The sequence below is a fragment of the Micropterus dolomieu genome, linkage group LG03, assembly GCF_021292245.1.
Source record: "Micropterus dolomieu isolate WLL.071019.BEF.003 ecotype Adirondacks linkage group LG03, ASM2129224v1, whole genome shotgun sequence".
Taxonomy (NCBI): Eukaryota; Metazoa; Chordata; class Actinopteri; order Centrarchiformes; family Centrarchidae; genus Micropterus; species Micropterus dolomieu.
In genome coordinates this window covers 25,419,501-25,541,202 of record NC_060152.1, presented here as the reverse complement: position 1 = coordinate 25,541,202, position 121,702 = coordinate 25,419,501, and the positions used below count along the sequence as shown (strand labels likewise).

Sequence of the window (121,702 nt, the reverse complement as noted above, 5' to 3'; positions counted from 1 at the left end):
GCAGACAGGCTTCACTTTTCCAGCTGGTGGGAAACAGACAGACTTTTCTTAGTGTTGAGATGCTGACACGCTGTAACTGACACAGCATATTTACAGACAGAATATTTTCCTCTGCTCGCGTTCACCGTCACTTTCCACCGCTCGGACAATCAAACACCTCCTGATTCAGAGTTACGCTGCTCTTATAACAGCACACGTCACGTAGATGTACTTTGAAGATCGAGGAGAGGAAAGGAGCCAAGCGTTGAGTGTTGCCGTGCTCACAGTGTGCGAGTGAAAACATTTGTAGCGTACCGCTCCTGAATGCAAATGGGGGAAACACTGCTTGAGCATTTTATAGTCTGTCTAACATATGAAATTCAGTGACTTATTTTTCAAACAGAGAAGTTGTCGAAATGGTCCACTCTGTCCAGACCTCAGCGGAGTCTCTTTTCTGGGTCCCAAACCGTTATTTTCACTCGTGATGAGTCTTGTTCTCTATTCATAAAGAATAATTGACTTAAGTCATCTGAGATAACGTTAGCTAAAATTGAGATAACGTTATGTCTCTTACTAGGTAACGTTAGTATGCGGCATAACACCGGTAACGTAACGTTAACAGTTACGTTAAGTAACGTTTGGAGCAGTGGAGCGTTTCACGTTTCTTTAATTAATATTAGTATCAAGCTATCTGGCTAAACGTGCTACAGCTAACGTTAGCATTCTTAACAGTCACATAACTAACTTAGCTGTCACTTAAATATGTCTTTGTCACTGCAGGTCACAATCTGCCACAGCCTTACGTTAGCTAACGTTAATGCCAGACGGAGTCTGATCAATTAAAAAGGACAAATAAAACGTAACGTTTTCCAAGCTGCCGCCCTTAAGTGTTAGCTTAACTTATGAGAACTTGATATATCTTGGGAGGAAACTTCATATGAAGAAAAACAAAATCATTACTTTACCTTCAGTGAACACTGAATGTCAATATCCTGCGGGACGTTACCCGGACTGTTTGCTTCCAAACGAGCTTGACGTTATGACGTATCTTCTCCAACGAAGTAAAACATTGTCAATGGTCGAAGTCGCCTCTACGCAGTATCAATCATCCAATGAGTGTACAGCATTCAAATATTTGAATATTCGCGCACTTTCCTGATTTCTGAAGCACAGAGACTAAAGAGACTATTTTTAATTTCTGTATTTTCAATCATTTTAAAGTTTTACATCCCTTCACCCCCTGATTATCAAAGATGTAGTTGATGCTACAGAAACATTTGTTGAACTGTTCAGTCCTAACATCACTTCACAATCTTTCATACATTGCTCAATTATTGCAAAATTGTAAAAATATAACACCATTGGAAAGCTTTATTCAACTTGTGGTTCCCCTTCTGTTTAGTCCCCTTATATTACCTCAGCCTATGAAAAGCTCCCCATAAAGCTATTGTGTTTTTTACAGCCTTTATGAAATCCCATATATTTTCTCAAATAAGCATTCGGTATGTGTTGTACAATTATGTCATTATAATAAAAGAAGTAGCACACACAATTGGGAAACGCAGGAGACATGATGAAGAAGGGACATCACAGTAGACATGACCTAAAGGAGGGGACACACGGGCAGCAGCCATAAACTGTATATGAAAAGGCAGCAGCACACAATTCAAGATTTATTATTATATCCCAATACAGGATATTATCAAGCAACATCTGACACTACACATAACATTGTGGGACAGGCAGCCATTTAAATGCATTAATGTAACACCTTAATGAAACATACTTTGCCTGGGTCATATGTGCATAAAGCCTGTACAGCCATTGTCTTTGTAAATTGCAGTGTAATTTCAGATGTTGATCAGATCACAGAGGTTTTGTCAGGCCCAAGTAAGGCGTTTGAGGTACTGATGTGCATGAATATTCACATGTTCCATACCCCATAGGAGGAAAATTCATATCTACTGATGGTTTGAGCTGTGGACACAGTATGATTTGTAGTCCAACATCTGAAATACGCTGTAGACTTGGCAAGAAAGTGGAATGAGGCAGATAGATCCTCCCTAATGACTGTGAACCCAAATATGGTGACTGCTAACATGTTAGGATAGTAGTGATGCAAGAGGTTTATTCATTACTCTATTACAATCTCTTCAAATTATAACATTGATTAATCCAAAGAGCACTTGCTGGTGGGTTGTCTAGTTGAGCTGTGGAGTGGCTGAGGCGATGCAGTGATGGTGTTCAGGCTAGTTGTAGGGTCATACAGTGCTTTAAGATGTATGGCTGGTCCTACCTTTCACAGTGCCTCTGTTAACCCTTCTTCACATAATTTTTAAATTAAATACAAGTCTAACGCCTTATATGTGGTGCTTTCAGAGGTAAAACACTAACACACACATATTTACACACAGTAGGCCTACATATGAGAGCACCGTGCTGAAGTGTATGGTGGGAGAAGGGGGTGGGGGGGGCAGTATACATAATTCTCAAATACTTGAAGTCTATCTAATCACACTATCTGTGCAAAATATTAAAGTGTTGTTTAATCACAACAGTGAATTAGGGTTGGCATTGAAGCATATGGCCGAACCACCCCGATACTGTGTTCTGCTTGAGGTATCTACCTGTTAAAGGGAGTGGTGGGAATTGTTGGGTTTCTGGTAATAATATTCTAGACCTGCTCTATATGAAAAGTGCAATGAGATTACCTTTGTTATGAATTGAGGCTAAATAAAATTGATTAGATTGAATACTTGTTACATCCAGAAGGTGGCAGTGGTGCAGCGCCAGCTGGCGTTAAAATGAAAGAAGGAGAAGAAGAAGATTTCAGGCAGAGAAATGGTAGAAGCTCCCATGTGTTTTTTTGGCGGAGAGTTTGAGGCAGCGGGATACCGAAGTCGGCGTAAGAGACGAGTCACGTTTGAGGGAAATTCAAATTGAGAGAAGGTTTCTAAATTTGTGTGATTAACCGTGATTTTGGATTGGTAAGTGTGAGTATTGTGAGTATTTGTTTCAAGGTGTATTGCCCGACGGCCTGTATAGTACTGGATACTGTATACTCCAGAACAGGTCTTTGCAAAACTCAGCTGATAGATCCAGAGTGTAAGGAAGGCGAGTGGTGAGTCTCCTGTAAAGGAAAAGGTTTTACTGTTCCTGGTTAAAACACCAATAGTTCACACAGTCTGGGATTACCTAAAATCAGAGTCAGCCCATGCCCAAGGGAGCGGATTGGGACGGGGGTGGGGAAAACTGGAACACAGTGAGTAAGAAAAAGCACAAAAGAGAGCGGGGGTACAACTCTCAGGAAAGTGATATGGAAAACCAGCAGACTAAAGCAATGAGGCCAAATCCAAGCAGTGATGAAGGATTCAAAGTTCTAATCAATGTTAAAGGAGGGATTGGATTTTCTGCTGTCAATCCACTTAAATTGACAAACTAACTTAAAAAAGAGCTGGGTGATATAATGCATGCGGCTACTTTGCAGAATGGAATGATATCTATTATATGCAAGTCGGAAATGCAACAAGCTAAAGCTCTAAAGACTAAAAATGTGCTTGGTAAGGGAGTGGAAGTGTGTAAGCCAAGAGCAAACGCAGAGGTAAAAGGGGTGATATACAATGTGTCATTGGACATCTCAGAACAAGAGATATTAACTAGTCTAAAAGGAGGTAATGTCATAGCAGTAAAGCGCATGGGAAAGAATGAAAATGGTAGAGGATCCTCTCCTATCCTTCTCACCTTTAAAGATGGTGTGCTACCAAAGAGGGTCATGCTGGGATTCATGAGCTACCCAGTAAAAGAGTATGAAAGACCACCTTTGAGATGCTTCAAGTGCCAGAGATATGGGCACGTAGCAGCTTTGTGCAGTGGAAGGAGGCGATGTAGACGATGTAGCAAGGAACATGACGGGAAAGAGTGTAATGAGCCTATGAAATGTTGTAATTGTGGCGAGGAACATCCAGCTTCCTTGTCAAAGCTACATCAAAGCAGGAAATGTGGAGAGAATAAAAAAGGAAAGGAAAATATCTTATGCATAGGCAGTAAAAAGAGTGGACTATAGTGGGGTCAGCCAAGGACACAACGAGGGCATTGCAAGGGATCTGGTGAAGAGACATACTTTGAATGACGACTCAGTAGTGATTAGCAAGAAAGGACTTCTGGCATTCATGGTTGAAGCAATGTGGAGAGTAAAATTGGTGGCAAACAAAAAATCAGATGTGGCACGAGAAATTGCCTCTGCTGCAGAAAAGCTTCTAGGCTTCAAGGGAATTAGCCCAAAAGAAATATGGGAATTTACTTACACTCAGGACAGTGCAGATCAAAGATCAAATGAGAATTTACAGTTAGAGATTGATGATAATGAAGAAGAAGAAGAAATGGGCAGTAGTTACGGGGACTATGATGGTGATTAGTGTCCTTTGTATTATGTTTTACATAATGTAATGTAATGGTAGGAGCCTTATTGCGAATGGGCAAGAATTTAAACATTTGATAGGCGATCTTATAGAAAAACCAGAAATTATTTGCATTGAGGAAACTTGGTTAAACCCAAGACTAGATTTTGTAATACCTGGGTACAAATGTGAAGATAGAGAGAATACATCAGGAGGGGGATGTGCAAGCGATTTGGGTTGGGGATTTTAATGCTCATAATGAACTGTGGGGATGTAAGAAGAGGGACAGAAATGGTCAAATTATAGAAGACTTTATGGACAAGAATGAACTAGTTGTGTTAAATGATGGTCATCCCACTTGGTTTAGTACAAGTCGATCAACGTCATCTGCCATAGATATAACAATTGTATCAGCAGAGTTAGCATCAATCAGTAGGTGGGAGACAATGGCTCTTTATACAGTGGGAAGTGACCATGTGCCAATAATTTGTACATTTGGTAGGTGTCTAATTGAGGAGCCAGTTAAATGTCCCCTGAGGCTTAATTATAAAAGAGCTAATTGGATAAAGTTTGAGGATCAAGTAAACATGGGATTATCAAGAATAGATAGTGAAAGAGGAGTAGATGAGTGGAATAGTACTATAAGCAAAGTAATGTGGTCAGTAGCAGTTAAGAATATACCAAAGAAAAAATTACCAGTAAGAGGAACAATGGTACCATGGTGGAATCAAGAATGTAATTCAGCAGTCCGAGATAGGAACAGGGCTTACAAAAATTTAAGGAAACATCTATTAGAGAATTATGCTATTGAATATAAGAGGCTTAGAGCTAAGGCTAGACGAGTAATGAAGGAAGCAAAGAAACAAAGTTGGAGAAATTTTTGTAGCAAATTAGGACCAGATACGTCTTTAAAAACGATTTGGGATCTAATACATAGAATGACAGGAGTCCTCAGGCAGACAGCAATCCCAGTCCTTCACTGTGATGGAGCTGAAGCTGTAAACAATAAAGAAAAAGCTAATTTGTTGGTCAAGCAATTTCAAAAAGTTCATAGTTCCAACAATGTAGGTGAAGAAAACAGTAGGAGGAGATGTCAAATAACAAGAAATAATATGACTAAATTACAAATCAACTGTGAAAATTCTGATAGTATTAATGTGTTCTTCTCAATGGTAGAATTAAAAAAAGCTATAAATCAGGGGAAAGATACCTCACCAGGTAGGGATGGACTGTGATACCAATTATTTAAGAATTGTGGAGAAATGACAGAAGAAGAAGCTCTTGCCCTAATTAATAATATATGGGAGAGTGGATGTCTTCCTAAAGAGTGGAAACATGCAGTAATCATTCCAATTGTGAAACCTGGAAAACCACCAGATAACCCTGGTTCTTTCAGACCGATTGCATTAACCTCTGTTTTATGCAAAATAATGGAGCACATGATAACAGACAGACTAGTGGACAAACTGGAGAAAATCGGGTTTTTTGTGGAATATCAGAGTGGATTCAGACAAGGACGATCAACAATGGATGTTGTATTAGATTTAGATAATGACGTTAAAAAAGCCATTGCAAATAAAGAAGCAGTTGTAGCAGTGTTTCTGGACATTGAAAAAGCCTATGATATGCTTTGGAAGGAAGGGTTGTTAATTGCACTTCATGACACTAGAATCAGAGGAAGAATGTTTAACTGGATTAAGAACTTCTTATGTGACAGGACAATTCAGGTGAGGGTGGGAAGCGAATTATCAGATGAGCTTGAGATAGAGAATGGAACCCCTCAAGGTAGTGTAATAAGTCCAGTGCTCTTTAATATACTAGTCAATGGTATGTTTAGTAGAGTGAGGAAAGACTTCAAGTTCTCATTGTTTGCGGATGATGGGGCCATCTGGAAGCGAGGGAGGAACATCTCCTATATTTATGGTCAAACGCAAACTGCATTGGACAAAGTAACTGAATGGGCTAATGAATGGGGCTTTAAGATATCTACAGAAAAAATGAAATGCATGATATTTGGACATAAGAAGAAAATGCCTACACAGATGTTACAGATTTATAATAGGACTATTGAAAGAGTGAAACATTTTAAATTTTTAGGAATGTGGTTAGATGAAAGGATGACATGGAAGAAGCATATTGAGATGGTTTCCTTTAAATATGGGAAAATAATTAATGTCCTAAGGTGTGTGGCTGGGGCCGACTGGGGAGCTGACAGTGAATCTATGATGATAATATACAGAGCAATGGTAAGATCGACTATGGATTATGGCTGTGTGGTGTATGGGTCAGCAGCCCCTTCAGTGATTAGCCAACTTGACAGAGTCCAAGCAAAAGCCCTTAGAGTGTGCAGTGGGGCATTTCGCACAACCCCAATTCCGGCACTATTAATAGAAACTGGGGAGATGCCATTAGAAATAAGAAGACGTAAAATCGGTTTTAAGTATATAATGAAACTAAAAGGACATGATGGAAATCTACCAACAAAAACCCTGTTGAGTCAACATTGGGAGTTCATGGGAACAGCAAGAAGGATCAAAACAAACTTTACAGAAAAACTCAAATCTATGGCAGAGGAAATTGGTATTATGAATTTGAATGTATGTCAACCAATATGTCGTCCAGATATACCTTCTTGGTTGATTCCTGATCCCAATGTTGACTCATATTTTATGGAAACAAGCAAAAGAAATATGTCAGAGGCTGTAGTGAAGGAGATAAAAGCCTGGATGTGTCAAATATGGGGAGGCCACCTACAAATCTATACTGATGGGTCAAAGGATCCTGAGAGCAGTAAAGTGGCTTTTGGTGTAAGCATTCCAGAAATAGGTTATAAAAAAGGATGTAGAATTCAAGATCATATGTCAGTCTTCACAGCAGAGCTGGTGGCAGTCCTATGGGCATTAAAGTGGGTCGAAGATAATAAACAGGAATATTCAGTTATATGTAGCAACTCAGCAGCAACTCTGATTACAATTAAAGATACGAAAATGAAATCTAGACCCGATTTTTTGGTGGCAATTATGCAGGTGTTGTATAGAATTCACATATGAGGTGGTATGAGGTGGGGTTTGTGTGGGTACCGGCGCACATGGGTGTGGAGGGTAATGAGGAAGCAGATGTGGTGGCAAAGAAGGCGGTGCTGGAGGAAAGAGTTCAAATTAATTTACAATATGGGTTACCAGATTACACAGAAATAATAAATAGGTCAGTGAAAGAAATGTGGCAAAAATCATGGGAAAAGGAAAGAAAGGGGAGAACTACTACTACTATTATTCAGTACAAAGAACTGTAGCGTAAGGAAAATGTGCTTTTAGAGGTCAGAGAAGAGATGCAGTAGTTTTATCTAGACTCAGATTTGGGCACTGTGGATTGAGGAGTGGACTGGGTCTGATTGATAAACACCCCGATGGAAAATGTGAATGTGGAGACAAGGAAACACTGAAGCATGTATTAGTTCTTTGTAGAAAATACTCTCCCCAAAGGAGGAAATTGTTTAGAGACCTGGGAGCAACTGGAGAAACTATATTTAGCATACGCACCCTAGTTAACTTAGATAGTTGGAACAAAATGAAGAAACTGATCGAATACCTACATAAAACTGGTTTATACAAAAGGATATAGGCAATTAGCGTTAAGGTGTGAATAGCGAACAGAGGAGGGCAGCAATACGCCACAGATGTGTCTAGTCTGCCGGAAACAAGAAGAAGAAGAAGAAGATTTCAGCCAGCAGCACATATGCAACTTGACTGCTTCTTCTGAGTTAATTTTGGCGGACAAGTTGCTCGTGGTCTTCGTTTTTGGAAGTTGTAAGAGGTAAGGACCTGTTCTTTTTACCCGTACCTGTTTTTTGTAGAATTTTCATATTGAGCATGATTGTATTTTGTGTTTGTGATAGAAGACGTCCTGTATTTTTCGGGTGTATAAGCAGTTAGGTTAACTAGCCCAAGGAGGTGGTTCTTGGACATGTGTTAGCTAGCTAACATTGCTGCATGACCCAGGTTGATCGGTTTTTATCCCGCCGTGCCTGCCAATCCGTGAACTCTTGAACGTTACCCTCTGCTGTCGATAGCAACACTGTTTACAGGCGCTTCAACACCTCAGCCTGTGCTGGTGGTGTGCATAGAGAAGGCTCTGTTTTTACATGTCTGTGTTTAAGCTCTTAAGCTTAGCTCTTGATGGGCTGCTTTTGTAACACAGTTTCTTTGGTTTGGCGAGATTAGTTTTACTCTTGTGTTCCTGTCTATACTTTCAGATATCAAGCTTATTATACTGGTCATAATAAATGCAAAAGTTACGTTTTTGCATGAGTAAAAAAAGGTAAGGTTAATGTTCATTTTTAACAAACAGATATTTTGGACTTGTAACGTTATTTGTCTTGTATTCAGCCAATGGTTTGAAGTGTTTATGAACTTCAGTGAGTCACTATTAGCCTAAAGCTGTGCAAGCTATCTGTTATTATAAATGGGGGAAAAAAGGGCATCACCGAGTAGACATGGCTTTCAGGTCAGTGTAATGCTACAAATTACGAAAGTGTGCCTCTTTTTCTCTCTGAATTTCCAGAACACATAAGGCTGCTCTTCAACTACCAATAATATGTTGTGCTTATGGAATATGTTTCTAGGTGTAATTTCTGAGGATTAACTTACTACTGCTCTCCTGTCTCAAAAATCTCCTCAGTGTGTTGAAGAAGAAAGGAGGCTCTGCAGGAAGGGAACTTCGCATACTTTTGGCCCACAGGTATGTTTTACAATTGGTAGAAAACATTATAGAATAATAAGTTGATGTTGACTCGTCTGTTCTGACATGTATAGAGAGTAGTAAACAGTCAGAAACCCAAAACATCTGTGTATGCACCCTAATGAGTATACAAGTGGGATTTGATTGTTGCTCACAAAGCCTAAACAGCAACACTTGTGCCACTTTCAAGCAAATATCTTTTATTGTTTGCAGTTACCTCACTATTTAAACACACATCAGTGACCAGAGCTATGTTTAGGGATCAGATATATTGACATTTGGAATGAGCAACAGAAAGTTTGCTTCTCAACATACTAAGGCTGAAACGATTCATCGATAAAATCGATTCATAAAATACTTCGACACAAATTCTTTGCATTGATGCTTCGTTTAATCCATGCAACTATACAGCACAGTGTTTCACAGGGACATTTATTACTGTTGCACATCGTGCTTACGCCCAAGCAAAAGTACTTCCTAAACGACACATCGATAATCTATAGAAGCTTCGAATACTAAAATCATCGTTAGCTGCAGCCCTACGTATTGGCTTTTTACTCACTAAGGTTTTTACCTGCGGCCTCTCTGCTGGCCATTAAGTTGGCTCTGTGTTTGCGTCTATGTGGAGACGCTCATCCCTGACACAGAGAGCAGGGCAGAGGCTTCACCGTGATATGAAAGATGTAGGACACATACCATTAACATCACTGGACATGTGAGAATGTGTAGTATGTGTGTATGTGCAGTTCTTAAGTATTTCTGTATTGTTTTTGTCTCTCTAGCAACTGTTGAAAAGAGGAGGGAGATCATCCTCAGGGCAATTGGTTTCTACCTGATGAAGTCCCAAACATCCTCTTCAAAGAAAACCCGGTTGGTAATTTCAGTAGTTACTACCTGCATTAAACCAAATAACTACAATTGTGGTCAAAAGTTTATATACACTGTAATGAACTGAATTGTGATTTTGCCAGAAATAAAGAAACAAAAAACAGACAGCTTGTTACGTCCCCATTTTGTCTAGGGGTGGGGACTAACAAAAACAAAAGGATGACCCAAAACTCATGTCAAGTTAACGTATTTATTCCAAGTTAGTAACAAAAAAGGTGAAGGCGATCTCTGCTCACATTAGAGACGATATGGGGTTTGTTATGTAAAGTAAATTAATGAAGATATTCAGCGGAAAATTTGCAACACAATACAGAGTCTCTACGGCTCCCACCGCACTGGTGAGGCACACGTGGAGATCGGCGCTCCTCACCACACTGGCTTCTAGCTGGTCATGAACACCGGGCCGACGGCTGCCTCCGCAGAGTCACCAGACGCACGGCGCGAGTAGTTAAGATCGGCACCCAACAGATCACAATAAACCACACAGTAAGCCACACAGTCTAACGTGAACAACTAAGGAAGAGTGAGCCTGAGAGCACTTCACTGGCTCAGCTTATGTGCAACCACTGATTGCTGCTGATCAGCTCCAGCTGCGGGATTTACGCAGCGCCAGGCTCAGGGCCCAGGTACACACCTGCAGAAAGAACTAACGTTAATGATTTTCGCCCGCACACTGTGCAGCACGGTGGCACATAGCTAGCGTCCTCTCCTCCTTCACAGGACAGCTACGTGACAGGAAGTAGGTGACGGTGAAAATGAGCGGAGCAGAGGAAAATATGTGCTACATTTCAGTCTGGCTGTAAATGTACAGTGTAGGTTACAGTTTGTCCATTAATTAAAGTCTGTCTGTTCTCCAACTGCTGGAAAAGTGAAGGCAGTTAGTGATAGGTAACGTTTCCTCTTCAGACTGCGGTCTGGAAGCTGAGCAGGACGTTTTTTGGCCGTAAGTTCAAATTTGTTTGTTGTCATTCATCCACATATCGAGTACACAATGAACCCAATGCTGTTTCTCAAGGCCCATGGTGCTCAATACAAGAGTACCATAATCAACTTACAAGACAAGAAACAAACATGTAACTACACTAGTTGAGACATTTACATTTATTCATTTAGCTGACGCTTTTATCCAAAGCGACTTACAATTGCTATTTAGATCAGAGGTCGCACGCCTCTGGAGCAACGAGGGATTAAGTGTGTTGCTCAGGGACACGTTGGTGTCACAGATGGGACTTGAACCCGGGTCTCCTGTGCGTCATACCATACGTTCCATCACCACCCCAAAAAAAGGATCAGATATATGAAGGCGGAGTAAACATGATTTGGCTGGAGCATTCTAAAGTGCGTAGTTCAACCAAATCTGACTCTATACTAATAACAGCAGCATCAAGAGGTCAGTAATAACGCTGTAATAATGCAATGCAATGTGAGCTGCATTTATATGAAGTAACATTAAATATCTGCATTTTCAATACTACCTACTTGTTTGAATTGTTACAAATACTGTCGTAAGAAGTTTTTTTGGTACTGGTATCGTAAAATTTTAAACAGTACCCCCACCTTACCTGACTTAAACCCAATCGAGAACATGTGAACTATTTTGAAGAAACAAGTCTGTTTGTCAAATTTAGCTCAACTGCTCCAAATCTATCAAGAGGAGCGGTCAATGATTCAACCAGAAGCTTGTGGGTGGCTACCAAAAGTGTCTAATTGAGGTAAAAATGACAATGGGACTTTTAAACAAATATTAACATTGCTGTATGTATATTTTTAACCCAGTAGATTTGGTCACATTTTCATTATATAGAAAAGTTTTCATAATATTGTCTACCCCATTGACACACATGAGGGGGGCAGAATAATAGAAACACTTTTTCAATATCTAAGCTTAGTAAAAGTAAAGATTTATGGCAGAGCTGTTGGATTGCAGTAGACTGCACGCCCTCCAAATAAAGTGATTGGTGAGGTATATTAAATAATACACAATTGTATCTAATATTTAATTACCCAGCACTACTTCATCTTGTAATTTTTAAACACATAGCACTGTATCATGCTATTTTTATTAAATCATTACATAAAGGACACCTGAAATACAAACATTACTTTTTAGAATTCTGCAAAATCTGTTTGTGATTTCATAACTTGTTTTTCTACTTTCTTTCTGTCCTATGTAAAGGATCTGATGCTACAGCTGTTCCGAGGGAGCTTGGACAAGTTATCTTTACAGCATCCGTGTTGAGGGAGGTGATGCCACCACTCCTCCAGCTGATGTTGGGATAGTCACCGAGGGTGCTGAAGTTCTGCATGACTTGGGAGACATCGCCCCTACACGTGCACTCTTAATAGGTGTAATTATGCACTGAACCTCAGTTATCCTCAGAACCTTAAAGCCTTCTTTGAGGTACTTCACAAGTGATTCTTTTGCAAACCTTTCTACACTTTGTGTACTGTATTATTTTTTTCACCAATTGCACCAAAATGATAAAGTCCATAAAAAAATTAAGTTGAAATTGATTTGTGTGGGACCAGTTGACAAACATTTGAATTATGTCAATCTAATTTGGAATATATTATATTATAAAAATATTGAATGAAAACCTAATGTTTTAATTAATTGAACATAAATGTATATTTTACTACTCCAAATAAAATATTGAAAGGTAAGCGTAAATATATTGGTGATCAGAAGTTTTTTATTTTTAGTTGGATCAATTGACATTCATTGTGTTACTCTTATACAAGTTCATTAAATTTTTTTGCTTTTAACTAACCTAAAACAATTTTGTGGAATCTGTTGAAAAAATAAATATAATTAAAATCAAAGCTTCAGTTTTTTGAGTGAACCAAGATGGGACAACAAATACACCTTTTATGACCATTTGATTTTGATATATAGCCCAAACACCAGTAAGCTGTGCATCAAGAGAATAGGTCTTTTTAGGTTCCTTTTAGGTATCCTCAAATGGCCTATGAATGTCTATAAAGTAAACTCCATACATTAATGGGAAAAGTTCGTAGATATATTGGATAGTTGCTTGTAATTACTGTCAAATATTGTTTATATAAAGTAATCTCTATAAAAATATGGTTTTGCAAGCTATTATCAAGTGATCTTATTTATTCTACAGTTTAAAAACTAAATTTAACAGGAATTTACTATTAATAGATTGGATAATCCCATAAAATAAAAACCTAAAGCTTTCAAGATACTGTTAATGAGTTTTAATATTATTATTTTAAATAATTTTATGTAATATTTTTGTGTTTTAAATCTAAAAATCTGTACTTTGACAAGGAGTTCTTGTGGATGGAATAGATAATCTTATGAATTTACTAAAGAATACTGTGTAAAAACAGCAGACACTTTTTAATTGTGTAATTTTAATGTATTTCTGCAATATTATTCAGTTTATATGCAGATTTATACATTTGTTTAACATTTTACATTTTAGTTTTTTAAATGAGATTTTCTTTTCATTTTACAGCAGTTGGACTGTAAAAATACAATGTTTACAGTAAATATCTGTATTTAAAAACAGAATTATTCCGTAGAATAATTTAAGGTTCTTTACTGTAATTTTACGGTAAGTGTTTGGCAACTTTTGCTGCCAGACTTTTTACCATTATTTTACGATTGTTTTTTTACATTTATTTACCTTAAATTTAAAGTTTCACAGAAAGTTGTTTTAATTTTAAATATGTGAATTTCTTTGTCTTTTTACATAGAATTCAATGTAATTTTACATTTAGGGCAATTAAGCAAAGGAATAATCCTGTAAAAAAACTGTAATTTCTCATTATATGAATTTAGAGATTATAACTTTTATTTTATGGTTAATGTTTTTAATAAAAGTATTTTTCTGTATTTGCATGGTATTTACATGTAATGTTGATAAAACAGAAAAAATCTGTAAAATAGTACAGTTTATTTCTGTGAAAAACTTTTTTTTTTACAGTGTAGTTTTATATCTGATTTGATCAAAGGAGAAGGACTAGAGATGGAAATAATAGCAATAAAGTGGATTTTAAACAAAACAATATTTTTAAAAAATGACCTGCTGAGCAACCACATGTCCATACTGTTCTGTAGCTCCATATGTTACACTGCTGTGGAGAGGAAAGCAACTGCCCAAAGCAATTTGTTTAACTTATGCACATTAAAAATACGTAACCACTCTATGTCTTTCATTTATTGTCTATTGAATCTCTCCAGCCTCACAGAGGAATTCTTCATGAAATAACTATGTTTCAACTGGAAACACATTAGAGTCATGAGCAGCAGGCTGCAGAGGTCTCTGCATCACTGATGGAGGCTGGAAAACTTCCACCATGCTGCCAGCGTGGAACTGAAGCATTACTGTGAGCAGCTCTGATGCACAAGAGTGATAGTGCTGCAGTCCACTCAATGACACAGACTGAGAACGAAGGGAGAAAAGGGGCTTTCCATTGCCCTAGTTTCCATAACCCAGTGTGTGTGTGTGTGTGTGTCTGTGTGATGGAGAGTAGGATTAGCCCTTTGATGAGGACTAAAAAGTGAGAGAGAAAATGTGAGAAACAGGAACAGCACTTCAGTTGCAGTAAAAATCAAGCATCAAAAGTCATTCCCTTAACTAATGCAGTGACAGTGACTGATAGTGGTGAGGAAGACCCACTGCTGGAGACAAAAGAGTCAGGGCTGAATATTTGAGATGAATATTAAAGGAGCATTATGTAGTTTTCAGCGGCCACTAGCGGTGCAGTTCTAGATTGCAACCAAGTGTGTGCTCGTACACGTGAACTCTTGAGCGAGCATAATCCGAAACACAACCGCTTTCATACAGAAATCCCTCAATAAACGCAGAAACACCAGCATGCAGGCTGTGGCTTTTCTCCAGACATGTTCAGGCTTTGTTACTTTAACATTCCCGGCTCAGAATCAGATCTGTACCTTTCATTCAGCCCAGTGAGCCGCATATCGGCATAATACTCCCGAAGAAAGGCAGAGCGACAGCTTCACACATGCTGGAAACTCAGGTAAACTCCCACTGCAACATTACAGTAATATTTTTATCAGCTTTAGGTTGAACTAATCCGTGCTTCTTACATGATAATGTTACAGTGACTGCATTTAGCCGACCTGCTACAGCGTTAGCTCGCCTGCTGCAATGTCAACACAGCTACATGTATTGGATGATAATGAAACAGTTGTTGAGTTGGACTGAATATTATAATGAGATTGTGTCACACTTTATAACCGCAGTAAGTAACTTTACTGTAAGTTGGTAAATGGCTGTCTGCCTCTTCCCTGTATCACTATAAGTTAGGCTAGTAAACAAATCGCTCCACATTTGCTTTGTATAGTTACATCCATTCTTGCAAGCAAAAATCAACACTTATACCGGTGGTACATAAGACAGTAATAAGGGTCAGGTTAGTTGGTGAAGTAATGTGGAAAGCGATACAACTTTGCATCGGATAACGTTAGCAACAGCTCGGCGTTAGCTGGCGAGCTAACATGACTCTCTCTTTCTGATGTGACTGTTTTTACCCGACATCATCTTAATCACAGTTGGTCTGACAGGCTTCATCACATAAACCTTTATTGTTGTTTTTATCCTTACAGAGTTTATGTTTGTGTTAGTGGACTGCATTTCGGCAGCTGCGGTGTTGTCGCTGTAGTCAGAGAGAGGCTCAGGAGCGCGCACAGAGCTGAATCCGACCTGGTGTCCTCACATTAAAAGCAGAATAGTGGCTGATGCAAGCAACAGAGAAAACAGGTGTGTGCTTCATTTCTAAGTGGGTTTTGAGCATATTGTTAATAAGACAATGAAAATTTAATTGATTAATTAGTAATTTCATTGAAGAACTTAAATATAGCCCCTTTAAGGGTATTAAATTTCAAGGCGTCCACTAAGAACCTAGTCCTCAATTATCAAATCCAAATGATTGTGAATCACCAGTTATGTTCCACACAGTACTGTATACTGTATAGGGCCCTATGAAATCATTTTTTCCAAATTACATTTACCTTTTTACCAAATTCCACATTTCCATTTAAATGTTTCCAAATTCTGTGTTTTATGATTTAAGCACATTTTGTCATCAGAAAGAGTGTTTAATCATGTGGTGGAAAATATCTTTATATTTTCATGTAGAAATATAGAAATAGTCAGATGTATGTGGAATTATTTATAGTGGCAAATCACAATAAAAGTATTGGATTGCATTTAATAAATAGGTTATTACTTGACTACTGACAAGGTCTTCCACAGATCTTCTGCAGGACAGCCTCCATCCAGAAAAAAATTATTTCAGCACTTAATTACAGCATTCAAACAAAATGACCCAAGAGGAAATTACTGTGCAGCTCATGAGGTTACATATTAGTGGCCCAGATGGAGACTTTATTATTGAATGAGACAACACAGATTTCTTTAAACACACATGCACAAATATTAGTATTGCAAAATTCATCCTTCTTATTTAATCTCAGCAAATGAGGTGGTTGTGCTCTTGTGTGACATTTTAGAGAAACGCCAACTTTCTCTTTCTTTGTTTATCAAGCAACCATCTCCATAGTGATAAAGGGAAAATTGTCCAATTGCCGAGGTTATGTTGCAACATTTAATCCTCTGATTGAATTACCAGGGAGGAGTGGAGAGCGACTGGGAGAGAGAAGGAGTAAAGTTACTCTACTTTTATAAACATTTACTCTGCTGAGGTTGTATCTAACAGTGTGGAGGATCCAGTTTTCACTAAGGAGGGTGTGCCATCTTCAGAACTGCTGACAAGTTGAACTTTAACGTTAATAGAGGCTTTTTATTGCTATACCGGCCCTACTTTGTCTCATCCAAACTGAAAACTCCCCATGAGAGTTTTTCTCAGAACACTCACAAATGAGAGGAAATTGTATACAGTAAAAGAACCTCCAGCATATTATGTAAAATCCCTTATTTGTATCGATGGAATAAAGGACTATGTGTAATGTGAAAAGTTTCTCTTGTAGTGAGAAACCTACAAATAATTATTACCTGACTCTGCAGTTTCTCTCAGCTCTATGGAGAGTTTTAAATTTAAATTAAAATTACAGACATTATGCTCCTTTCCAGCTCTATGTTTTTATTCTGGGATTCCACTAGAGTAGCTTTACATGATTCACAGTTCAAATAAATAATTTTTTATCTTATACTGGCCCTTTATGCAGCCCCCTTCCTAACCGACTTTCTTCTGATTTGCCAAATTCCACTATGGATGTATAATAAGACCTCGAGAGTGTGTCGCTGCTCAGCCTTGCAGTTAGCCTTGTGGCCACTCACGGTATTGCAGCATATTGCAGTCCAAAAAGCTTTTTCCCGAAGCTAGAAACTTGAATAGGCACCATCTTTGGGTCCCACATCCAGTTCTAAATATGCATCCATGCAGCCAAATTACATGTTGGCAGGAAATAGGTTACATGTTGATAATAGTGGCAAAGCACCTTCGCATTATTTGGCTGAGTGACAGGGTAATGTGTCCTTTAATTCCATTATTCGCCTTTAAAGACATTCTTTCATACACACATATTTTTCCCATCCACTCATTACCCCCTAGTCACTCTCTCTCTCATTTACCTCACACTCATCCACTCCTCCCCTCTCTCTGAGTGGGTTGTATACACAGTGTGGTTACAGTCTCCTCAGCCCATTAAACTGTATGGAACCAGTGTGAGTCCTTGTATTGTTGAAGGCCAGTCCTCTAAGGGCCTTGTTGTGTGTTATTGCACAAATTCATCACCATTAAGCAATCATGGCAGATCACTCCAGAAAGTGAAAGTGATATTTAACGGTTGTATGTAAATGTAACACTTACATTGAAATGGGTAAGTTAAAGTTATAACTAATAATTCATACAAGTAATGGAACATCGTCACAAAGACATTACAAAAGACAAAAAAAAGGACAAGCTGTGTATGTTGAATGCATATACTACACACAGTCTACCATTTTGTGCATAACACACAAAAGGAAGACTGCTTGAACAAACACTGACCAAAAGCAGAACCTCCAGAACTGAACAAAACAACCAATTAGCAGATTGTGGCTGCAATAAAATGACACTTTTTGTCTTGATTTCTTGTGGTGAGGAAATGCTTGGCTGATGGAAATTGTAAGAGTCATCCATAGCAGAGTGCCAGTGGCTTTTCAATATAGCTCATACAAATGTGTGAACATGGATTAGATGACATAAAAATCAATTAGACATTTGAATAAAACAACCTAACAGGGAGACAGAAATGACTAATGAAAGAGGGAATAGGCTACTTCTGCTGCACAGAAATAGTTTAATAATTTGCGAGCACTATATAAATACAGCCATTTACCATGTGCTCTTTAGCTTTCTTGCCTAGAGTTAGATGAGAAAATCAATACCAACTCTCATTTATGTATGTTAAAGCTTAGCTTAGCTTTGCTTAAAAACAGGGGGCAAAAGCAGAGGGGAATCACGGAACTAGCTCACATACAACAACATATGACGTGTTACTTAATGTTAGTAGGTAGGTAGTATATAGGCTTTACATTTAGACAGAGCCAGGCTACCTGTTTGCCCCTGCTTCCAATCTTTATGCTAAGCTAAGTTAATGGCTTCAGACTCTAGATTCATATTTAGTAGTGGTATTGATCTTCTCACTGAACTTTCAGCAAGAAAGCACTGAGGCATATTTTCCTGAAATGTTGAATCATTTGTTTAATTGCATAGGGACAGTAAACTGAATTTGCCCTTTCAATGTAGGTTTATACATGACTTCTGCAATACTTTGCATCAGAGTCACCTTTGGATGTGAACTCAGTTTGTGCAATCATGAGTCAACTGTAAAGAAAAACAGCAGTCCTTTTACATGACAACTCTCTCTGATTGCAGTGCAGTTAGGCAGTAGCGAAGTGTGACATACAGTAAATTATGAGTTGTAAATCAAAAGCTTGGAATGCAGAGACAGAGTGAGATTAAAAGGTTTTACATCAGTTTGCATAGAAACATGGTAAAAGTGTCCCCTATCCAAAAAGCTAACCTGTGAATAAATAAGGCTTATAATGAATAAGAAGAAGTGTAGCACCAGCCTGGTCACATTTTGCTACTCCATAACAATACAGTGATTACAGAGCTGGAACCTAAAATGTTGCCAAGAAGCCAAATGTTACCACGCTGTCCCAAGACTTTGTCTATAATCGCTCACATTACCCCTCCCATCATCTCTGCCCTGGCATTTTCTCTCTCTCTCATGGCTGCATACAGTGGACTAGGCTTCCATCCAGATCTATTTAACTGTCCACAATGCTGCACCACAGACACACATACATAAACATGGAGAGAAAGGTTGTTTATGTGTCGCAAATGCACCCATTTACCTCTGTATTAAAATCATTCCCACTGACATTATCTCTGTTGTTTGTCTTTGCAACTAGTTCATAGAATCACAGTTGTGTGTAAATGTTGTTATAATGCTTTTATTGCCATCATATGAAAATAATGTCAGGTTAACACAATGGCATATTTGTTTATTTCTCTCTGGTGCAAAGGAATTTAAGATGGCAGAAGCTTTTAAGGAGGCTCATATCAATATACTAGGCTGTTATTTACATACATACACGCATCATTACTGCTACTTAACCGCCTCTGCTTGTCCAGGATATTACACGAAATGTTTTTATTCAAGCCCCTTTAATTCTGTTGTTATAATGTTAATTTTTAAATAGTAAATCACATGATGACATGTTGGTCTTCTAGATTAGGCACATAATCAACTGATTTACTAATTCATTTTTGTTTTAATTCTTTTAACAATAAATAGATATTTTAAAACAAGTAATCAATGGCTGATTGTCTATTGTCTGGCTGCTGCTGACCTCTGTAACCTTGAAGTATTGCTTTAGGAATAAGAGAGCGGACCACACACACATGCACAAATAAACACAAACAGGGAAAACCCTAAGATTCCCCTAATGGGAAAACAAGAAAACCAAATGGTAGAGATTAGCACAGAGCTTTGTTTAGCACAATCTAGGGCTCTACGGAATAGTTCGAAACTTCAGTAGGCACACCTTTTCTTGTAGATGCTAAAATGTAACATAACCAAACAGGTTATGTTAGAACAAAAAAAACTGTGGGATCTTACATTTTTCCTAGACTAACTAGCTCTACACTGCACTTCACAATTAATTGATTTGTTTGTCTTCTGTAGCTATAGATCATCAAGCTGTGAATGCTGACTTTTTCAGCAGTAAAAATGTAAAAGTCAGTTATTTTTACAGGGATTTTCAATGTTGCGGCGTGCGTTTTTATATTAGTGGCATTATTGTGCACATGACGTGACCTTTCTAACAAAAGTAAATAACAAAATATGTTGAAAAGACAGTTACAGGAATTTCAGTGTTTAGAAAATCATAAATTAATCTCTTAATAAAAAGATTTTGTCAACAACATAGACATCATATTTGGGGTGATGTTTATTTGGGGTATTATTGTGTTGTGGGACTTAATACACAATTATCTTTTTCCACATCTAATATACAGCAAACTCTCTCCTCCTGGGATATTTAAAAGGTCAGTCTTCAAAATTACTACCAAAGATAATAACTTCGATAACCTGTCATGGTAACTCTTCATCCAGATACTTTGGGGTTTCTTGTACAGGTATTGTAGATTTGTAGATTAATGGATTTTTTTTTTGTAATGCTCACAGCATTTTAAAATATTCCAAATCAAATCAATAATTTTATACAACCCTGTGTTGTAAAATGATTAATAAAAATAAATCTACTTCGCACCTTTTACAATGGAACTGAATAGATAATCCACAGAAATGTAAATTTTCATGAGAATATTTACTACTGATGAAACAGTTTGTACGAAACTGTCCACAGTTGCATCATCATTGCACTGGGAGAAATGTCTGACCACCAAAAGTAAGTATCATAAGAACTGCAAATAGGATGGGGATGAAATCCAGGTGATAACAGGAAGAACCCAGACCCTGATTCTCTCTCTCTAAACCACTCAGAAACACAGATGGACACACACACACTCTGACACACAGTCCTCTCTGTCTCTGTCTGTGACCACCCACCCACTTCCCCAGTCTCTGCAGGAAGTTACTAATCCGTCGGTCAGGCTTGATCATGATGTAAACACAGGCAGTGTACCCCCGCTTCCGAAACCTCACGCTCCTGTTTCTGCCTTTTAACAATTCCTTTGCCTGTCCAACTACTTGGCAGCAAATTGCTGGCTTTCAGAAATTATCTGACCCCCCAGCACCAGCCGCATCATTAACTTGTATCATTAGTGGCTTATCCACAGCAGGGCTTAGTGAGACTATAACCAAGACTAGTTTTAAAAATTAGAACATAGAACAAATGCATTATTTGTTAAGTCCATCAAAACCATGTGGAAATGGATTGAATTTTAAATGTGACTAAAGTGGTCTTTCATACAGCATCATTTTGCATGAAATCTTAAAAGTAAATTTTAAGGCGTGCCAAAAGGGCATTTTTTGCTCAAATACATTGCATTTCTCATTCCTTAGAAATTCTTCTACATGTGCTGATGGTGTGAAGTAAGTGGCACCAATAGAAAGCCTTCAGAAAGCCTCACACACAATGGCATCTGTCTTAAATTGTGAATCACTGTCTCACCACTAGACTGCTTTTGGTGCCTGTGCTCATTAACATATTCCCACAGCATCTCTCATCACCCATCATGGGAAAATGTTAGATGCAGAGGACATCAATTAAAGTCAGCACATGTAAGGACTTTTTTCACCCACCATGTACCCTGATACATGGTAGTAAAAATTAGTGTTGTAGTCAAGACCGACCAAACCGAGACCAAGTCAAGACCAAGACCAGAGTTTATCGAGACCGAGAGAAGACCAAGACTTTTAGGGGCTGAGACCAAGTTGAGACTAAGACCAAGGGAGGGTGAGACCAAGTTAACAATAAAATGTGGACTTCTCAAACACGCCTTTTCCATGCTTACCATCGCGGGTAGGGGTGACAGTCGTTAACGAGAACCACATATTTTTAATTAGGGTTATTGGTTGCATTTGAAGCAATAGGTTTTACATACAGTCAAAGTTAGGATGTTAACAAATAAATCAGACAATGCAAAAGAAATTTGTTGATATTCCTAAAGTTATGGTCTTGACTGGTCTTGAAATAAAATCCCAAATCCTCAATGCCCAAGACCGAGACAAGACCGAGCACAAATGCGGTCGAGTCCGAGACGAGACCAAGACCACCAAAAAGTGGTCTTAAGACCGGTCTCCAGTATTACAACACAAGTAAAAATACAACAGTAACCCTTATATGCCCCAGTGTTTTTCATTCATATACAGTATCTCGGGTCTAGCAACCTGCCACTTATATTATAACGTACATTAAGCAATATGTTTGAATGACACTGCTTTTAAAATGTATTCAAAAAATGTATTAAAAATAAACACAAAAGTATATTTTTCGCCAATTGATATATGTTTGTACTTTACTATCTTACATCAGCACAGTAATCACAAATCACAGTCACTTGTGGGCACTGCAACATTGTTTTGTGCACCACTCCAAATGTTTTGCGGTTGAGTGTGGATGGGCGGTTGTGGCATCTCCAGCATTTTTGTTGGAATCCATCGGCTTTTACAGTTTTTTCTGATGGCTTAAGCACATTTTTTGTAACTATTGGCTATTTTTTGCAAAACTCTACACACAAATAAGAAAACCCTTCACCAAATCAGCAAAACATTGTAATTATCTTGCAAAAGCTAATAAACCTTGCTTAACTCTTCAAACCTTTGTAAAAATGGTATTTTTTATCAAACAGTTAACACAAGCCATCACATTAATAAGCACACAATGCGCCAACTACACACTGATGGTATGAATAAAAAACACATCTGGTTTTTGCTTTCTCTGTGCACAAGGTAGGCTATGTCAGTTTGAGGTCATACTTTTGTCATAGTTCTGTAAACATACAGGGATCCAAACTTCAAGTACTGGTGTTTATTTACACACATCAAAACAAACAAATGTTTTTTTTCCAAGTCAAAACACAAAATAGTAATTTCACTGAAAAAAAAGCAAAAAAAATCAGTCTACATCGTCTCTCTGGGTCTGGCCACAAAATATCGTCTACATCACATGCAATGTCCTCTAGTCTAAGGCACCGGGGAAAATATCTTCTGGAATGCCGTATCCAGGCCTGACATGATGCCTGGTCAATATCCCCACATGCCTCCTCCATTGCCTGTAAAAGGGCTATGCATTGATGGGGATGACAGTCATAGACCTTCCAGCGCCAGGCAGAGAAGAACTCTTCAATTGGATTCAAGAATGGAGAGTATGGGGGGAGGTTGAGTACAGTGAAGAGCGGGTGATCTGTAAACCAGTTGCGGACCAAAGCAGCCCTATGGAAACTAACATTGTCCCATATGAGGACATATCAGGTCTGCTCTGGTCTCTGAACATTAGTGAGCATGTCATGTAAGGTGTCCAGGAATGTAATAATTTGTGCAGTGTTATATGGGCCTAGGGTTGCATGATGGCCAACACATAGCTATGTTACCACCACGTTGTCCTGGGACATTGATTATGGCACGGTGTCCAATAATGTTCCTGCCACGTCTCCTTGTTTTAGTGAGGTTAAAACCTGCCTCATCCACAAAAAGCTGCTCATGACCCATGGCATCTGCCTCTAGCTCTATCACTCTCTGGACAAGACAAAACAAATGCAGCACATCAGGCCCATGCACAGCACTATGCACTTCCAGATTCAGTACCAATGATACTATAGCTTACCTGCACATAGTCATATCGCAGTTGTTTTACATGTTCACTGTTTCTTTCAAAAGGGACTCTGTAGATTTGTTTAATTCGGATTCTGTTGCGGGCAAGTACACGACATAATACAGAAATGCTCACATTGTGTATGTTTTGGAAGGTGGTGTCATCCTCAATTATGCACTGCTGTATTTCTTGTAGCCTTATGGAATTATTTGCAATCACCATATTGACTATATGGGTCTCTTGTTCTGCAGTGAACATTCTTCCTCTGCCCCCAGAATATGGACGTCTAGCAATTCTGTAAAGTAGATTCATAGTAGTTCATTAGAGTATGGCAGTGCTACAAAACTTAGTGCAAAGTGACTGTACTAACCGATTCTCATTTCGAAATGTCCTTATGATGCTTGCTACAGTGTAGCGGCTCAAGTTAGGCTGAACCCGTTGGCCAGCTTCCCTCAGGGTCAGTTGATTACATGGTCCACTATTATTACTATAATTCTATTTCTTACTCTTCTTACCCTTCCTCTTCCCCCTCCTCGTCCTCCTCTTGCACCTCCTTGTCCTCTTCCTCTAACTTCACCTCCTTGTCCTTAAATGCCAAGGTTTTCCAGGAGCATGCGTCGCTTGTGAGATCTTCTGGCTGTCCAAGTTGGAAATTTGATTTTTATACGTTTATAGCAGCAGGGTCGAGGCAGTTGAGATAACAATACAAGGTTCCCTCATCAGTCCTAATTTCTCTTGGGGCCGCTACTTGGAAGGTGTCTTGGCCGGTGTCACATTCAGAGCTCATATACTCTGCGCTAGCATTGTGATTCTCGTGCCCCAGTTCTGCTTTTACAGGATCAGATTCATAAATGGCACTAAAAGAAATTCCTCACGTAGATCTTGATTTCCAGAGTTGCTGTCATCAATACCCTGTGATACCAAAGAAAATTTTCTGCACTAAACCTGACACCCAGATGCTGCACCATCATGTTAGTGTGACAGTAATCTAAACAAACTTTTTCATCTTGTCTGTATTTATTTGTAGTAACAGTGAAACAACCGCACCATCATGAGGCCATAACATAACCCACTATCACTTTAATCAACATAAAGTGAATAAAAATATTTTACTCTTACAAACTTGGAGTTGGTAGCAATATAATAAAACTTTTAGAGAAAAACATTAGAAAAACAATGCTTGAATGAATGAAATAATTAATTTGATCCAGGTGTAATATAGTCCCTTGTTGGTAAAGACCAGAGGTATGGATTTAAGGGTTAACTAAATTGAGTTCAAACTAAAGACTTTTTTAGAAGACAATTGGAAATTGCAGCAGTAGAGCTACACTGAGTTGAACACTTGAATAAGATTAGGGTTAGAGATGGAAACTGGTAGGAAGTTTTGCTCTGTGGTGTTTCTTCTCTCAAACTAATCCTGATGAAAAGCTGATGGATGGTCAGTCTTAAAACTATGAGGAGGGCGCATGCTGGTTCTATGACAGTGGGTGATGGATATTCATATTACTGCTAATGTATTATGTCACTGCAATTCACTTGTCTTTTCAATCAAAGTATTTAATGGCCAAAATTTTGAATATTTAACTTCCTCAATGGGCTGCATCTCTGTTTCAGGGAGCATGTGTCCCTGAAACAGTGTCCTGGATTCTTTCTTATAGACACAGGGGAGGAAAGCCAGTCATGCATCCTTACACATCAAATGACACAATGAAAAAGAGAAAGAGGAGACAGGAAGAGAAGCCAATGGCATCACCGTCATCGTAACCTATATTATATTTTAAGTGATAAAATGTCTTGGTGGTGTCCAGCCATAATTGATATTGCGTGTGAAGCTTAGGGCTGATAACACAAACAAAGACAGCTGTGGGATTTACTCACCAAAACATAATTGTGCGCAGTCATGGTTTAACTCAACTCAAATGACTTTATAGAAGTGTTGGTGAATAGACGGTGACAGGGTTGTGGTGAAAATACTGAACTTGTATCCAAAACAATTCAGAGAATTTAGAGTTAGGATTGTTTTGTTTTTTTGCTGCTTCTGTTGCAGAGGGATTTCATTATTGTTACAGCCAGTGCTGTGCATTTTTAACCACTGAAAACCAGTGCCATCTGCGAACAGCTGAACTAATGTGATATATTTTGTTTCATAAAATGCTCAAAGTGAATATCTTTTAAAGGACTTGCACCATCACTAATGATCTCCCTGTAGAGGCAATGTGGCCTCAGTGAACTCAGAGGGAAGTTTTAGTCAAGTACAGTGTAAAGTGTTATACAGCTCTTAAAGGGTCAGTTCTCTTAGATCTCTCGATGATCCAGAGTACCTGGGACATTGTTTCTGAAAAGACGCAACGCAGACAAAATTCCACTGGTCTCAATTGTATTAAGATACCACTAGAGGTACGTGAGGAAATGTAGGGTTTTAAAGGGATCCTTTAAATTAAACAGAACTTCCTTCAGAGTACCACAGCATTTAATAACAACATAGGGGTCTGACTGCTTCCACCTGCCTGGTGAGAAGTGGGAAGTGTGAGGTCAGAGCTAATGTTGAGGACTCAACCAGCAGTGTCAGAGCTGCTAAATATTACCAGATAACAGCCATATGTGCTGCACAAATTTGTGCAGCTTTTCTATGTGCTGCACAAATTTCTGCACAAATTTGTGCAGCACACATGGCTGTTATCTAAATCATGGATAACAGCCATGGCTGTTATCTAAATCCAGCGTGGGGCATTTATGCAGTGACATATGCCCCACGCTGGATTTCCTTGCAGGAAAAAATGCCTTGGCCAATCTCCGTGGTTGGCATTGGATTGTTGGTACAATGTGTAAGATATTCAAAAAACTAACTAACACTATACATTTACATTACATTTACTCATTTATCCAAAGCGACTTACATTTGAGGAACAACATGCAAGCATCAATAAAGTAAGAGATCTACAAATGACAATATATACCAGAGGTCACTAATAGGCGGACCGCGGTCCAGATCCGGACCCAGCCGCTGTCCTCTCCGGACCGCCAACCTACAGCCGATTTATTATTGAGACTTACTACCTCATGACGGAGCGTTTCTATTTTAACCCACGCAGCTTTTCTAGCATTTACTGTTATGGTTTAGCGGCCCAGGAAACTCACAGACCAATCGCATTGCTCAAATCATCTCATGTGACGCTGCTCAGCCAATCAAATCTGTACAGTCGAGTCAAGTCGAGTCGACGTCCGCAAGTGAGATACACCGGAGACGTTTTGGAAATGCACACGGAGAGGGGAGGCGAAAGAGAAAATATATTTCACATGGCTTTTAATCAAAAGTGTACAGATTACCACGGGCAGTTTAAAAACAGAATATCTCATAGATCTCCAATCCTAGCTGTCAGGACAAGCTAGAGCTCATGTTTCTGACTGAACAAGAGAAAGTAGGGAAGTGGTAGCTCTGTAGAAGGGAATGAAAGAGAGAAGGAAGCATTACAGCTGTTCATTTGCTAAGATGTGTTTATTATAAAATTGGTTAAGACTGCGCTTCATCACTTCAAGCTACACTTTTTATAAGATTTTTTCAAAAAATTAGGCACTTTACATAGTTTAGAATTTATTATTAGAGTAGTTCGTATTTATTATCCCTCCAGTTTGATGTGAAAACTGAATATTGTTGAAATATTGTCAGTTGTTGACTAAAAACATATAAGTTGATACAACTATATGCTATGGCCCTGAATGATAACGCAAGTTAGTCGTTTTGATGTTCCGGACCTTTACTTGAGGAAATTTTCTCTAACTGGACCTCTTTGAATTCTAAATGAATACCCCTGATATTTATTATTATCAATATAATGTAAGAAGTAATGGTTCTTATGTTATGTCAAAGACGTCTGTGTATTGAGTTGCAGAGATATCTACTGAAGTTAGCATGCTAACCAGTTAGCCCCAGCCTGTATAGTCTCGTAATACCACTTTGTACATCAAGAGGCGGTAGTCCAACAGTATAGCTCAGGTTTCCCCCCTGTGGTTTCAGCTGGGAGATGTGTGCCAGCAGTGAGTTCACTGTAATACACAAGCTCACGTTGCTGTTTTAGCCTAATAAATTAACAAAATAAACTCACAAAATGTGAAGAAAGTACACTAATTGCCTTGTTATCTTATTGTAAAACACACTTCATTCCAACTCGACCGAGACAAAATACAACACACCAAAACCGTTATGGTCAGTCTTTCCACTGTTCCAAGAATCAGATTAATAAATTACGCAAAAGTAAATTCCTCCAATTTCCAGAGCTGCTGTCATCAAAACTGATACTAAACTGCACTAAACCTGACACCCAGGTTACTGTGCTAATCTAAATACATTTTTAATGTGTCTCTATTTATCCATAGTAACACTGAGACAACAGCGCCATCATGAGGCCAAACAGGAAACCACATTACCCACGATCACTTTCATCAAAATACCTTGAAAAAAACATTACTCTTACAAACCTCAGGACTGTAGCGACCAAGCAGGAAGCTTTGATAAGTGAAGCCAATGCGGAAGTGCCTTAAGCCTGCATTCAACGGCCAGCAGTGGGCAACTCAACTGGTTACAAAAAGAAGTCTGATTGCATTAGACGTAATGGCAAAATTGGAGTACTTCTCACTTGATTTATTACCTCAGTAAACACTTTCCTAATGAATTTAAAGGTTCAGTCACTAGTTTCAAGTCTTCTTCAATACAGCATGATGTTCAGTTAGTATATTATGGTCCTATTTAGAGGAAAATACACAATAAACAGGATATCCTTTAGGGCCTGCTCACCTTGTGACTGGCAAGTCACTATCATGGCGACAGAAAAGCTTATTAGGAATCAGCTGTTCATTTTTCCAGTGAGTACATTTTGTTGTTGCTAATATCACAGTTAACATGAGTTATGGATGCACCTTGCTAAGCTAGCTAGCCGGCCTTCTCATTCAAATGTGGTCACGTCCGATGTCTGGTTCCAAAAAAAAAAGACCAATGGGTGACGTGATGGCGAGTACGTTCCAGATTTATGGTAGCAACCTTTTGGAGAGAAAAAGAATGGAAAAACAATGCTTTTTAACATTTTTTCTTTTATAGGAATCCATCCCATATGTTGAAATTTAATCAAACTATTGGAGTGCTGAGCCTAGCCTTCAGACAATGATTAGGTATTTATGTTAGAGTTAGATCTGACAAGGGAGTTCAATAAAACCTTACTTTTACCAGGAACCCCAGTATCAGTTCCTTTATAGTATACTACATACTACATATACTATACTACTGCCCTACAAAAGCAAAAAGCACTATCTATTTAGTCAAAATGGAGTTAAAAATATTGTGCCATAGAAATGTGAAAATAGAATTGAATTTGCAGCAACTACAAAACCGAGCTTAAAATCAAACAAAACTGAAGTAATTGTTTTCTGGCTGTGTAATCTGTAGACTCTGGAAAAATTCAGTCGCACTTACTGCATTCTATGCTACAGAGAGGCAACTAGACATCTAACGCAAGATATCAAGCTAAAGCTATACTTTCAGATTGTTTTTCCTAGCTGTTATCTGTAAATGAAAAATGATTTTAATTAATGACTTCTGCTTCAGTTTGTTAATTCATATAACTAAATGAGGCAGTAACTAAAACCATCAAAATTTACACTAAAATGCTGGGAGTGACTACCTTTGCATATCTAGTAAAATGTATGTGATTTAGCTTCCTTTATATCACATAGTAGAAAAAGTTGCTTGAAATATGACTGTAACTTGATAAAAGAACTGAATTACGACTATCTGCTTTCACATACATACAAGGCCAGCTTCTTTTATAAAATTTTGACATTTTTCATTTAGTCACAGTGGGGTATTTTGTATAGATGTTCTGTTTGATTTGGTGGCTGCACTCCACTGTTCACCTTGATCATCAAATCAAGCATTAATAGGTGGATTATGCGTGCTTCCCAGAAGTCACACAGTTTTCACCTGCTGAGAGCTCACGCTTCCAGTGTGTCTGTGTCTGTGCAAGAGGAAGTGTCTGTTATTTGACTGTGTGTGTGTGTGTGTGTGTGTGTGTGTTTGTGCGTGTGTGTGCGTGTGTGTGTGTGTGTGTATTATGGCCTGTTCTTCCTCATCACACCGAGCCTGCCTACAACCTAGTGGGCTAATTAGTATTTGGCCTTTATCTAACGACCCCATGGCGTTCTGTGTCCTGATTGGCTCTGACACTGCAGGCCAGCAGCTAATTGGATCAACACAATTACTTGCATTCTTTTTTCTTCATGTGTTGAATTTCATTAGAAACCCATGAAAACACACAAACACAGACATGCAGTCAAACACACACAGAAATGCTTTCGTAATATCTGACCCAAATCTTATTCTCATAGTATTGGTCATACATTTGGTTGATGTTAAAGTACTCTATGTTTTTATAAAGTTGTACTTTTTATATTGAGTACTAAACATTTAAGAGGAGTTAAGATAAAGAGTCAGATAAGTGCTTTGCTGACAGCTGGAGCTTTTAGGAAATCCTGTTTCTACTGCAGTTTCATAACTGGGAAACCAACATGTCAAAAATTTCACCACCTCTCTGATTTGACAGATTTGACATTTTCATGTTTTTGTTTTTCGCTGTATTTGAAAATATATGTGGCAATATAGCATAAAAAGTGACTTTGAACTTACTACTTTAATTCATCCAGAGCAAAACTCCAAAAAACTCAACAATGCTAATGGAGCTACATGTCTGTTTGCTAACAGATTCTTCATAACAAATGTATAAGGTGATAATATGACAATGTTAAAAAATCAATGTTATGTGTGTGTTTAGTTGAATTAAAGTGAGCACAGTTTGAAGTCCTTAATGTTGTGTTACAAATGTCAGTATATCACATGTGGGGAGAAAAGAGAGGAAATAAGAGGAATTGTAGATTTAAAGCACCACTGGATGTGAATATATCAGAAAAGACAGACAGAGAAGGAGCAATGAAGAAACAGTGTGTGAGAGAGAGTGAGTGTCCAGGCTACATAGCAAATCACTTCAGTTCATCTGCTGCCCATTTGGCTTCAATTAGCATGCAGCTCCCTCTAGCTCCAGCTCTCTTTCCCTCCCTCCCTCCTTCCCTGCCTCCTCTGTTCTCTCTTTGCAAGCCCCCTCAACCCCCACATTTGCTTTGCTTCCTCACCATACCTCTATGACACAATACCTCCAGTAGCCTTTCTGATCAGGCTGCCTGTGTGTAGGAGAAAAAAGCGACTACGTGTATGGCTGCACATGTGTATCTGTGTCCGTTTTGAGGTTCATTTCTGTGTGATTGTGTGTGTGTGTACCTAGCCTCCCGCTGCCTTTTCCATAACAGGCCACCACCAAGGCAGACCCCCCCCCCCCCCCCCCCCCCCCCCCCGCCTGTTTTAAGACATAAGCACACACACTCACAGACTGAACAAAGCCCCCACAGTTAGTCAGTCGGCCCACAGAGCTGCACAGGGGATGGGGTTTGTAAATGGTTACATATTCCTTTAGCTGCATGTGCATAATGAGCACTTATGGGGCTTTCAGCATGTTAGATCAAAAGATAGTTCTGTGATAATCCATTTTGGCATGAAAGACACAGCACCATACTTTGTCTTGTTGTTCAATTGTAGAATCTTACATTTAACAGGGAATATCTTAAACACAAATGTGTGTAAATGGCACTTACTTTCCTTAATTTGACACCAATATAGTGTTGTGCAAGTCAATGCTGAAACGTTTGCAGGTTCATTAATATAATGTCACATGTTTATGCACGTGGTCAATCGACATGTCATCATAAAATATCAAATACCTTTCCCGATGTGAGTGTATAGGAGTGTGTTTGTGTTACAGGACATGACTGTAAGTGACACAGTAATTGGTTGTTTTAACTGCTGTGAACTTTCATATCAAGATGACATCACCCTGCACACACACACACACACACATACACACACATCCATGGTCAAGTTAGTAATTCAGGTACTCTCTTGGTTGCTTGTGTCTGCACTTACTCAGCTTGACCTGGGGACCCCTCATGATGAGTCATTTGAAATCCTTATACTGTCAGACCACCCAATGATGAATGCTGCACATGACCGCTTACTCCTGCTGCACATCCCGCCCTTTCTCTCTCTTGTATCTCTTCCCTAATCAATTTAATATTAACTGAAAATGGCATGAAAAACAGTCTTAGCTTGAAAGATGAATCTAAGGGATGTGGTTGCTAAATCTGCTCACTATATTTGTTAAGGTGAAGGGATCTTGCTTTATAGAACCTCTGTTAACAAGAGTCAGCCATGCTAGCAGCTTTGTGAGGATGTATTTAGGCACAGTGGTAAATGACAGTGTAGTACAACCTCTGGGGACCGTTATATTGGTGCCGTGACCCAGATGGGTAGTGAGGTTTAGGGGGGTGAGTGTAACAGAAGCCAGCGTGGCTATGCAGCAAATAAAACCTCACTCCCCGACACCTTAACCCTAGTTCACACTATACAATTTTTAGCCGAATTTGCTGCTCTGCAAGCTCGGCGACCATCAGCCTGTGATCGGGAGTAAATCAGCGGTTAATCTGCGGTCACCAGTAGTTATGTGTGCAAAACTGCTCCCCGACACATTTCTGATACATCGCCGACGTCTGCCAGATATCTAGCATGCCAAATATCTGGAAGAGTCGGCTGACTCGACATCCACATCCAGCCAATGAGAGCAGGTAGAGCAGGCAGCTACTTTTCACCGCAAAACACTTTTTACTCATTTCCAGCTCTCTCTGTAGCTCAGACAATCCCTGTGTGTGCACAGGTATCTTCCTGTGAGTGATGACCACAGCATGCTGCCTCGTCTTTTGTGTGCTTTTGGCCATAAAAGAAAAGACACAAATAGTTGTTACTAGTTAAGTGCAGTAAAGTTAACTTTAAAATGACTCCACTACCATGCATAAAACGTGGTTTAATAGAATAATCAAATTTAACAAAAGCATACATTTACTTATGGACGGAGACAGCCAGCCCGTCCAGCAAGCAGTCTGTCAATCCCTCTAATCAGTAAATACGACTTGTGATTGGACTGTACTTCAGCAGAAAGCCAAGCATTGGCCAAGAGCAGACTTTCAGATTTTCAGTGCAGCGCTGCATGACAACGCTGCCACAAACCATGTGAGTCGCAAGCTTGCAATTGTGTGGGTGTATCTCCGCAAAGTGGGTGTTTAAAACTCAGCTCTGAAAACACTGTCTGCAATACGAGAGCAAATGTAATGTAATGTAATAAAGTTTCACCCTTTTGAACCTCATTTTTCAGCGTTTTAAAACTTTTTTTCACACATTTGCACACCAGTTTTCAGATCACCATTTACAAGGTTTCAAACCTGGAAAACAACTATATAATACACTTGGAGAACACAGACAAATTTTAAACTTTGAAAAATTGAAAAATTGTTTGCGCAACATTGTAAAAATAAATGTTACTGTTCTGAAGAAGGAAAACTCAAAAACAACATAATTTTTGCAGAGATTTTTTTCTTTTACATTTTGCAAGCCTGCAAATTTCACTTTTCGATCTTGCAAAACTTTGTTTGGTAAGATTTTGAGTTTTCAAATACTTAGTTTCAACCTTTCAGAACTTTATTTTCAGTTTTGATACATGGCAGGATATTCATTCCATATTTGTGTGGCATGTTTGGTTCGGGGATTTGTGTCTAATGATTTCCTTACTTATCTGTTTTCTGTTTGGGACTGAACAGCTGTGGACTGAAGTTATGCAGCTCAGCAGTATCAAACAACAATATCAACAGTCTCTAAACAAAACCAAGATTCAGTTGGTCTGACACAGGTGGGACTTGTAGTCACACAAGGTTTTAGGGAGTCATATGAAGCATTTATATGTCAGGAGAGGCAAGCCTCTTTGCTGCATTGTTGAGTAGTTCACACAAAATGATAATACCGACTGGCTGGCGCCGACAGGCTTAAAATCATGTAGTGTGAACTAGGCTGAAGATAACAGTGAGTTAACCAGTCTGATACTTTGTTCAGTACTGGAGTGAGTTTAGAAGCAAGTTGTTCCCCTTCGAGGGAACTCAAACTGCGTCGGTGACGACACTATGGGAACGCCTCTGGGCGTGGCAGGGCTGAACTATGAATGAAACTACTCCAATCCTATTGGTGTTACTAGAACGGTAGTGTGTGACGGCGTAACCGGAGGGGGTATATAAGCACGCCGGCACATAGGACACATTAGCGCCATCTGTGGCTCAACCTCTCGGGCATCCAGGGGAAGGAGAGGGCTTTTCTCCTGGATGCGCCCCTGTCGCCTACTGGCCTGTTTGGCGAAGCAGTGGATGCTGTCGTCAACAGGTTCCAGCACGCCAAAACTCAGGGAGAGGCGTTTGAGCGATATGTCCCTCGCCGGTCAGACTCCAGGACTGCGACGGCCCAGGGGAAGAGGTCCTGAGACTTCGAGTAGGGGGACCCACCACCACCCCCCTGCCTCTTTTCCCCTGAGAGAGGCCAATAGAGGTCCCCTCTCTCATGGTGGCTCCAGCAACAGGCGTTGTTTCTCCCTCCGCTACAGCGCCCGGGACGCGCTAGCCACCGGCAGGCCCTCACCGGTCTGTCCGGTCTGTCATCGGTCACATCCAATCCGAGGATTGGTTTGTCACAATAGATCTGCAAGACGCTTATTTCCACATCTCTATCCATCCCTCTCACAGGAAGTTCCTGAGGTTTGCCTTCGGGGGCACGGCTTACCAGTATCATGTTCTTCCGTTAGGCCTAGCACTATCTCCCCGCACGTTCACCAAATGCATGGATGCAGCTCTGGCTCCGTTGAGGCTCCAGGGCATCCGCATACTGAACTACATCGACAAACTACATCGCCCACCTTCAGCGTTTGGGGCTGTGGCTCAACGCGAAGAAGAGCGTGCTGACACCCGCCCAATGGACTACATTCCTAGGGGTGGTGTGGGACTCCCACACGCATCGAGTCCATTTTGTCCACAGTGACCGGAGTGCAGTTAGGCCGCGCCATCACTGTAAAACACTTTCAGAGGGTGTTGGGTCTCCTGGCAGCAGCGTCCAGTATAATACCTTCTGGGCTACTGCACATGAGAGCCCTGCAGTGGTGGCTAAAATCCAAGGGATTCTACCCGAGGGGAAATCCGCTCCGTCTGATACGGGTTACGAGCGGGTGCCTTCGTTCCCTGTCTGTATGGAGGAAATATTGGTTCCTGTCCCAAGGTCCCGTGTTGGGAGCGATCTGTCGCCGAACAATTATTTCGACAGACGCCTCACTCATGGGATGGGGCGCGGTCATGGACGGCCGCTTCGCGAGAGGCTCCTGGAAGGAGCATCATTTCTCTTGGCACATAAATTGCCTGGAAATGTTGGCGGTTTTCAGCGCTCTGAGGAGTTTTCTGCCCGCCCTCCGCGGTCACCACATTCGTGTCAGAACCGACAATACGGCAGTGGTGGCCTATTTGAATCACCAGGGGGGTCTGTGCTTGCGCCCATTATGCAAACTGGCACATCAGATCCTCCTGTGGTCCCAGCAGAAATTGCTGTCCCTCAGAGCGATGTACATCCCTGGGACCCAGAATCAAGGAGCAGACCTGCTGTCGAGACAGGGGCTGAGGCCCGGGGAATGGACACTCCACCCCGAGGTGGTGGAGTTATTATGCGAAGAGTTCGTCCCCATAGACGTGGACATGTTTGCATCCCGAGAGACGGCGTACTGTCCCCTGTGGTTCTCCCTTTTCCCCGATGCCTGGAGTTTGCCCCGGGGAGGGTCAGGGCCATCCTGCACCCTTGTCCAGGTTATGTCCCTAAGGTTCTGACCAGATTGGCAGGGTCCACGGTGCTGCAGGCGTTTCATCCCCCACCTCATGTGACGGCGGAGGACGGGAGACTTCATCTGCTCGGCCCTGTCAGAGCACTGAGTATTTACACTCTGAGGTCTTCCCGGTGGAGCAGACCAGCAGACCAGTTGCTGGTGTGTTTCGAGTCCCCCAAGGCTGGGCTCCCCGCTTCTAAACACACCATCAGCAACTGGATTGTTCAGACTATTTCCCTGGCCTATCACCTATGCCTTCACCTATGGCCGTAAGGGCGCACTCTACTCACATTTGTGTGACGCGGCTGGCTGGGTCACCCCTCACACTTTTATCCGGTTTTACAGTCTGGACCTTCCTTCTGCACCAGGCACCCGTGCGCTCTCCTCCTAGTCGTGCCGTCAGGTTCTGCACGCTGGGGGCAGGCAGGGTTTCGGCGCGGCCTAAGTGGGTATCTCGTTCCCATAGTGTCGTCACTACACCTCACCCCGCCTGGAGTGCCTTGCTTCATAGAAAGGGTTAATGTGTCCTATGTGCCGGCGTGCTTATATACCCCCTCCGGTTACGCCATCACACACTACCGTTCTAGTAACACCAATAGGATTGGAGTAGTTTCATTCATAGTTCAGCCTTGCTACGCCCAGAGGCGTTCCCATAGTGTCATCACCAACGCAGTGTCTTGTTCCCCTTCTCGGGGAACAAGGGTTACATACGTAACCCGAGACGTTCTCTTGTTTTAGCATGAGCATAAATAACTGTATCATCTGCATACATCTAGATGTGGACCTTTAGGCAATTCAGGGTAGATCCTTAACATTTAAGCTAAATAGAATTTATCCAAGCATCAATCCTTGTAGAACTCCAATCAGTCAGAAAAAGATGAGCATGTGTCATTAATTTGTGTGCACTGTTTTCTTTTTAGGTATGACTCCATTCATGTTAATGGATTAGAAATAGTCTGTTTGGATAAAAGAACATTATGACTAATATGTTACTCCCGGCATAGGGGAAACCTGAGCGCAACATGATGTCTCCTCTCTTTTCTCCACACTCAAAGTGCCACGGAATATTCTGTCTGATAATAACATGGATTTATTTACAGCTGGTATAGAAAACAATGTCATCAGGGAGAGCTAGGCCAAAATAACAAACAAAACCACATTTTCCCCATCCCAACTAACTAACCATAACAACAATGGAAATACGAAAAGAAAAACAACAGATACTTAACCTGACTCCCTGGCCAGAAAACAGGAGAAAACAATATTCAAAATAAATGGCTCTTCCCTACTGTTCTCCAAAGTTTCAGTTTTATCTCCCAGCACATTGGTAAAAACTACAACAGAGGGTACACCATGCCATGAGGTTCCCAGGAACCCCTGTCTGGCTGGGGAGGTAGGGGAAAGGGAGGAGAGGGCGCACGGCCTCCACGCAGGTCCCTTTATACGGCAAATTCTCCAGCCTAATCTGCTGTCCACCACCTGTAACATAGTCAAACACAGAGCAACTCCTGCCTAAGGCAAGGAGGGTAACAGCAAGCAGAAATACATTTAACTGAAACTCACACCCAAACCTATATGACTCCAGATCACAACACTTCCTCACTTAAGATCAAACATTTCTTCCCCCTAAAGAATTGTTCGATCTTACGTGAGGAGGTAGTATGACCTGAAAAAGAGAGGAGACATCTTGTTGCACTCAGGTTTCCCCTAGGCCAGGCGTAATAATTTGGGGGATCGAAACCCATTTGATAAGGTTAAACCTAGCCTACTGTGGCATATTAATTGTTGATTAGTATGTTGGTGACCAATTTGGTTTGTGACTCTAATGCTAAATTGAGTTTAGGTACTTTTAAGCAGTGTAGATGAAGTGCCTTTAGTATTTAGCATTGTAGATAAGATTTTGGGGAGTATCACGCAAGGTTTTTTGTGCAGTTGTTCAGACTAGTTAATTTGTGGTTAGTTTGTTTTTGGTGGATGGTGAAGGGAGCTGCATTTGTCCCCAATGTGTGTAGTTGCAAACCTGTTTTAAGATGTAACATGCTGGGAGTGCTAGGGTGAGTTTTGGAGGTGCAGCGTTTTTTTCGGCAGAGACGCTTCGGTTGCTATAATACATAATATCCGTGGAGGTGATGTGCTGCAAGTAGGCTATTACTGCTGATTTTGAGGCATTACACACATACTGAGGATTCTTGTGTACTTCTTTACAAATGCAGGATCACAGTCAAAAACATATTTGGCCTTGGAGCTTTTAAACTGGCTCATGGTTGTTGTTATATATAATTTGGTGGTATAATGACCTTACTTCTTAAGCCAAAATGTTGTGCCAGATCTTGAACTGAATCTATAAAACAGAGGAAATCTGATCTTTTCCCTCGAGTTAAAATTCCATGAACTTGGAATTCAATAGTGAAATTGACTCCCATACCAAGGGAATCCCCCAGGATATGTCACCCTCTATTGTCCAGTCAGGTGTAGGAAGAGTTCATGGTGATGTCTGAGTGAAGGAGAAAACAATGCATGTCCCAGACCACAGACCAGAGTTACTGCTACTACATGAAACTAATAATGCATGTACAATACATGCAGTGAGCTCTTTGTGACATCATTTGGTTTTGACCAGAAAGAAGTCTGACGTACATGTGTTTGGTAATGAGTACAATGCGTAAAAGACATCCAGAGGCTGACCATTAAGGTTTTTTCCTTCCCAAATGCAGATGTGAATCACTCTTCATTGTAGTGCTCAGTCTCTGTTTCAACATTCAGAAACTGCAGAATCGCCTGTGGACAAGGTTAACTCAATGATGAGGAGCACTTTGGATCAAAGAAACCACCAAATAGCATAAAATGCTCCCAGCAGATGGTGAAGGCAAAGCAGTGTTGTTCACCTTCTCAAAGCTGGCACAGATGTCCAGTGGGGTTTTTTACTTTGGGTTAGAGTGGGGACAGAGGCTAACCAACTGACAGTTAACAAATGGTCTCCCAGCTTTTATAAAGCTGGGGAAAGGAAACCAGAATGCCACTCAGCTTCCTCTAGCCACCACACACATACGCACACACACACACATACACACACACAGTGGCTCACATATAGGCCACTAAAAAGTGATGTGTAAAGGACTGTGGTCATTTACAAGAAGACTCTACTGAACAGCAGCCTACAGTTTCAGTTTCCCAGGCAGATTTATGAGGGATTATATTTCAGTTTTAGGTTAGTAAAATATCCCACTAAGCACACATACTCTGATCATATCAGCTTCTGACAGAATTGAAATGGTATTATCTAAGGAAATATAAATGAAAAAGGAGCAGCATGTCACAGTAATTTGTTTTTGAGAGGGGTGCTGTTCGCGGGGGCCTTCAATGATACAAGGTGTATAGTGTAAGTATGCCGGTGTATAGAACTCTCTCTCCCACAGCCCACCTCCCTCTATCACTCCTGTGCATGGAAACTAACGCCACCTGTTGCTGACTGGCTGGAACATTGTTGTTAGGCAAGGTCTACACCACTTTCTTTGTTTTCTATTTACAGAGCCAAGACTGTGTAGGAAAGCCAGATTTTTTTTTTTTCAGAGCACACACAAAACATAGAGCTAGCAAACCATGAGGAAATACTGCCTGAATTTAACAAGTAGTGTATTGGATTCCAAACACTGCCTATCCCTTTAATCATGACTGCTCTAACTGGATCAAACAACAACAAGATTTAAAATCACCATCATGCTCAACAACTGGCAGTGGTTAAACTACAGATATACTTGTCACATTCAGGGAGTGTAGGCTACACCTTTAACCCCACTTAAAACTCCAGTAAAATAGAGGTACAGTACAGAGTATCCATCCTCTAAGCTTTGTGGCCACCTCCTAAATGACCAGCCAAAACTGAACTTGTTACAAAACCCCAAGAGGAAACAGCATGAATCAGGTAGCACTCCAGATCCCATACTGGACATCAAACAATGTTCTCAGAGTTCAAACACTTTTCCCCTTCAGCAACCATATATCCATTCACTCCTGTTCCCATCCATTACTCAAGGAAGCTGTTTAACCCGTGTCCATGACCATGGGTCAGTCATTCAATTAAACCAGTAAATCTGAGTGAATCAAGCTGGAATAAATCCTGCTTCCCAGGTGAGTCCAATTCAAGTTGACCAGCTCAGGCTGTGGTCACAGCAGTGCCCCCATTCACTCGTTTGCTTGGTTTGGTTCACTTGGCTGTAAACGGACACCATTAGCTGGTGGGGTTGTTAAGCCACTTCAGGCCAATTAACTTTCCTTTACACGCAACACACCCAGCTGGAAGTCGCATGTTTGCGTTTTTGCAAAGAGAACGAGAAAAGGAGAGGAAGACAGAGAGGCAAACAAGATGGGGAAGTATTTTTTACATTTACATCCTTTGATCTTGCATTTAGCACAAAGTTTATTATTGTTTGGTATTGGTGTTCTAATTAAAGACTGACATGACTGTCTCTTGGTGCAGAGGTTACCACAGTTAGTGCTATGGTGTAGATGAGAAAGACATAAGAAGCAAAAGGAAGGATAGGGAAATGAGAAGGAACAGAGAAGAAGAAAGGTCAGTTGAGGAGAGAATGAAAAAGTTAAAGCATGTTAGGGAGGAGTAGGAAAGGAAGAGGAGAGGAAGTGAGGCGGTGAAACAGAACTTCATTCTGTATCCCACTGTAATTTGCAATACTTTCAGTCTTACTGGAGTATTGCTCAGCATCTTGACATGCCTAAATTGACTCACCGGTATTGTTAATTTAATATCTACGAGACATAAGGGGAAAATTAAAATGAAACAGATTGAGAAATAAGAGGAGACAGAGGTGATTTAGATGGTATTTACTGCAATAGGATGTGAAAGTTGAAACTGTAAAATAGAGTTGAGATCTGTGATCAGGGACTGAAATTATAACACAGACAAACAGATAAAGGACTAAAACAGATGTGGCTTCCAAATAACAGGAAAGAGGAAGACAGAGAGGGTGAAAGGGGGAAAATTTTAACGACTCTCTAAGAAATATATACAAGAACAGGCAGAAACAGCAAGACAGAGAAGATTGGAGAAATGCTGTGAAGATGTAGTGTTTTTAGGAGATTATAGCCTTGCTCCCTAGCCTTGCAATAAAAACTTAATCTAAACTATTTACTGCATCCACCACACTGTTTACAGCCCCTTCGTCCTGGATGCATGTTAAGTTCCAGACGAGCAAGAGGAGGATCTCTGAAACACTGTATACGCAGAAATGAAAGGGGAAACATTTACCCATAATAGTCAGCATATTGCTACAGATTACATGATGTTGGTCTTGTATACTTTGATTACAGACCAAAAGCCAGAGTGCATCATGCATATGTAAACCTGGCAAATACACACTGAAATCAAGGGAAAGGTAGCATCTATGCACGTACAAATGTCATGACTGGGGGCAGGAAACAAAGTATCAGTGGCTAAGTGGATACTTGCACAACAGAATAATACACCCGTTTTGATTTGCTCTAACACAGTGCTTTTAAACAATAACTTTTTTCATGCATGTGCATACTGCTGCACTGAATAAGCCACAAAGAGAGCATTGTTACTGTGTGCATGTTGTTTTCCTCCTGTACTTGGAACCATACTGAGGTGAACTTAAAGCCTCTTTTGGCTTTATCCTGTTTTTAAGTTGAATGGTGTAAATTGTATACGTATAAAATAACTGAGGTCTTAAAGAGGCATTTAAATAATATACTGTACATATATTTTAAAATCAAATTGTACTATAGGTAACTTTATATATTGTCAAGAAATATTACTGTTCTTTCCTGTGTTCCTTATTATCACATTCTTTCTCCTTTTTTTCATCCGATTCTTTGCTGTGGCTTTCTAATCCTGGACAAGCTTTCATTCATCTATTTTCCACTGCTTATCTGAGTCTGGTTCATAGTAGTCAGGGTCTGAAATTAACTTTTTTCCCTGCCTGCCACTGTGGCAGAAGGGAAGTGCGAAGTGAAGTGAAGTTTTTTTTTTTGTCTGCCGCTCGGTAATCATATCTACCACTTTTGAAATGTATGTACTAAATGGAATAAAAACATTCAGCTTATTTAGGCATCTTAATGTAAATAATGTTATCATTCAATGTCCAATATATTCACACAAAGACATTACATGCATGTTTGCATGCACAAAGAACCCATGTCTTTCAGTACATGACAAGTGACATCACTCCACCTCAATCAGTACTCAACAACCAGGTATTTCAAAGGTACCACAGATAAGAGACACAAGAACAAGTTCACAAGCTCACCACAGTGTATTACACAGTCAGTGCTCAATACAAAACCCACAGTTCAACCACCAATGAATGAGTCCTTATCTCAGTTCAAATCTCCACAAGAGTCTATATCCCAATAAAAACCTCCTCTTCTGAAACCCAGCAAGCAAAGTAAAAAATACTCCTTTCAAATTTTAAGATAAAAGTTGGCCAGTGAAAATAAAACCAAGTGACGCCTCATTAGACAAGCTTAGTGATACGCCAACAACACCATAATCCAGGCAGTGCTGCTGGCAAGCTAAATGGCTGTCACTCAGGTCGGACTGTGCCTCTTCTACTGGTTAGTTTGGTTTGAAATGGCGCCATAGATATTCCCTGAGCTGACTGGTGGGTGTGTGAGTATTGTGTGTAACACAGGGGTGTGCACCAATCACCACAATATGCTAACCTTACTACATGTGTTTTTCCCTGTCCACAAAAGTGGAGGATGGACGACGATGAATTTACCCGCCACTGCCAGCTATTTACCCGCATTTGGGGGATGGCGGGTGCAAATTTCACACCCTGGTGGTAGCAGCAGGATACACTATGTTCTTCTCCCTAGCCATGTCTTACAGTTCTTCCTGCGGGATTCTGAGATGTTCCCAGGCCAGATATATGTAATACTTCCAGCTCTCCTCCCAGTAGGACGTGTCTGGAATACCTCCACAGGCAAGCGTCCAGGAGGCATCCTAATCAGAAGCCCAGATCACCTCAACTGGCTCCTTTCAACACAAATGAACAGTGGTTCTACATCAAGCTCCCTTCGACTATCTAATCTTCTTCTCTTTATTTATTTATTAACATTCAACAACTTTTCGGATGTACAAACTAAAGAACTGGTTGATGATTGCCTTCCAGAAAGACTGACCGTAGTGTGCACCTTTTTGAATGATTATTGTGTCTCGCCTCTCTGTGTGAACCCAGGCTTCTCCTACCAACTTTGAGTGTGGCTGTTCTGAATAGCTATAAACACTTCCGACATGGTGAGATGACATGTAAAACTAATTAGTTTGTTTTGAGCATACTCCCGACCCGCCTTAAGGGTGAGCCCAGCAACACTGTGACAAAAACTCATTTTGGCTGTTTTAATCCGCAATCTCAATCTTTTGGTCATTACAAAAATCTCAGGACCTTAGGTTAGGGTTGGAAAAAAGATCGAACATTGCAGCAAGAGCTTCATCTTGAGGCTCAGCTGGTCCTATTTTCTCTCCAACAATCCCATCCTTCTTATTTTATTCTTCTTATTTTTGTTTGCTTCTTGTCCACCCCCTGCCTATTTCACTCCACTCCAATGTCTTCATCTCTACCCTTTCATTTGTCTCTCTTTTCCCTTTCTCTCTTCTCCTCTTCACCTCGCTTTACTTACCTCTCTCTCTAACTTCACCCTGTTTGTTTTGCCTCTGCTATCTCTCTCTCTCCACTTTTCCTTTTTCTCTCTCCTTCTGTTACTGGAAGCCATGTGGTCGAATTGTAACCATGTGTGTGTTTGATCATTATAGTCGGGGCTCTGTCAGACTCTGAGAAACTAGAGGTGCCACAGACAGACACACACATGTTCACATGCACTTGCACCATGCCAGAAGGAGGAAGCAATTTAAAAGAATCTCCTCCCAGTTCATGTCATTGTGGTAAATATTTTCACAATTGTTTTGTGAAGTGACAATACCCTAAACCACAAGGATAAGTGTTTCACAGAAATGGAAATGGGGTGATGAATCGTCTTCTAAATGGACCTCTTCCTCTTTTCGTGTGCCTTGGGACTTAAGAGTGCCAAGCTTTGTGCATTGTGCTGTTGCCTTGCTCAGTTAGAAATAATGATGTTTTTGTCTTGCAAAACAAAAGAATTACGTAGATTTGAAATCAAAGAAAGAGTCAATGAGGAAAGAGAGGTAGGAGCAGAAGGAGTCTGGGAAGAGGAAGAACAGTGATCTGGTTTCCTCCTTGTAAAGACTTAAGATTTTCAGGCTCAATATCAAATTTTTGCCATCAAGTTAATGGACGTAGATGGGATACTCCAAAAACACAATGTAATAATGTATTTGTATATTCTCATATGAAATCAGTTTGCAATCATCTGAGAACCGTTGCTCTTTTGAACAGTGCACAGCAGAGAGATGAGCCAAAGAGGTTTAGAGTTGGATTCAAGCTCCTCACCTGAGCCAACAGGATAATTTTCAGTGTTGTTTAAAGAGCAGGACTCCACTGTAAAATAGCTTAATCCAACACAAGACTGGGTCCTTTTCTGTAAAACTAGCCTTCAGTGATTCTGTGTATTTACTAAATCTACCAGCAAAGTGAACTCAATTAACCTCCAGAATTCATGGACTCAATTAAGTGTTCCTCTCCTGTGACTGAGAAAGAATTTGTGCTGCAGTCTTTTCCAAAAATGTAGGTTGCTGTACTAAATGTTTTGTACTGTTCACTTGCATGTCGCTGCTCTATGGTATTTTCAGACCTGGCTGTAGCTTGGTTCATTTGGTCCAAAACGATGGATGACATGACAGCTTTCCAAAAGTGATACCAAAACATCTTGATCGACCTGGTGGCTGGCTGCTGTATAGGTCATAAATCCCGCCCCCTCCATGTTAACGGATAGGACATGTGCCAAACACGTCAAATATATTTTTATATTTAAGTAATTTTAGGTAGTTCTTATGACACTGATGTTTGTTCAAGCGTTTATTTGAAGCATCGACCCATCACCCAGTGACGTCACCAGTGCAAGATTGCACCGTCCGTATCTGTGATATTTTGGCTTAATTTTTGTACAGTGAGTGGAAGTGGAGATCCATCGTCAATCTTTAAATACAGACTATGGTGAAAACCAGGAATCTTGTACAATAATGATTCAGGGCTTATTACTGTGAGATCGCTGTCACAAACATTTTAATAGACTTACAGTACAAGCACAGCAGCTTTAACAGCTTTTGACCTGTTGATGAGGAAAAATACCTGCACTGATATGCATGCGTGTTGTCATGGTTACCAAATGATTTGCATAAATATGTACATGGCTTATACAAATCATTTATATGATCACTTCCTGAACATATTTCACGATCAGCAGATTTATAAGTAGTTTAGCTAAAATAACGCTAAAATTGTGTCTGCTATCATAAAATCCTTTTGGTTTGTTTGTCTTCACACCACAAAGGAACGGAAGTGTTTGCTTGACAGCACCTTTTCAGGTGGTCTTGATTCAGATGTTTGGTCTGCACAAGAGTTTGATTAACAGCTTTTACACCAGCCCAAATGAACTGTACTAACCGGACAATCCCAAGTTTGTTTTAACCACACCAAACAGGTTAGGAGTGAAAGCACCCTTAGACAGGTACTTTGCCAGGACACATTGTGGCTGGATGGTCTCTTTAGCCACTGGGTCATTGCTTCCTTCTCCTTGTGCTCTCCTGATACGTAAGTATGTAAATAGAAAAGTCGCAACCATTTATATCAGGGTCCTTAATGCTAATCCTCTCTTTTGTCATTGCTTTTCCTGTGTTTCTCTCTTCTGTGTTGCTCTTCTTCCCTCCCTACAGTTTCCCCACTTTCTCCTCCCCTTCATATGCTGTATCATGGTTGTATCAACAGCTATATCATGGTTGAACCTGATCGTGGGAAGGGAAGTCGATTTGAGGTTGCAGCAGTGATAACAGGATTTATAAACCCCCAGTTGATGCTAACTTTGCACCATCTAACGATGCAAAACCATAGACTGAATATAAAAACAGACTGAGGCTAAAGCTAACAGATCACAGGCAAAATCAACAAATCAACAAATGAACAGATGGAAAGCAGTGAACTGATCTCATCCTGGGGACAAATAAATGGAGAGAGAAAGGAGAGGAGAGGTTGTCCAAGTCTGGTATTCCCTGTAGGTTCACTTGCACGTCATCCACAATGGGCCAAGCCAACTTCCTGCGGACCACATACTGACTCTTTTAACTCTACCTTGACAAAGTCTTTTCTAATTTAATCTACCTTCTTTATTTGTACCTTCCTCTCTCTCTCTCTCTCTCTCTTTCTCTTTCTGTCTCTCTGTCTTCTTAAGTTAAGGTTAAGGACTGTTGTAAAGATTTAATGGAAATGATTTGAATTACCCTCAGTGACAGCGAGTCTGTCCCAACACGGTATAAATCTAAACAAGTTATTAGATGCACTGAAAACTGGTAGCACTTCCACCATATATGCACTTCAAATAACAAGCATACAGCCAGTTCAGTTCAGTCCCATAGCAGCTTTAGGAGGTCTACACAGGAGTGAATATACAGCCAGTTGGCACCATCTAGTGACCTTTTATTTGAATCACATTTATCCTCAGAAAAGGTCTTGCTCTTTAGAAATTGATAAAGAATTCACTGTCTGTGTGATATTCATTGGTGGGGAAAAAGTTTGTTTATATGCAGAATACTCTGTTTATATTGATTTAAACTGTTTCATTATTCTGCAGCAAGCCTTTGGTTTCACAGTAATCAGTCATCTATATTTTACCATATATCAAATATAATAATATATATGAACACTGATTCCCACCCTATTAGAGCTATCTGTGAGCCTCAACATAGTGACAATGGGTCTGCTGGATTATGTCATGGTATATAAGCATATGTTATGGTCATCAACTGTAATTTTTTCTACTTTCTGCCAGTTCGCTATTGATAGCTCTTAACATTACAATATACATGAGCCACCATTGCTATGAAGAAGAAGCAAGTCAGTGGGGTGAATCAGAACAAAACAATGTGCCATTGTCATCCAATTGACCCAGAGAACAAATTGATTTATGCTCTTGAATATATTCTGGGGTCTCTACAAAACGTAAAGTTAAGCTTTAGCTCGCTGTTGGCAGAGTACACAACAAAATTGTAATGGTGATGTTTCACACCACAGTGCACCTCAGGAGTCATAGCTAATTACTCTAGCAAATAGGCTTGTATCTTTGACTTTTTATCAGAGAACCAGATATTTTCTAACACAGTTGTTCATCTTTTGTACTGATGATTTAACCTGGACAGTTTCATGCCCATCCAAGCCTCAGAATTGGCCCAAATGCCTTCAGCTAACAATGTCCATGTAGAAAACCAGAGACACTTTTATGTTTCCAAAACAAATCTCCACATTATGCAGTGTAACTTCAGTCATTATGTGTACTGGCACATCTTGTCCTTGTGGTTTTGTTTTTTTAAATGTTTTTTTTTCTAACTTTATAAAGTAGAAACACTGATAAAAAATGTTTATTGGAGATAAGGTATCAAGACTCAATTGAATTGACTCAATTGATTAAGGACGTCCAACTTTAAGAGATAAACGGATCATTCAAATAGCTCATGAAGGAAAGGATCAGAGCAGATAGGTGGACAACTTCATCAAAGTCTTTTTTCTATTATTTTTTGTCACCAAAAAAGAGACCTTAATATTAATAATTCTCAACTTTGATAGGAGGTTTCAACCTGGGGACAAAGGCGACGTGAAACGTTGAATCAACAACATAGTAATACATTCTGGAGGTAAAATAGTCCTTCAGAGGAAGGTTGGTCTTGATCTTAACTATGTTCTGATGTTTCAGCCATTCCCCTTCATAATATTGTTGGAGAGATGCAATTTATCAGTCCTTTTTATATTTGTTTTCATCTAAACAGGGGAATTTGTCTTGATGTTCTGGTCTGAGAGCAAGTAGCATTAAAAATACTCATGCAGAATATCAACAACATACTCAGTTTGGCTTATGATATCAGGGACAGCTACACTACATTTACTCATCACAAACTGAACAAGCAGTATTAGATAAATAAAGGCTAAAAATCTGCTATTACTACACAAAGAGCATTTTCTCTGATGCTCAGTATTGAGATGGGCAGCTGATATTCCCAATGCTGGAACCATTCTTCATGTTAAAAATTATTTTAGGTCAAAAAGGTGCAGTATTTTAAATGAATCCAAACCTCACAGCAGCCGGAGATGGATAACTAAGCTAATAATAATTAAATAAGAGAGACATTGCAGGGGAGATGACTGTGCACTTTGTTAAATTCAGGTTTCTGCAATGGATCGACACCAGTTCTCTGGGGTAGGAGTATTCTTAAAATACCTTATGCAGGTCTTGTGGCGTTAGCTGAAACCGGTGCGTCCAGAGGAAACAAATATTGGGAAAATGTATAAACTTGACACAAAAGGCATGCTTTAAAGGCCCACATACAGATACAGCAGAATGTATAATTCACAGATCCATCTGAACTTAAATGGGCACTCCCCAAGTTTTCACATCAAGGTCACTTTAACCCACATGACGCCATCGGGGTTATTGATGTTTTTAACTGAGGCAAGGCGTTTACCAGACAGGGAGGGTCTAACAAAAGATGTGCATCATGGGAATTGTAGGATCCAGTGTTTTTGTAGGGACTAAAAAGTCAGCATATGAGCCTCTGCAGCACTGATCTAAGCCATACATTTTTATGATCTCAATTGTCTTTCACAAGTTCACCAACTTAATGGAAGTGACACACTAAGATATCTCTAAGATAAAACATCCACACTCAAATGTCTAGAAAAAATGCACTGTCTCAGAAACTGAGGGAAATCAGCTGATTTGTTTTGTTTTTTTACTGACCTGCCTATATATGCAAAGCAATAATGGTGCTTGAGCTCCCCTAAGAGCTAGAAAGAAAGACGGTGTCAACCAGAGATTGCAGCCAAAATTCAGGCCACATGTCAAAAACCTCCACCCTGAGCAAAATAATAAAAATCTTCCAAGTCCAAGGTCACCGCGCTGTAAATGAGCCTGCATGCTGGCCTCCCTGTGCAGAAGGGCAGGTGAAAACAGACATCCCACTTCATTAAAATAACACTCTCTGTGGTCTGATAATATTTTGAATTCATGAATGTCACATGGGTTTTGTGAATACCAGAAGGCCTCATCACTGCACTACACACCTATGCACGTTTCACAGATGTGAAACGTGCATAGGTCAAGGTCAGAATCACTTCTTAAGTGGATCCAGTGGAGGTCACTGTTGTGTGGGAGCTCACCAAACTGTCTGTGTTACTTCAGGGCAATGTCTCTCACCAATATAACCCGAGTATCAGTTGACCTCAGACTAACCTTTGTGGATCCAGATGTGTTTTGTGTGTGTGATGAAAGGCCGGGGGTGTGCAGTTTCCCGCAGCTGCCAGTTGAGAAAGCACTGCAGCAACTGCACACCTCACCTCAAATGCACATGCATACAGGGGGATGGAGGAGAGAGAAAGAGGGGTGGGCGGGGTGACAAGCGAGTGGGTGGGACTTTTGGGGCAACAAACGCCCCCACTGCTACTTTAATATTCAATTAGCTCCAAGCCAAGAGGCAGGCAGGCATCAGCACAGGGACAAGTTGACGGAAACAAGACGCAGTTCATTCATTTTTACATCAGCAGACACGCTTCGTGGGGCCACCAGAACTCCTCCTGACCCCTGGACAGAGAGTTGTTTCACTTTCCTCAGCCTGTTTCTGAACTTTTCACGGCCATAACACTATGGACCCGCTATGGACGGACACCGGCGCTCCGGTACGGCATGCAAATACGTACTCTGACGTCGGCGATCATGTGGCTTTTGGCGTAGATCCTCCTTGTGATCGTCAATTTTTTCTTTCCTGTCGCCTGTTGTCTGCTCGGTTATTGGACCGCCGCGAGTGGGTTTAAAAAGCATTTGGCGTTATTTCTTCGTCTAGCAGTCGCTTTGGGATTGTACCGCACTACCTGAGCATCGCGCCAAAACGGTGGGCAGGTAAGAAATGGCTCAACTCTTGCTCTGCTTTTCAAACGGCTCGCCCCTCAAAAAGTGCCCCCAAGTTAAAACTGCATGTAGTTGTTATTTTGTGCCTCTCCCGTGGCTTGACCTGCCTTCGCGTGGTTCCCTATCACACACACGCCTGTGTATAAATATTTTAACTTGTCTAGCCGCATGAACTTTGTCTGCCCCTGCCATTTACACCTGCGTGCTGAGCCTATGTGTCCGCCAAGTTGTTAATTGGACGTTTTTCCCCCCACTGTTTAAGTTTCACTTTGATACGTCGTGGCCGTGGTGGGTGAAGGCAGAGAGGAGAAACATCGTGTCTACTTTTCCTCCTCCCCGTGTCGACATAACCAGCAAAACATGGCCGTCCTTTGCCGACATGTTGTTACGTCGATGGCGAGAGGGGGAACATTTTGGGGCTGAGTGTTTCTCCGCGCCCCCCCTGTCACATCTCGGGTTGGCCGGTGGAAACGGCTGTTAAACTCCGCACCGCCGCCGGTGTACCCGCTCACGTTCAGCGGTGCGTAGGTTTGAGTGCAACTTTTGGAGTCCGACGTTGTTTATAGACTTTGATTGTGCGACGCCGTGATGTAGGCGTAACGTTACCCCTGGTGATGACTCCTCCTCCCCCCGAGACCAGCAGACCACGGCTCTGCGTGCAGGGGAGACGCGCATATACAGCGCTGTAGCATAGGACCTGACCTGTATCCTGTCGCTGCAGCAGGCCTGTAACTGCTGTAAAAAGTCAGGCGTGGTTCTTTTTATTCAGGATATCAACTTGAGCCCCGGACTGTAAACAGCCACACTCCTCAGGAGTCAACACATTGTGCTTTAATTGGGGGGTGGATCCTTGATATCGTCCTGCCCTGCATTAGGTACCTTTTAGTGAAGTCACTGAGAAGATATACCTAAACAGGAAGAGGATCAAACATAGCACATACAGTGAAATACTCCAGTGACATAGTTCAAACAGGGGAATGCTCTTTAAAATGTAGGGCAATGTAGATCATCTCCTTAGTTTTATAGTTTCTTCTGTTATTGTGTCAAATAACAGAACATCTCATATACAGTAATATGTCATATAGGCCTAGGTTTAATATTGGGAGACCATGCTGTGAATTTTCTTCAAAGTCACTGCAAAGTCACTAACTTTCCTATAAGCTGATCAGACCTGAATGCAAACCCTTCATAATTTCTGTCTTGTTGCTTTTTGCAGATTTGGGCAGCACATATCCACAGTAGTACACAGTAGACACAGTAGACAATTGTGTTCATGCTGACCTTATTAAGCATGTTTGGGATTGGCCATGACTTGACCAATCAGCATTACATTACAGATCTACAGAATCCACATCACCGTTTATTTGCCAATGTTGTTTATACGATACAATATTTCTACTATTAGTTACATTCAGATAAACAGTCCCTGACGCAGATTTGCTAAGCTGTAATTCAATGCACCTGTTCACCAGTGTACAGTCTCAGTCCTCTGACAGGTCTACACACTCACTCCCCACAGGTGGGCCCATTAATTGAAAAGCTTAGTGTTAGGTTTACTGCTTTACTAAGTAAAGCTGTCACCCAGTCTTACTGTGTGTGTGTGTGCGCGCTGAAATATCTTGTTCATTAGACGACATTTCCTTCCCTTCATACTGGGATGACCTATTATGTCTAAATGTTCCTTGATCAACTGTGGAGCCCCCAATCCGTAAAAGATGTAAGAGATTTTGATCAGAGTGCAGTTAACCCCCCCCCCCGTCATACCCGTTACCAGCTATTCCTCTGGGTATAAACTTGGCTTCGCTCGCAAAGCCACGCACTCTTGCTCTTTCCATGTGAATAAAAATGAGGCTCATGTTTGTTCTTCACATGGTTTCCACTTGTGATCTGCCAAATCACAGATAATGTTATATAATTTGGAATGACAACCGGCTCATTTTTATTGGTGGCTGAACCATCAAAGTGTTGTGTGATAAAAGTAAACTGTCACATTTCAAATCACACACACAGACGGTTGGGTAGTGTATTGTGCGTGGGGAATACAGCCAAAAATAGGTGTTATTAATGTATAAGAAATTAATATATGCAATTAACCCACCTACATAAAATGAAACATTTTAACATGGATTAGATACATTTCTTTGCTTGCTCAGACAAATAGACTGTTACCGTCAGTGCAACAAAAGGAAGTAGTGAATATAAAGGATGCCTATTTAAAATCCCTGAGATATACCAAATGCCTACAGAGAGTAAGGCAGGTCCTGAAAAGTCAGCTAAGAAGAACAAGATCCAAGCCATCGACACACATGCGCTGCCAGTCATCAGATACCCTGCTGGTATAATAAACTGGCCAAAGGACATTAAGACAATAAAGCTCCTCACAATGCATGGAGGTTTTCACCCCAAATCCAGCACGCTGAGAGTGTACACCAAGCGTAGCAAGGGAGGCCGAGGGCTAGTGAGTGTCAAGACTACTGTCCAGGATGAAACAACAAAGATCCAAGAGTACATCAGGAAGATGGCCCCCAAAGATGAACTGCTTAGTGAATACCTCAGCCAGCAGAAACCCGAGGGTGAGGACAAGGAAGAACCTTCATGGAGAGACAAGCCGCTGCACGGCATGTACAACAGACAAAAAGAAGAAGTGGCTAATATCAAGAAATCCTACCAATGGCTGGGAAAAGGCTGGACTAAAGAACAGCACAGAAGCACTAATCATGGCGGCACAGGAACAGGCACTCAGTACAAGATCAATAGAGGCTGAGGTCTATCACACCAGGCAGGACCCCAGGTGCAGACTGTGCAAGGATGCCCCTGAGACAGTACAGCACATAACAGCAGGGTGTAAGATGCAGGCAGGAAGTGTGTAAGTGTGTAACCAGGTAGCTGGCGTAGTATAGTGTAAAACATCAGAGGTCTCTGTACAGAAGAGTGCAGTCCTAGGAACAGCTAAGATACTGTGCAGAACCCTCAAACTCCCAGGGTGATTTTTTTTATTTATATATATATATATATATATCTCAACATTACTGAATTGTTTTTACAGTTTGACAGTTGGAAGATTAAACCTGTGTTTAAATATTTTTGGGGAAATTGTTATTCTCAGTATTGCACAAGGGATTACAGAAATGCACAGATGTCACCATAACTTCAGTGATTGTTCAGTCATCACTACACTGTGACGGCAGTAGGGAGAGAGAGCATTTTAGTAAAGGGAGCTTTTATGAGAGAGAGATTTAATTTGGGTTGTTTACAGTGAGGAGTTTGGCAGCTATTATTTTTTGACGAGGTGGCATAAAAAATAAATCTACCCTCATTGAATCACCTATTTTTCCAGTCTTGCCCAACCATGCTGTGTTTTTCAATGTACTGTGAACTCTTTGAATGTCGCAGCCGAAACATCCAGCTGTGAGGTGATTTGCTCTGTTTGTTCCTAGAGACGTCTATTCATTTACTGTAGTCAAATGGAAGCGAACAAGACTCAGTCTGTCAAATTCATTTAAAAAGAAACCATTTGGTAAGGTCTTACAGCGAAAACAGAACAATACATTTAAATATCATTTGGATAAATGACAGGTGAGAAGTGATTGTTGACAGTCATCATGCCGCCAGATGTTGCATGTGTCAATCACGCTAGCAATGGAAGCTAATGGAATTGTCTGACACAGTTTCTGACTGCTTGCTGGAATTAACCTGGAGCAGAAGATTGACAGCAAAACACTGAGAAATGATGTTTGTTTCAATAAATTAAAGCGGGCAGTGGCAGGTAGTCCTGTTGTTATGCAGTGGGAGAAAATATTTGTGGTGTGTAAGTGTTTGTGGCTAACGATAAAGGTGTCCAGCATTTGAGCCAGGATTGCCTGAGGGGGCGTCAAACAGCCCAATGAGTCCTTTTGTTACAATAAACAATACTGTGAAAGCTATACACCTAGTTAGTATTACAAATAGAAAAATAATAGATATTATAACGCTATTAGACCTATAATAATGTATAACTAATCAAGTTTTTAATTAGGCTACATGTGGATGAAAAATAAGTTATCCTCCTTTCATCTGTGCTTGACCGCCACTGACAGATACCGATCAGTATTTTACTTAATTGTTTATGACCCAACAGACTTGTCATTCTGTTGTTTGTGAACAGCAGAAACGAGTACAGGGTTGCGATGCGGGTTTAAATACCATTAACAGCCACCTGTTCATTTTGTAGTTTGGGTAACTCACAAAATAATTGTTCACACTGCCTATGAAATCTAAAAGATCTTAAGCATGCTAACCTAGATTATTTTGTTAGGGTTTTTTTTTTTTAATAGACACAGTTGGGCACACAGAGGTCGTCACAATGGCACACATTAGCGCAATCCCTAGCTGTTCATAATAATAATAATAATAATAATAATGGGGTTGTTGTTGATTTTATAGGAGTATATCACAGTGAACCATAAGCCCATGTTCCTTCTTTACTTTGACTACTTGTTTAGTATCAGTTTATTGGCCCTATATTTTTGTGCGTTTGTCTTGTGCTCACATCTATTTATTCCATGAGAGATATATGGCTGTTCTTTCTAGAGTCGTGCCACCTGACCTTTTGGAAGTTTTTGTTTTTCAGTAACATGTTATTCATATAGTACAAATCATAACAGAAGCTATCTCAGGGCACGGTCTAGGCTGTACTCTTTATAATATTCTTTACAGAGACGCAACAATTTCAATCATCAGGAACGTCCAGCCTATCCTGACTGCACATAACACCTCCACATCCAACCCCGAGCTATATAATGACTGTCCATTCTCTCGGGTGAAACACTGGAATGAGTCATCGTGGGTTGGAGGATGAAGGTTGTTGTCATCACGGCCTGTCGTGCACAGCCCGGCTCTGCGATGACATCACCAACATCTACGCGGTGCTTTGTTCCAGTGTTTTGTTGTTGTTGTGGTGTTTTTTTGTTCCGGTCCTCTCTCAGACGTGGTGTTGAGTGACTAAGGCAACCACAGAGATGAGCTCATCACCTGTAGGCGGGGCTGAGAGGGAGATCGTGATGGAGGGAAGGAGGCAATTAGAGAGCTGAAGAGTTACATAGGGACAGATGCCGAGGGAGCATGAAATCAACACTGTATGAGAGAGTATGTGTGATGTCTGAGAGAGACGAGTGATAAAGAGGAAGAGACAATTGAATGACGCTGCATGAGCGAGAGGAAGACAGAAGTGAGATGCCGATCAGACTTAAGCCCCACGTGCACCCTAACACGATTTGATAGCTCAGAACTTGGGGTTGGTTCGACCACAGCCCTAGCGGAAACCACAAGCAGCAACATTTCCAGGTAAAGCGCACAAAAGGTCACGACGCTCTTACATATGATGGTTTTGTGTGTCCACAAAGGCAAGCCGCCCCCCTTTGCTGATCCATTGGAGACGGTGTCACAAGTTTGTGCCCTTGAAATTCTGAACTGAAAATTGCAGTAGAATATCAAGAATTATAAGGTACTTAAACCTATCTGAAATCCAACCAATCTGGAGGCGTCGCAAAGAAAAGCAAAGATGCTAAAAGAGAGCCAGAGCGTGACAAAAGGAAAGAAAGGAGACACAAGTGACTGAATGTCTTAGCATTGTGAATGAGATACAAGAGACGGCCTAGGATCGACAGACTGCGAGATAACTGTGTGTGGGAGAGAGAGCGGGTGCACCGTTCATAAGCTGTGTATTTTATTAAAGACTTGACTGTTTCATTGCTGCATTGATTATTATTTAAGTCCATGGGTGCACAGCAGTTTGTACAGCGGTGTGCTTCTGCGTGTGTAAGCATGTATTAAACTACCCCGTGTGCTTCCTCCACCAGTCGGAGGACTCATTTCTTGTTGCCACTGCAGTCTTTCAGAACTTCTGCGGCTGACAAATTAAATGCTCTGTTGAAACTCTGAGCAACCACGACACGCAACTGTCAAAAAAGTTAGTTTGATACCCTTGCATGCAATCTGTGTCTGTGTAGGTCATTCGTGTGTGTGTGTGTGTGTGTGTGTGTGTATGGAGAGTACCTCCCCTTTTCCCATCCCACTGTGTCCTCCCCAAATTTCAAGTTTGGGAAAAAAACTAAAAGGGGGGGGGGGGGGGGGAGCTTACTAAAAAGTATGCACTGCACCACGTCAGCCGCTGGCAGAGCACAGACACGCCCCTCCTGCCAGCGAGACACCAATGAGGAGAGGCTGAAGACTATTCACAAGCCACACCCACTGCAGGGAAGCCAGAGATTGACAGGTTGGAAATCTGGCCACGCTGGAGCACTAAATGCTCACTGAGACGCTAACAAACACAAAGTCTCCAGGCTTTCTCATTTGCACAAAGACTGTACCATACATACTGTAGTACACAACAATATAAATATTTACCCAAAACATTACATCACATTGTGTTATAATGCAGCATCGTTTGCAGTGTTTACAATGTAGTAACCATTGGACTGAAGTTTAGCAGAACCCCTCCTCTGACCCTTGTCATTGTTGACCTAATTTACAGGCTGCTGGCTGGGTGCAAGATGACACTTGCCCTACTCCACTTGTGTTCCACAGTGCATTTACTGTAACTAAAAACTCAGTTTCCCTGCCCAAACAAAAACCGAGCATTTTTAGCTGTGGTACAAGGTGTTTCTGTGGGACAGTAAAGCTCTGTTATCAGTGTGGATGTGCACAAGGCCGTTAGGAAGAGCGAAAGAGAGGAGCAGTTTATTGCTGAACTATAGCAGTGATTTGGAAATACATTCAGAAGAGGAGGTAGTCCCTAGGCTCTCTGGCTTACACAAGTCACTTTGAGTATTTATACTAACACGCTAATGATGTAAAAGATTTGTTAATGTGCGCAGGGCTAATTATATGAAGAAAAATTCTCATCATGCTGAAAGGGACGGATTTTAAAACATCTCTGCTGTCGTGACACTGATTGACCTCTGGTGGGTTTCTGCTTCTGGATCCAAGCACACACTCACACACGCTGTCTGTTGGTTACAATGTTACCATAGTAACACAGCCATCAGCCGCAGAGTGGGTGACACTTGGATATTTTTATAGCTTGCCCTGTGTGTGTGTGTGTGTGTGTGTGTGTGTGTGTTTGTTTTCAATGTTACATGGACCAGAATAAACAGAAGACTGGATTCTTGATCGGATGCAGTTAAGCCTGCTTAACAGTATTTCCATCATACTGTATATAGGCCACTGTGTCTGTTATAATGTTCGTAGATCGAATAAGGTCATAGCAGTGATGACCGATCTGTAACTTCTGTGTGAAAGTTTGGCAGCTCGTCACAAAAGCTGATGGGTGTGTGATATTGCAAAACCAGTTCCTGCGACTGTAGTAGACTGAATACTGTAGAGCAGTGGTTCTTAACCTGGGGGGTCACGAGAATGTCACTATAGACACCAAAATAGAGAAAAATTATTTAAAAATAACTAGGCGGACAATAGTTGTGAATGGAATCACTTTGGGTGGACACGATAAATATTTTGCTCTGTTTAATCCAGTAGGTGGCGGTAATGCCAACTGCTATAAGACGTCAAAGAACAATAACAATTTAAAAAAGGCAATGTGAAGATAACTAGCTAACATTGATCCCATTAAGTGAGTAGAATGGAGAGGGGGCGTATGGGGGGGTCGCCAAGTATTTTCAACCTCAAAAAGGGGTCGGACTGCCAGACTGGCTAAGAACCCCTGCTGCAGATAAGTGAAAATGTGCTGATGTGACCAAATCTTGTTAAAATTGAGAGCATGTAGAGAGATCTGCTTTGTCACTATAAGACATAGATATATCAGCAAGTAAGTGCAGAACAAATGCAGAAGTTAGCCGCCAGAAAGACCTGATAAGATTATTTCTGAACCGTAAGAAAGTCCAACTCGTTATATATCTTGGTCACAATTCCTCAATAACTCAGATTTTTAAAGGAGTCTTTGACATTTGGGAAATTTGTGTATTTGCCTCAGCAGAGAGTTTGAAGAGAAGATTGATACCTCTCACTGTTCCCACCGTCTTAATGCTAAGCTAAGCTAACCAGCTGCTGGCTACAGCTGTGTAATTACCATACAGGCATGAGAGCGGTATAAACCTATCCAACTCTCAACAAGAGAGCGAATAAGTTTATTCCCCAAAAGTTCTAACAGTTCCAGGAATTCTTTTTTTCTGCAAGTGAATCTCATTTTTGGCGGCCTAAACATGCTCAAAAACTTACAAAACTTTGCACACACGTCAGGTGGGGCGGAAAATTACATATTTTATGGCTCTCACACATGGGCATGGCAAAATGCCTTACTAGCGCCCCCCCTACAGAGAAGCCCCCGCAACAAGTTTCATTTTAAATGTTTTGTTTATGTGAAAAAAAGGAAATAAAACAGTCCAATATATTGTTGCCATTTTTTGTACTCCATGTCAATCAGTGATGACTTCAGTAGTCCAGTATAGGATGGGCTCTATTGACCTAGTAAAAAACATTTTCATCCTTTTCCCAGCCCAGCAAAAGTAGCGCTGCTCTGTTGCTATGCAGAACATACCAAGCTCTCAAACAGTGCAGCACTGCTTTGCTCTAGAGGAGCGGCATGATGAGATTTAAATCAATTCTGCGACGGTCCGAAATTCTGCATCTCCCACCCCTGCCGGGACACGTTTTAATGGTGGCAGAGCTTCTCCTCACCCACACAGTTGAGAGAGAGGCACACACATTGTCCTCCCCTCTGCAGTAGCTGACTTGTGGAACAAGCAGTCAGGAGGGAAACCCACTCACGGACAGAGAGAGAGAAACACACCCCACACAGCAATGCCAATGAAGCAGTGTGTGTGCACTGAAATATGTTTTTGTCAGTCATGATATAAAGTGTGCGACGGCGCTTCAAAGTTTTAATGTTAGTGTAAAGTCATGTCACTGTTAGTGTTTCTGCAGCTTGTAGCTTCAGTGCTGCTTTCTTGTCCTGTGCTAGCTATTTCAGAGCTCTAGTGGAACTAGCTGGTTTGTACTTCACGCATGGCTTCCAAGTGCAGGAGCCGCAGAGGTTGCCATTCATATGCCTTTTGTGTTTAGTGACGAAGGCACGCCTGGAAAAACTCTGGCACTCGGTTGGCTGTGTCTCCACATTCATTTCTCTTCATTATAAAGCAACAACAGTGAACCCCACCAGAATCTGCCAGTTGTTCGGCTGGATCTTTGATCAGGCTGCAGGAGGAGGCAGGAGAGAGCTGTGCCACAAGACACATTGTTTCACATTACAGGCAGTGCATGGCCTTGCAAGATACTCGAGTGCACCTCAGTCTGGCTGCATTAAGTCATTTTATAGATACTGTATATCATATCAGCATTGTGTGCGCTTGTTGCCTTGCATGAAGCACGGGCAAGCCTTTAACCTCACATGCTTTTGTATGCCTATTGTCTCAGTGAAAACAGCACTGCAACCTCTTACCTTAACATCTGAGCCGCACGTACTGCAGGTTACCATGGTGATCCATATGAACATTTTGGATGAGTGATTTGGTTCAGATCGATGGTTTTTAACAGAGGATATCAGCACAAGTCCATAATGCTTTTCTGAAACTCCAGGTTGTGAGAGCAGTCTGAGTCACATTTTCCCCCTGCTACACTTTGAGATTACATTAGTGGTACACAGAAATGGGAGCTGAGTGGAGCACACTGCTGTGACTCATCTGTTCAGTCTCATTCTGTTCTCGCTGCTGCTTGGATAGATGTCGTTCCTATAGCGCTACTATATTTCTGCTGTTTTAGATCATCTCTCTGTCTTCATATGTTAGACAGACTCTGTGGTACAGAGTATTTGTATTGATTTCCAGTGTTCTCTCTAGTATGTATGCCAGTGCGTAGCCTAAACTGATTACTGCCCGGGCTGATAAATGTATTTGCTGCCTGGCAGCATTAAAGGTAACTGCTGCGGAAAGATTGCTCCACTAATATAATGCACCAATCAGACAGACAGCCAGACAACAGGCGAACAGACAGACGGGCAGGCAAGGGGCTGCCAGGCTGAGCATTCATACAAGTTTAATGAGCATCCAGACAGTAGGGAGTTTGTGGCTCCGGCACAGAGCTCACTCTGCACACAGAAGCTAACTGGCTGGCTAGGTTAGACACTAACGAAAAGGTGAGAGACTGTTTGCCGAAAGCAGCCAAGCTAGAGAGCAAAGCGCACAATTAGTTGATTTAGTTTTTGTACTGGAAAGAAAGTGAAAATAATTATGTGAAAAGGCTCAGATGGCTGACTAACAATATGAAACAATAGTTTCTTTCAGCTCCACAGCTGAGATGTTTACAGCCCAACAACTCCATAATAAAATTCTTCTCTCAAGGACACCAAATGATTATTTTCTATCTGAGTCCGGATCCTATTAGAATTGTGATTATAAACTTATTATACAAGTTATTTTGATAAAGGCTACCCCAGCGACCCTTTAAATGGAGTTCTACATTGCCATTGTTGTTAATGTACCAATTATCTTTTCCATGATGGCATTCAGTGCTCCCAAGCAGCCAGTCAAGGCAGCGGGAGAGAGCGGCCCCTCCCTCCTCCACTGGAAATGATGGGAATAGAGTGAGCATGAGGATTTTGGTGCCAGTGTGTCCTCAGTGCTCAGAACTCTTTGCACAGGCTTTTCTCTTTGTTTGAGATAGTCAGCGCACACGAGTTTAACTCAAATGCGACATCTTTGACGGTAGAGCTGTTTGTGTTTTTATATTGTGTAAGATGATGTTGTTGAGTCAGCTTCTGCTCAAAAAACCTGTCATGTTGTGAACACTTTCTCTATAAATGACTCAACAGACACTCATTCAACATACAGACCAGCGTCTGATGTCATCCAGTGACTTGTAGAAAATGTAGCACTTTCAGCTTTTATGAGCAACGAGTTGACAACACTGACATTGGTGAGCCATATCAGTTGTGTTTACAGCTTACTAATATAGATGCTGCATAAATGGAACTGCTCATCCTCTCCCCCTCTGCTTGTGTAGGTTCAACACACCAGTAGGAGGTAACACAGTCCAGCTACAGCTCGTTGCTTTCTCTCCGTTTTGGTTCACAGACAGATCCTCCTCCAGCCACTGTCGCCCATCGGCACATCCAGAAAGTGTTCAGGCCGTGTCGGCAGTCATGCTGCAGGGGTTCGGCAGGTCGTGTATAGTGGCACTTCAGGCGCAGCTGACAGATGCTTCTTCAGCTCCTTCTTACCAGATGTCGGCTATGTTGTTGGTTTTGAGGCAGCCTTGTGTGATAGTGAGTGCATAGTGAGTTAGTACACTGCACTGCAGTTCACACCACGTCTGCTCTCAGAAGGTCTTAAAACCTAAAATATCTTCTATGTGCAGTTCATGACTAGCTATAGTTTTCTCCTTCCCCATCGGCACTGATGAAACCACACAAATGCACCACACACCACTCTGCATCCTGCATGAATCGGATTCTCCAGGCTTTCCAGGCACGTGGCCTGTCAGTTATTTCTGCAAGACCTTTGGTTTTCCAGAGCTTTTCTATTTTTTTTTCCCCCCTCTCTAAAAACCCCAAACACAGTCCCACATGCAGCCGGGTCGTCCCTGTGTATATACAGCCGCTGTCTCGGATGTAGCAGCTACTTGGCTACAGCTCTATGGTCCATGGTTTCCATAGCGACACCATGGTAATGAGTCTGCATCCTAATGACGCCTCAGTGGGTTGTTCGAGGAGTTGAGATGTGTCGGGACAATGCGTCGACTAGCGAATGACAGCCTTCGAGCCTGGGAGGGTGGAGTGCCATTTGATTAATGCGTAGCTGTTGGAGAGGCCCACATTAAGTATGTGACACTTTGGTGTGAATAGAAAGTACAGTCCTAATCTGCTGTGCTGACAGAAGAGACTTACTTCTCACATATTTACTGCTGCCCTACCCCTTTTCCCCCTTTGTTTCTCTTCTGTCAATATTTACTCATAAGCATCACACATTCGAGGAGTGTTGTGTACAGGAGATTTTAATTTGGAAGAAGCTTTTGGTTTAGACTTTCCCCTCGTCCTCTGTGCTACTTCATTATATCCTGATAGAAGAGCACCGCTGCTGCATCGACTCATTGGATTTTTACTCATGTGAATATCAGTATGAAGCTTCAGCGTGAGGCCTCCAGAATATCAATAGACTTTTTTCAGGCAGATAAGCGTCTCTCTCCTGTCTCATTAGAGTATCACCCTATGAAAGTTTCTTCTGCTCGCTGTCCCTCAGCTTTTCATTGCTGCTTTTTCTTGATGGAGGTGTCACTTCACAGAACCCAAATAAAGCTGCTCTTGGCTTTTTAAGATATGTATCTGAAGCTGCTTTGTCTGTTTGTTTTTTTCCTGCTGTATTCACACCCCGGCAGCACGATCTGATTTATGATTAGTCAATATTTCTCAGGACAACTTGTCGTACTGACAGCCGCAGACCTGTCAGCTGCATATATTTGCATAGCATCTATGTTATCAATGTCACCAAACTATGATGGCGAAAGTTTTCACTGCATAAATAGACACTAGAAGAGTCCTTCTGTAAAACTTGTCTAACAGAAAATGGTCCATGAAGCTAAGTTGTTTTTATTACCAGTGAAGGTGCAGCTGCAACATATATCAACAATGAAAGTAATCGTTAGTCGCAGCCCTAATCAGGTGGAAGTGGGCAAAATTCATATGGCTAAAGATTGTTTCCCTAAACATGCAACTGCTTGGGGTTGCAGCTAATGATTGATCTGATTATTTTGACCATAAATGTTTAGTCTGCAAAATGTCAGAAAGTAGTGCGAGCCCAAATTATTATATTCATATTGCTTGTTTTCTCTGACCAACAGTCCAAAACCCAAAGATCCTCATTTTACTTTCGTAAAACACTAAAGCATGCATATTCACAATCAGCCTTTTTGTGCAACTTATACAGTAGCTCGTCTATTGTCTCTTCTTCATCACATCTGCCTCCTCCATTGAGGTTTTTTTCATTCATTTGAAGTTGTGTCCTGTACACTGAGATAAACAACACTAAGGATCATTGATAATATTGCCGTATATCCTTTTTTGCTTCAAGATTTGTGTACGGTTTTAGAAACATTCTACAGGTTTGCTGGTCCAGTCAAGGGGTGCATGTACTCTGGTTGTCTCTACACACTGTTTCTCGCCTCCATCAGCATGGGACATTAAATACTGATGAATGCCTTTTCAGACCTCCAGTGTAAAGTGATTTAGCTTCTTATACTTCCTAGCTCTTCTTAGGGGTGTTGGATAGGAAACATTTTCTTTCCAGCAGCAGCACTGTTTGTTTGTCAGCTTCCTTTTGATTATTTTTCATTTTTTTGCTCTCCCCGGCTGACTGTTTGACTCTGCTTCTTTTGGGTGGCGAGTCTGCAGATCCACTCAGGACACTGCTGAGCTTAGATAACCTAGCATGTTGACGCCCTCAAACCAGCCTGTTTGGTACCCTTGAAATGGTTTTCTATGGTTTTTCCTTACCCATGTTTGTTCGTTCTCCTTTGCGTATCTCTTGTCTCAAACATTTAAATTTCTATACATTTTTTCCCAAATAAATATTAAGGATCAAAGCTTTAAATTGATTTTTGTACAGTCATTGCATACATCATACAAACTTTTTGCTCCATCTTCATTTCCGTCACTTGTGTTACTAACCATATCAATCCAGATGAGATCTGTGACCCTTCACTGGTTTTACTTAAATGCACTTATGTCATAAATAGCAGAAGAGGAATTTAAGGACAAGGTTAAAATAAAGGGGTTTGAATATAAGTAGACCAAATAAATGTTTACAATAATCATTTTTTTTTCTAATCTTTGTCTAATTCTTGTCGTCTTTTTACCATCCAGGTTGCATCCTGTCATGCAGTTCCAGGAGGTCGGCCAGCGTTGGAGCTGACACTGTCAGCAAGCCCAGCCTGCACTGCACCAAAACAGTCCCATCCCTACCAGACCTTCACCTTCCACCGCCCTCTTCTCTCCAGGCACTAACCTTACCCCAGGGGAAGACCGTTCTTCAGACGCCTTGGCTGCTCACTCCCGTCCCAGAAACTGTCCTGTGCTGGCTGCCTCTTTTAACATAAAAGCGATCCCGGGCCTGTATCTGGCTCCTACTACAAGCCAGTCCTCCTGGCTGTTCTTCAGTACCTTATACTGTCTGTCCATCCGCCACTCTGTGACAGTAGTCTTACACCCTGGGCACCTCAGCCTCCTTTATATCATCACTGGCCAACCACAGGCACCAAGTGAGGACAGCAGTCCACCCAGACAAACCCAGCATCTTCCGTCATCATGTCCAGTCGACGGAAGGCCTCCACCCCCTGTATGATCCGACCGGAGCAGACCATGGTGGAGCTGGATGACGAGGCAGAGGAATCAAACGACATGGAGGTACTTTCAGTATGTCTAGCAAGAGCACTCGGTTGAACAATATAAATACATAATTCATACTTTCGAATTTGAAGGATTTGAACTACTCTATATTTTTATATTTTGTAAAATAGTTTTTATAGTTACAAATATACTCCCACGTTATGTCTATGATTGAACTAAAACCCTTTAATATCAAATTATAATTTAATGTTTGAACAATTTCTTGTTCTTTGTAACTTTAAAATGGATTTGTGTATTATACTGCATTTTAATTTGTCATTTTAATTGATCCAAATTCTTCTTGGATACATTACTTGTTTCTGTATATTTCAGTGAATGACTGATTTCAGAAGGATTAATTTCATGAATATGATGCAAACGCAATTAATATATTTGTGTGTTTGGTGTGTACAGGGTTAAAAATACCATTTATAGTTGTGTCCTTTTCATCTGAAAACCGACTTCTTTCTCTATCAGACAACAACAGAGAACCAGACGGAGGAGGGGCTTATGGAAACAGATCTCTCAACAGAGGCAGAGCCTTCTGTGGAATTAGACCTGATGGGCAAGGCCTCGGACCCTCCGTCAGCTCCAGACAAACCAGCAGCCGAGCCCCCAGACCTTTCCAAGCCACAGCGGAGGCAGCAGGGGGGCTATGAGTGTAAATACTGCCCCTTCTCCACACAGAACCTCAACACTTTCAAAGAACATGTCGACGCCAACCACCCTAACGTCATCCTCAACCCCCTGTACCTGTGTGCTGTCTGTAACTTCAACACAAAGAAGTTCGACACCCTGACGGAACACAACGAACGGTGTCACCCAGGGGAGAGCAACTTTAAATTCAAACGCATCAAAATGAACAATCAGACAATCTTGGAACAGACAATAGAGGGCTGCAGTAACAATGCAGTCATTTACAACACTTCCAGTGCCATTTCTGGCAAAGGGGATGAGCTAGGCACTATGCCACTCAGCAAACCCGCCACAGTCAAGATCGGTAAACCAAAAATAATGTCATCGGATAATAAACGGACAGAGTCCCAGATGTGTAAACTGACATCCGATCTGGCCAAGAAACCAATCACAGCGGTCAACGTGAACGGGACGGTCATCATCCCCGAGGCGACTCTACTCAAAGCAGACGGCCTTTCTCACATCATGCCTTCCCTACAGCGGCCTCTAAACTATACCCAGGTAGGACACAGTGGAGGGAGGATATGATTATCTTTTATGTAATATGCCTGTACGCTTTTTTCAGTGTGTAATATTTAGGAGGATCTATTGACAGAAATGCAATATAATATCCAAAACTATGTTTTCAGTGGTGTATAAAGACCTTATGTAAACAACCATTTTGTTTTTATTACCTTAGAATGTGCCATTTGTATTTCTACATACACCGCGGGTCTCCTCACATGGACATCAGCATGTTACGCCGTCATGTAGCTAAAAACGGTCAAACTGTTCTACAGAGCGTGTTTCATGACTACGTTGAATACCTACGAAAAACAAGCAGAAGTAGTAGTCGTAGTAGTCCTCTGGTTTATTAGAAGTAAGAAGAGAAGTGTGCGCTTACATGGGGAGTGGTGAGCGGTGACTGATGGTGACTTCTTGAGGTATTGGAATAATCAGATTCCCCCCCCCTTTGCTTGTCAGCTAAACATGCAAAAATAAGGAACTTGTCTCCAAGGCAAGCATACAATAATACATGAATCATTCATTCATATTTACTTGGGTTCAAATTTAGCTTCTTATTTTTTTTTTCAAGGAAATGATAATTTTCCTTAAATGTTACCTAATTTCATAGTTCTGTTCAGGATCTTCCTAGGACATTGTAAGGAAATTACAGACTCATAAATGTTACCATTTCTGTTTATTAATATCCACCATGCTAAATTTGATGCTTTTGTTATTTTTGGGAACAGAATAGTCATTCAGTCACCATGGCTGTATCATTTCAGGTGCCGAAGATCGCAGTGCCCCTCAACACAACCAAATACAATCCTTCGCTGGATGACAATCTGACACTCATCTCCTCCTTCAACAAATTCCCATACCCAACGCAGGCTGAGCTCTCCTGGCTCACCGCAGCCTCAAAACATCCAGAGGAGCAAATCAAAGTCTGGTTCACCACACAGAGGCTCAAACAGGGCATTAGCTGGTCTCCTGAGGAGGTAGGAATTATAGTAATAATAACATTTCAGGCACTCTTTCAATTCTCTTACCTCAAGTGTGGTTTAGTGCATTTTATCAGGTCTTTTTTTCAAAATCCATAAGCTCAAATAATGCATTGGCTGCTTTCCCAGGCACTAAAAATAATAGTGATAGAAACTGCATTTTATTTGTTTGAAATGTCTTAATTAACGTGCATTAATATTCAAAATACTGAGATATTAAACTGCATATTAAGTTGGCTATGCATTGTCTCATGTTATATCCCTCAAAAGCAAATTATAGTTCAAAGCACAAGTAAGCTAATTGTCTATTGTAAGAACCACTGATCAGGTTGTGGGCTTTTGCTTGATTACTGATCCTTGTTGTTAAATTATACATAATTTTTACTTTTTATTACATCAACAAACAACCAAATAGCAATCTTAAAGACCTGCAAAGTCAATATTAAATTATGGTGAAATTAGTTGTCAGTAGTTGTTGTTGTTGTTTTTGTAAATAAACAATTACTGCAGATAATAACTCTAATTGTTAAATAGTTATAATTTTTGTTATAATTGTATCCAAAATTGCAGCTTGGCAGTCATACCTACAGATACGAGACATAAAGGTGATGTCTTACTTATTACCATAAGTCGTATTTTCTTTCTACGACAGGTGGAAGAAGCGAGGAAGAAAATGTTCAACGGCACAATCTCCTCCGTGCCTCAGACCTTCACCGTGGTAGCACCTCAGCTCAACTCCCAGTCGTCCACCCACCCGTCTACCCCCAATACAGCCTCCAAACACATGCAGACGGCAGCTTCTGTCCTGCAGTCCCTCCCCTGTCAGCTCCTGGGACAGACCAGCCTGGTGCTCACTCCTGTAGCTAACGGCTCCACTGTCACGTGCGCACCGCTGGCACTCACCGTGGCTAACCAGGTATAAAACATGGGGCAGAAATGAAACAAGTTAAAGAAGTATTTATCCAACTGTGGGTCACAGCATTGGCAAGGGCAGAGAGTTGGCAAGAAGGTGGCTAGTTTGAATCTCAGTCCCATCTAGTGTAATATTAACGGGTAGAGTCTGAACAAATCTCACCTCTCCTGATGTGAATTTTGATGTAGAATGGTGAACAGTTTGCTAGTGAAGTATGGCAGACGAATTACACAAATTCAATAAATTGTGAGAAAACATCAATTCATGAAAAAATGTTCATGCGACATGCTTGATTTCTCTTGATTATCTGATGTAAGGTAGTCAAACTTTCCACCATGTTCATCACAGGTGGCACAGTCGCTCAAACGACCCCTGGCCTCTCCTGTGGTCGCTGCGGAGAGTAAGCGACCCTCCATCATTCAAACCATCTCCGCGCCCATGGTCACATCCAAACTGGTTTCACCCAAGATGCTGAGTTTCACCGTTGACCCCAATAAAACAGCTGAGCAGCTATCAGTACTGAGGTCCAGCTACACACAGTGTCCTTTTCCTGAGGAAGATGAGGTAAGAATAAGTGAGTGAAATGACATTTTTTTTGTGCCATGCCTTATTAGGTCAAAATTAATTTTAGGGATTTTTGGCATTGACATTTTTGTAGCAGCTTTTACTATCTAATTTAGTCATTTTCTATTTAATCATATTAAATTTTTTATCTTAAACACACTACTGTCACAGATAAAAATAAATCTTTTCATTTCATGTTGATAGATCTACAGGCTGATAGAGACCACTGGGCTCTCCAGAGGAGAGATAAAGAAGTGGTTCAGTGAACAGAGGCTCCTTAATCTCAAAGGTATGTGGTGTGATCAGTGCCACACATCTAAAATGATAAAACACCCCGACTGTGATTAATCATAAGTCTCTTTGTAGGGTTTAAAGCTTATTTTGGTTCTCAGAGGTGGGTTTTAATTGCTAAAAACAGAGCATAGTTAGAAAGCAAGTCGGTAATCAATAATGATTTGTAAGCACTGTTTGTGCTGTGTAAAGTCTCTTCTCTCTGTGTATGTCTCTCTTGAAGGCGTGCCTCCACCTCCAGTGCTGGTGAAAGCAGAGGTGTCACCAGCACCCAGAGATGGTCCTGTAAAGAAAGCAGTCCCCAGCCAGTTTCCCCTGCTGGAGAGGGTGAAGGGGAAATCATCAGAGCAGCTGAAGGCGCTGGAGGAGAGCTTCCAGAGAAGCAGCTCTCCAACAGAAGCAGATCTAGGTACAGCCTTCTTACAAGCAGATCTACTTTTTCGCAAAACTCTGGTCACAGTTTGGTGTTTGCCTCCTTCGTATTTTGGTTCGTAGGATATAACACGTAAGAGAGGTGGAAGAGGGGGGCAAGCATTAAAGTCTCCCTTGATTCTGGGTTTTCCAATGAGGTAGAAGGAGTAGATGTAATTTTAGAAATCTTTGAAGAGTAATTTGTGTCTGATATGGTTTTTCCACATTACTTTGTTATTGATTTATCTTTGAAGAAAAAGCGATATCAAGGGCTGTGGCAATTTTGAAGTAATCAGTTAAAAGACAACATCATATAATTTGTAAAATACAGATTAGCACTAAAATATATCTCTGTTCACATTCTGTGGTTTTAATTTGTACCAGCGGGAAGTAATAGAACTTTAGACATACGTTGTACATAATGCCCGAATGTCATTTTCTGAGCTTTGCTCAACATTAGTGTTATGCCGATTGTTTAAACGTCTGTTGAAGTCATTTCATGAGCTACAGCTATATATATCATAGATGGAAGCAAAACAGCAAAAAAGGAAATACCCAATAAGTCCCGGCAATGACATCAGTGAGTGAGAATCAGATGGGGCAGAGGTGTGAGCGTGAGATCCTTTATTCTCATAGCATAGGCTAACTGAAACAGAAAGTTATTATTACCAAAACTAGTAGACCCAAGCACGTGACTAAGAGACGGAGGACTTAGGTAAAAGAGGGATATTATGTTTAGTGCTGTTTATCGAAGGGATCGGATATTGAGCCAGGGAGGAGCAAGTTAGATTGGAAGATTAGGTGTGTACCAAACTGGGATGGTGGCTGCTGTGCAGAGCAGGGGGAAAGCTGTAGCTGAGAGTCCAGAGTGTGGGAAACTAAGCAGGTCCGGAGTAGAATAAGGGAATAGTTCAGCCTGGTGGGGATCCTGGGCGAGCAGACTGGGTTAACGCTATTTCCAGTAGCAGGACTAAAACAACACGTTATTATGAAAAATGCACTTTAAACTTTTATTATAGTCAACTACTCTTCTATAATAGGCCTAATATAATTATTTAAATGTGTTCATTATGTTGTTGTAGCCTACAGTTTACTGATTAGGCTATTTCAATGTTTTGATCTGTAGGCTAATGAAATTAAGCAATTATTATAAAATTATTAAACACCATAACTGCCACACTGCTGTTGTTATCGCTCAGTTTAAAGTGCTCCCACACAGGTGAGGGCTTTGCTTTGTTTTCCCTTTGATGTGAACTGGAGCGTTACGTTCACTGCTGTGAGCGGAGGTCAGGCGTGGGGGGGGGGCCTCAATATTCAAATCTCAGAATTAGAAATCAAATGTGTACCCAACGATCGAATATTCGGGTCGAGCCCTACATAATATTTATTCATTTTCAAGTTCAATTTGTCTTGAACACTATGTGCTACATATATGGTTTTATATGTACCATGTGAACAACGTCAAAGATCAAAATGACTTAAAACATTAACCGCTTCAGTTAAGAATTACTAAATGTGTTGAAAACCACTGCCATGTACTGGATGCTTATCTGTACATTCAAACAAGTGTTACTTTACTTTACTTACTTACTTACTTCCTGGTGGTCTCCGCTCTAGACCTAAATGCCTATGTTTGATGGGGGCACATTATATTTGGCTACAGAAACACAAGACAGCCCTCCTGCAGGCTCGTAGCTAATGAAGCACAAAATTGGTTTGTCAGCCATATCTATTTTTAGGCTCAGTTCACATTCTGAATTCCAGAGTAGATATATATTATAGAGTTTTTAAACTATGTAGTAAAAACTTTGTGACTGCAGTAGGATACACTGGGTGAGGGTCAGCTGGTCTAATTAGCAACGGGTTGTCAATTTCAATATTCTCACTCTGTAACTTGGACGTTAAAATTACTTAAAGAAGTCCAGTCGTGTTTTCATCTATTTATACTAGTTCACAGCATGTGACTGAATTTTCGTTCACCCCAAAGGAGCAGCAGGCCCGTCTCTGGTGGGTGCCTGCGTGACAGGAATAGCAGAAATGTTTTTAATGAGTCCATTTTTAAGTCCCCTGGAGAGGCTGAATTCCCAGGTTTACAAAAAAAATGATCTGATCCACTGAACTCTGTTCTGCTGCAGACCAGCTAGCCCAGGAGACCAGGCTGTCCAAGACGGAGGTGGACTGTTGGTTTTTAGAGCGCAGGGGGCTGAGGGACAACATGGAGAAGGCTTTACTCACCATGGCTTCAAAGAACACAGAGGACAGAGTAGACCGGCCGGGAGCGCTGCTGAACGGGGCTTCTCATCGGGAGCAGGACGGGAAACCTCTACGCTCCTCTCCTCGTCCGCCTGTCTTCTCCTCTTCCTCCTCTTCCTCCTCCTCCTCCCCTCCTGTGCTCGCAGCCTCCTCCCCTCATCCACCAAACCTCTCCTGCTCGGCATCACCTCCCATCCTCACTTCGTCTTCTTCCTCTTCTCCCTACCCTCCCATCCTGTCGGCCTCCACGAGCCCGGCTCCCATCACCAGCCGCTCCCTCACCCTCCTCAGAGAGGTAAAAAAACCTAAAATAAAATAAAAAAGCAAAAACATGTCAACATAACGGCTGACTAGATGACAGTGTATTAAAATATGACACAAGTTAGAACTTGAATGTACTGAAGACGGGCTACTTAATCATGACATTAATTAGTTGTGACTGTAAAGAGATTAGTTGATGAGATGGCACATTTTTTAATACAATCTGAAGTGAGATGTTTTTTAAAATGGATTTATCTTGAGAAGGTACTGTCCTGGTACTTCAGGAAAAGCTGTGCGACTGACACTTGATGATGAGATTTGTTGATAGTTGAATATTAGAAGGTGGAATAGACAGCAGGTGACTACAAGGTCAGATCTGACAAACTAAAGAGAAGGCACTTGAGTAGTGTTGTGTCTAGACAACAGCACTATCCCATAGGATTACAGGGCCTATAAATGGAACATATATCCATGAGACATCTCTTGAACAGCAACAGTACTTTTTTTTGTTATGAACACATTAAACAAACACCGGCTGTCAGTTAATGATGACCCACATATTTCAACTGCATTTAAATATTTATTTAAGTATCACCTAAACCCACATAGTACATTATGTTAAATCTGTAGGATTTTAAACAAAATTCTCAACCGACTTGCTAAATATGACTATGACTAAATGGCTATGTCAACTGGGTGAGGATAGGTAGGAATAAATTACATAAAGCATTTTTAAACATGACAAAGACAGGGTTCCCACGGCTCCTTAAAAAGTTGTAAAAGGTCTTAAAATAAAATCTGGGAAATTAAGGTCTTAAATTTACCCTAAATTTTCTGTAGGTATTAAATTTGCCGATGGTGCGTTTAAGGCTGGTCACCTAAAACGCCTAATTAGCGTGTATTTGTATGATTTTTATAAAAAAAAAAATTTTGACATTGCATTGTACTTGACAATGTGAGACCCTGCCATTAATATAACTTTTATGTTACGTTTCTGTTAGCTGCAGACGTCTGGCTGCATGTCATATTTCATTGTCAGTCATGGCTGCAAGATTGGGAAACGCAAGTTTAAGTTAAAGTGGTTTGAGGAAGATCCGATTGTTCTAGCTCATACAACTGTATATCACATCCTCCTTTCATTTGCGCAGGTCCAAAAGATAATCTGTAACTACAGATTAAAATAGCTTTCTAAAGTGTCTCTTTTCACCCTGATAAGTTTTCCTATTATCCATGTTTACCCCTCTCTTTGGCAATGCGCCTATGTATTTGCTCAGCCGCAAAGTTAAAGTGAAACTTAAGTTCTGTCCGGCATCGTTTTCTTCCTACCTTTCTTTATAATGTGTAAGCTACTCTTTTCTGTTATTTTAATAGTTTTATATTGAGTTTAACATATCAGTGCATGAGTTAGAAAGTGATATGGCCAAAAATGTTAAATGATTAAAAACTTCACCATAAATGTCAAATCTTTATTTTTATTATTATAAGTTTAAAGGCTGATTTTTGCTCCTGAGAGAAAGTTGAAGAAACCAGATAGTTAATTGTGTTTTCTTAATGGTCAGAACATGACAAACACGTTCATGATTCAAATGAATTAAATCAAATATTTATTGAACATTTCTTATATTGTTATTGAGAAGAATTGTATCACGATGATTATTCTTTTATTGTCCAGCCATAGTTCACATTCATAAACGGACACGATCAGTTCACCAAAAACATCAGCACGATCAATAATTGGCACTGTTTGAGCATGTTTATGCATAACACAGAATGGACACACTGGCTAGCCACCTGTCTGTGCTGTCAGACTTTTGGATTTTATTTGCCGAAGACTGCGACCGGTACATATTTCTCCCCAAGTAGTTTGTGTGTATGTGATTGAAAATGCATTTGCGTCCATGTGATCATGGTGTCCCTGACCACCTCCAGAGGCCGTTTTGCTGATTGGACCACAATCTGCCCTCAGGCTGTACTTATGCACAGCATTGTTTTAAGCTAAATGCTAACATGTTCTCAATGACAAAGCTAACATGCTGATGTTTTAGCAGGTATAATGTTAACCATGTTTTCTATCATAGTTTAGCATATTTACAGGTGGTGGAAGTATTTTGATCCTTTACTTTAATAAAAATAGCAATGCTGCAGTATAAAAATACTCCATTACAAGTAAAAGTCCTTCATTGAAAATGTCACATGTATTATTAGCAAAATGCAGTGTGCTGTATTTCTTTGATACCTCTTCTCTACCATTGCTCAAAATAATTCATGCATCACCTAATTTTCCCATGCCAATACATGAAAATCAAAAAATACGTAAAATTTTGCAACATTTTAATTTTGTGCAAAGTTTCGTGAATTTTCGAGCATAATTTAGGCCACCAAAAATGCAATTAATTGCATGAAATAATAATTCCTTGCATTTCAATAGGGTCCTATAGGCATGTTTCATGCTCGGGCCCTAACGACCCCATAATTGTGTAAGTAGATTTTGACAGTATATAACTGCATTATATACTATTAGGTAGTTTAATCCGTAACAGGCCATTGTATTTTATAAACTGATTGTATGTTTTGTGTGTGAAATCTTTTTCTGTAAAGTAACCAGTAGCTAAAGCAGCCAAATAAACATAGGAGTATAAAGTACAATATTTCCCTCTAAATTGCAGTATACAATTACAAGTATAATGTACCTCAAATTTTACTTAAGTACAGGTCTCGTTTGAGTAAATGTACTTAAATTCCACCACTGAGCTTGATAACATGCTAGCATTTGCTAATTAGCACTTGTGCAGGTGAGGCTGATATCATTAGTTTTGTAGGTATGTGGTCATAAACCAAGTGTTGGACAAATTGGAAAATTTTGACCTGATGATGATGCTAGAAAAGAAGTCCACGGATCAACAAAGTTAGAAGACAGAAAAGTCAGAGGCTTACCAAAGTCAAGAGGAGTCAGAATCCATCCATCCAGTCGCTGTAGAGAGATTTCAGTCTGGATCAAAGTGGTGAATCAACCAACATTGCCGTCCCTAGAGCCACGGGGCTAGCATGGCTAAAAGAAAGTACTTATGAAATTGTACACTTCACATCTCCTATTGTTGATTAGTTATTAGTGCATATTTTATTCATGCATGCTTGCAAAAGGCTCCCAGATATGTGCCCTTTTATTGAAAAGCAAGGCACAAACTACCTTTATTTTCCCCAGTTGCGGATTTTTGAATTCAGAGCTTTGTGTGTTCATTACACAGGCTCAATACTGCATTTTGTTTTGAATTATATGTGTTTTTAATGGTGTAAAATGTGTTACATAATCTGTCTTGACAGATGTTCTGTCGGACACAGTGGCCATCTCCTGAAGAGTACAGCCAGCTGGAGGTCCAAACAAGTCTAGGACGAACCGACATTGTCCGCTGGTTCAAAGACCACCGCTCGGCACTGAAGAACGGAGAATCTCTGGACTGGATGGAAGAAAACCAGAATCTTGCAGAGCAACAGAAAGCAGGCCAAGAACAGAACGGCCAGAGTTCTGAGAAAAACCAGAGTGTTTCCTTGGAAGTCAAGGCTGTGAAAGGCAAGTTTTGGAGGAGAACATGGAGTTTGATTTTGTTTTTCCTCTTAATATAATTTTGCAAAGTATTTACACGCTTGTGTTTTCTCTGTTGTGCACATTTGTAATTCTACAGTTGTTGGTGCAGTGGAGGAGGCTGGTGAGAACACAGCAGCAGCTACAGAGCACTCCCAGCTGTCTGACCAAGACAAAGTCCTGTGGTTGACTGACAGATTAGCCCCCAGTGTTACGGACCTGAGCCAGACCAGATCGGACCAGACCGGCTCTAGCACTTCTGACAAAGGGAGGTGGGTGGAGAGAGGGAAACATTTATTTTTATCCTATATTTACTTTATGGTGCGAGATTTATCATATTCGTTATAAAGAAAATAAGATATGACTGTTAATATTAGAGGAATATCTGAGTAGTTATTTTATTTTTTTGTGAAAACAGTCTAAAAATACAGCGCCGTACAGTATGGGCAATCATAATTTGTGGTTGTTGAATTATTTGCACTTGGCATTTGTTGCGTCAACTAGATTTTCATGTATGCTTTATTGCTTTTTTATTTTCATATTGAACAGTTCTCTGAAAAATGTTCCTTTGATTCTAGTTCCCAGAAGAAGTCTGTTTGTGTTTAAACTTCGTCTCTGTTTCTAGGTGGGTAAAGGTGACCGTGGCAGTGGGAGAGGAGAGTGGTGAAGGAGTGGAAAGACAGAGGCTGGCAACAGACACTGATGTCCTGACCTTGGAGCAACCTGGCAGGGTCACTGGTTGATGGTAGGTTAAACTGGTGAAATTTCCTTCCAAAGAAAACTAGTACAGATGCTGCCATCTAGAAATGCTGGCTTGACTGTGACAGGGCCCATGCAGATCTGTGGCAGATTCCCCGCTGGCTCCCTGCTGGATCCTTGGCTGAAATTAAATCCCCCCTCAATGATGTAGTGAATGTAGCCCCGACTCGTTACTCCCTTAAGCACCATGTGTGGAAACCAGTTGCTATGGGAGCTGTAAGAGTTTACTGCCATCAGACTGCTGTGACCACTTTACTTCATGTTTGCCCATTGCCAGTGGACATTTTCATTGAGCCACTACGCCTGAGATCAGCTGTTCTTATCATATTTGATGTCAATGGGGGGAGTGTGCTCCCCAAACAGAGCATACTTTCAGTGAAGCACTTGTTATTATCGAACCAGAAGGTTGTTAAATATTATGCTGAAGCTTTTTGTCAAACATTGATGCAGATATTGTTTTTTAGCTAAACTAATGTGTAGGTTACTGTTCAAATGTAGAGAGCAAGCAAGTGAGAAGGCTGAAAGAGACAGTAGTTCTGATTATACCTTCTATTCTGTGCCATGAAAGCACCAAAGATTTATTAAAGACTAGAAAAGCATTAGACATTGATAAACTGGATGTTCAATATATTGGGGATATTCACTTTAATTAATTTATTTTTCCACAAAGAACATTGATGAAAAAATCCAGCCATCCATTTAAAAAGCATTCTTTTTTTGGTTCCTGTTTGGCCTTTTTATGGCATTTTTAAAGGTTACAAGGCTAATATCTTATTGCCGGTTTACATGAGACATGGACATGGAGGAGGTGCGCAGTGGGTTTATCACAGAACAGGTGCCTCTGTGGCTGAAAAGAACATTGATGGAAGTGAAACAAAACAGTTGAGTTTTAGATCGTAAAACCAAAACAATTTGCTGTAAGATGCTAAAATGCCCCATTGAGCCATAGGGATCTGCAGAGTCCAGGGACAATTGTGGGTTTTATGAGCAACTGTTTTCAGATAACGCAGTTATTTGACCTGTTGTTAATATAAAACTACAGATTACTGTCTCAAATGAAGATTTGAATACCTCTGTACCAATCACAAAATGGTTGTGGGTCAAACCAATAAGACAAGTAGGACATGGCTGCTCTGGTTCTGTAGGCTATGGTGTTCCCCTGCCTTTCTCTCAATGCATGCTGGGATATGTTCCAGCCCTGAACAGGAATAACTATATAGTAGCAATAGAGGATGGATGGATGGAGGTTGAAGATGGAGTTTGAAAGCTTCAATTAGCTACTCGGCTTGAATAAATAAATAGATAGACAAATGGTGAACTGTTCCTTTAAAGATGCCACAGCTGCAGGCTCCCCAGGAAGTTATTAGGGTGTAATTACCTCTGATTGGTCTTTCAGAAAGATGGCATGCTGAGGTGGCAGGATGATATTTGGACCACACCATCATTAGCATCGAAGACATACAGACAGACACACACACAGCGATTACACATCGTTACTGTCACAGGAAGGCAGAACAAAGGGTGCAAATGGTGTTTCATTTTAGTTCTTTTTTAGAATAATTTGCACTTTTGTAGCCAATAAAGCTTTGTTTTCACTTACCATCTTTTTGGCACTTGATTATTTCTAAAATTACCATAAAACAAGTATTTTAAATTTAATTCTGGAAAGAAGATTAATTAAACATTTCATTAGAACACAGGAGGCAATACTTAAAATGTGTAAAGAAGTGTTTGTTTCTCAGTTCCTGTCTCGGTCCTCTTCCGTTCCAGGCAAATCATTGACTGCTGAGTCGACGGCCATCATACGACAGCTCAAGGTGACCAAATGTGGAACCAGTAATGTCATCACAAAGCGCCAGGGACTTTGGAGTTCCACTGTTAAAGCACTGATAGGTGTGGTGCGGTGCAGATGCTGACATTAAGAGGAGTGCCAAAGCTGGACTTGATGCATTTTTCTTGCTACTACTACACTTTTTTTTTTGTTTGTTTGTTGTGTTTTTCTTTTTTTTTTTTTTTTAAAGAAGCACCCTTGTAAATATTTTTCTGTATTAGAAAAAAAGTTTGTACAGTTGTACTGGGAGGGCAGGTTTTGTTACATTTTTTAAAAAGAAAATCTTGACTGGTGCCCCCAAAACCTGGAATGTTCTCTTGTTGTTTTAAGATCAAAGTGTATGATAGTCTCTTATTCGCTAATAATCAGTCCTATTTTTTTGAAAATCAAAACCTGCGCACTACCCATTATGGGTAGTGTTTGATGGCACTTGCATATTTCCCCGTGGTAGTGATGGGTTATTTACACGGTAGGCCACTTCAGCTCAAACTGTTGGGAAAATATTTCCTTTTCCCCTGCAGTGTCACCCTGACTCGCCCCTCATAGAATTACGCAGGTGAAGGTGGAAATTACTCAAAAGTGTGAGATGGGCAGTTAAGAGGAGCGACTGTTTTGGGTAATCTGAACACAGCTGCAGCCTCAATGCTGAAAGGTCAGTCACTAAATGAACATAGTCACATGGGCAAGACAAACCACATTACGGTGAATGAATGAATGCACTATACGTACTTCTAGTATCTTTTCTAATCAGCCGGTTCTTGCATCAGTATCTGAGGCATGTAAGGTGTAAACAGTACAAAATGTTCCTTTTCCTGATTGGAAATGATTAATCACATAGGAGAGAGTGGGGTGTCTGTTTGACCGCACCATGCTGCCTTTTTCAGCTCTCTTATCTGACATTTGCTGTCTGCCTCAGACCTGGGTACAGTACAAACTGGTATTGATGACTTCGGTTTATCACTTCTTTGTTTTAAAAACTTAAAATATTCTTGACTGAAGTTACATTTTGGGGAACGTGTTCCAAGCATGATAAAATAACTGAAGCTCCATTTATTTGAGCCATTTCAGATATCCATTTTGCTCAGCTGTGATCTGTGAACACACCTCTTCTCTCTAGACTTTCTGGCTTTTAGAAGGATCTTCTATTTAAAGCAGGATTGTGTTGAGTTGATTTCAGTACCATCAGTTCAGAACCTAAAGAATCTGCGAGTCAGAGATAAATGATCAAACTTGAGCTAAGTTTCTGAAAAACAGCCAAAGCTGTCATGAACTGCTTGCATGTGCTTCAACAATTTTCAGTTTTAAAATCTCATTATGATTTAAAGGGATATCTGTGATCTTTATGGCTCAAATAGCTCAAAGTGCTTGCAATATCTGTGCAAGCAAAAAAAATAAAAATTAAGTTGAACTGTCATTTAAAACTGGTTTGAACAGCAGGTGTATGGCTGTTTCCTGGCTGAATGTCTGTTGCTGCTGCTTTAGTTCCATGTTCAGATAAGTATCTGGGATACCGTACATTTGGTTGGCTAGCGCGGTAAAGCCGCTTGCATTTTCATTTTCTACTTTTAAGTCTGCTGTAAGTCAATAAATACACAACCAACTCTAAAACTGTCTTGGTCTACAATTGTATGCTTCAAACATCTGAGTTTGGAGAAGGTAGCATTACTCGTCTACATCAGTTCAAAGTTATTTTGTGCGCACGTTAAACGGACAGAAACCCAGTGTACACAGGCTTGTCAGATCACCATAACTTTGTACAACAGCTGGGTTTGGTTGAACCTGACGGGGTCTTGTTCACATCTTTTGAAGTGGCGCATTTACTAGAGCCTTTTTTTTTAATCAAACACTCTTAAGCAGCACCCATAAATTCCATCTCACAATTTGTTAGTCAAGAGTCCCTAATAGGACTTGATGTTGACCATGAAAACATGTTAGTGCAAAACACTGTACATCTTTGGGGTCATTGAACACTTAAGTCTGTTGCTATTTGCAGATTAAATGTCAAAACATATTAGTGCCAGTAGAACATCATAACAAAAACCTTCCCTGTTTCCATCAACCTGCCGACTATACAAATTATCGAAGGTTGCATATACAATGTGAACAAGGGGTCCACACTCATGTAATAGCTTTTACTATGCTTGATTTCATAGCAGCCTCATGGATGAAACTGTCAATTTAAGATTGAGCAACACAACGTCCAGGAGCTTATCTAAGATGTCTTTCCCAAAGGCTTCGGAATTCTTTATCTGAGCTGCATATAGGCGACCGTGCATGTTTATTTTATACTTGTATGTTGTACGTTTACATTTGTCGAACCCTACCCGCTTGACGTGCATGTCTGCGTAATGCGTAATTTCTTCCCGTTACCAGCTTTCGGTGTTTGCGTGTATCTTCAGAGCAGCATAGTTCTAGCTTTATGTACATATTGTTCAAATGCACTTTGAACATCCAAAATTGAAAATTTGCATAAAAACACATGAAGTGCAATAAACTGGAGAACATTGCTACATATTGTCTATAAAGCTGAAACAATTAGTCACTGAATCAACTGACAAAAATAAAGCACCTAAACTAGCCTAGTTTGATAAGGAGCAAGCACAAATGTAAAACATTTCCCATTTCCGACTTCGAAAGTGTGAGGAGTAGCAGCTTTGTCATAGTAAAATTAGTATTTAATATTTTGGACTATTGTCAAACCAAACAAGGAAAGCATTTTTCACCATTTTCTGACATTTATAGAATAAATGGTTTATCAGAAATAGAATTGGCAAATTCATTGATCATGAGAATATTAGTGTCAGCCCTGACTGAATATTGTACATATAGTCACAGTGATTCTCAACCAGCCACACTGGTACATAAATAGCTGCGCTCTCCTGACCCGAGAGAATAAAAGGTTTTATCCAAGTGTTGCCTCTGTGTAGCGTTAAGGAAACATGGATGTTACACAGATAACTACTCAGACTCGCTCATCCTTTCAATAAACAATTGTTATATTTACAAACAAAAAAAAGCAGAATCCCATCATCGCCTCATTTTGGTTAAGATCAGATCTTAAGACAGAGGAAGATCAAGTCTGTGCCACAGAGGCTTAAAAAACATTTTACAACCATGTAAATTCCGACCTGGAAACAGCGCTCTCTAAATAGCTTTGCTCATGTTCGGCTGAGAGCACACTGCCAGTGCATTGGTAATTACAATGTAATCTGATATGGCATCACAGAGAGGACAGAAACAGGGTGCTGGTGTGCAGCTGCAACATCTCTTGTCGTGACAGTCCGGGGGGGCATTGGAGGACAGAAAGGAAGAAGAAAAGGGGAGGGGAGATCAAGAATGATAACATAAAAAAAAAAATCTATTTATTCATATTTTCTTCTGCTTCACATGGACACATCCGCAGTAGTAGTAATAGTACAGCTGGCTTTACTTGGTGAATTGAGCCTATAGCCGGAGTCTGAGTCCTGCTGTGCGGCGCCGTCTTGGTTAAAATGCATGTTTCCTCAAATTTCATCCTGTTGTATCTTTTAAAACTAAACATGATTTTGAATCACATTAGAAGTCTTAAGGTCCTCCCCCCAAAAAAACAGGAAAGAACATGAAAAAGCAAGCATTTTAACCTGAAACATCAGCTGCACAGCCATTTGTTATTGGGAGCAAAGGGAGGGGCGTAGCTCTCTCTCCTCTTGTCTCCGCTCATTCACCCCCCAGACGGTTGCCTTGGCCCCAGTTGTGACGGCCTCCTGCTGCCGGCTCCTGGGCAGCTGGTCTCCTGCTGGGAGGGACTCCAAAGCCCGACACCCCTCCCCTCCTGTTAGGGAAGAACCGATACCTGGAGAGAGGAGAGAGATGTGCAAAGGGATGAGCGGTTAGGTGTTAAAACATGAGCCATCAAACACTACTTTGCAAGCACGTTATCAAACAACAATTCCTAGAAATCTCAGTGGCAGGGTTGTAGTTTATTTTTTTAAATTAAAGGTCCCATTTTATGCTCATTTTCAGGTTCGTACTTTTATTTTGGAAATGTTTACATGCTTTAATGTTCAAAAATGTATGTTTTTCCTTATACTGTCCATTGCTTCAGCACCTCTATTTACCCTCTGATTTTCAGTGGGTGGGGCTACGCTGAAGGTCGTCATACATTAAACAGATCCAAACTGAAACGCCGTTTTTACACACACACACACACACACACACACACACACTCTCTCTAAGACTGAGTAGGAGAAAAACAGGATGATTTTTTTTCTTATAGTTTGGGGGACTTTAAACATAACAGGGACACATATTTAGATTATATTTACAGTAATTTTAACAAATAAGTCATAACTAACTAGTTTCCCCTCCTGGGATCATTTAAGATTTACTTAAGTATCTAAAATATTTTGGAAGTGAAACCAAAAGTGAATGCAAGTCCTTGTTAATTTCTTTGTTAAAGTAAACCATACAGAGTTTTTAGGTAATAATCCTAACTTTAATTTATGTTTTTGTCTTGCAAACAAGTGGTTTAGGTAATACAGTTGCCCCGTGCACTCTTTTAAAGCATGCCTGTGTAACTTTAAACAGCGGCCACAGGTAAACAATGGTGAATCCTAACACATGCCGTTACAGCAGTGCAATTGTAATACATTAAAATATATATCTTTGCATTAGCTAATCCATAATAAGCTACTGGCTGGTCACGCCAGACAGTAAGCCTGTAGCAGAAAAAAGCCCGAGTGTGTTGCTGTGAGTAAGGCTGCACGTCATTCCTTAAAATGTGTTATTTCTTCATTCGAAAGTGACATAGTCTTGCTTTTAAAACTGTGTTTAGCACACCCTCAACATCCTCAAATCTCAGCAATGAAGTTGAGGGGGTGGGCAAAGGCCAAAACTCCAAAATGAAACCCAGATTGGGGGGGAAAATAAACTTACAAGAACTCTGGTGTGGTGAGGAAGGAGCGTCCTCCCAGGTCCATGGGGTATTTGAACATGAGGAAGAAGTAGAGGTGACCCACCAGGTTCCCTGTCAGTTCATTTACAAACCTGCACAGTTACAGCAAAGAGAAGAAGATGAATCGAACTGTACAGAAACAACATTACACAGTGCTGTTGCAACACCATCAGTTTAAACGCTTAAACATACCACATAAGACAGCTTATTAGACTATTCCCAGAGACCCTTTCTTATTAATTTAAAGACTTTGCATTTATAGGACAGTTTAAATTACAACTATTAAACAGCATCTTTGATTGAACTAATTAAAAACAGTTACTTACGAGCCTCCAATGATAAAGTTGAAGGCCAGGATGACCCAAGGTAGATAATGTGCCTAGAACAGAGCAGAGCATGAAGAATATCATTAATGACGTCCATGTTAAGTAATAAGAAGGTTTCACATTCAGGAAGTACATATTATGTGGAATAATGATCACATGATAACAGGACGGGTATGTTCTGATATTACTGTGAAACAGTCTAATCTAGTCTCAAGCTGAACGAGTGCTTGTGATGAAACATGAGGTACCTTGAATCGTGTTCCGAACCAGAAGGAAACAATCATGTCTTTGTTGAACTGAGCCCAGACGTAGAGTACCGACATGATCAGCGGGATCATCAGCAGCTGATAACAACAACACAGACAAACTGAGGACTTATTATGAAAAGCCGGTCTTGAATGAGGCTAACAAACTGAACCAGGATTTCATAAAGCTGACACGAAGTCATGTCTGGTTTAAGAACTGCCAGATTTTGACCCAAGTAGTATGTAATGATTCTTGCTATTGTATGTGCTTAAATTATTTGTACAAGACATTTACAAAGCAGCATGACAAGTTTCACAAATCAAATAGGACTCTAGCAAGCCAAGTGCTTAATTTTTTTGTATTTTTAAAAGGGGCAGACATTTAAAATGGTGAAAATGGCACCTTATAAGCAAAGACTTCAGTGAATTTAGAAGCACAACTGTTGACGGGATATTGTGCATATACTTAAGATTTAAAATAACATGGGCGAAATTTGAAGTATGCAATAAATGCAGCCCATGTCAAATGTGGCAGATTTAAGCATGCACGTCTAAATTGCTGCATGTTCACAGGAGTATGGGGGAACCATTAGTTTTAGTTTGAGGCAGATTGACTGTAGCACTGGTGAAACCTGAGGTGAAGCTAAACATGAAAACTAGCTAAATAAGCCTGATTTAGGGAATAGTTCAACATTTTGTTAAAAAAGAACGCCATTCGATTCCTGGCAGAGTTAACGTTAGCTAATGCTACATGAGAAGATTGATACCACTCTCCTTGCACAGAGTGGTAACGATCTTCTCATCCTGCTATCGGCAAGAAAGTGAGTGAGCGCATTTCCTAAAAATGTCAAACTTTTCCTTTAAGTAAGCCAAGTTTAAGTGGTCGTTTTGCATTATGAAACACTCCTTAGATCTCAACTGCAAACAATTAATATAAGCTTTATATACAGTACACATTGCTCATGATTTCATGTGGTGGTATAAATATAGAGAGGAGGATTCTCACCCGCATGTTCATCAGCAGCCCAACTATCTGCAGCTAGAGTCAAGGACAACAACCTCGTGGCTCAATACAATGACAGCTGGAGCCTTAAGATTAGAGCAGCTGGGGACTGGAAGGTTTCCAGTTCAAAAGTCTCACGCCACCTGACTGTGACCCACCGCTTCTGCCTCTTCCCCTTTGAGCAAGGCATCTGACATTGGCAGCTCAGACCTCGCCTAACCTCCCTCACCTCACTTTTGTTTTTCTTTTACCCATTCCCGCAAATCACCTGTGGGGACAACAACTGAACACTTGGTTGCACACAGGTTTAAGAAGAACAGGAGTTTGCCCAAATTAATCTTATAAAACAAGAGATGTCTAAAAAGTCAGACAAGATTACAATCAGAGCTAAACTCCTGACAAAACGACACTGTGTCAAGATGTGGGCCGGGCTGTACTGCTGGTGCTGCATGTGACCTAGATTAGGTTTCTCTGCTCTGCAGGGGTAGACTGACACTGGGCCACTGGCACAGAGCCACCCTGACATGGCACAGTGCTGCAGAGAGAGAGCTGGGTACAGAAAAGAAAGCAGCAGAGAGTTAGAATCCCCGGGGGAGTGGAAACAGGCTAACAGGGATGTAACCTTGGAAGTTGAAGGAGTGATTTACTGTAGGTAGATAGTAATTTATCATATAAAATTGAAGGTTTTGAAGGGTTTTGTATTTTATGATGCCAGTGAAAGGATACAACAATGCATATCCAGTTGAAGAAGAGCATGAAGATGTAGTCCGCAGGTCTGCTATCAAACGCCCCTGAAAAAACAACACCAAGGAAAAGATTAGTATGACAAAAAGACAATTCAGTGTTTGTGACTGTGTGTGTGTAGTCTCACCTGTCTCAAGCCGAGTGGAGTAGTGGTAGAGGAAGTACAGGTTGACCATGTACAAAAACCCAGTATTAGGGGTTATTGGGAAATATAGGGTGGCTGTCACCGGTCTCCAGAGCTGAAACAACCAGAAGAGACATTAGTCTAACACAAATGTAAAAAAGACATCAAAATAGTGTTTGTTCGCAGATCCAGACTTTCAAGGCTGTGCTTGTGACACACATGGATTCTCGTGTGGATTGTAAATGATAACTTCTAAACACCAAAGAAGCGTTCCTCTGCAGAGCCTGTTAACTCACAATTAGATCCAAAGATTTTAGTTTGATGGCAACAGACGTGAGATCAATACAGCATTTAATGAGAGATGACTCGAGGGGAGATGAGCATTTTCTGTGTTAAATTACTATTACTCCGGGGGAAAATGACAGGACACAATTACAACATTTTTATTTTAATACAATTAAATTAGAGCAGTTAATTAATTGATTAGTCACTCAAATGAAAATTAAACTGTAACAATTTAGATATTGTAATCTTTTAGCTGTTTGGCAAAAATACCGAACCTTCTCTGATTCTAGCCTCTGAAATCTGAGCTCGGGCTCCCACACAGTTTCTGAGATTTCAGACTAAATTTCTACTCAGTTCATTAAAAATATTGGGTAATATCATCAATAATTAGAATAATTCTTAGCTACAGCCCTAAATCAAAATACTAACAGCTGCTAACTGGCTATTATTATTTACAACTGACATTATCCATATTTCCACAATAGATGGACTTGTATATGTATTCAGCTTTACACCATTTAAATTTGGAATAAATTTCCTCTCATGTTTCGTCTTAACAAATGGACTTCTGCGTTGAATTGAGATTCAATTTATTTGGTTTCCAAGTGACAAATCAATTCAAAGCAAATAGAGTAATATAATAAAAAGCGATTCAGCTGCAGCAGCCCTGTCTGTGTTTCTCTGAGATATCAATAACCTATTGTAACTGCCACACCAGCTCTCTCTCCGGCAGGTTAAACAGTACACAGTCATAACACTACAGAAAGTGTAATGATTACTCAAACAACCTGGGGTGGAGGAAGTATTCAAACCCTTTCTTTCAGTAAAAGTAGCAATGCCGCAGTATCAAGTAGTCCAATACACATCCTACATTCAAAACTCACCTAATAAAGTACAGAAGTAACTACAGAAATATGTATTTAAGAAGGGTATTGAAAGTACAAACAGTAATTCTGCTTTTATGCTCACAAGTGGCATGTGCGAGTTTTATATTTATTATATTAATGGTTTGATGTAAGTGTTAATGTGTAGCATTTTACTGCTGGGGGCTGGTGAAGGTGGAGCTGACTGTTTGATCTATAACAAAACATCATATTTTGAAAACCTAATAATAAAATCGTCTTCTTCAAAGTAACCACTAACTATAGGTATAAAATACATTTAAAACATATTTATCTTATTTAAAGTATAGTGCAAGTACCTTCAATTTGTACTTAAGTGCAATACTTGACTGAGTAACCTTCCTCCACAGCAAGTAACTTGTTTGCATTTTTTCCCTGAGTGAGTCTTTTGGGGTTCAAACCAAAAACGATGCCTGACGGCTCTTTTCACCAGCAGCTCCAGAGTCCAACACACCTTCTCCACAACAGCCCCTGAAAACTATCATACCTCAAATGCAACATTTCGGCTACGTTACTATCTCTGGTAGTTACAATATTTTTATGGCACCACTGGTGTCATATTTAAAGCTTATTTCAGTGTTGCCAAATTAAGTCGCATTTTGACAGCGTCCGGAAGTCGTAGCCTCCTGCGTCGCGCTCTCTCATTGGCTGTCACACAGCTCTGGCCTGCGGAGCGACCCATGCTAGCTACCTGCTAACTAACTGACCACATCCAAAACACAACAACCACAGCATATCAGCAACTCCAACACACACAGGGGAACAAAGACACTTAAAACTTACATGAAATCTGTTAAAGACCAGCTCCGGAAACAGCATGAGGTTTCTGAAATCAACCAGTCCTAGTTTCCCAATAAAGGGAACAACAATCGAGGCAGCAAACCAGTACCGGGTGATGAAAGGGATGCTTCTGAACCAGTCCCCGAGATCTGACATCTTTTCATACGATTCCTGCCGACGTATAACCTTGAAATAAGTGCTCCTTTTTGAAAATAAAGGAATACCCCCCCAAAACTGCGTCCCCTCGCTGCCCAAATATCAGAACTGCTCCACTGCTAAGTTTACATGACGTGGCTAATCACAGAGAGCTAGCTAAGTTAGTGAGATCAGAGCAGACTCTTCCGGTTCAGCTTTTCAAAGTAAAACCCCACTCCTACGAATAGTAATAATTGAACTGCTGTTCCAGTTGATGAAAAACAAAAGGCGTGTGTGTAAATGTTAGAGAATACCATAACATCTGGAGTAAATTAGCAGGTTCTTTTGTCTTTAGCCATTTCACCTTTCATAATAATCATAGTCTTGTTCATACTTATAAACAAATAAATTGAAGTAGATGGGCCTTCATTGGCGTTGCTTGCATCCTAGTTGTTTAGTTTAGTTTAGCTGTGTTTAGTTGTACATTTAGTTAGTTAGTTGGTTAGTAACCTCATCATTTTGAAGGCTTCATCTCATGCTCTTAATTTGAAGGAGATTTGTTAAAATCGGAAGTACTTTTATTATCTCACGACATATTTTCGTTTTTCTTTGAATTATTGGAGTTGCCTGCTTCCTGAAGAATTTGCATAAACTCTCAGTTTACCATCCGGATGCAAATTATCTCCTTTTTATGAAACCTGTTGTTCTCACTTCACAACTCAGTCGTTAGGTTTTGGGTTTCAGGGTTTTATGGCCCACTTTAAATGAAGAGATGTGATAAACTGATTCAATGAACATATTGACACATGGGCTAGAAATGATGCAAGCCTATTTCAGATTTTCTTTAACCATTTACACCAGTAGTGTTAGTTTTCACTTTGTTCTAGTTGTTTTTCCAAGTAAATAATCTGAAACAAATGCTGTCTCACCAGTTAATCTCAGTAAAAAAGAAGACAGAAGTTTTTGTTGTTTTGTTTAATTAATCACTATTGCTGATGGAAGGATTGTGCTTTGGTTTGTAAGTATATAACAATTCAAAGAGCCAGAAATAACGTAAAGGAGTCCGACTGATAACTGGATTTTTGAGGCCAAGGAAATTAGAGATGAAGACAGGATTTATCGTATCTTAATCTCGATAAATCCTGTCTTCATGGAACAAGTCAGAGTGGGCTTGTATTCCTCAGGTGAGTGTGTGACTGTTAAATGAAAACCTGTAAATATGAATGTATCTGATAAAGACAGTAACTATGTTGACATCCAGAGCGATCTACTGGTCCATCTGTAGTATTTTGGTGTAATTTGAAATATAAGTCTTTGGTCCTGGTCAAGTTTTGACCATTGGCCCTATAACATGCCAGTTAAAGGTCACTGAGCTTGTCTGCCGAGCTTATTTGTTAATATTGCAAGTTTCCTTTGATTCTGATTTCATTTTATACTTGATAGTTTTACTGAGATGGGCTTGTATCCGCCAGATAGACAGTCAAGAGAGACTGACCCCTGTTACATGTAATTCAAACTTGCCTGCCAACATATAGGCTACATTGCTTCTGATATACAGTATCTGCAATAAGCTAATTGAATTAAATGGTCAGAAAATGTATATACATAGGAATGGTTCATTTAAAATATTTTTTTCACTTTAATGTTCCCGAGCTGTTGAGATGTTTTATGGGTTTATGTTACAGTTACACCTCAGTGTTCATTGAGTGAACGTGAAACTGATCTTTATTTTGAAATTATTCATGTTGTATTGAAAAAGCACTAGTGTTAATCTTTTATCACTTACATTTCAATCATTGTTTTTTAAAGTGCTCAAGGATGCACTATGTGGAATTTACATGCACTCTGCAATCTGAGCATGATAACAACTGGGTGCCAGAGAAACAAACAAAGAAGTAACCAGAGTACCCAGTTTCCCTCCCAATCCTTTATGAAATATACAGTAGGCCTTACATGTTAGATATCAAAATAACCACATCTTCGTGGAAGCATGTTAAGACAGTCCCAGTGGGACTGCAGCATTTAATCCAAATGTATACAACATATTTATTTCAACAAATGTAAATTATTAAAAGGCAAATGAAATATCCTACAGGTGGTATTGTAAAAGCTGTAGCTGTTCCTCTAGGAACACTGAAACCTAATGAGTGTCCTGGTGTTCATAGACCTGGTGGTTATTTATAAGCTGCACCCTGTATTTTTTATAGCAGGCTAAATAATACATTGAAATTGGTGAACATTTGGACTAAAATGATAAAAAGTAAATAAAGGATTCATTAAATATCCAGAATTCTCATTATGTTCTGGGCAGTGTGCAAAGCCCCCCCACACACACACACACATACATAAAGAAGTAGGCTAAACTAATATTTCACAAACTATCAGTTTACAACATGATCTGTCTAGAGGCTCTCTTTGTGTTTTTGCTGACTTGATGTGTAAATCATGAAATGTCACAGAATTATCCTCAGTAAGGGAGAAAGCTGCAGTTTTTCTGCCCCACTCGTTATTTTTTGCATTAGCCTAACTGCACGCCATTTTACTGCACGCCATTTTGCCGCACAGTCCAGTTGGGGCCCCCGCTGCTAGTGCAGCCAGAAAGCTAATGCGCACGGTAACCATGACAATGGGACTCTATCTTTGATTGTTGATTGGCTAGATTGGCCCCAAGCTATCGTAGTTCAACCCATTTTTGTGTCTGATTTAACTAAATAGTAGTTAAGCCTCTAGTGTCTACCTGACACCTTAACTTGGGAGAGAACATAAACATTGCGCATTGACTGTATAAAACGGTGCAACCCAGTGCTGAACTACAACTCCCATAATGCACGCTTTACTTTACGTCAACTTTGGGCGACAAAATAACCGTCATCAAAACAAAAATAATCTCCTGAACTTTAAGTAAAATGTTGGCGTAGTGTCTTTTAAACGTTTAGGGGACAGTTTAACTCGGACTAACACTGAGTGGTGCTGAGATTTACTTCTTATCTGGTTGTAACGTGAAACTAAATATACTGACTGTTCCTCTTTCAAACTTCGCGCTGTTTGCACCGCCTGTAAAGAGATTAGCCCGTTTGCTAGCCCTGTTACTGTGAACTGGGGCAGTCAAATTAAGTTACACAAGGGGGATCCTTCTGTTTCTTGAATGTATGCCGAGTTTCCACAGACTTCTTCAAAATGGAGGTGACAGACATCGGAAACAAAGAAGAAGGGAAGGTTTGGCATCGAAAACCAACACCAGGCAAGAGGTAGGTCTGAAGTAACGTTAGGTAAATGATGCTTGACTAAGCAGTGACACATTTATCTGACGTTGTGAGATGTATCTGTCATTTACTTTCCAGCATAAAATAACATAACAATGGCCACCTTGTTATGTTATTTCTGCTTTCAGTTTAGTTAACGTTACCTTTTGTATGTCACACACTTGTTGCACTTCCATGTACATTCATTCACACAGGTAACAACTCTAAATAGTTGGCTGACTTTTTACGATTTTGTTTTTAAATTTCACCCAGAGTAACTTAAGTTATAGGCATATCAAAGCAGTATAAATATATTGCTCGTTTTTATCACTTACCATCTGTCCTCTGCAGCTGCATCCAGCTGAGCAGCATCAAATATACTTCGTTGCTACGCCATGAGCTTGTCCTCAGAGAAGCCATTGAAGGAAAACGGCATTTCATTGTTGTGCCACTTTTTTCGGGCTGTATTGTAACCACTAGAGAGCAGCCATGATTCACTGAAATGTGCTGTTCTTCATCTATCTGTGCGTTTCCCCTTTTAAGGTGTTGTTTGTCTTCCTCAGTGTGTTAGTGACAGTGGTCCGCACCGCTCAGCAGGCCAAGACGGTGCGTTTCCTCCATGTGGCCTTTGACACCACAGGAGACGCCTTCTTGGCTGGAGATCACCATGGCAACATTTATGTCTTTGACATCAGCAGAAACAGGTGATTAAGCTCAAAGGACCCAAAATAATTTAGTCATTTAAGTGTTTCTTTGTTTATCTCTTATATTAATATGATTTGCTTTTCAACACTTAGCTACATGTACATTATGACACATTCACAAACATGGTCCATCCAGTTATTACTGTGCACACATTTCCTATTAATGCCAGCCATAGCCAATTAGTGTTGACACACCTCTTCTCTCACCTGAATATATTCTAGCAGCAGAAAAAGATGGGAAAAAATACTTGCACATTTAGAACAGAACCTCACCCTTAAACTCAACAAGCTTCCACATTTATCTGACCTTGTGTATTTTGTTTTTTTTATTGCTTCTTTCTTGGGGCAGATTTCGTCTGGTGCAGAAGACAGGACAGGCCTGCACTGCTCTGGCATTCAGCCTCCGCAGGACCACAGAGTTCCTTGTGGCCTTGGCTGACTACACCATCAAGTGCTTTGACAAAGGTAGGATGGACACATCCACACATTGTCTTTCTCTCAGAGCACCTGGTCAGTTTAATGAAAAGCCAGAAGGGAGCGTGTCACCCACTTTTGTCTGTCACTCACCACCATATTAACTATATATAAACTCCATTGTTGGCTTTTTGTCTCTTTGCACAGACACAAAGCAGCTGGTCAGTTGGATGCGGGGTCACGAGGGAGCAGTTTCGTCCATATCTGTCCACAGCTCAGGTCGCTACGCCATCAGCACGTCCTCAGACACAGCTCAGCTCTGGGACCTGGACACCTTCCAGAGGAAGAGGAAGCTCAACATCAGACAGTCTGTTGGCATTCAGAGGGTAAACATGCAGACATACCAAATGAAAACAACGTTTACAGAGTGTAGTGTGATCACTACATGAAGGTAATGATCCATGTGAGGATTAATGAAAAATAGGGATTTAGGTTTTGGTTAATTTTAAGCTGATAATACTATCTGTCTAGTAAATTTATGGTATCACTAAATTTGTTCTCATTTTTCATGGTCTTTGCTCACTGTTGCTTGCGTCATAGGTGTTTTTCCTGCCTCTCAGTAACACCATCCTCAGCTGTTTCAGTGATGACTCCATCTTTGCTTGGGAGAGCGACACACTGTTCTGCAAATACCAGCTCCCCGTCCCTGACTGCGGTCCCAAAATCTCCTACAAGGCGTTCGCTGTCACACGGTTGGTCTTTTACATCACAGCCCCTAACTAGCTCTGTGATTATGTAGCCTTTCAGTGTAAGTCTTGACTACCACCCTGCTTAGCCTCTAAACTCATCATCAGCAGAAGAAGAAGTCAGAAGTAGTAAATTGGATTCAGAAGTCTTTATCTAACACTGATGTACCTGACTTGTGTTTGCAGTGATGGTAAGAGCCTTGCTGCTGGTGGACGCTCCAACCTGCTGCATCTGTGGTGTCTAGACAGCAAACAGCTGGTGAGGGTGATTCAGATGCCCACGCAGGTCCGAACCGTCCGACAGCTGGAATTCCTGCCCGAAAGCTTTGACGGAGGAGCCAGCCAGGTACACAGACAACAGGACACCTCTTTCATCTCCTCCTTTCTCCTGCTGTGGACTCTTTTTACTCTCTGTTTTAGACTCATTTGATGTCATTTGCCTGGAAGAGGCCCTGTCTGTGTTTCTGTGCATGTTAATGAGCCTATAGTCCGTTTCTGTATTTGTATGTACAGTATGTGTGCAACATTTCTCCACAGTAAACATGTGTGTTGAGACTTTATTTGTTTTGTCTGGGTAGACGCTAGGTGTATTGAGCCAGGACGGCGTGATGCGCTTCATCAACATTCACACCTGCAAGCTGCTGTTCCACATGGGTTCCCACGACGACGCCATCTCAACAGTGGCAGTCAGTCCTAACGGCCGCCATGTTGTGGCCATCATGGATAACGGCAGCATCAATGTCTACAGCATCCAGAGTCTCACACAGGAATTAAACAAGGTGACAATCAGTTGTGATCGCGGTGTGATGATATACAAGGTGGCAAGAGAAGATATCGTTCTGCATGTGTATTCATATTGAGCATGTGTGTGTCTTTCTCTCTTGCCCTCACCCAGCCTCCTCCCTCCCAGGTGGTAGTAGTCTCTGGCGGTGAAGCTGATCAGGACTTGTCTAACATAAAGGTCAAGGTCAGGTCAGAGGTTGTTCACAGACCAGCCAAGAGCTCGGGTAGGCGGACACAGGTGAAGCTACTCAGACCCACTGCTGGATCTACAGCTGAGGATAAAGAGGTGTGAACAACACACAGTATTGTCCTAATACATTGTTTTATCTTCATTTTCTTTATATACAGTAATCATTTGCTTATCAGTAGAGATGTTCAACCACAAATAAACAGATGCAGTGAGTTCCCAATTGAATTGAGTCTTTTGTGTTTATCAATAGAATGAACTACCTGCTGGTCTGAATAAAAAAAGACTGGTGGCTCTGCTCAAGGCGTTTGGAGAATATCCCGCTAAATACAGGTGAAGATATTTTTTTATAGGACGACGATTCATGCATGTATTTGATGACTGAAAAACGCAAGTCACATTTTTCACACTTTGCATTTGCATGATTGATTTGTGTATCTGTGTTGCAGGATGTTTGTGTGGCGATCTTTGTTGTGTCTCCCAGAGAACCATGCGGCGTACAGCAGTCTGACTGATAAAGGCCTGCATTCAGCCTACCTCACTCTGAATGATAAATACCCCATCAAAAGTCACAAGCTGCAGAGGGGACTGCAGAGGTACCCCCTCTCACTAACACACACAATTACAACTCATTATAAGTACACACATTTTCTTAAACACATTTTGGTACTTAAGGATTTTTATCTATTTGGTCCATTCCTCCGCTCTGCAGGGTTTTGTCTGCCTTAGCCCACTGGGCAGCCATCTTTGGAGAGGCGGAGTACCTTCCCCTGGTAGCCTTCCCTTTCGTCAAGCTCTTCCAGAACAACCCAATGCTCTGCTTCGAGGTGGTGGCCACTGTAATAGGTAAAAAAAAAAAAACATTTTCACTTGTGGCTCCGTTTATTAAGCATCTCAGTGTCTTGAGGCAAAGTCAAGGTCTTATCAGTCTGTGCTTTGGTTGTTCAGTGAATTGGGGTCAGCATTGGTTCGAGTACTTCCCCAACCCTCCCCTGAACATCCTGAGCATGGTGGAGAACGTTCTGGCTCATCACGACAAGGAACTCCTGCAGCACCTGGTGGACTGTGGCATCACCTCACAGGTAACAGCAGTACACAGCTACGCACAACTGGAGGAGAAGGGTGCATGAGGGCTTAGGCAGGCTGCTCTGCAACTCCAGGCTCACAGAATCACAAGTCCCTGCCCTGTATACATTTACACATTTTTTTATGCATCTCTGTGTCTGTCCCAGTTCTATGTGTGGCCCCTGCTGGAGACCTTGTTCTCAGAGGTTTTGACTCGTGATGAGTGGCTCAGACTCTTTGATAACGTCTTTTCTAACCATCCGTCGTTCCTGCTCATGGCCTGTGTGGCCTACATCACCTGCTGCCGTGAGCCTCTGCTGCTCTGCTCGCAGAAAGAGGACTTTGAGGTAACTATGTTCTCCTCTTCTCTGAAAATAAAGCAAGTCCCATCAGTCAGTAAACTTTTCTGTCTCTCTTCCTTCATGAACGTTTCTCTCCATCTCTTCTGTTTTCTTTCCTCTCAGTATTTTTTCCACCACCGTAACAACCTGGATGTGGGAGCCATGATAAAGGAGGCCTACCGGCTCATGGGCAACACACCAGCTGACATACATCCCAGGACTATGCTTTCTGACTTTACACCACTAACTAAAGGCCAGTACCCTGTGTTCAACCACTACCCAGAATTCATAGTGGAATACCAGAGCCGGGAGAGGGAGAAGATACGGCTGCAGGAGATGGAGTATCTCCGTGAGAGGTGACATTACAGATGCTGTATTTACAGTGTTAATTGGATAACAGAAATGCATATTTAATTAGCCAAAATTAATGTTAGTACCATTCAGAGGCATTAGTGAGAAAAACATGCAACAGATAAAGCGTGTTTGTTTGTCTCATCAGACAGGAGGTGTCAGCCCTGCGTGCAGATTTTGTGCGTCGCCAAGCTGAAGAGGAGGCCTATCATGCACAACAGGTAGATTCATTTTAAGCATAGATCTTGTTGTATGTATATGTTAAGCTGGATATGAAAACACAAGCCTGAAATCGAAATTATTATTATTATTATGAATCGTAGTACTTTGTTTGATTTGAACACAGGAGCTGCTGCAAAAGGCAGAGGAACAGCGCAGAAACATCTTGGCACAGGAAGACGAAAAACTAACACAGCAGAGGGCAAAGTAAAAGCACAAGACACTTCACACCTCCATTGTTGTGTTACAGCAAAAGGGGGGAGGGAAAAAGAATGATGTGATTTAGCACAATTATTTGCTGACGCTGCTCCGCCCTCTGCAGGTTGGCAGCCATGAAGCGAGAGCTGAAGGTGAAGGAGTTGCAGCTGTTGGACGCAACTAGAAGACGTTTCCTCAAACACCAGCAGGACCTGAGAGCCTCACAGATCCAAGGGCTAGACCGGGAAATCAGTAGAAAGGTAAACATAACCTGATGATTAAGATTGAAAGTAGTCTCTTTTATTATATAAAGAAACCAAACATCAAGCAGCCAGGCTATCTGTTAAACATTTAGCCACGTACTTTTTAACATATTTCTCAATGCGTTTTTATTTCAAGCCGCTCTCATTGATAAACTGTGTTTTTAGATGTAAAAATAGTTATTCATAAAAAGAAAAAGAAAAAAGTCACACTGTGCCACTGCAGAGATCGTGTAATCCCAAGCTCCTCTGGTCACAGTTTAGCATTATTCATGTGCTTGTGTCTATTTGATAAAATGATTATTCTTCCAAAGAATGTAGAGTTGCTAGTCATGGACTTAACAACCTTGCTGTTTGAATTCTAAACCAACAGTAACCTTTATGTGTTACAGATGGACCTCCGGGAGCGAGAAACAGCTGCAGCAGTCGAGGATCTAGAAGTCAGACAGATGGAGCTGGAGGCTCAGAGGAGACGACTAGAACAGGTGCATTCAACCTTCCCTCCTCTCTCCCAGCCTCCTCTTTTGATTCGTTTCTCCCTCCCTTCCTCTCTCTCTCTGACGTGTGTTGCCATTTATCCCCCTCCTAAACCTAGAACACATACTGCAATTGAAATAACCAGAAGCATAAAATGTTACCACTGCTTTCTCATAGAACATTGCCGAGAAAAAATGTCTGACAGCAGTTACAGGTCTGCCTCTAAGTTTGAGAGTTTGAAACAAAGTGAAGTCAAGCAAAATCACTCATATTTGTGCTTAAATTCAAGTCCTCCCAGTGTTGTCGCCTCTTGTAGACTCAAGGGTTTGATCATAATCAATGAATAACATGCATATTCTGCATTGGGAATCTTACAATCTGACACTGAGGTCAGTCAAACAAGAAAGATTAGGTTAATGTAACAGCCACTTTTCTTTGTTTGTTGTTTTTCCATGATCGTTTCCCTCAGCACCTGTTGAAGGAGCAGGAGCGCATGGGACAGGAGGTTGAGGAGGAGGTGGAGATGAGGATGAGGAGGGCAGAAAGAGAGGAGGAGAGCTACACAGAGCTGCTACACAACACTGAGACAAACATGCAGGTTAGTGACACATTCCAGTATGGAGACAGTCTAATAGTATTGACATATGTCTGCACGCGCTCTTGATGCACTAGTACATCCGTCTGGCTTTACAAGAAAGTGTCATAGGCACACAGCCATCCAAACACTGATTTTGGCGCAGGTAGCTGTGATCTTCTCCTCTGGTATCCATTCACTTTTTTTCTCTACACACACACACAAACACACACACACACACACACACACACACACAGGCCCTGGAGGAGTCCTTGGCGGAGGCGTGCCAGCTGGGCTTGGAGTCAGACTGGCAGAGAGAGGTGGCGGAGCGCCTGCAACAGGTCGAAGCCGAGCAGGAGATGAAGCGGGAGAGGCTGGCAGAGCTTCACAGGCAAACCCTGGCAGAGGAGGAGAGACTGGCTAACACCGTGAGAGATGTGGCAGGAAGGAAGGTGAGAACAACATGAGTATGTTTGTCAACACGTGAACTTGAATGATGTACTGGCTTGTCTATGTACAATTACTATGACATAATTTATGGGCTTTTCTGTTACCTTTTAAAATCAGTATTACAGAATAGCTCTTTATTTATAGATGTCATTTTCACTAAGTCTAATACTAATTATGAAAAAGCAAATTGTGGGATTTGGAAAAATAAGCTGTCTTATTCAATTAGACAAACGAGTACTTGTCAATTTGCAGTGGGATGAAGTGATGAGTACCAGAACCCAGTTACAGGAGCAGAGACAGCCCTTGTCTTCAGCAGATGCAGGTATTACCACACACACACACACACACACACACACACACACACACACACACACACACACACACACACACACACACACACACGCCAGATGTCTGTCCATCAGTGAGACATGGATCTAATATTACCGTGTTTTCTTTGTGCCAGACGGGCAGAGACAGACAAGGAGAAGGTCACCGTGTTGGACCAGGGGACTTCCTCATAGACCAGGTGCCACCGCTGCTGTTTATGTTGCCGGTCCGGCAGTGAGACCCAACTCTGCCACATCCCCAAAGCAGGCAGGAGCCAACATGGTGTGTCTGAACAGCAGTTCACCTTCAGAGAGCACCTCCACCAACTGTGAGTCTTTGTAAATATAATCTTGTTTTCTAAAGGCTATGCTAAGAAGGGAAGATCAAGACTTCCTCTGCTGAGTTTGTTTCTGTTGAAAGGACTCTCTGATGTGCAGTCACTGTTTATGAAAAGCAACACAGGGCTTTGTTGTGTGATCAGTTATGCAGCTGTGTTGCAAGATAGTGATCGGTGACACATCGGCGTGTTCTCCTGGTGCCGCCACAGCAGCATAATGATCAGAGATTTCCAAAGCGTTCTTCCTTCTACTCTTTCTAAAAAGGGCCATTTAAAATTACTTTTATTCAATTTCATTAATATATGCTTTATATGAAGGCTGCAACTAACAATTATTTTCATTATTAATGAATCTGCAGATTATTTTCTCAATCAGTCAGTTGTTTTGTCAGTAAATGTTAATGTTACTATTATTTATATTTGATTAAATTATTATTATAAATATATTTTATTTTATCTATACAGATTCAAAATTCTCTTTCTTTTTATACATATTGTTTGAGCAATGTTGGAGGGAGCCTGAGAATCAAAATTTTTATTGCAATTGACTTGGCTTCACTGTAATAAAATAACCTACAGTATAAGGCAACTGGGAAAAGCATCAAATCCTCCATGAAATGTTTTCCATTTTTGCTTGAAAATTGACTTAAATGATTAATGGATTGCCAATTAATTTTATTTCAGTCAACTAATCGACTAACTGTTGCAGCTCTACATAATGCGACCATCATTATCTTGAGTTTTTTTTATCTACAGTATAATGTTCCTGTATGTCTTCCTTTCTTTGTTTCCTGGCAGTTTCCCTGGACCGAGGCCGGGCCCAGCTGGACAGCAGCGAGAGAGAACTGCTGAAGGAAATCAGAGATCTGAGACAGAAGCTGGCGGCCAGAGCCAGAGAGGGCAGCTCTGCCTCCTCACAATCTGTCCACACACTGTCCTCCCAGTGACCATGAACTCCTCCCCGCCATCATAGTGTCAGAAATACATATTCTTGTCTCAAGCTAGCTAGAACAACAGAAACAGTGGCGCAGACTGAAGAGCGTACCAGCTCGCTGCTATATGTTTCCAAGTGCTTGGATACCATCCCTCCCTCCATCAACTACAGATTATTAATGCAACCAGAGTCCAATACATTACCTGTACATCATCAACCACTATCTCCAGATAGGGGCTGTGTTGTTGTTGTGCTTCATGTCATGTGCATATCTAGGATCCAAGTCTACCTTTAATGCATGAGTAGGTTCTTTGATAATATCGCTACAAGCAACAACAGTTTCATTAATTTTACCTCAATTCCGTCTGTTGCACGCTCCAGACACAGGGCCACAAAAAGGCCAATCCTGTATCATCGCAGTCCGTCTGTAGCTGATGAATGTTACTCTGCATGACCAAACAGATGCAACATAGAATCCTGTAGGCACTCACTCTGTACTCAGTTGTACACTATACATTCATGGTTGTCTTTTCTTAATTTTTTATATTTGCGCTGGTGCTCTATTTTGAATTTTTATTTGAATGAATTTTATGATTTTTTTCTTATTTAAAACCAGTTTTGAAAATCCTGACTCAATCCTCTGTTTCATTGTGTCTTTTTAAGACATACATGAATCATTTCTGTTATTGTTTGTTAAGCAACAGCACAGTGATTGTAGCAGTAACTGATGTGTAATGCAGCTCTCCAAACTCTTGGTATCCATTCAAACATATTTTGAAAATTAATGAAATGATCATTTTATACGTCGGCATGCAGGAAAGGAGCTCCAGGTGCTATTTCCTATATTGCGTAGAAGTTTAGTTTTACAAAATATACAACATGCAATATGCAAATCCAGTTTCAAGGGACTTCCACTGCAAGCTTTATAATTTAAATAGTATTAGAGGTATCATGTTTTGATTGTATACTTTAGGGAGTGTTCGTGGTCTGTGTTTCTGCTTAACACAATCTGCAATTTGGTTTATATAAATAGAGTGAAGAAAAATACAGGCACAGATCTGGGTGGACTTTGCTACGGCCATGAAGCCTAAGTGTAATTACTGTAAAAACAGATGAGGGCCTGTGTACCTCTGCCTGGGTGTGCCTGCAACTGTCTTGTCTCTGCTGTTGGTCCTATAAGCACCCAGGTGTTGCTTGACATGAGTGGAAATGACAGCCATCCCCATTCCTGTCACTCATTCTGTTCTTTCCCTCCACCCATCTTTTATCTGTGCTCACCTGCTCTGCATCACTCAGTCTCAGGCCCTGGAAGGAAAACCGCAAGATCAGTCCATTTTTTTGTCATATCATTGCTGACCAGCTTGATCAACACTCTTGGTGCCTCGTAAATGTATAGGTATGTCTTGAAGCCAGATTTCACTAAATCACCTGCTGCATCACACATGACGACATGCACGTAAAGATGCATGAATATTTGCTACACTTCGACATACGTTCCTGTGTATTCTCTGTTTTTAGATCCTGGGAGGTCACAGCAACATACAACTGCATTTTGCTCTCAGGTCTCACCTGTCACACCTCATCACTGCTGAAACCATCTTGCCCTAAGCAGGGGCAGGTCTACAATTTTGTCCTTTACTTCTGTGTGTGCTTCAACCAGTAGTTCTTTCTTTACTGTCAGAGGAATGCAGGTCTCATCTAGGCTCTGAGGATCATGCGCAGCTTTAACACCGGCCTGCTTGTTGTTCAACTTACTGACAAGTAAACAAGACATGCATACAAGTCCGTCTACCATGGATGATAGCAGTGTGTCCGTGCTGTGGTACAGGAGGTCGAAACCACTGGGGAAAGTGAGGCGACGGGTTCAAGACCTCCGCATCCCTTTCTCTTCCTCCTCTTACTATGACTTTATAGCCAGCAGACCCACGTTGGACCTGAGCCACAATGAGAGTGCTCGACTGGCAGTGGACTCCCTGCTCAGCCGGGGCTTAGAGGGGTACCACAAGGTGTTGAATGCAGAGGGGGAAGTGGACTTTCTGTCAGAGCCGGAGAAGATTTACATCGTAGAAAATGGGAAGGACGGCAGCACAGGTTGTACATGGGTTTTTTTACACATTTTGTCCTGAAGCCTGTGTTTGAAAGCAGAAGATGCCATCAGATTGATTCTCTGGGTAAATAATCTTTTTTCAGGTGGTATTACTTTTTAATTTATCATAGCTTTTGTGCTTTACGCAGCTTATCCTGGTGCATCTGGTAATGACAAAGACTTTGAGAGCTTGTCTGCTGGCTCCGAGTCTGCCACACGATGTCCTGCGATGTCCACAGACAGAGATCCTAGTGTGGCAAGTTTGGACCTGAGCAGCCTAAAAGGTATTACACGAGTACGAAACCTTCATAGAAGCAAATTATTTTGCAAGTCTGGCCAATGTCATCTCTGATAATGTTTGTGTCCCTTCCAGATGTGATGTGGTCCCATCCTGTCCTGAATAAGCCCAACACTGAGGTTTATTTCCAGTGTGACAGCAGGGCAGCCGGCATGAAAGACCTGGTCAGAGAGTTCATCAGAAATGCTGGAATGGTGTGTGTGTGTGTGTGTGTGTGTGTGTGTAGAAAGGAACGTGACATACATGCCTGTACATGTGGGGATGATATGTACTGAAAAGCCAGATACATTGTTTGTGTGTGTGTGTGTGTGTGTGTAGGACCTGGCCATAGTGATGGATAGCTTCAGTGACGTAGAGCTGCTGTGTGATCTTCTGGAGGCGAGCAGAAAGAGGAATGTGTCTGTTCATCTGCTGTTGGATCATCTCAACCTGAACCTGTTTGTCAGCATGTGGCAGGACCTCAAACTCAACAGCAAAAACTTTCCTGTGAGTCTGTTCATCATCCCCCTTCCAACCGCCAGCGTGTCTGAGTCTGGCTTCATTCTGTTTTTACCTAAGCTTGGTCTTGTGACCTAATCAGACTGCATCAAAATAGTTGGAAATGCATTTAGCTATCTGGGGACCTTTTATACTTTAAGGAGCACTTTATCAACTTCTTTACTACCAGGTTTTCCTTTGCAGCCAAGCCCTGCACCGGAGGGTCATTCAGCTGCAGTACATGCCTCGCCTTCTCACACACACACACACACACACACACACACACACACACACACACACACACACACACCAGGATAGCAGCTTTTCAGGTTTAAAAACTCACAAAATCCAAACGTAACCTTTCGCACAGAATATATAGCCTAAACAAAGGTGCGTCTAAGCTTCAGTTTTTGGGATGGATGTGACGTCAGCTGGAGTCCTTCATCCACTCTAGGTCATTAGCATTGTTTAGTCATCCTCTGTATCTACTAACCAAACAGATACAGCTTCCCTGCAAACACCAGACACATGCTGTACATGGGAAGCACCAGACTGTACGTGATTGCCCTGCTGCTGTCTTCTTGGTGTCATTACGCTACCTTCTTTTCTTGCTCTCTTTCACAAGCCAACCTTTGATCGTCAGCATGGCGATGAAGCACAGGAGTCTGTGCTTGGAAAAAGCAGGGTACTTTTTGAGAACACAGTGCTGCTGCTGATGCATGTCACCCAAATGACTGGTGACTTTGTGCTGGAGCTTAATGTGTACTGTATACAAGCAAATGTACAAAATCTGTTTGTTTTTTTAACCATAGTTTTGGATCCAAATGTGTCACAGGACAGTTTTATTTTAAATACGTGCCAAGATGTTATTGGACCTTGGCAGTCACTGTTGTGATACATTTGATAAACTAGCAACAAATCATTGTGAACTTTTACAAGAGCCTATGCTGTGCTGTGGTGCTCCCTAAAACAAGATTTCTAGGAATATTTCATTTTTGCTTAAAAAAGGGTAACAGTCGTAAACAACTTTTTTAAAATGGGAGCTTGGAAATGGGCCTACAATTTCATAAAACATTGGGGGCCAAGGGTTTTTTTTGTTTTTCAAACAAGAGGGAAAGCAACCTGCAGAAAGGATGATAGGTTGATAGAGATCTGTAGGTGTTTAGTGCAAAATAACTGCACATTTATTGATGTGCAATAAAATGATGTGATATTGAAAAAAAAAAAATATATCAAATTACAATCACAACTTCTCGGCTAGTTAGCTGGCTTCCTCCACGAGTGAAAAACTGATAAATTATACATATTGAAAATCTTGTGTGTGTGTGTGTATGTATATTTGTATAGAAACTGTCAGTACGCAGTGTGGATGGACAGACCTACTGTGCCAAGACAGGCAGGAAGCTGACTGGCCAGGTTGCTGAGAATTTTGTCATCGCTGACTGGACTGAGGTGTTAACTGGCTCTTACAGGTACACAAACATGCACGCACAGTGTGTATGCACATGAACACACATTGAAATAGCAAATCTTGTTATATGTATGTTTGTGTTCTTGTACATGTATATCTTATTTGTCAGCATTACCTTTGTATATTCTCTTTTTAGTTTTCTGCACAAACATTAATGCTGTGTGCGTCTGTTGTGTCCTCAGTTTCTCTTGGCTCTCCTGGCAGGTCCATCGTGGTCTTGCTGTTCTTTTAAGGGGCAGCGCGATCATACCTTTCCATCAGGAATTCCACAGGCTATACTCCAGCTCCAAACCAGTCCCCGGTTTTGTCACTTATATCACTGTGCCTCGCACTCTCCCTGGTGCACAGATGCATGGAAAGCCTCCACAACTCTACCCAAAACCTCTGGTCCAACCAGGAGCACTGCAGAATGAATCTATGGGAAAGGCTAAACATACAGTGGGAGCTGTCTGCACCCAGCATGATGGACAAACAAATGTGGAACCTCTGGAGAAGAATCAAAACCACATCCAGAGTCACTCAAAGCCTCTCAGTCAGACCCAAGTCTCACACGTTCAGTCTCAGCTTACCAGCCTTACAGTCAGCACTACAGCTGAAAAGAATGCAGGGGTTCAAGCATCTGGCCCCCTCAACACTTCTTCCCCCGCACACGGAGAGCACAGGACTCTCCGTTATCAAACACCCTTCCAGATAAATTCAAATCTTGAGCATAATGTGGGTACTGAAGGTTTTTTCTTTCAGCAGAGGAATGGAGACCGATTGACAAAGCCTTCAGGGATTGCTGCGGGTCTTAATACACAAAGACGACAATGGAACTGCTCACTAAACTTTAAACCAAAGATGGTCTTTCTGTCTGATAATGCCAAAGTCCCGTCTCCTTCCACATCACAGCAAACACAAGTAGGGACAGACCTGTGGTTCCCTTTAACTAGTCCAAGAGCACACACATCAGGGCTACAAATGTCCTCTCTAGAAACCAGGAGGCAAGATCAGCGCCAGAGGCACCACCCACCCCCCCTCCTGTCACACCCACCCACACAGACTCCAGGTTCAAAGCCAGCATCGACAGCCATGGGAAGTCATCTAGGACCTCAGATCCGCCCGGACTCCAAGCTGTTTTTACCAGGCACAGGACCCAAACTGCATCTACAGCTTCACACCTCCCAGCAGGTGAAGCCCCCTCCGAGACTAAACTGGATGCCCCAGAGTCACGCTGCAAGACCCAGACCTGTGGCTCGCCAGAGCTCCTTCACCGCCACATACGGGACGGGACAGAATCCGGGTGGAGAGGCGGGCTGGAGGCCGTTTCAAAGCAGCAAGAATACATCATTAGGAAGGAGCATGAGCATGACTGATACACTCAGCAGGCTTTAATGGAGCAGGTTGTAACCCAAATATAACCAGGACCTGACAGAAATTTCCCTTATTATGCAGCCGGAGATATAATCATACATGTCAATGAAAGAGTGTATTCATCTGTTAATGTGAAATCTACAGTATATTCTCCTGTGTAAAGCTTACAAATTTATGTTGAACAAGTGTATTCTTATTTCTACAAAATTGAGATGAGAGATGTGTGCACAACTTTTGTGTGTAGCATTACACACACATATATATACATTGCATTTAGCAAAACAATCAAGGCTTTTGACTTATTAAATGTTAGACTTTAGCAGGGGATTCAAGTGACTTTGTAGTGTTCCTTTGTCGTAGGCCCTGCACACCCAAACAGGCATATTCAGCTAATTAGACCTCTGCTCAGGCTGATGTTGGGTGGGGTGCTGCTGGGAGTTCTGAGGGAGATGTCAATTATAATGTCTGTACACACGGACAGTGCTGCTGAACAGGTGTAATCAGTGAAGTGAAAACAGCTGTGTAGGTCTGTGTAATAAGAGATATGTTGCTCCTTACTAACTGCTTTTTCACTGTTCATTCTTTTATAGAAATTCCATGTTTTATTATTCTGCTATAAAAAACCTTAGACCAGCTGGCTATATTACTGCTAAAGTGAAAAGTGTATAATAGAGGAAAATTACTGAGGGGTGAAAAAGGGTGCCAGCTAGGTCTGGGACCCGCAAATGTGAGGAGGCAGACAGCTCCTAAACTGTGGGGATAAACATGTAAATCATTAGTGTTACAAAAATAGGCCTTTCCCACAGCAGATATTTTGTCATAGCAGAAGCACAGGTGGAACTAATAACATTAGCATATAACATACCCATGTTTTTCCTGCTATGACATTTCAAAATGTCATTACGGTAACTTCTGCACAAAATGCTCGAATATTTCATAAAAATGTAATTTTTTTATTCATTTTAAAATATGAACACGTTAAGGCAAAACTTACATTTTAAAATAATTAAAATGTCTCACATTGTTTCCTGCATTACATAATCACTGTCATTAATCATATAGCACACAGTGTGAAGTGGATGAAACATCAGTAGGTCTGTGTTTGATACTGTAGGATTAACTATGACTACGTTCACTGAGCAGTTCTCCCTCGACTTCACTTGGGTGGAGAAGCAAACATGAGAAAGTTACCTTTTAAAGAATGAGATTTATACTTTTGAATAGTGTGCTTTGTCATGGTATTTTTGAGACTGACAGCATTAAAAGTTAGCATTTGACCTGTCTTTGTGAGTATTTCCACATGTATGGCGTCTTGTTGTGATATCAGTAAGTGTTTTAGGAGCTGGATCTGGCGTTCAGTTCATCCAGTCTCTTTGATGGGATCTATACAGTGACGGGACCATCGGCAGCGTGTTCTTCAGTCCCTTCCTGTCTGCCAGCCTCTCTGTAAACAGGCATCACTGGAGCATCAGGACTTTGTGTCTGTCTGCATCTTATGTTGACGGCCGTCAGTTTCTAACACTCCTGCCAGTAAGACCTTGTTCCACCAGCGCTCCCTGAAGCTCTGCACACACACACTGGATAGACTCTCCCCATCCTGGTAGTCCTCCCTCATCTTCTCCGGGATCAGGTCCTCTGACATCACCTGGGAAATGGAAGAGAGAAACTGAAAGTGTGTTACTGTGTAAAAACTACCCACCGGCCTGGATACAGCGTGTATGCACAAAACCAGGAGCATGCCCTCACCTCAGTGAGAGACTGCAGGGTAGTTTCTTTGGGACTCAGGCGCTGTATCGCCTCATCTGTCGCCTGTAGGGTGCTTTCACTGCGCTTCAAAACAAAGGAAGACTGCTGCTGCCGAAGGATTCTCAACAGGAGTCTGACGGAGATAGCCAAAACAAAGGAGACATTCAGAGACTGATTTACATCTGATCATAAATCCTCGACTCTCATTTGGGCACACATTCAATTGGGGCATCACAGAACACCTCGTCACTGAGTTGATGTTTTAAGAAATGTAAAAAATACTGTACCTCGTCCTGATGAAACAGGTGCACGCTTTCAGCCATATTCTGTCCTCATCGAGCTCTGCCTCCTCCTGTTCCTCAGACTCTCCATCATTCTGCTCTCCTCCTGATTCACACCTCTGTGGAGAACACGATCCTAGGTAAAGATAAATACAGCAGACCAAGAGGACAAATCATGTCATTTTCATCTACATGTTTGTTACAACAACTTGCTAAAAAAAAAAAAGAACAAGAGCGTTTATTTGCCATAAAAAAACCAAAAAATCAACAATTCACCTTTATAAGACTGACTTTTAAGAAATTATATGGATGTCACATGAGAGAGGGAAGGAGGTTTGTCCTACCCGTGGTTCTGTCGCGCTCCAGCTGCTGCAGACACGTCTGCCCCAGGTTGTACCAGTGCCAGGGGTTGAAGGGCAGCAGGCTACACAGCTGCTGCAGAGATGACATCTTTGATCCCACACCTCCAAAATGCTGGTAGATGCTGACCTTTAGTAAAAGTTTATATTTTAATTAAATAGCAACGTTGACGTGACATTATCCCCAGAATGATTTGTAACCAACAAAAAGCGGGGCAATGTGTTTGTATCTGTGCATGGGGGTTAATGCCGACCTTGAGCAGCAGGAGGCTGGTCAGATGACTGGTGTTGGAGGCTTCTTTGCTCTGGAGAAAGATCACGTACGCATTACTACTGTGCTCAGACTGATTTCTCAAAGTCATTTTAGTAGACTAAAACTTGCTCCTTCAGATAGGTCTGTCTATCCCAGAGAACATTTCATCAACTTCAGCTTTATTTTTGTTATAATTTCATAGACGGCAAAGTCTTCAGGGGTGGTACGTCAAATATCCTAGTGGGGAAACAAACATCCACAATTTAAGAGACACATAAAATTAAAATGATGCTCTGAGAAATGGTCAGGAGTTATATAAATGTTATAAGATGTGTATTTTAAACAAATCTTTGTTATATTTATAGTGTGTTGTAACATATAATACACACACTATAAATACAATAATCACCTCTACCTTTACTGACCTACTGTTCACTTCCTACATCAGACAAAATATCTATTCTTTTTGCCTTTAATGGTTTCAGATTAGATCGATTACATGCAAACATTTTGTCCATGGCATGCAAGGTGGCCGATTTTACTCCCAACCAGTATCAAACAACCATTAGTGGCGCTGGAGTGGAGTATGTCAAAATTGTGTTATCACATACTTATACCATATTCTGTACTAATAGTATTTTATGGCAGTAAAATCAAATATACATGTTATCTAAATGAACAAAATAATCTTTTTTTATAACACCAAGTGATATATAAAGGATTTCACAATGACAGCAGGTTGCTCCAGCTACAGTCACTTGTATGGGACACTGTTCTGCATGGACAATCTTTCAGGAAAAGCTCATAGAAGAATTACCAGTATGTCAGCCAAATCCAGCGCCCTCTCTTTCTGTCCCAGCTTGGTGCAGCATCGCGCCATTCCCTCCAGCACATCTCTTCTGATGGTAAGGTTGTTGTCAGCGATCCACTCCAGGCAGCTGCTGTATGCATCCAAGGCTTTCTGGGCCACACCGTGAGTGCAGAAACAAGGCAACAGCTGTATACGTGCTATGTAATGTAATTCAACCTGTTTTTTCCCCCCGAAGTGATTCAGTATGAGATGGCTAAATGTGCATTCAGCAGTCTTTTTCATGTTGTCTGGAAATGATGGTGTCAAATCCGTGAGGCTAATTATAATAAATATAAAGGCTGAACATTTAGTTGGCTCTTCAAATGTACATTTCTAAAGGACAATGAGCTGAGAGCTTCCACTTCTTTTTCTGTAAATTGCCACCAACTTCTTCATCAAAGTGATGACTAGGCCTTTAAAAATGAATTTGCCTCCTTTGTGAATTAGTGTGAGTCAAACTTTTTCCAACTAAATGTTGGGAAAACAAAAGAGCTGATTATTGACTTTAGGAGGAAGAAGGAGGAGGTTCTTCCTGTGATCAGTAAATCGAAACTGTCCCGTCTTATAAGTATCTTGGTGTTTGTCTTGAAAGCAAATTAAATTGTAAAAAGAACACTACGACATTGTTTTCAAGCAGGCCCAGTCAAGGCTTTTTTTCCTGAGGAAATTAAGACCCTTTGATGTGAGCAGAAATCTGCTTTATACTTTTTAATCAAGGCACTATGACCAGTTTTCTTATTTGTCTTTGTTGGAAAGGCAGCATTACTTTAGACCATAGAAATAGGATCAACAAGTTGATTTGTAAAGCAAGCTCATCTTAGAAAAGAGAATGAGTGCCAAACTAAACAATATCATGATTCTTGTAGATCATCCACTCCACAGTGTCCTTAGGACAATAGTGGCCGACTGAAGATGCCCTGGTGTTCTACTGAATGGATCCGAAGGCCTTTTATTCCAACAGCAATTAGATATTTTAATGAATATCTATCTAATCTAGTCCAACTTCACTGGTAATTTGTCTGCATATTACTACAAAAGTATTTGACTGTCTGTTGAATGTTTTATTACCTGATAGTTCCCCTGTCTCACAGCCAAGTCACCTCTAAACTTAAAGACTTTCTGCTTCTCCAAAGGATCATCTGTATCGAGGGCGGTACTCCCACAAAACCACTGTAGAGACATACAAAAGGAGAAAAACAGGACAATTTTAAAACACTTCCCGGAGCAATCTTAAAAACTTCCCCCGAATACAGAAACTAAGAAATTACATATCATTAGAAATAGGTTCATCAATTTCTGCTGCCAAAATAAGCATTTAGACACAATCACAAGGAAGAAACTACATTTTGAATATACTTTATCTTACAGCAACCTACTAGCTAACTGTGTGTATGCTTCAATAGTAGTGTATACCACTTTGTTTAAGTTACATGCTATCTATGCTGTTTATTTTATTAAATGTTGTAAATGTGTTCAATTTCCCATCAGAAACTCTATTAATACTTTCTTTTGGCTTTCTTTTTTTCTTGTTATGTGATGTGATATTTATATTTAGACAAGTGTGCAAAACCTGTCTAAGCGAGTTTAATCAACCTGAGCTAACGTTAGCTAGCAGCGTCTTTTTTTATTTATAATGATGATTATTACAAGGCATTAAGCCTTCAAGACAGTCTCACTTCGTCCACATTACGGTACAGCACGTACAGCTTTATGTAACGTTAATGTAACCAGTGAAGTCGGAGTCTGTCACCTCGGGTTCACACAGTTTGGCGTTATAAGACGACAGAGACACCGACACTCGGTCTCTCGCCTCCAAAAACACCGAGTCGTCAAACGTGCTCCCGAATACCTCCATCCGGACCCGGAAAAGAAGATTAAGTTAATCCCCCGATTTCAACAGGTACGCGTGTCTGAAAACCATAGACTGTATATTTAAAAAAAACACACAGCTAATGTGCTGTTTGTTTACACGCTCGTGTCTACACAGTCGGCAAATGTAAAGTGCACGAGTCATACAGGGTCCAGGGATATTAGTTCCGGGCAGAAAGGTTCCGGCCGATGGTGGAAATTTGTGACGCATGAAGCACACATCAACATAAGAGAATAAATTGTTCATTTGCATCTTCACTTTTACTTAGACTTGATATTGGTATCCAAAAAACAGATGTTGTGAATGGCAAGTGTGCGTCTGCATAGTGTCCCCCCTAAAAAGTTAACCCACAGGCAGAGGAAATAACACAGTAAATCAAAAGGCTGTAAATGCAACTGTATTAAATCAGCAAAGGTATACAAAATGTTTAATTAATATGGGCGGTCATCTGATTCATAAATGGATTCCTTCAATTTTTGTAAATTTGAGACAAACCATATATCATATTTATGACTTATATTTATTATAACATATCATTGCTAATAAGCCAATAATTTTAGTATCATGTTATCATCATATTACAGGTATGAAACAGTAACCGAGGAACTACCAAAAAAGCAAAGAAGCTCTATTTCAACATGTTATCATACTTTTTAAATTGGCTTTATCGGCAAGAAAAAGCTCAATTACCAGACTGAACATATGAACATTACAAAATAAGAGGAATGTGTTAGAGTAGGTTGGACAATTTAAAACTAATTACTAATGGGGTGGTGAATCTGGCAGTCTCACAGATGATAAATGAAGAACAGCGCCATCATGTGTTTCTATAACTCCTACCAGAAACCTTACTAAACTTGTTCATCAAGATGGTAATATTAATTAATGAGGCCAACAGGGTGTTTGTATCTTGTGCTGTCTGTGTTAAAGGTCACCATGTGCAGCACCAGTTGCTCTTCAAGGACTATTTAGTGACACCCATTAGCAAAGTTCATAACATGTATATAGGAGATGAGTGTGACCCCTCAACGAATTGCCACCTTAATGGAGTGGAGCGGTTTGTGTGTCCCTGTGAGCTGTGTTGTCAGGTAAAATAGCTCCTAGTAAAGTCTCCTAAAACAAATTGGCCCCAAGGGAGGGGGCAGACTATGAGCAATTCCCAGACACAGACAGACAAAGCCTCGGAATCTCTAAAGAGATGGAAAGCGTCTCGACTACCCTGTTGATCCTGCTGCTACCGCAACCCGGCCCCGGATAAGCTGAAGATAATGGAGGAGGGATGATGTGCTTTCATGCAATATGCCCCAAGCTCCTCTCCGGCAAATAAGAAAATTAATTTAGAAGTCAACTGTGACAAGGACCACAGTGCAGTGAAAAATAGTACTGGTAAAATAATAGTAATAGCAATAGGAGGGGCATTACCATAGACAGTAATTACGGCCTCCCATAATTACAGTCCTGTTACTCTCCTGACTAACAAGGGGAAACAAAGGCCAAACATTACAAAAAGGTAAGTAAGATGAATCCTCTACATGTAGCTATACAGTATAGCTGGAATATTAAATGTTTGATAGCTACAGAACATATTATTTTTCCAAAATAAAAACTTTTTCACAGCACACAGTCAAGTCAATTTATAGTGCCCAATATCACAAATCAAACATTTTCCTCTGGGGGTTTTACAATCTGTACAGCATATGACACCTTCTATCCTCCTGATAGAAATGGAAGAAATGGAAGAAATGGAAGACACCTCAGGAAAATCCCTCTCCCTTCTTTTATACAGTCTATGCTTGTCACCCTATAGAAGACTGTCAGTAACTATCATTACATTAGAAACAAGTACCAATTCATGTAGATAACTCAATACCAGGTTAGACAATCAGTCAATTCAGTAAAATGAGTTTGCCCCCCCGTGGCTACCGGGCCTTAAGCAACCGCTTAGGTGGTTTACAGGAGGGGCCACCTCTGTCAGAGTACGTGAATTACTAAAGAAGAACACACAGACAACGTCAGGTACATTAACTAAATGCGCATGCATGGCTTAAATTATAGTGATAACAACAAATTATATAAACTGTTAAATGGTTAAAAACAGTTCATATCTGGTTAGTTGTACACCATGTTTACCCTTCAGAGTGGAACTGCTCTCTGCTTCATCCCATCAGTCTTTTCTGGAAAACTGCTGCACTGGGTCTGAACTCATCACCTACAGAAGATTTTGTCACAACACAACAATGCCACTCCAAATTTAAAATAAAAAAGATGTGAAAACAAAACTCAAGTCGCAATCTTCTATTTTATTATTTAGAGCCCAGCGACTGAATTGCAAGCGATGATCCTTGACCCAGAACCAGAACTCCATGGTGCAGGTGTAGTGTAGGCCCAGCCACACAAAGGGAGCGTCAGCCTTCTCTGTCACCAGCTCAGCCCAGGCCTGGCTCTTTTTGTCAAGGATGGAAGCCAGGTCCATGTTCCTGCCACTGCAGTTGTACAGGGCATCTTCCCTGTCTCGTTCTCTCTGATCAGCACAAACGGTGATTTTAGTAAGAAAAAAATCAACAAACCATCAGCATAACATTGACATAATAGAAACTAAATAAGTGAATATGTGCAAGCAATGTTAAGCTGGGTCGATCCATCACAATTCAGCCCTCGACAAAGTTGCTCAAATCCTCACACTTGCCCATTTTTCCTGCTTCTAACACATAAACTTTGAGGACAAAATATTCACTAGCTGCCTGATATAGTCCCACCCACTGACAGGAGCCATGATAACGAAATAATCAGTGTTATTCACTTCATCTGTCAGTGGTCATAATGTTATGGCTGACCGCTGAACATCAGAAAACAATTCATCATTCATCAAACAAGAGGCATTTCAGTAAAGTATTTACTCTTCTCTGGCTATCCATCAGTCACTGTCTGTGTGCACTGCAACGACTAAACAACTCATTGCGGATGAGAACATCTATTGTACCTTCTCGGTTTCGGGAAGGACACAGTAATGTAGCGCCCCGACATGATGGTTTCAAATTTAATGTCATTCCATTGATTTTTAAAGCTTTTGATTGTTGTACACCTGGAAGAGAGAAAAGTTTGAACATACAGTAAGAGGGAGAAACTGAAGAGAGAGTAACTTAATAATTCTGCCAGTGTCTGTGGGGGCTATGAAGAAAACTATGTTATTCTTTTATGCTGATATTATGCTGTTGACTGAGGCATCAACAACTTAGGCTGTTCAAAAAGATATTTTTTACTTAATGAAATCAAGCCGCAGTGGTGAATCTATTGTCACTGGAGCTGAGATAAATGTCACTGGAAGCGTGAATGTTGGACATGCCGGAGCCTGAAAATGTGAAATAAAGCAATTCAGAGTAACATGAAGGTATTACATGCTGGTGGTGCTGATGTTCTCAGGAGAGTTCCCAATGTGGATCTGAGCACCATTTATATTACTATATTGATGCTCTTTGTTGAAGATAATGACCACAGGAAAACACCACAGGATTATATAAGGATATATGAAAATACCCTGTCATCATTATCTCCTCACCCCCCAGTCATGTCAACATTACAGGCAGCAATTTTATTGCTTGGTAATTACAGCAGTAAGCACAGAATACTCATCCTTCAATATCCCATCCTTCTTAGAGAAGAGCAGTTTAGTCAAACACAATAATAAACACGATTATTATTTTCCATGACTCACATTTTTGTGGCTCTGCCCCACATCTCATTCTGTGTCATTTAAGAGATTCCTGACATGCACGTGCATAAAATGAGCTACTTACCAATCAGAGAGACGAACAACAGACTCCACAGCATCTTTACTGTGTAGGAGAAAATGTGGCAACACCAGTTGACTACGGGACACGAATACATTCAAATCAGAAAAACTGTTTCTTTTAAATTGTACACATGTATCCACCTTCATCTAAAAAACAACTTCACTCACCTTGTTGGCTTTTTTCTCTCAACACAGTGATTTTCATATGATGCCCTCTCCTAGATACAACTGTATTTGTACTTCCCTGTCTACTGCCTATATGAAAAAACATGAAACAAAAGTAACATCATCTCTCCTGGTCACAGTCCACCCCTTGTTTCAGTGGTCAAAGCGCCCTTAGACTAATTTACAGACATACAAATATCTTTGCAGTCCCTTTCAACAGAATCTATTTCCCATGCTTCTGGGTAAATATTTGGAAAAGGTTTATAACTGAATAATTTTTCTTATCAGGTCCATGTTACATTTCAACAATTGAACTTTTGATGGATTTTAAGAAAAGTAGTGGCTGACTAGAGTCTAGATTTGAGAGACTATGCAGTACTTCCCGCTCTGCATCTGCATTTAGTCCACACTGCTTCATATCAAATTTATTCAAAGCACGACATGCAAAATGTTGCCCACAAGTGCACATGTTTTGATCAAAATTTATTGGGTTTTGTCCTCAAACAAGTATAAAATATAAATCTTTTCTAAATCAAGCCAGAGCCTCAATAACAGCTGGGTTTTTAAATTAACATTGCACAACTGGTCTGCGTCACAACTGGTAGCTACAAGCTGATGATTGCAGGGGCTGCAGAAGGAATTCTTAGCTCTCTAAAGCAAGCCTGCAGAGGCGATCACACATTCACATACCATTTAATCAAAGTTTATGACAGATTCTCTCAGTTTTTAACACATTTCTGATGCACAGGCAGAGTATAGAAATAACTTAGATGTAGATAGATAGTAAAAAGGTAACATTAACTCTGCCACATCTTTTGCAAAACATCCAACCTTGAGTAAGGCAGTTTCATTCCCAGAATCCCCTCTAGTCGGCAATCAGGTTCACTGGGTAGGGCGTACCAGTTCACGGTAGATTTTTCCAAATGTCAGTTAATGTCAGGGGTCACATTTTAAAATGGCACAGTAAATATTTCTGTTTAAATTAACACTCACCCATTTATTAAGGTAGAGTATACAGATCATTGTACTCTCCCCAAAGTCTCTGTGTCTGCAGAGAACTGTAACTTAATACAAGAGCTGAGATATCACTGTCATTCAGTAAAACAGGTCTGGAAATATGAGTTGTACTGAAGCAGGAAGAAAGAGAAAAGTGTTTAAAAGCAAAGCACGCTCTTTAAAAGCAGTTACTTGGGGTAAAAACTGTCAACAGCTAAAAATTAGATCAGAAAAAATTAGTTAAAAAAACATTTCTATTTTTTCATACATTATATTACAATTCTGACAAGGTGTTTTATTTTGCTCCCCCAAAAAAGCTGGCTGCTGTTTAGTGAAAACATTTGAATCTCTGATTGCTTTAAGAAACATTCAATCAACTATGTCTAAATACAGAAAAACGAGTGAGGACTATAGCTGAAGTATAGTGAAGAATACAAATATGACACACTGTATGTGCATAATAGGACAGCAGGTAGACTACTCAGATCACAAAGTTAGCATTTAGCTCTACTGCACAAGGTTAACTGGGATACACAATGACTGTTGGATATAAAATCACAACTCAGGGAACAGACGCGGCACCTCAGCAACCTGGGGAAACTATTTAAATATATGATTAATATTCAAAAGAGAGTGACTTTATTATACTTTTATTTTTATTAGACAGTTATATGGTAGCAGAGCCAGGCTGGTTCTGCTTCTACTATTATGATTCACCTAACATGCTCCTAATATTAACGGTTAACATGGGTGAATTCGCTTACTGTAGCAGCTTCAGAAAATAATTAAAGGGCTACTCCAGCAATTTAGTATTGCCGTTCCATGAAGTTTGTGGACTCGTATGAGGATTTTTTTTAAAAAGGTCAAACTCCAATAACACTGGATTGTACATATTTTATAATGCAACAGATGTGTCTTTCATTAGATTTTCCATAAATGTCCACTTATTATTATTTATTACAATTATTTAATTGTAAATACATTTTCTGTTGAATTTGATGTAACTTTAGAAACTGCTTAGTAGTCGTGCCTCTAATTTTGATTATTATAAGCAAGCAAAATATATCCCCAGTGCTAACAGCGTCTTTTCTGTTGAGTTCTGATTCTATGTTTTGCAACCAAAGTACCAAAAAAGCAACACTAGCTGAACTCTAAAACTGATTCTACTTCAACAGCACTACTCTATTGTACATACTGTACAAGTCTGTCTTGTTAACAATGCACTGATGTCTGGAAAGAGTTGTAATGACACAGTTTTCATAGATAGAAACATACAAAACCATTCAAAACAGACTGACTATAGTAAAGAAAGAGCACACCGCAGACTGTGGGCTGGATACCTGGGGGCAGGAATAAGCCTAACCTGTGGACTAAAACAAGCAAATTGCTGACGTGAAGTAGTAAGATTCAAATGGTTAAAAAAAGGGCCAAAATGGCTAACACATAATGACCGCAATTTTGGTGATACCATAATTCTGAGCAAAGCTAACTAATTAAAGTAAGCCTGTCCAAGCTAACAGTGACAAGACTTAAATAAATGTCCCTAGAGTCCATGAATTGTAAAACTATTTTGAAAAGAAAACAGGTCCATGGTAGCAGTCAACTTGGTAAAAATTGGTATTAAAAAATCTTCGATTAGGCTTTTACTTTGCCAAGTATACCAACCCAAAATATTGTATGTACAAAATGAACAATTGTCTGTCTTGGTTATTGCATGCAGTATTAGACAAAAGGTAAACCTTAACTTGATCTTGTAATTTTTCATAGCCAGGCACTTGTCACATCGCGGCAAAAAGTGTCAAGGTCTCAGCTCTTCTTCAGTTGCTACAAACTAGCTAGCTTACGGCTAGCAGACAACATAGCTTTCAAAGATACTCATTAAAACTTTTTGGACAGCTAAATGTGCTGACACATAGTGTGACAAGTGCCTGGTGAAAAACTACAATAAGATTCGGAATCAAGGTGTCAAGGAGTTACAACCGAAGTTTCTAAAGTTAACTTCAGAGCATCATGGCATCTTTTAGCGTTAACAGAAAGCAGAGCTCGGTCATGCATCACAACTTCGTTTGAACAAGCCTCAACCACACAGTACCAACAGGGTGCGATTTCCAAAGTACTGACACATTCTCTCTACTCGTCTTCTGTCGAGAGTTGCTGAAATTGTGTTCAAACAAGCATACGAGCCGTGTAGGCACATAGGTTTATCTGCAAAGCTTCGTCAGAGTCTCTCCCCTATTTGTGAAGAACTGTAGGCGAGACAATTTTCTGTCTACTGTCCTGTCAATTTAATGCGGTAAAGCGTAAGGAAAACAGTCAGAAAGAGGAGCATTATTTGGTAGACTTCCCACCACAGAGGGAATGATGTGCTGTTTCTTCAGGCATCACAACAATTCCTTCCAGGAGAGAGAGAGTGAATTTTCCAACAACGTCTTTTTTTATTTTCTGGACAGTTTCAGTCTTTTGAAGATGTCCCCAAAGACCTGTCTGTCTGCGTTGGAGACAATTTAATAAGACAGGGAACAAACAGGACACTGCTGAAATTTACAGAAACATGTCTTGGGAAGTGCACATCATAGGCATTCATTTTACAAAAATGGACTTGAAGAGACGGGTAAAGAGTCAGACAGGGGTATGTGGGAGCAGAGACGGAGAGATGGGAGACAATTCCCACAATTTAAAGCAACAATACAAAACATATACAAGACAAATATAACGTGCGCATTTTTCTAAAGGAGAAAAGACAAAAAATGGGGCTCAAGTTGTGCAATTTAGTGAAAGAAAGCGGCAGGTGATTGTTGTAAAGTTTTTTGAGCCTTACAGACATCTATGAAAACAACACATATTATTAGAAAAGTGGATAAACCTCCTCCTGAAAACAGACTGAGGATAAAAAAGGCAAAATACTGGTTCAGTTTGTAGTCATAAAAAACAGATTTGGTCTCTCAGAGCAATTTCATGGTATAATAAGAGATTAAGGTGCCTAATCAGGATTTAGTCCACTATGTTCACCAGTGGACAAAGTGCATTTTTCTTAAAAAAGGTTTAGTTTAGGTGCTTCGTGTTTTTCTCTTCAGTGCAGACTGGAGTCAAATTATTATTTTAAATACGGTTAAACAGTCTTTCTTAAAGTACGGGTCAAGACCTCAAATGATTCACAGGCCTTGTTTTTGACATGAGCAGATGAGCCCAAACTTAAAGGCAAAGGTGTCGGTGATTTGGTGGTGATTGCAGTCTTGTCAAGGTGACAACTTGTGGATTGGCTCACTCTAAATTTACACTGGATCTGCAGCTGGTGATTACGTTTATATGGTTTGGGGAAAACTCCCCGTCTTAAAATTCAGACCATCCATTCAACCCATCAGAAACCCGCCAGTAAAAGTGAAACACGGCAGCGAAATCTATTATTACTATTAGTGGAGCCAGATGTTTGCATCACAGTGGCCATTATTTAGTTCACAAATGGTGCCTCTGCCTGTAGCTCACTGCTCAGGAGACAACACTGACTTTGGGACAACAGCCTCACGCTGTCTGAATCTACAGGACGTCCTTTAAAAAGGTCGTAATAGTACGAGATGTGTTCTATCAAAAAGGTGAAAAATTTGCTTAAAAACATCAATAGCAATGCATATTAAACACATACTGTGGCATTTTTCCATCAGATCTGCAGGTGTTCAGTTTAAAAAATACTAATACTCATGAAACATCAAGCCACTAAAAAGGGAAGACTTGAGTAGACATCCTATGTTATTTAACAGCATCATGGCATTCATTTGTCTCATCTTGTTTTAGGCGTTTATCTTTGAGAGATTAAATGCCTGACTTTCAGTGTCATTATCAATCTGTGTCAGCTCAAAGAACCTGCTGATTCATATCTGATCCTTGCGATGATCTTCACAGGTGCAAGAAAACAAAAGATAATGTAAGAAGCAAAATCATCCAGTTCCACAAACAGATGTAGGCTAGTTTCATTGGGGACGTTGCTCAGGAGTGACATCTAGCTGTGACACGTTTTTAAGCACCTCAGTAAACACACCAGATAAGTCTTTTTCTTCTTCTTTTCTTCTGTGTGTGCTGTTAGTTTGGGACCAGGGGTGAAACATTCATAACATTGGAGATAGAAGTTTGAAATCAGGCCTGTGTGCTCATAACAGCATAACAAACACTCCTTGTCAAGGAAATGCAGCATAAATGTGCAAATAAATCTTCCTTTACTGGCTTCATTCAAGCAAGCAACGAGTGCAAATTTAACACAGGGCATGGTGGACATTAAAACTGTCAATTCCTCCTAAAATCTCTCATTTTCCATCAGTCTGTATTCATCAATTGCTTCTAAAAAAAAAAAAAAAAGGCTCTAAGGATGTGTCTGAACACACCATCTCAACAGTTTTCATCTACAGCTTGTAGATTGACCTTTATGCTATTCCTTTTGATGAAATTGGGTAACTGCTGTTTTTTTTAAGCTTGATCAAAGTTTGCTGTGCCACTTAAGATTTGTAGAGTTTGCTAAAATCTCCTTCTTTACCGTGATTTTTGTCTAAGCTTTTACACATTACTTACAGTAAATAAGAAAAGTACTGAGAGAGTGAGCTAAAGCTAATAGTCCTTCTCCTTTTAGTCTCATGTAGTCGTGATTCTGAATCAGTTTGAAAATAATTAGTGAATTCATTTTGCAAATGATGTACACACGCAAATCGAGACTTGGTTCAGCTGACTGTCTTCCAGCACTGAGCGCACCGCGTTCTGTTAGCGTTTCACTGTGCTTCCCACAATCACTAGTCTTCAGAAACGGACAAGGATTTCCTGACGCTACGTGACGGCTCCCAAACCTCGCTGTCGTCCGTGTCATCACCGTCATCCTCCTCATCTCCTTCATCGTCATCCTCGTCTCCCATCCCCGTTCTGGTCTCCTCCTCGGTGGCCGCCGACACTTCTCGCTGCGTCTCCTCTCCCTCTTCCCCTCCATCTGTCCTTCCTACAGCCGGCTCCAGGAAGGGATCTGCCCCCGCGTCCAGGCGTCGCTGGACCTCAGCGAACCACTCCCTCACCTTTTGACGGAGAGAGAGAAACACCTGAACTGTCGGTCATGTCCTCTGTGATATTTCAGGGAATGTGGGGGGAATTCATTCATATTTAGCCTGATGATGGACTGAAACGATATTAAAAAAAGTGAGCGCATGTGATTGAGGGGGATTTTTTTTGTTCTTTCACAGTCACATCCAAATAGCCTGTTCATGAGGTGGTATTGTGACTGTTAACTGCTGGGTTTAATCACATGAAGACAAGTTCCCATTCTACAATAAGACAAATATTTCACTGATAATTTTCGGGACCAACCATCTTAAAACGTGGCTGTGTTAGATTACACAACTGACCCTTTAGAGAAGACATTACCTTTATATGTAGGGAGATCAAATTTACAGAAAATATAACTGAATGGTTAAATAAATCAATATAAAAGTCCTTTTAAATACTTTCATGGTGGGTGGAATTCTGCTGGGGGAATTTGAAATCTTGACCTCAGAATTAATTATTATAATCCTGACTATGGGTCATGTTTCATGTTAAGTTGAAAGCATTAAGTGTGACTCCATGCACATGCCGCTAAGAGCTTCTTCATGTTGACTTTCCTTGGTGCTGGAGATAATGATTAATGCACTTCAAATTAACATGGCATGTACATTAACAATAATAAGTAAATCCCAGTTAAAAAGTCTTTAGCTTGCTGCCATTTATAATGAATGTTACTGCGTATGTAGTCTATGTATGTCATGTATAGAAATGTAAAAAGCCCTTTGAGGCCAATTTGTGATTTTAAATTGATTTGATTGTACAGTGTAAGCAACTTAAAAACAACAAGCACCACAAAGAAGAAGACTGAAAACAAAACATTGGAAAAGTGGCATATCAGCTACAAGAGATGAATATTTTAGGTGAAAAGAGGGAGACCATGGTAACAGAAAAGTGTGTGTGTGACTGGTTTTATTTTCTTGAGTTGCAGCAGCGGTCATGATAAAAGTCTAGACTTAAAAATGAACAAAAACAATAAAAACATGAAATATATAGTTTGAGGCTAATCAATCATCATCTCAGCCTGTAGAAGCAGTTTGAGAGGTCAGAAACTGATTATAACTGGTTACAATGACACATACCTAAGTTTTCTCACGTCCCATTAAAAGAAAATCATTTCATACCTGTTCATAGCTCATGTTGGTCTTGGTGACAAGCTCATCCAGGTCCTGCTCATTGAGAAAACGGTGCTTCAGGTAGTACTCCTTCAGAATCTCCCTCCCGCTCTTGAATTTCTTTGTCGGAGGGGATCTATCGACATCTGCGCTGAAGGAGGCAGACCTTCGCGGCTGCTTTCTGGTGCGGGACCGCCCCCAACCACGATTTCGCACACGTCTTTTCCGACCGGTGCTGCTTCCTATTTTATTGCCTCCTCCGCCGTTCGGCCCTTCGACGTTGCCGCTTTGGTACTGGAAGAACCATTTCAGGTTACTGTTCTTCCACGAGTACCGAGAGTCCCCGAACCAGCTGACAATGTAGGACCGAGGGAGGCCACTCTCTTCTGCCAGCTGGTCGTACTCCTCTGGTGTCGGCCACTGGGTCCGCACAAAGGCACATTTCAGGATATGGAGCTGCTCTGGAGTCTTTTTACTCTTATCTTTCATGTCTTTGTTGCTGCTGCTGGGCAGCTGCTTACTGCGACTGCCGGGAGGAGTTTGACTTCCTTTACGGGACGAGGAGGCAGGAGGAGAAGAAGAGCTGGCTCCCGTTCCTCCATCTCTTGCTCCGTCTGAAGAATCCAGGGAGGACGTGCTGACAGATGGCACTTTTCGTCTCTCTGTGAACCAGGCATCAATCTCCCTCCGCGTCAGTTTAGTTTCTGTCCTCAGGCGGCTCAGTTCCTCATCCGATGGGGTGATGCTTTTCTCAAAACTTTCCTCCAGCACCACCAGCTGCTCCGGAGTCTTCTCCTTAAACTTCTGCAGGGTGAAATCTGGGAATGGATTCCACGTCTTGGGCCGAGACTCCTTCTCCTTCACAGGAGGTGTGCGTGGAGGATTGGGGGATGTGGGGGTCTCGTCGCTTGAGTCAATGACAATGGTGGTGCTGGCACTGCTACCACAGCTGCCACTCCCTCTGCCCCCTCCGTCGTGGAAAACAATGACGTGGCTGTTCTTGGAGTTACGCTGGTTGTACCTGGTGTCACTGAACCATTTCTTGATCTCTCCCTTTGTCAGGTTGGTGAGCTTCATCAGCCGGGCGATTTCGGCATCAGTGACAAAGTGGTTTTTCAGGTAGCTGGCTTTCAGCTCTGCCAGCTGCTCTTTGGACTTCTTAGGCCGCAAACTGAACGTGTCAGCGCTGAGGGCCGAGTTCTCCTTTGAAAGGGAAGAGTTATATATTAAACAAGGGTTTCGACATGGCCATTTTGGACACAGAGGTACCAAATACCTACTAGGAGAAAGACAAACTGACTACGACTTTTTAGAGTTCACACCTACATTACATACAACTGATAGAGACACTGTGTGG

At 40.8% G+C, this 121,702-nt stretch overlaps 6 protein-coding genes and 1 long non-coding RNA gene across 12 annotated transcripts in view; 4 read left to right on the top strand and 3 right to left on the bottom strand.

Moving 5' to 3' along the window:
* Positions 1-8,974: 8,974 nt before the first annotated feature.
* On the top strand, positions 8,975-12,515 carry LOC123967776. Of its 2 annotated transcripts, none has more exons than XR_006824335.1 (3): positions 8,975-9,113; positions 9,896-9,983; positions 12,178-12,515. It is a non-coding gene; the product is annotated as an uncharacterized LOC123967776 (long non-coding RNA). The 2 variants fall into 2 exon arrangements; XR_006824336.1 differs by having other exon boundaries at positions 9,051-9,113; positions 9,910-9,983.
* Positions 12,516-49,306: 36,791 nt separating this feature from the next.
* zhx2a (zinc fingers and homeoboxes 2a) lies at positions 49,307-78,690 on the top strand. 2 transcript variants are annotated; one of them, XM_046043974.1, is made up of 13 exons: positions 49,307-49,445; positions 63,518-64,057; positions 64,517-65,236; positions 66,004-66,216; positions 66,872-67,135; positions 67,481-67,696; positions 67,901-67,985; positions 68,211-68,396; positions 70,534-70,946; positions 74,234-74,480; positions 74,593-74,764; positions 75,118-75,237; positions 77,022-78,690. In XM_046043974.1, exons 2-12 carry the CDS (start codon positions 63,959-63,961, stop codon positions 75,233-75,235), a joined length of 2,733 nt encoding a protein of 910 aa, XP_045899930.1. In that variant the 5' UTR covers positions 49,307-49,445; positions 63,518-63,958; the 3' UTR covers positions 75,236-75,237; positions 77,022-78,690. The 2 variants fall into 2 exon arrangements, with proteins under 2 accessions (XP_045899930.1, XP_045899929.1); XM_046043973.1 differs by lacking the exon at positions 49,307-49,445 and adding an exon at positions 49,480-49,665.
* A 1,367-nt stretch (positions 78,691-80,057) lies between these two features.
* derl1 (derlin 1) lies at positions 80,058-90,334 on the bottom strand. Of its 2 annotated transcripts, none has more exons than XM_046044004.1 (8): positions 90,137-90,334; positions 84,461-84,572; positions 84,316-84,380; positions 83,593-83,619; positions 82,590-82,685; positions 82,342-82,394; positions 81,997-82,107; positions 80,058-80,914 (listed from the first exon to the last, which is right to left on the bottom strand). In XM_046044004.1, the coding sequence occupies exons 1-8, from the start codon at positions 90,137-90,139 to the stop codon at positions 80,779-80,781; spliced, it is 603 nt and encodes a 200-aa protein (XP_045899960.1). In that variant the 5' UTR covers positions 90,140-90,334; the 3' UTR covers positions 80,058-80,778. The 2 variants fall into 2 exon arrangements, with proteins under 2 accessions (XP_045899960.1, XP_045899959.1); XM_046044003.1 differs by lacking the exon at positions 90,137-90,334 and adding an exon at positions 86,428-86,743.
* tbc1d31 (TBC1 domain family, member 31) lies at positions 89,244-98,804 on the top strand. 2 transcript variants are annotated; one of them, XM_046043971.1, is made up of 23 exons: positions 89,244-89,807; positions 90,365-90,505; positions 90,855-90,970; positions 91,127-91,305; positions 91,520-91,671; positions 91,852-92,011; positions 92,244-92,444; positions 92,561-92,734; positions 92,889-92,968; positions 93,085-93,231; positions 93,348-93,481; positions 93,584-93,717; positions 93,868-94,047; positions 94,165-94,397; positions 94,541-94,613; positions 94,739-94,818; positions 94,934-95,069; positions 95,462-95,554; positions 96,016-96,144; positions 96,378-96,572; positions 96,823-96,892; positions 97,034-97,225; positions 98,033-98,804. In XM_046043971.1, the coding sequence occupies exons 1-23, from the start codon at positions 89,737-89,739 to the stop codon at positions 98,179-98,181; spliced, it is 3,219 nt and encodes a 1,072-aa protein (XP_045899927.1). In that variant the 5' UTR covers positions 89,244-89,736; the 3' UTR covers positions 98,182-98,804. The 2 variants fall into 2 exon arrangements, with proteins under 2 accessions (XP_045899927.1, XP_045899928.1); XM_046043972.1 differs by lacking the exon at positions 89,244-89,807 and having other exon boundaries at positions 90,486-90,505; positions 91,540-91,671.
* A 152-nt stretch (positions 98,805-98,956) lies between these two features.
* Positions 98,957-105,135, top strand: LOC123967750. Its single transcript, XM_046043977.1, has 6 exons — positions 98,957-100,259; positions 100,404-100,538; positions 100,628-100,746; positions 100,871-101,038; positions 102,377-102,501; positions 102,683-105,135. The coding sequence occupies exons 1-6, from the start codon at positions 99,941-99,943 to the stop codon at positions 103,872-103,874; spliced, it is 2,058 nt and encodes a 685-aa protein (XP_045899933.1). The 5' UTR covers positions 98,957-99,940; the 3' UTR covers positions 103,875-105,135.
* Positions 104,791-109,337, bottom strand: zgc:101716 (uncharacterized protein LOC492784 homolog). Of its 2 annotated transcripts, none has more exons than XM_046043991.1 (8): positions 109,093-109,337; positions 108,411-108,512; positions 107,310-107,453; positions 106,494-106,544; positions 106,225-106,369; positions 105,887-106,016; positions 105,600-105,732; positions 104,791-105,519 (listed from the first exon to the last, which is right to left on the bottom strand). In XM_046043991.1, the coding sequence occupies exons 1-8, from the start codon at positions 109,195-109,197 to the stop codon at positions 105,322-105,324; spliced, it is 1,008 nt and encodes a 335-aa protein (XP_045899947.1). In that variant the 5' UTR covers positions 109,198-109,337; the 3' UTR covers positions 104,791-105,321. The 2 variants fall into 2 exon arrangements, with proteins under 2 accessions (XP_045899947.1, XP_045899948.1); XM_046043992.1 differs by having other exon boundaries at positions 104,791-105,498; positions 109,093-109,336.
* Positions 109,338-113,635: 4,298 nt separating this feature from the next.
* Positions 113,636-121,702, bottom strand: part of LOC123967774 (zinc fingers and homeoboxes protein 1-like) — a 14,912-nt gene continuing 6,845 nt past the window's right edge. Inside the window, exons 7-8 of the mRNA XM_046044017.1 lie at positions 120,355-121,548; positions 113,636-119,208 (exon numbers count right to left, since the gene is read on the bottom strand). Coding sequence (XP_045899973.1) covers positions 118,936-119,208; positions 120,355-121,548 — 1,467 coding nt within the window. The 3' untranslated portion in view covers positions 113,636-118,935. The remainder of the gene's footprint in view (positions 119,209-120,354; positions 121,549-121,702) is intronic.

What these genes read in the sequence shown, in the direction of transcription:
- zgc:101716 (XM_046043991.1), bottom strand. Translation starts at nt 109,197, where the DNA reads ATGGAGGTATTCGGGAGCACGTTTGACGACTCGGTGTTTTTGGAGGCG. An exon ending in TGAGACAGGGGAACTATCAG is followed by an intron (nt 107,454 to 108,410) that starts GTAATAAAACAT and finishes GGTGTGGCCCAG; the next exon opens with AAAGCCTTGGATGCATACAG. An exon ending in GGAGCGCGACAGAACCACGG is followed by an intron (nt 106,017 to 106,224) that starts GTAGGACAAACC and finishes ATCTTTACCTAG; the next exon opens with GATCGTGTTCTCCACAGAGG.
- LOC123967750 (XM_046043977.1), top strand. Translation starts at nt 99,941, where the DNA reads ATGCATACAAGTCCGTCTACCATGGATGATAGCAGTGTGTCCGTGCTG. An exon ending in GGACCTGAGCAGCCTAAAAG is followed by an intron (nt 100,539 to 100,627) that starts GTATTACACGAG and finishes TGTCCCTTCCAG; the next exon opens with ATGTGATGTGGTCCCATCCT. An exon ending in TCATCAGAAATGCTGGAATG is followed by an intron (nt 100,747 to 100,870) that starts GTGTGTGTGTGT and finishes GTGTGTGTGTAG; the next exon opens with GACCTGGCCATAGTGATGGA.
- tbc1d31 (XM_046043971.1), top strand. Translation starts at nt 89,737, where the DNA reads ATGGAGGTGACAGACATCGGAAACAAAGAAGAAGGGAAGGTTTGGCAT. An exon ending in GAATATCCCGCTAAATACAG is followed by an intron (nt 92,969 to 93,084) that starts GTGAAGATATTT and finishes TCTGTGTTGCAG; the next exon opens with GATGTTTGTGTGGCGATCTT. An exon ending in AGAGGAGACGACTAGAACAG is followed by an intron (nt 95,555 to 96,015) that starts GTGCATTCAACC and finishes CGTTTCCCTCAG; the next exon opens with CACCTGTTGAAGGAGCAGGA.
- zhx2a (XM_046043974.1), top strand. Translation starts at nt 63,959, where the DNA reads ATGTCCAGTCGACGGAAGGCCTCCACCCCCTGTATGATCCGACCGGAG. An exon ending in CACTCACCGTGGCTAACCAG is followed by an intron (nt 67,136 to 67,480) that starts GTATAAAACATG and finishes TGTTCATCACAG; the next exon opens with GTGGCACAGTCGCTCAAACG. An exon ending in GAGGCTCCTTAATCTCAAAG is followed by an intron (nt 67,986 to 68,210) that starts GTATGTGGTGTG and finishes TCTCTCTTGAAG; the next exon opens with GCGTGCCTCCACCTCCAGTG.
- derl1 (XM_046044003.1), bottom strand. Translation starts at nt 86,580, where the DNA reads ATGTCAGATCTCGGGGACTGGTTCAGAAGCATCCCTTTCATCACCCGG. An exon ending in AACTTTATCATTGGAGGCTC is followed by an intron (nt 82,108 to 82,341) that starts GTAAGTAACTGT and finishes GTAACTGTGCAG; the next exon opens with GTTTGTAAATGAACTGACAG. An exon ending in CTCACCACACCAGAGTTCTT is followed by an intron (nt 80,915 to 81,996) that starts GTAAGTTTATTT and finishes TCCTCTCTCCAG; the next exon opens with GTATCGGTTCTTCCCTAACA.